We start from the raw sequence: 144,179 nt of genomic DNA, 5'->3' as shown, positions 1-144,179 counted from the left end.
AGAGTCATATCTGTGGAACTGTACACCAGTGAGAGTCAGTGTCTGTGGGACCCGTAACCCAGTGAGATTCAATGTCTGTGGAACCCTCACCCAGTGAGAGTCAATGTCTGTGGAATCCATACCTCACTGTGAGTCAGTGTCTGTGGAACCTGTACCCAAGTGAGAGTCAGTTTCTGCAACCCGTAACACAGTGAGAATCAGTGTTGTGGAACCCGTACCCCAGTGAGAGTCAGTGTCTGTGGAACCCGTACCCCAGTGAGAGTCAGTGTCTGTGGGACCCATACCCCAGTGAGAGTCAGTGTCTGTGGAACTCATACCCCAGTGAGAGTCAGTCTCGGTAACCCGTACCCCAGTGAGAGTCAGTGCCTGTGGAACTGTACCCCAGTGAGAGTCAGTGTCTGTGGAACTCATACCCCAGTGAGAGTCAGTCTCGGTAACCCGTACCCCAGTGAGAGTCAATGTCTGTGGAACCCGTACCCCAGTGAGAGTCAGTGTCTGTGGGACCCGTACCCCAGTAAGAGTCAGTGTCTGTGGAACTCATACCCCAGTGAGAGTCAGTCTCTGTAACCCGTACCCCAGTGAGAGTCAGTGTCTGTGGAACCCGTACTCCAGTAGAGTCAGTGTCTGTGGAACCCATACCCCAGTGAGAGTCAGTGTCTGTGGAGCCCATACCCCAGTGAGAGTCAGTGTCTGTGGAACCCGTACCCGAGTGAGAGTCAGTGTCTGTGGAACCCATACCTCACTGAGAGTCAGTGTCTGTGGGACCCGTACCCCAGTGAGAGTCAGTGTCTGTGGAGCTGTATCCCAGTGAGAGTCAGTGTCTGTGGAGCCCATACCCCAGTGAGAGTCAGTGTCTGTGGAACCCGTACCCCAGTGAGAGTCAGTGTCTGTGGAGCTGTATCCCAGTGAGAGTCAGTGTCTGTGGAACCCGTACGCCAGTGAGAGTCAGTGTCAGTGGAACCCGTACCCCAGTGAGAGTCAGTGTCTGTGGAGCTGTATCCCAGTGAGAGTCAGTGTCTGTGGAACCCGCACCCAGTGAGAGTCAGTGTCTGTGAAACCTGTACCCCAGTGAGAGTCAGTGTCTGTGGAACCCGTACCCCAGTGAGAGTCAGTGTCTGTGGAACCCGTACCCCAGTGAGAGTCAGTGTCTGTGGAACCCATACCCCAGTGAGAGTCAGTATCTGTGGAACCCGCACCCAGCGAGAGTCAGTGTGTATAGAACCTGTACGCCAGTGAGAGTCATATCTGTGGAACTGTACCCCAGTGAGAGTCAGTGTCTGTGGGACCCGTAACCCAGTGAGAGTCAATGTCTGTGGAATCCATACCTCACTGTGAGTCAGTGTCTGTGGAACCTGTACCCAAGTGAAAGTCAGTGCCTGTGGGACCCGTACCTCAGTGAGAGTCAGTGTATGTGGAACCCGTCTCTCACTGTGAGTCAGTGTCTGTGGAACCTGTACCCCAGTGAGAGTCAGTCTCTGCAACCATAACCCAGTGAGAATCAGTGTTTGTGGAACTGTACCCCAGTGAGTGTCGGTGTCTGTGGAACTGTTCCCCAGTGAGTGTCAGTGTCTGTGGAACCCGTACCCCAGTGAGAGTCAGTGTCTGTGGAGCCCATACCCCAGTGAGAGTCAGTGTCTGTGGAACCCGTACCCCAGTGAGAGTCAGTGTCTGTGGAACCCATACCTCACTGAGAGTCAGTGTCTGTGGGATCCGTACCCCAGTGAGAGTCAGTGTCTGTGGAGCTGTATCCCAGTGAGAGTCAGTGTCTGTGGAACCCGCACCCAGTGATAGTCAGTGTCTGTGGAACCTGTATCCCAGTGAAAGTCAGTGTCTGTGGGACCCGTAACCCAGTGAGACTCAGTGTCTGTGGAACCCTCACCCAGTGAGAGTCAGTGTCTGTGGAATCCATACCTCACTGAGAGTCAGTGTCTGTGGAACCTGTACCCAAGTGAGAGTCAGTGCCTGTGGGATCCGTATCTCAGTGAGAGTCAGTGTCTGTGGAACCCGTACCCCAGTGAGAGTCATATCTGTGGAACTGTACACCAGTGAGAGTCAGTGTCTGTGGGACCCGTAACCCAGTGAGATTCAGTGTCTGTGGAACCCTCACCCAGTGAGAGTCAATGTCTGTGGAATCCATACCTCACTGTGAGTCAGTGTCTGTGGAACCTGTACCCAAGTGAGAGTCAGTTTCTGCAACCCGTAACGCAGTGAGAATCAGTGTTGTGGAACCCGTACCCCAGTGAGAGTCAGTGTCTGTGGAACCCGTACCCCAGTGAGAGTCAGTGTCTGTGGGACCCGTACCCCAGTGAGAGTCAGTGTCTGTGGAACTCATACCCCAGTGAGAGTCAGTCTCGGTAACCCGTACCCCAGTGAGAGTCAGTGCCTGTGGAACTGTACCCCAGTGAGAGTCAGTGTCTGTGGAACTCATACCCCAGTGAGAGTCAATCTCGGTAACCCGTACCCCAGTGAGAGTCAATGTCTGTGGAACCCGTACCCAAGTGAGAGTCAGTGTCTGTGGGACCCGTACCCCAGTAAGAGTCAGTGTCTGTGGAACTCATACCCCAGTGAGAGTCAGTCTCTGTAACCCGTACCCCAGTGAGAGTCAGTGTCTGTAGAACCCGTACTCCAGTAGAGTCAGTGTCTGTGGAACCCATACCCCAGTGAGAGTCAGTGTCTGTGGAGCCCATACCCCAGTGAGAGTCAGTGTCTGTGGAACCCGTACCCGAGTGAGAGTCAGTGTCTGTGGAACCCATACCTCACTGAGAGTCAGTGTCTGTGGGACCCGTACCCCAGTGAGAGTCAGTGTCTGTGGAGCTGTATCCCAGTGAGAGTCAGTGTCTGTGGAGCCCATACCCCAGTGAGAGTCAGTGTCTGTGGAACCCGTACCCCAGTGAGAGTCAGTGTCTGTGGAGCAGTATCCCAGTGAGAGTCAGTGTCTGTGGAACCCGTACGCCAGTGAGAGTCAGTGTCAGTGGAACCTGTGCCCCAGTGAGAGTCAGTGTCTGTGGAGCTGTATCCCAGTGAGAGTCAGTGTCTGTGGAACCCGCACCCAGTGAGAGTCAGTGTCTGTGAAACCTGTACCCCAGTGAGAGTCAGTGTCTGTGGAACCCATACCCCAGTGAGAGTCAGTGTCTGTGGAGCTGTATCCCAGTGAGAGTGAGTGTCTGTGGAGCCCATACCCCAGTGAGAGTCAGTGTCTGTGGAACCCGTACCCCAGTGAGAGTCAGTGTCTGTGGAGCTGTATCCCAGTGAGAGTCAGTGTCTGTGGAACCCGTACGCCAGTGAGAGTCAGTGTCAGTGGAACCCGTACCCCAGTGAGAGTCAGTGTCTGTGGAGCTGTATCCCAGTGAGAGTCAGTGTCTGTGGAACCCGCACCCAGTGAGAGTCAGTGTCTGTGAAACCTGTACCCCAGTGAGAGTCAGTGTCTGTGGAACCCGTACCCCAGTGAGAGTCAGTGTCTGTGGAACCCGTACCCCAGTGAGAGTCAGTGTCTGTGGAACCCATACCCCAGTGAGAGTCAGTATCTGTGGAACCCGCACCCAGCGAGAGTCAGTGTGTATAGAACCTGTACGCCAGTGAGAGTCATATCTGTGGAACTGTACCCCAGTGAGAGTCAGTGTCTGTGGGACCCGTAACCCAGTGAGAGTCAATGTCTGTGGAATCCATACCTCACTGTGAGTCAGTGTCTGTGGAACCTGTACCCAAGTGAAAGTCAGTGCCTGTGGGACCCGTACCTCAGTGAGAGTCAGTGTATGTGGAACCCGTCTCTCACTGTGAGTCAGTGTCTGTGGAACCTGTACCCCAGTGAGAGTCAGTCTCTGCAACCATAACCCAGTGAGAATCAGTGTTTGTGGAACTGTACCCCAGTGAGTGTCGGTGTCTGTGGAACTGTTCCCCAGTGAGTGTCAGTGTCTGTGGAACCCGTACCCCAGTGAGAGTCAGTGTCTGTGGAACCCGTACTCCAGTAAAGTCAGTGTCTGTGGAACCCATACCCCAGTGAGAGTCAGTGTCTGTGGAGCCCATACCCCAGTGAGAGTCAGTGTCTGTGGAACCCGTACCCCAGTGAGAGTCAGTGTCTGTGGAACCCATACCTCACTGAGAGTCAGTGTCTGTGGGATCCGTACCCCAGTGAGAGTCAGTGTCTGTGGAGCTGTATCCCAGTGAGAGTCAGTGTCTGTGGAACCCGCACCCAGTGATAGTCAGTGTCTGTGGAACCTGTATCCCAGTGAAAGTCAGTGTCTGTGGGACCCGTAACCCAGTGAGACTCAGTGTCTGTGGAACCCTCACCCAGTGAGAGTCAGTGTCTGTGGAATCCATACCTCACTGAGAGTCAGTGTCTGTGGAACCTGTACCCAAGTGAGAGTCAGTGCCTGTGGGATCCGTATCTCAGTGAGAGTCAGTGTCTGTGGAGCCCATACCCCAGTGAGAGTCAGTGTCTGTGGAACCCGTACCCCAGTGAGAGTCAGTGTCTGTGGAGCAGTATCCCAGTGAGAGTCAGTGTCTGTGGAACCCGTACGCCAGTGAGAGTCAGTGTCAGTGGAACCCGTGCCCCAGTGAGAGTCAGTGTCTGTGGAGCTGTATCCCAGTGAGAGTCAGTGTCTGTGGAACCCGCACCCAGTGAGAGTCAGTGTCTGTGAAACCTGTACCCCAGTGAGAGTCAGTGTCTGTGGAACCCGTACCCCAGTGAGAGTCAGTGTCTGTGGAACCCGTACCCCAGTGAGAGTCAGTGTCTGTGGAACCCATACCCCAGTGAGAGTCAGTATCTGTGGAACCCGCACCCAGCGAGAGTCAGTGTGTATAGAACCTGTACGCCAGTGAGAGTCATATCTGTGGAACTGTACCCCAGTGAGAGTCAGTGTCTGTGGGACCCGTAACCCAGTGAGAGTCAATGTCTGTGGAATCCATACCTCACTGTGAGTCAGTGTCTGTGGAACCTGTACCCAAGTGAAAGTCAGTGCCTGTGGGACCCGTACCTCAGTGAGAGTCAGTGTATGTGGAACCCGTCTCTCACTGTGAGTCAGTGTCTGTGGAACCTGTACCCCAGTGAGAGTCAGTCTCTGCAAGCATAACCCAGTGAGAATCAGTGTTTGTGGAACTGTACCCCAGTGAGTGTCGGTGTCTGTGGAACTGTTCCCCAGTGAGTGTCAGTGTCTGTGGAACCCGTACCCCAGTGAGAGTCAGTGTCTGTGGAACCCGTACTCCAGTAAAGTCAGTGTCTGTGGAACCCATACCCCAGTGAGAGTCAGTGTCTGTGGAGCCCATACCCCAGTGAGAGTCAGTGTCTGTGGAACCCGTACCCCAGTGAGAGTCAGTGTCTGTGGAACCCATACCTCACTGAGAGTCAGTGTCTGTGGGATCCGTACCCCAGTGAGAGTCAGTGTCTGTGGAGCTGTATCCCAGTGAGAGTCAGTGTCTGTGGAACCCGCACCCAGTGATAGTCAGTGTCTGTGGAACCTGTATCCCAGTGAAAGTCAGTGTCTGTGGGACCCGTAACCCAGTGAGACTCAGTGTCTGTGGAACCCTCACCCAGTGAGAGTCAGTGTCTGTGGAATCCATACCTCACTGAGAGTCAGTGTCTGTGGAACCTGTACCCAAGTGAGAGTCAGTGCCTGTGGGATCCGTATCTCAGTGAGAGTCAGTGTCTGTGGAAACCGTACCCCAGTGAGAGTCATATCTGTGGAACTGTACACCAGTGAGAGTCAGTGTCTGTGGGACCCGTAACCCAGTGAGATTCAATGTCTGTGGAACCCTCACCCAAGTGAAAGTCAGTGCCTGTGGGACCCGTACCTCAGTGAGAGTCAGTGTATGTGGAACCCGTCTCTCACTGTGAGTCAGTGTCTGTGGAACCTGTACCCCAGTGAGAGTCAGTCTCTGCAACCCATAACCCAGTGAGAGTCAGTGTCTGTGGAGACCATACCCCAGTGAGAGTCAGTGTCTGTGGAACCCGTACCCCAGTGAGAGTCAGTGTCTGTGGAACCCATAACTCACTGAGAGTCAGTGTCTGTGGGATCCGTACCCCAGTGAGAGTCAGTGTCTGTGGAGCTGTATCCCAGTGAGAGTCAGTGTCTGTGGAACCCGCACCCAGTGAGAGTCAGTGTCTGTGGAACCCGTACCCCAGTGAGACTCAGTGTCTGTGGAACCCGCACCCAGTGAGAGTCATATCTGTGGAACCGTACCCCAGTGAGAGTCAGTGTCTGTGGGACCCGTAACCCAGTGAGACTCAGTGTCTGTGGAACCCTCACACAGTGAGAGTCAATGTTTGTGGAATCCATACCTCACTGTGAGTCAGTGTCTTTGGAACCTGTACCCAAGTGAAAGTCAGTGCCTGTGGGATCCGTACCCCAGTGAGAGTCAGTGTCTGTGGAATTGTGCCCCACTGAGAGTCAGTGCCTGTGGAACTGTACCCCAGTGAGAGTCGGTGTCTGTGGAACTCGTACCCCAGTGAGAGTCAGTCTCTGTAACTCGTACCCCAGTGAAAGTCAGTGCCTGTGGAACTGTACCCCAGTGAGAGTCAGTATCTGTGGAACTGTTCCCCAGTGAGAGTCAGTGTCTGTGGAACCGGTACCCCAGTGAGAGTCAGTGTCTGTGGAACGCGTATCCCAGTGTGAGTCAGTGTCTGTGGAACCCGTACCCCAGTGAGAGTCAGTGTCTGTGGGACCCTTACCCCAGTGAGAGTCAGTGTCTGTGGAGCCCATACCTCACTGAGAGTTAATGTCTGTGGGACCCGTACGCCAGTGAGCCTCAGTGTCTGTGGACCCTGTTCCCCAGTGAGAGTTAGTGTCTGTGGAACCCGTACCCCAGTGAGAGTCAGTGACTGTGGAACTGTACCCCAGTGAGAGTTGGTGTCTGTGGAACTCGTACCCCAGTGAGAGTCAGTCTCTGTGGAACCCGTACCCCAGTGAGAGTCAGTGTTTGTGGAACCCATACCCCAGTGAGTGTCAGTGTCTGAGGAACCCGTACCCCAGTGAGAGTCAGTGTCTGTGGAACCCGCACCCAGTGATAGTCAGTGTGTGTGGAACCCGTACCCCAGTGAGAATCAGTGTCTGTGGAACCCGTACTCCAGTGAGAGTCAGTGTCAGTGGAACCCGCACCCCAGTGAGAGTCAGTGTCTGTGAAGCTGTATCCCAGTGAGAGTCAGTGCCTGTGGAACCCGCACCCAGTGAGAGTCAGTGTCTGTGAAACCTGTACCCCAGTGAGAGTCAGTGTCTGTGGAACCCGTACCCCAGTGAGAGTCAGTGTCTGTGGAACCCGTACCCCAGTGAGAGTCAGTGTCTGTGGAACCCATACCCCAGTGAGAGTCAGTATCTGTGGAACCCGCACCCAGCGAGAGTCAGTGTGTATGGAACCTGTACCCCAGTGAGAGTCATATCTGTGGAACTGTACCCCAGTGAGAGTCAGTGTCTGTGGGACCCGTAACCCAGTGAGAGTCAATGTCTGTGGAATCCATACCTCACTGTGAGTCAGTGTCTGTGGAACCTGTACCCAAGTGAAAGTCAGTGCCTGTGGGACCCGTACCTCAGTGAGAGTCAGTGTATGTGGAACCCGTCTCTCACTGTGAGTCAGTGTCTGTGGAACCTGTACCCCAGTGAGAGTCAGTCTCTGCAACCCATAACCCAGTGAGAATCAGTGTTTGTGGAATCCGTACCCCAGTGAGAGTCAGTGTCTGTGGGACCCGTACCCCAGTGAGAGTCAGTGTCTGTGGAACTCATACCCCAGTGAGAGTCAGTCTCGGTAACCCATACCATAGTGAGAGTCAGTGCCTGTGGAACTGTACCCCAGTGAGTGTCAGTGTCTGTGGAACTGTTCTCCAGTGAGTGTCAGTGTCTGTGGAACCCGTACCCCAGTGAGAGTCAGTGTCTGTGGAACCCGTACTCCAGTAAAGTCAGTGTCTGTGGAACCCATACCCCAGTGAGAGTCAGTGTCTGTGGAGCCCATACCCCAGTGAGAGTCAGTGTCTGTGGAACCCGTACCCCAGTGAGAGTCAGCGTCTGTGGAACCCATACCTCACTGAGAGTCAGTGTCTGTGGGATCCGTACCCCAGTGAGAGTCAGTGTCTGTGGAGCTGTATCCCAGTGAGAGTCAGTGTCTGTGGAACCCGCACCCAGTGAGAGTCAGTGTCTGTGAAACCTGTACCCCAGTGAGAGTCAGTGTCTGTGGAACCCGTACCCCAGTAAGAGTCAGTGTCTGTGGAACCCGTACCCCAGTGAGACTCAGTGTCTGTGGAACCCGCACCCAGTGAGAGTCATATCTGTGGAACCGTACCCCAGTGAGAGTCAGTGTCTGTGGGACCCGTAACCCAGTGAGACTCAGTGTCTGTGGAACCCTCACACAGTGAGAGTCAATGTTTGTGGAATCCATACCTCACTGTGAGTCAGTGTCTTTGGAACCTGTACCCAAGTGAAAGTCAGTGCCTGTGGGACCCGTACCCCAGTGAGAGTCAGTGTCTGTGGAAATGTGCCCCACTGAGAGTCAGTGCCTGTGGAACTGTACCCCAGTGAGAGTCGGTGTCTGTGGAACCCGTACCCCAGTGAGAGTCAGTCTCTGTAACTCGTACCCCAGTGAAAGTCAGTGCCTGTGGAACTGTACCCCAGTGAGAGTCAGTATCTGTGGAACTGTTCCCCAGTGAGAGTCAGTGTCTGTGGAACCGGTACCCCAGTGAGAGTCAGTGTCTGTGGAACGCGTATCCCAGTGTGAGTCAGTGTCTGTGGAACCCGTACCCCAGTGAGAGTCAGTGTCTGTGGGACCCTTACCCCAGTGAGAGTCAGTGTCTGTGGAGCCCATACCTCACTGAGAGTTAATGTCTGTGGGACCCGTACCCCAGTGAGCCTCAGTGTCTGTGGACCCTGTTCCCCAGTGTGAGTTAGTGTCTGTGGAACCCGTACCCCAGTGAGAGTCAGTGACTGTGGAACTGTACCCCAGTGAGAGTCAGTGTCTGTGGAACCCATAACTCACTGAGAGTCAGTGTCTGTGGGATCCGTACCCCAGTGAGAGTCAGTGTCTGTGGAGCTGTATCCCAGTGAGAGTCAGTGTCTGTGGAACCCGCACCCAGTGAGAGTCAGTGTCTGTGAAACCTGTACCCCAGTGAGAGTCAGTGTCTGTGGAACCCGTACCCCAGTAAGAGTCAGTGTCTGTGGAACCCGTACCCCAGTGAGACTCAGTGTCTGTGGAACCCGCACCCAGTGAGAGTCATATCTGTGGAACCGTACCCCAGTGAGAGTCAGTGTCTGTGGGACCCGTAACCCAGTGAGACTCAGTGTCTGTGGAACCCTCACACAGTGAGAGTCAATGTTTGTGGAATCCATACCTCACTGTGAGTCAGTGTCTTTGGAACCTGTACCCAAGTGAAAGTCAGTGCCTGTGGGATCCGTACCCCAGTGAGAGTCAGTGTCTGTGGAATTGTGCCCCACTGAGAGTCAGTGCCTGTGGAACTGTACCCCAGTGAGAGTCGGTGTCTGTGGAACTCGTACCCCAGTGAGAGTCAGTCTCTGTAACTCGTACCCCAGTGAAAGTCAGTGCCTGTGGAACTGTACCCCAGTGAGAGTCAGTATCTGTGGAACTGTTCCCCAGTGAGAGTCAGTGTCTGTGGAACCGGTACCCCAGTGAGAGTCAGTGTCTGTGGAACGCGTATCCCAGTGTGAGTCAGTGTCTGTGGAACCCGTACCCCAGTGAGAGTCAGTGTCTGTGGGACCCTTACCCCAGTGAGAGTCAGTGTCTGTGGAGCCCATACCTCACTGAGAGTTAATGTCTGTGGGACCCGTACGCCAGTGAGCCTCAGTGTCTGTGGACCCTGTTCCCCAGTGAGAGTTAGTGTCTGTGGAACCCGTACCCCAGTGAGAGTCAGTGACTGTGGAACTGTACCCCAGTGAGAGTTGGTGTCTGTGGAACTCGTACCCCAGTGAGAGTCAGTCTCTGTGGAACCCGTACCCCAGTGAGAGTCAGTGTTTGTGGAACCCATACCCCAGTGAGTGTCAGTGTCTGAGGAACCCGTACCCCAGTGAGAGTCAGTGTCTGTGGAACCCGCACCCAGTGATAGTCAGTGTGTGTGGAACCCGTACCCCAGTGAGAATCAGTGTCTGTGGAACCCGTACTCCAGTGAGAGTCAGTGTCAGTGGAACCCGCACCCCAGTGAGAGTCAGTGTCTGTGAAGCTGTATCCCAGTGAGAGTCAGTGCCTGTGGAACCCGCACCCAGTGAGAGTCAGTGTCTGTGAAACCTGTACCCCAGTGAGAGTCAGTGTCTGTGGAACCCGTACCCCAGTGAGAGTCAGTGTCTGTGGAACCCGTACCCCAGTGAGAGTCAGTGTCTGTGGAACCCATACCCCAGTGAGAGTCAGTATCTGTGGAACCCGCACCCAGCGAGAGTCAGTGTGTATGGAACCTGTACCCCAGTGAGAGTCATATCTGTGGAACTGTACCCCAGTGAGAGTCAGTGTCTGTGGGACCCGTAACCCAGTGAGAGTCAATGTCTGTGGAATCCATACCTCACTGTGAGTCAGTGTCTGTGGAACCTGTACCCAAGTGAAAGTCAGTGCCTGTGGGACCCGTACCTCAGTGAGAGTCAGTGTATGTGGAACCCGTCTCTCACTGTGAGTCAGTGTCTGTGGAACCTGTACCCCAGTGAGAGTCAGTCTCTGCAACCCATAACCCAGTGAGAATCAGTGTTTGTGGAATCCGTACCCCAGTGAGAGTCAGTGTCTGTGGGACCCGTACCCCAGTGAGAGTCAGTGTCTGTGGAACTCATACCCCAGTGAGAGTCAGTCTCGGTAACCCATACCATAGTGAGAGTCAGTGCCTGTGGAACTGTACCCCAGTGAGTGTCAGTGTCTGTGGAACTGTTCTCCAGTGAGTGTCAGTGTCTGTGGAACCCGTACCCCAGTGAGAGTCAGTGTCTGTGGAACCCGTACTCCAGTAAAGTCAGTGTCTGTGGAACCCATACCCCAGTGAGAGTCAGTGTCTGTGGAGCCCATACCCCAGTGAGAGTCAGTGTCTGTGGAACCCGTACCCCAGTGAGAGTCAGCGTCTGTGGAACCCATACCTCACTGAGAGTCAGTGTCTGTGGGATCCGTACCCCAGTGAGAGTCAGTGTCTGTGGAGCTGTATCCCAGTGAGAGTCAGTGTCTGTGGAACCCGCACCCAGTGAGAGTCAGTGTCTGTGAAACCTGTACCCCAGTGAGAGTCAGTGTCTGTGGAACCCGTACCCCAGTAAGAGTCAGTGTCTGTGGAACCCGTACCCCAGTGAGACTCAGTGTCTGTGGAACCCGCACCCAGTGAGAGTCATATCTGTGGAACCGTACCCCAGTGAGAGTCAGTGTCTGTGGGACCCGTAACCCAGTGAGACTCAGTGTCTGTGGAACCCTCACACAGTGAGAGTCAATGTTTGTGGAATCCATACCTCACTGTGAGTCAGTGTCTTTGGAACCTGTACCCAAGTGAAAGTCAGTGCCTGTGGGACCCGTACCCCAGTGAGAGTCAGTGTCTGTGGAAATGTGCCCCACTGAGAGTCAGTGCCTGTGGAACTGTACCCCAGTGAGAGTCGGTGTCTGTGGAACCCGTACCCCAGTGAGAGTCAGTCTCTGTAACTCGTACCCCAGTGAAAGTCAGTGCCTGTGGAACTGTACCCCAGTGAGAGTCAGTATCTGTGGAACTGTTCCCCAGTGAGAGTCAGTGTCTGTGGAACCGGTACCCCAGTGAGAGTCAGTGTCTGTGGAACGCGTATCCCAGTGTGAGTCAGTGTCTGTGGAACCCGTACCCCAGTGAGAGTCAGTGTCTGTGGAGCCCATACCTCACTGAGAGTTAATGTCTGTGGGACCCGTACGCCAGTGAGCCTCAGTGTCTGTGGACCCTGTTCCCCAGTGAGAGTTAGTGTCTGTGGAACCCGTACCCCAGTGAGAGTCAGTGACTGTGGAACTGTACCCCAGTGAGAGTTGGTGTCTGTGGAACTCGTACCCCAGTGAGAGTCAGTCTCTGTGGAACCCGTACCCCAGTGAGAGTCAGTGTTTGTGGAACCCATACCCCAGTGAGTGTCAGTGTCTGAGGAACCCGTACCCCAGTGAGAGTCAGTGTCTGTGGAACCCGCACCCAGTGATAGTCAGTGTGTGTGGAACCCGTACCCCAGTGAGAATCAGTGTCTGTGGAACCCGTACTCCAGTGAGAGTCAGTGTCAGTGGAACCCGCACCCCAGTGAGAGTCAGTGTCTGTGAAGCTGTATCCCAGTGAGAGTCAGTGCCTGTGGAACCCGCACCCAGTGAGAGTCAGTGTCTGTGAAACCTGTACCCCAGTGAGAGTCAGTGTCTGTGGAACCCGTACCCCAGTGAGAGTCAGTGTCTGTGGAACCCGTACCCCAGTGAGAGTCAGTGTCTGTGGAACCCATACCCCAGTGAGAGTCAGTATCTGTGGAACCCGCACCCAGCGAGAGTCAGTGTGTATGGAACCTGTACCCCAGTGAGAGTCATATCTGTGGAACTGTACCCCAGTGAGAGTCAGTGTCTGTGGGACCCGTAACCCAGTGAGAGTCAATGTCTGTGGAATCCATACCTCACTGTGAGTCAGTGTCTGTGGAACCTGTACCCAAGTGAAAGTCAGTGCCTGTGGGACCCGTACCTCAGTGAGAGTCAGTGTATGTGGAACCCGTCTCTCACTGTGAGTCAGTGTCTGTGGAACCTGTACCCCAGTGAGAGTCAGTCTCTGCAACCCATAACCCAGTGAGAATCAGTGTTTGTGGAATCCGTACCCCAGTGAGAGTCAGTGTCTGTGGGACCCGTACCCCAGTGAGAGTCAGTGTCTGTGGAACTCATACCCCAGTGAGAGTCAGTCTCGGTAACCCATACCATAGTGAGAGTCAGTGCCTGTGGAACTGTACCCCAGTGAGTGTCAGTGTCTGTGGAACTGTTCTCCAGTGAGTGTCAGTGTCTGTGGAACCCGTACCCCAGTGAGAGTCAGTGTCTGTGGAACCCGTACTCCAGTAAAGTCAGTGTCTGTGGAACCCATACCCCAGTGAGAGTCAGTGTCTGTGGAGCCCATACCCCAGTGAGAGTCAGTGTCTGTGGAACCCGTACCCCAGTGAGAGTCAGCGTCTGTGGAACCCATACCTCACTGAGAGTCAGTGTCTGTGGGATCCGTACCCCAGTGAGAGTCAGTGTCTGTGGAGCTGTATCCCAGTGAGAGTCAGTGTCTGTGGAACCCGCACCCAGTGAGAGTCAGTGTCTGTGAAACCTGTACCCCAGTGAGAGTCAGTGTCTGTGGAACCCGTACCCCAGTAAGAGTCAGTGTCTGTGGAACCCGTACCCCAGTGAGACTCAGTGTCTGTGGAACCCGCACCCAGTGAGAGTCATATCTGTGGAACCGTACCCCAGTGAGAGTCAGTGTCTGTGGGACCCGTAACCCAGTGAGACTCAGTGTCTGTGGAACCCTCACACAGTGAGAGTCAATGTTTGTGGAATCCATACCTCACTGTGAGTCAGTGTCTTTGGAACCTGTACCCAAGTGAAAGTCAGTGCCTGTGGGACCCGTACCCCAGTGAGAGTCAGTGTCTGTGGAAATGTGCCCCACTGAGAGTCAGTGCCTGTGGAACTGTACCCCAGTGAGAGTCGGTGTCTGTGGAACCCGTACCCCAGTGAGAGTCAGTCTCTGTAACTCGTACCCCAGTGAAAGTCAGTGCCTGTGGAACTGTACCCCAGTGAGAGTCAGTATCTGTGGAACTGTTCCCCAGTGAGAGTCAGTGTCTGTGGAACCGGTACCCCAGTGAGAGTCAGTGTCTGTGGAACGCGTATCCCAGTGTGAGTCAGTGTCTGTGGAACCCGTACCCCAGTGAGAGTCAGTGTCTGTGGGACCCTTACCCCAGTGAGAGTCAGTGTCTGTGGAGCCCATACCTCACTGAGAGTTAATGTCTGTGGGACCCGTACCCCAGTGAGCCTCAGTGTCTGTGGACCCTGTTCCCCAGTGAGAGTTAGTGTCTGTGGAACCCGTACCCCAGTGAGAGTCAGTGACTGTGGAACTGTACCCCAGTGAGAGTCGGTGTCTGTGGAACTCGTACCCCAGTGAGAGTCAGTCTCTGTGGAACCCGTACCCAGTGATAGTCAGTGTGTGTGGAACCCGTACCCCAGTGAGAATCAGTGTCTGTGGAACCCGTACTCCAGTGAGAGTCAGTGTCTGTGGAACTCGTACCCCACTGAGAGTGAGTGTGTATGGAACCCATACCCCAGTGAGTGTCAGTGTCTGTGGAACCCATACCCCAGTGAGTGTCAGTGTCTGTGGATCCCGTACCCCAGTGAGAGTCAGTGTCTGTGGAACCCGTACCCCAGTGAGAGTCAGTGTCTGTGGAACCATACCCCAGTGAGAGTCAGTGTTTGTGGAACCCGTACCCCAGTGAGTGTCAGTGTCTGTGGAACCCGTACCCCAGTGAGAGTCAGTGTCTGTGGAACCTGCACCCAGTGAGAGTCAGTGTGTGTGGAACCCGTACCCCAGTGAGAGTCAGTGTCTGTGGAACCCGTACCCCAGTGAGAGTCAGTGTGTGTGGAACCTGTACCGAAGTGAGGGTCAGTGTCTGTGGAACCCATACCCAAGTGAGAGTCAGTGTCTGTGGAACCTGTACCCCAGTGAGAGTCAGTGTCTGTGGGACCCGTAACCCAGTGAGACTCAGTGTCTGTGGAACCCGCACCCAGTGAGAGTCATATCTGTGGAACCGTACCCCAGTGAGAGTCAGTGTCTGTGGGACCCGTAACCCAGTGAGACTCAGTGTCTGTGGAACCCTCACACAGTGAGAGTCAATGTTTGTGGAATCCATACCTCACTGTGAGTCAGTGTCTTTGGAACCTGTACCCAAGTGAAAGTCAGTGCCTGTGGGATCCGTACCCCAGTGAGAGTCAGTGTCTGTGGAAATGTGCCCCACTGAGAGTCAGTGCCTGTGGAACTGTACCCCAGTGAGAGTCGGTGTCTGTGGAACTCGTACCCCAGTGAGAGTCAGTCTCTGTAACTCGTACCCCAGTGAAAGTCAGTGCCTGTGGAACTGTACCCCAGTGAGAGTCAGTATCTGTGGAACTGTTCCCCAGTGAGAGTCAGTGTCTGTGGAACCGGTACCCCAGTGAGAGTCAGTGTCTGTGGAACGCGTATCCCAGTGTGAGTCAGTGTCTGTGGAACCCGTACCCCAGTGAGAGTCAGTGTCTGTGGGACCCTTACCCCAGTGAGAGTCAGTGTCTGTGGAGCCCATACCTCACTGAGAGTTAATGTCTGTGGGACCCGTACGCCAGTGAGCCTCAGTGTCTGTGGACCCTGTTCCCCAGTGAGAGTTAGTGTCTGTGGAACCCGTACCCCAGTGAGAGTCAGTGACTGTGGAACTGTACCCCAGTGAGAGTCGGTGTCTGTGGAACTCGTACCCCAGTGAGAGTCAGTCTCTGTGGAACCCGTACCCCAGTGAGAGTCAGTGTTTGTGGAACCCATACCCCAGTGAGTGTCAGTGTCTGAGGAACCCGTACCCCAGTGAGAGTCAGTGTCTGTGGAACCCGCACCCAGTGATAGTCAGTGTGTGTGGAACCCGTACCCCAGTGAGAATCAGTGTCTGTGGAACCCGTACTCCAGTGAGAGTCAGTGTCAGTGGAACCCGCACCCCAGTGAGAGTCAGTGTCTGTGAAGCTGTATCCCAGTGAGAGTCAGTGCCTGTGGAACCCGCACCCAGTGAGAGTCAGTGTCTGTGAAACCTGTACCCCAGTGAGAGTCAGTGTCTGTGGAACCCGTACCCCAGTGAGAGTCAGTGTCTGTGGAACCCGTACCCCAGTGAGAGTCAGTGTCTGTGGAACCCATACCCCAGTGAGAGTCAGTATCTGTGGAACCCGCACCCAGCGAGAGTCAGTGTGTATGGAACCTGTACCCCAGTGAGAGTCATATCTGTGGAACTGTACCCCAGTGAGAGTCAGTGTCTGTGGGACCCGTAACCCAGTGAGAGTCAATGTCTGTGGAATCCATACCTCACTGTGAGTCAGTGTCTGTGGAACCTGTACCCAAGTGAAAGTCAGTGCCTGTGGGACCCGTACCTCAGTGAGAGTCAGTGTATGTGGAACCCGTCTCTCACTGTGAGTCAGTGTCTGTGGAACCTGTACCCCAGTGAGAGTCAGTCTCTGCAACCCATAACCCAGTGAGAATCAGTGTTTGTGGAATCCGTACCCCAGTGAGAGTCAGTGTCTGTGGGACCCGTACCCCAGTGAGAGTCAGTGTCTGTGGAACTCATACCCCAGTGAGAGTCAGTCTCGGTAACCCATACCATAGTGAGAGTCAGTGCCTGTGGAACTGTACCCCAGTGAGTGTCAGTGTCTGTGGAACTGTTCTCCAGTGAGTGTCAGTGTCTGTGGAACCCGTACCCCAGTGAGAGTCAGTGTCTGTGGAACCCGTACTCCAGTAAAGTCAGTGTCTGTGGAACCCATACCCCAGTGAGAGTCAGTGTCTGTGGAGCCCATACCCCAGTGAGAGTCAGTGTCTGTGGAACCCGTACCCCAGTGAGAGTCAGCGTCTGTGGAACCCATACCTCACTGAGAGTCAGTGTCTGTGGGATCCGTACCCCAGTGAGAGTCAGTGTCTGTGGAGCTGTATCCCAGTGAGAGTCAGTGTCTGTGGAACCCGCACCCAGTGAGAGTCAGTGTCTGTGAAACCTGTACCCCAGTGAGAGTCAGTGTCTGTGGAACCCGTACCCCAGTAAGAGTCAGTGTCTGTGGAACCCGTACCCCAGTGAGACTCAGTGTCTGTGGAACCCGCACCCAGTGAGAGTCATATCTGTGGAACCGTACCCCAGTGAGAGTCAGTGTCTGTGGGACCCGTAACCCAGTGAGACTCAGTGTCTGTGGAACCCTCACACAGTGAGAGTCAATGTTTGTGGAATCCATACCTCACTGTGAGTCAGTGTCTTTGGAACCTGTACCCAAGTGAAAGTCAGTGCCTGTGGGACCCGTACCCCAGTGAGAGTCAGTGTCTGTGGAAATGTGCCCCACTGAGAGTCAGTGCCTGTGGAACTGTACCCCAGTGAGAGTCGGTGTCTGTGGAACCCGTACCCCAGTGAGAGTCAGTCTCTGTAACTCGTACCCCAGTGAAAGTCAGTGCCTGTGGAACTGTACCCCAGTGAGAGTCAGTATCTGTGGAACTGTTCCCCAGTGAGAGTCAGTGTCTGTGGAACCGGTACCCCAGTGAGAGTCAGTGTCTGTGGAACGCGTATCCCAGTGTGAGTCAGTGTCTGTGGAACCCGTACCCCAGTGAGAGTCAGTGTCTGTGGGACCCTTACCCCAGTGAGAGTCAGTGTCTGTGGAGCCCATACCTCACTGAGAGTTAATGTCTGTGGGACCCGTACCCCAGTGAGCCTCAGTGTCTGTGGACCCTGTTCCCCAGTGAGAGTTAGTGTCTGTGGAACCCGTACCCCAGTGAGAGTCAGTGACTGTGGAACTGTACCCCAGTGAGAGTCGGTGTCTGTGGAACTCGTACCCCAGTGAGAGTCAGTCTCTGTGGAACCCGTACCCAGTGATAGTCAGTGTGTGTGGAACCCGTACCCCAGTGAGAATCAGTGTCTGTGGAACCCGTACTCCAGTGAGAGTCAGTGTCTGTGGAACTCGTACCCCACTGAGAGTGAGTGTGTATGGAACCCATACCCCAGTGAGTGTCAGTGTCTGTGGAACCCATACCCCAGTGAGTGTCAGTGTCTGTGGATCCCGTACCCCAGTGAGAGTCAGTGTCTGTGGAACCCGTACCCCAGTGAGAGTCAGTGTCTGTGGAACCATACCCCAGTGAGAGTCAGTGTTTGTGGAACCCGTACCCCAGTGAGTGTCAGTGTCTGTGGAACCCGTACCCCAGTGAGAGTCAGTGTCTGTGGAACCTGCACCCAGTGAGAGTCAGTGTGTGTGGAACCCGTACCCCAGTGAGAGTCAGTGTCTGTGGAACCCGTACCCCAGTGAGAGTCAGTGTGTGTGGAACCTGTACCGAAGTGAGGGTCAGTGTCTGTGGAACCCATACCCAAGTGAGAGTCAGTGTCTGTGGAACCTGTACCCCAGTGAGAGTCAGTGTCTGTGGGACCCGTAACCCAGTGAGACTCAGTGTCTGTGGAACCCTCACCCAGTGAGAGTCAGTGTCAATTGTCAATTCAAATCGCTTTATTGGCATGATAAGGTACATCTTATGTTGCCAAAGCATCGAAAACATTTATGGTTGAACACATAAACGCAGATCTATTCATACAGTGTATAAACAGATATATCCCTGAGTGTATAAATATACATTCGTATAATTTGTATATACTCTTTTCTTAGGTTTACTGGTTGTCCCTCTGTTTATGGCAAGCTGTAACATAGTGTGCCGCTAAGGTTACACAATTTCTGTCTCTGTGGAATGCATACCTCACTGAGAGTCAGTGTCTGCGGAACCTGTACCCAAGTGAGAGTCAGTGTCTGTGGGACCCGTACCCCAGTGAGAGTCAGTGTCTGTGAAACCCGTACCCAGTGAGAGTCAGTGTCTGTAGAACCTGTACCCCAGTGAGAGTCAGTATCTGTGGAACCGTACCCCAGTGAGAGTCAGTGTCTGTGGGACCCGTAACCCAGTGAGACTCAGTGTCTGTGGAACCCTCACCCAGTGAGAGTCAATGTCTGTGGAATCCATACCTCACTGTGAGTCAGTGTCTGTGGAACCTGTACCCAAGTGAGAGTCAGTGCCTGTGGGACCCGTACCTCAGTGAGAGTCAGTGTATGTGGAACCCGTCTCTCACTGTGAGTCAGTGTCTGTGGAACCTGTACCCCAGTGAGAGTCAGTGTCTGTGGAACCCGTACCCCAGTGAGAGTCAGTGTCTGTGGAACCCATACCTCACTGAGAGTCAGTGTCTGTGGGACCCGTACCCCAGTGAGAGTCAGTGTCTGTGGAGCTGTATCCCAGTGAGAGTCAGTGTCTGTGGAACCCGTACGCCAGTGAGAGTCAGTGTCAGTGGAGCCCGTACCCGAGTGAGAGTCAGTGTCTGTGGAGCTGTATCCCAGTGAGAGTCAGTGTCTGTGGAACCCGTATGCCAGTGAGAGTCAGTGTCTGTGGAACTCGTACCCCAGTGAGAGTCAGTGTCTGTGGAAATGCGACCCAGTGAGAGTCAGTGCCTGTGGAACTGTCCCCAGTGAGAGTCGGTGTCTGTGGAACTTGTACCCCAGTGAGAGTCAGTCTCTGTAACCCGTACCCCAGTGAAAGTCAGTGCCTGTGGAACTGTACCTCAGTGAGAGTCAGTGTCTGTGGAACTGTTCCCCAGTGAGAGTCAGTGTCTGTGGAACCGGTACCCCAGTGAGAGTCAGTGTCCATGGGACCCGTACCCCAGTGAGAGTCAGCGCCTGTGGAGCCCGTACCCCAGTGAGAGTCAGTGTCTGTGGAACCCATACCCCAGTGAGAGTCAGTGTCTGTGGAACCCATATCCCAGTGAGAGTCAGTGTTTGTGGAACCCGTACCCCAGTGAGTGTCAGTGTCAGTGGAACCCGTACCCCAGTGAGAGTCAGTGTCTGTGGAACCCGTACCCCAGTGATAGTCAGTGTCTGTGGAACCCGTACCCCAGTGAGAGTCAGTGTCTGTGGAACCCGTACCCCAGTGAGAGTCAGCGCCTGTGGAACCCGCACCCAGTGAGAGTCAGTGTGTGTGGAACCTGTACCGCAGTGAGAGTCATATCTGTGGAACCGTACCCCAGTGAGACTCAGTATCTGTGGAACCCTCACCCACTGAGAGTCAATGTCTGTGCAATCCATACCTCACTGTGAGTCAGTGTCTGTGGAACCTGTACCCAAGTGAAAGTCAGTGCCTGTGGGACCCGTACCACAGTGAGAGTCAGTGGATGTGGAACCCGTCTCTCACTGTGAGTCAGTGTCTGTGGGACCCGTACCCCAGTGAGAGTCAGTGTCTGTGGAACTCGTACCCCAGTGAGAGTCAGTGTCTGTGGAACCCGTACCCCAGTGAGAGTCAGTGTCTGTGGGACCCGTACCCCAGTGAGAGTCCGTGTCTGTGGGACCCGTACCCCAGTGAGAGTCAGTGTCTGTGGAACCCGTACCCCAGTGAGAGTCAGTGTCTGTGGAACCCGTACTCCAGTAAAGTCAGTGTCTGTGGAACCCATACCCCAGTGAGAGTCAGTGTCTGTGGAGCCCATACCCCAGTGAGAGTCAGTGTCTGTGGAACCCGTACCCCAGTGAGAGTCAGCGTCTGTGGAACCCATACCTCACTGAGAGTCAGTGTCTGTGGGATCCGTACCCCAGTGAGAGTCAGTGTCTGTGGAGCTGTATCCCAGTGAGAGTCAGTGTCTGTGGAACCCGCACCCAGTGAGAGTCAGTGTCTGTGAAACCTGTACCCCAGTGAGAGTCAGTGTCTGTGGAACCCGTACCCCAGTAAGAGTCAGTGTCTGTGGAACCCGTACCCCAGTGAGACTCAGTGTCTGTGGAACCCGCACCCAGTGAGAGTCATATCTGTGGAACCGTACCCCAGTGAGAGTCAGTGTCTGTGGGACCCGTAACCCAGTGAGACTCAGTGTCTGTGGAACCCTCACACAGTGAGAGTCAATGTTTGTGGAATCCATACCTCACTGTGAGTCAGTGTCTTTGGAACCTGTACCCAAGTGAAAGTCAGTGCCTGTGGGACCCGTACCCCAGTGAGAGTCAGTGTCTGTGGAAATGTGCCCCACTGAGAGTCAGTGCCTGTGGAACTGTACCCCAGTGAGAGTCGGTGTCTGTGGAACCCGTACCCCAGTGAGAGTCAGTCTCTGTAACTCGTACCCCAGTGAAAGTCAGTGCCTGTGGAACTGTACCCCAGTGAGAGTCAGTATCTGTGGAACTGTTCCCCAGTGAGAGTCAGTGTCTGTGGAACCGGTACCCCAGTGAGAGTCAGTGTCTGTGGAACGCGTATCCCAGTGTGAGTCAGTGTCTGTGGAACCCGTACCCCAGTGAGAGTCAGTGTCTGTGGGACCCTTACCCCAGTGAGAGTCAGTGTCTGTGGAGCCCATACCTCACTGAGAGTTAATGTCTGTGGGACCCGTACCCCAGTGAGCCTCAGTGTCTGTGGACCCTGTTCCCCAGTGAGAGTTAGTGTCTGTGGAACCCGTACGCCAGTGAGAGTCAGTGTCAGTGGAGCCCGTACCCGAGTGAGAGTCAGTGTCTGTGGAGCTGTATCCCAGTGAGAGTCAGTGTCTGTGGAACCCGTATGCCAGTGAGAGTCAGTGTCTGTGGAACTCGTACCCCAGTGAGAGTCAGTGTCTGTGGAAATGCGACCCAGTGAGAGTCAGTGCCTGTGGAACTGTCCCCAGTGAGAGTCGGTGTCTGTGGAACTTGTACCCCAGTGAGAGTCAGTCTCTGTAACCCGTACCCCAGTGAAAGTCAGTGCCTGTGGAACTGTACCTCAGTGAGAGTCAGTGTCTGTGGAACTGTTCCCCAGTGAGAGTCAGTGTCTGTGGAACCGGTACCCCAGTGAGAGTCAGTGTCCATGGGACCCGTACCCCAGTGAGAGTCAGTGCCTGTGGAGCCCGTACCCCAGTGAGAGTCAGTGTCTGTGGAACCCATACCCCAGTGAGAGTCAGTGTCTGTGGAACCCGTATCCCAGTGAGAGTCAGTGTTTGTGGAACCCGTACCCCAGTGAGTGTCAGTGTCAGTGGAACCCGTACCCCAGTGAGAGTCAGTGTCTGTGGAACCCGTACCCCAGTGATAGTCAGTGTCTGTGGAACCCGTACCCCAGTGAGAGTCAGTGTCTGTGGAACCCGTACCCCAGTGAGAGTCAGCGCCTGTGGAACCCATACCCCAGTGAGAGTCAGTATCTGTGGAACCCGCACCCAGTGAGAGTCAGTGTGTGTGGAACCTGTACCGCAGTGAGAGTCATATCTGTGGAACCGTACCCCAGTGAGACTCAGTATCTGTGGAACCCTCACCCACTGAGAGTCAATGTCTGTGCAATCCATACCTCACTGTGAGTCAGTGTCTGTGGAACCTGTACCCAAGTGAAAGTCAGTGCCTGTGGGACCCGTACCACAGTGAGAGTCAGTGGATGTGGAACCCGTCTCTCACTGTGAGTCAGTGTCTGTGGGACCCGTACCCCAGTGAGAGTCAGTGTCTGTGGAACTCGTACCCCAGTGAGAGTCAGTGTCTGTGGAACCCGTACCCCAGTGAGAGTCAGTGTCTGTGGGACCCGTACCCCAGTGAGAGTCCGTGTCTGTGGGACCCGTACCCCAGTGAGAGTCAGTGTCTGTGGAACCCGTACCCCAGTGAGAGTCAGTGTCTGTGGAACCCGTACTCCAGTAAAGTCAGTGTCTGTGGAACCCATACCCCAGTGAGAGTCAGTGTCTGTGGAGCCCATACCCCAGTGAGAGTCAGTGTCTGTGGAACCCGTACCCCAGTGAGAGTCAGCGTCTGTGGAACCCATACCTCACTGAGAGTCAGTGTCTGTGGGATCCGTACCCCAGTGAGAGTCAGTGTCTGTGGAGCTGTATCCCAGTGAGAGTCAGTGTCTGTGGAACCCGCACCCAGTGAGAGTCAGTGTCTGTGAAACCTGTACCCCAGTGAGAGTCAGTGTCTGTGGAACCCGTACCCCAGTAAGAGTCAGTGTCTGTGGAACCCGTAACCCAGTGAGACTCAGTGTCTGTGGAACCCTCACACAGTGAGAGTCAATGTTTGTGGAATCCATACCTCACTGTGAGTCAGTGTCTTTGGAACCTGTACCCAAGTGAAAGTCAGTGCCTGTGGGACCCGTACCCCAGTGAGAGTCAGTGTCTGTGGAAATGTGCCCCACTGAGAGTCAGTGCCTGTGGAACTGTACCCCAGTGAGAGTCGGTGTCTGTGGAACCCGTACCCCAGTGAGAGTCAGTCTCTGTAACTCGTACCCCAGTGAAAGTCAGTGCCTGTGGAACTGTACCCCAGTGAGAGTCAGTATCTGTGGAACTGTTCCCCAGTGAGAGTCAGTGTCTGTGGAACCGGTACCCCAGTGAGAGTCAGTGTCTGTGGAACGCGTATCCCAGTGTGAGTCAGTGTCTGTGGAACCCGTACCCCAGTGAGAGTCAGTGTCTGTGGGACCCTTACCCCAGTGAGAGTCAGTGTCTGTGGAGCCCATACCTCACTGAGAGTTAATGTCTGTGGGACCCGTACCCCAGTGAGCCTCAGTGTCTGTGGACCCTGTTCCCCAGTGAGAGTTAGTGTCTGTGGAACCCGTACCCCAGTGAGAGTCAGTGACTGTGGAACTGTACCCCAGTGAGAGTCGGTGTCTGTGGAACTCGTACCCCAGTGAGAGTCAGTCTCTGTGGAACCCGTACCCAGTGATAGTCAGTGTGTGTGGAACCCGTACCCCAGTGAGAATCAGTGTCTGTGGAACCCGTACTCCAGTGAGAGTCAGTGTCTGTGGAACTCGTACCCCACTGAGAGTGAGTGTGTATGGAACCCATACCCCAGTGAGTGTCAGTGTCTGTGGAACCCATACCCCAGTGAGTGTCAGTGTCTGTGGATCCCGTACCCCAGTGAGAGTCAGTGTCTGTGGAACCCGTACCCCAGTGAGAGTCAGTGTCTGTGGAACCATACCCCAGTGAGAGTCAGTGTTTGTGGAACCCGTACCCCAGTGAGTGTCAGTGTCTGTGGAACCCGTACCCCAGTGAGAGTCAGTGTCTGTGGAACCTGCACCCAGTGAGAGTCAGTGTGTGTGGAACCCGTACCCCAGTGAGAGTCAGTGTCTGTGGAACCCGTACCCCAGTGAGAGTCAGTGTGTGTGGAACCTGTACCGAAGTGAGGGTCAGTGTCTGTGGAACCCATACCCAAGTGAGAGTCAGTGTCTGTGGAACCTGTACCCCAGTGAGAGTCAGTGTCTGTGGGACCCGTAACCCAGTGAGACTCAGTGTCTGTGGAACCCTCACCCAGTGAGAGTCAGTGTCAATTGTCAATTCAAATCGCTTTATTGGCATGATAAGGTACATCTTATGTTGCCAAAGCATCGAAAACATTTATGGTTGAACACATAAACGCAGATCTATTCATACAGTGTGTAAACAGATATATCCCTGAGTGTATAAATATACATTCGTATAATTTGTATATACTCTTTTCTTAGGTTTACTGGTTGTCCCTCTGTTTATGGCAAGCTGTAACATAGTGTGCCGCTAAGGTTACACAATTTCTGTCTCTGTGGAATGCATACCTCACTGAGAGTCAGTGTCTGCGGAACCTGTACCCAAGTGAGAGTCAGTGTCTGTGGGACCCGTACCCCAGTGAGAGTCAGTGTCTGTGAAACCCGTACCCAGTGAGAGTCAGTGTCTGTAGAACCTGTACCCCAGTGAGAGTCAGTATCTGTGGAACCGTACCCCAGTGAGAGTCAGTGTCTGTGGGACCCGTAACCCAGTGAGACTCAGTGTCTGTGGAACCCTCACCCAGTGAGAGTCAATGTCTGTGGAATCCATACCTCACTGTGAGTCAGTGTCTGTGGAACCTGTACCCAAGTGAGAGTCAGTGCCTGTGGGACCCGTACCTCAGTGAGAGTCAGTGTATGTGGAACCCGTCTCTCACTGTGAGTCAGTGTCTGTGGAACCTGTACCCCAGTGAGAGTCAGTGTCTGTGGAACCCGTACCCCAGTGAGAGTCAGTGTCTGTGGAACCCATACCTCACTGAGAGTCAGTGTCTGTGGGACCCGTACCCCAGTGAGAGTCAGTGTCTGTGGAGCTGTATCCCAGTGAGAGTCAGTGTCTGTGGAACCCGTACGCCAGTGAGAGTCAGTGTCAGTGGAGCCCGTACCCGAGTGAGAGTCAGTGTCTGTGGAGCTGTATCCCAGTGAGAGTCAGTGTCTGTGGAACCCGTATGCCAGTGAGAGTCAGTGTCTGTGGAACTCGTACCCCAGTGAGAGTCAGTGTCTGTGGAAATGCGACCCAGTGAGAGTCAGTGCCTGTGGAACTGTCCCCAGTGAGAGTCGGTGTCTGTGGAACTTGTACCCCAGTGAGAGTCAGTCTCTGTAACCCGTACCCCAGTGAAAGTCAGTGCCTGTGGAACTGTACCTCAGTGAGAGTCAGTGTCTGTGGAACTGTTCCCCAGTGAGAGTCAGTGTCTGTGGAACCGGTACCCCAGTGAGAGTCAGTGTCTGTGGAACCCGTATCCCAGTGAGAGTCAGTGTTTGTGGAACCCGTACCCCAGTGAGTGTCAGTGTCAGTGGAACCCGTACCCCAGTGAGAGTCAGTGTCTGTGGAACCCGTACCCCAGTGATAGTCAGTGTCTGTGGAACCCGTACCCCAGTGAGAGTCAGTGTCTGTGGAACCCGTACCCCAGTGAGAGTCAGCGCCTGTGGAACCCATACCCCAGTGAGAGTCAGTATCTGTGGAACCCGCACCCAGTGAGAGTCAGTGTGTGTGGAACCTGTACCGCAGTGAGAGTCATATCTGTGGAACCGTACCCCAGTGAGACTCAGTATCTGTGGAACCCTCACCCACTGAGAGTCAATGTCTGTGCAATCCATACCTCACTGTGAGTCAGTGTCTGTGGAACCTGTACCCAAGTGAAAGTCAGTGCCTGTGGGACCCGTACCACAGTGAGAGTCAGTGGATGTGGAACCCGTCTCTCACTGTGAGTCAGTGTCTGTGGGACCCGTACCCCAGTGAGAGTCAGTGTCTGTGGAACTCGTACCCCAGTGAGAGTCAGTGTCTGTGGAACCCGTACCCCAGTGAGAGTCAGTGTCTGTGGGACCCGTACCCCAGTGAGAGTCCGTGTCTGTGGGACCCGTACCCCAGTGAGAGTCAGTGTCTGTGGAACTCGTACCCCAGTGAGAGTCAGTCTCTGTAACCCGTACCCCACTGAGAGTCAGTGCCTGTGGAACTGTGCCCCAGTGAGAGTCGGTGTCTGTGGAACTGTTCCCCAGTGAGTGTCAGTGTCTGTGGAACCCGTACCCCAGTGAGAGTCAGTGTCTGTGGAACCCGTACTCTAGTAAAGTCAGTGTTTGTGGAACCCATACCTCACTGAGAGTCAGTGTCTGTGGGACCCGTACCGCAGTGAGAGTCAGTGTCTGTGGAGCAGTATCCCAGTGAGAGTCAGTGTCTGTGGAACCCGTACGCCAGTGAGAGTCAGTGTCAGTGGAACCCATACCCCAGTGAGAGTCTGTGTCTGTGGAACTCGTACCCCAGTGAGAGTCAGTCTCTGTAACCCGTACCCCAGTGAAAGTCAGTGCCTGTGGAACTGTACCCCAGTGAGAGTCAGTGTCTGTGGAACTGTTCCCCACTGAGAGTCAGTGTCTGTGGAACTCGTACCCCAGTGAGAGTCAGTCTCTGTAACCCGTACCCCAGTGAAAGTCAGTGCCTGTGGAACTGTACCCCAGTGAGAGTCAGTGTCTGTGGAACTGTTCCCCACTGAGAGTCAGTGTCTGTGGAACTCGTACCCCAGTGAGAGTCAGTCTCTGTAACCCGTACCCCAGTGAAAGTCAGTGTCTGTGGAACTGTTCCCCAGTGAGAGTCAGTGTCTGTGGAACCGGTACCCCAGTGTGAGTCTGTGTCTGTGGAACCCGTATTCCAGTGAGAGTCAGTGTCTGTGGAACCCGTACTCCAGTGAGAGTCAGTGTCTGCGGAACCCGTATCCCAGTGAGAGTCAGTGTCTGTGGAACCCGTAGCCCAGTGAGAGTCAGTGTCTGTGGGACCCGTACCCCAGTGAGAGTCAGTGTCTGTGGAGCCCATACCTCACTGAGAGTTAGTGTCTGTGGGACCCGTACCCCAGTAAGAGTCAGTGTCTGTGCAGCCCGTACCCCAGTGAGAGTTAGTGTCTGTGGAACCCGTACCCCAGTGAGTGTCAGTGTCTGTGGAACCCGTACCCCAGTGAGTGTCAGTGTCTGTGGAACCCGTACCCCAGTGAGAGTCAGTGTCTGTGGAACTGTTCCCCAGTGAGAGTCAGTGTCTGTGGAACCCATATCCCAGTGAGAGTCAGTGTCTGTGGAACCCGGAGCCCAGTGAGAGTCAGTGTCTGTGGGACCCGTACCCCAGTGAGAGTCAGTGTCTGTGGAGCCCATACCTCACTGAGAGTTAGTGTCTGTGGGACCCATACCCCAGTGAGAGTCAGTGTCTGTGGAGCCCGTATCCCAGTGAGAGTTAGTGTCTGTGGAACCCGTACCCCAGTGAGAGTCAGTGTCTGTGGGACCTATACCCCAGTGAGAGTCAGTGTCTGTGGAGCCCGTACCCCAGTGAGAGTTAGTGTCTGTGGAACCCGTACCCCAGTGAGAGTCAGTGTCTGTGGAACCCGTACCCCAGTGAGTGTCAGTGTCTGTGGAACCCGTACCCCAGTGAGAGTCAGTGTCTGTGGAACCCGTACCCCAGTGAGAGTCAGTGTGTGTGGAACCCGTACCCCAGTGAGAGTCAGTGTCTGTGGAACCTGTATCAGCACCTTTAGGCAAGGTGAGTAGAAAAAACTGGGGGAAATCCATTTACATCAATTATAAAAACCAACTGATGAAAATCTCGCTACAGAAGAAACCGACATGGCAGGAAGTTAGGTGACAGAATATTTTTTAGCTTTTCCAGGAACCCAGTCTGACCACAGCGTACTTTCTAGAACAGTGATACCATATCTGTATCTTGGTACGACACTCACACAGATATTTGGACTGTCAAAACCACAGAGAGAACCAGCTGGGAGATTCGGATCGGTTTTGAAGTGGGTTACCAGCCGATGCCTCGACCTCAGTATCATCCCCTTCCCTGGGACCTCGACCTCCGCGAAGGACTAGAGCAGCACCATCATGGGAACATCATCACTTCCAGGTTGCTCTCCAAGTCACTGCGCTCCTCAGTCGATGCACTGTGAAGGTGTTCGGCCTTTTCCTTGTGGCGATGGTGCTGAAAGAGTGCAGCTAGATCGGGATATTGACTCAGTGACTGTGAAGGAATTACGATACATGTCCAAGTCAGGATGGTGTGTGACTTGATGGGGAACTTGGAGGTTATTTTAAAATTCTCATCCTTGTGTTCAAATCCCTATGTCTGTAACCTCCTCCAGCCCTACAATCTTCTGAGAGCTCTGTGTTCATTCAGTGCTGGCCTCTTGCACATTCCCCACTCCCTTCCCTCCACCATTGGCGGCTGTGTCTTCAACTGCGTGGGTCTTAAGCTCTTTAAGTCCCTCCTTAAAGCCTGCCTTTTCTAACCAAGCTTTTAGGCACCCATCCTAATATTGCCATCTTTGGCTCAGTGTCAATTTTTGTCTGATAACGCTCCTGTGAAGCGCCTTGGGCCACTTTATACGGTAAAGAACCTATATACAGGAAACTCTCGTTTAAACGGCATCCGGAATTCTCTATTAACCGGCAAAATTCATACTCCGAAAACAGCACCTCAATAACCGGCAATGTTGCTGAGTCCGAGTCCAAGTCTCCCGCGGTGGCCGAGTTAGTCAGTGGGGGTAGTTCTCCAAACTGCCACTACTCGGCTTCTTGGCGCTGTCGGAAGTCCGAACACCTCAATAACAGGAGTCTGACTCTCCCGCGCTGCCGGGAGTACCCAATTACTGTATACTGCACATTTCTTGATTTTTTAAATTTTTGTTTGTTAAAAATAGCCTCGGTAGATAACCCTCTCCGTCTTCCGGAATTTTGAATCAACCGGCACCATCCCGGTCCCGTCGGTGCCGGATACCAAAGAGTTTCTTGTAAATGCAAATTGTTTTTGTTGATGCGGAAGCTGAACCCATGTCTGTAAATGTAGTTCTGCGAGTCAGTGTAGAGGTGAAGTGGAATAGAAGACAGGGGACAACGAAAACCAGGGTGTAATTCAGATCTCCTTTCAAGTTGTATCTTTAATACTTGGATTTTATATAATTAGTTACAGTCCAACCGTAGATGAGAGAGGAATCTGGAAGTGGACACCTCGATCTGAAGCTGGAGTGTTATCAAACAAAATTTGACACCTAGCCAGCTAACATAAAAGGGAATCCAAACGTCTTCTATAGACATATAAATAGTAAACGGGTAGTAAAAGGAGGAGTGGGGCCGAATGGAGTCCTATGCATGGAGGCAGAGGGCATGGCTGAGGTACTAAATGAGAACTTTGCATCTGTCTTCACCAAGGAAGAAGATGCTGCCAAAGTCATAGTGAAGGAGGAGGTAGTTGAGATACTGGATGGAATAAAAATTGATAAGGAGGAGGTACTAGAAAGGCTGGCTGTACTTAAAGTAGATAAGTCACCAGGACTGGATGGGATGCATCCTAGGATGCTGAGGGAAGTAAAGGTGGAAATTGCGGAGGCACTGGCCATAATCTTCCAATCCTCCTTAGATATGGGGGTGGTGCCAGAGGACTGGAGAATTGCAAATGTTACACCCTTGTTCAAAAAAGGGTGTGAGGATAAACCCAGCAACTACAGGCCGGTCAGTTTAACCTCGGTAGTGGGGAAGCTTTTAGAAACGTTAATCTGGGACAAAATTAACAGTCACTTGGACAAGTATGGATTAATTAAGGAAAGCCAGCACGGATTTGTTAAAGGCAAATCATGTTCAACTAACTTGATTGAGTTTTTTGATGAGATAACAGAAAGGGTTGATGAGGGCAATATGGAATAAAAGGGACAGTGGCAACATGGATACGAAATTGGCTAAGTGAGAGGAAACAGAGAGTAGTGGTGAACGGTTGTTTTTCGGACTGGAGGAAGGTATACAGTGGTGTTTCCCAGGGGTTAGTAGAAACAGAGAATGGTTACAGCACAGAAGGAGGCCATTCAGCCCATCGAGCCTGTGCCAGCTCTCTGCAAGAGCACTTCAGCTAGTCCCACTCCCCCACCCTTTCCCCATAGCCCTGCAATTTTTATTCCTAAGGCAGTACTAGGACCACTGCTATTCTTGATGTATGTTAATGACTTGGACTTGGGTGTGCAGGGCACAATTTCAAAATTTGCAGATGACACAAAACTTGGAAGTATAGTGAACAGTGAGGAGGATAGTGATAGACTTCAAGAGGACATAGACAGGCTGGTGGAATGGGCGGACAAGTGGCAGATGGAATTTAACACAGAAAAATGCAAAGTGATACACTTTGGTAGGAAGAACAAGGAGAGGCAATATAAACTAAAGGGTACAATTCTAAAAGGGGTGCATGAACAGAGAGACCTAGGAGTATATGTGCACAAATTGTTGAAGGTGGCAGGGCAGGTTGAGAAAGCATTAAAAAAATCTTACAGGATCCTGGGCTTCATAAATAGAGGCATAGAGCACAAAAGCAAGGAAGTTATGATGAACCTTTATAAAACACTGGTTCGGCCTCAACTGGAGTATTGTGTCCAATTCTGGGCAACACACTTTAGGAAGGATGTGAAGACCTTAGAGAGGGTGCAGAAAAGATTTACAAGAATGGTTCCAGGGATGAGGGACTTCAATTACGTTGATAGACTGGAGAAGCTGGGGTTTTCTCCTTAGAGCAGAGAAGGTTGAGAGGAGATTTGACAGAGGTGTTCAAAATCATGAGGGGTCTAGACAGAGTAGATAGAGAGAAACTGTTTCCATTGGTGGAAGGGTTGAGAACCAGGGGACACATTTTTAAGGTGATTGGCAGAAGAACTAAAGGCGACATGAGGAAAAACTTTTTTACTCAGCGAGTGGTTAGGATCTGGAATGTATTGCCTGAAAGGGTGGAGGAGGCAGACTCAATCGTGGCTTTCAAAAGGGAATTGGATAAGTACCTGAAGGAAAAAAAATTGCAGGGCCACGGGGAAAGGGCAGGGGAGTGGGACTAGCTGAATTGCTCTTGCAGAGAGCTGACACGGGCTCGATGGGTCGAATAGACTCCTTCTGTGCTGTAACCATTCTATTCTATGATTCTCTGAGACATTAGGACAGGTGACCAAAAGCTTGGTCAAAGAGGTAGGTTTTAAGGAACGTCTTAAAGGAGGAGAGAGAGTTGGAGAGATGGAGAGGTTTAGGGATGGAAGCTCCCATCATCGAGCCAACCTTTCCGAAGGAGCAAGCAAGCTTCCGTAGCGGCCGTAACTGCTGCGACCAAGTGGTAGCTTTAACAACGCACATCGAAGCAGGCTTCCAGCCCCAGCTCAAGACCGCTGGAGCACCCGTGGACCTGTCAGTGGTCTATGACACAGTATGGAAGCATGGACTGCCTTTCAAGCTCTCCAGCAATTTACCCTGTAGAACAACGGTCCATCTTCTCAACTCCATGCTCAGCAACTGACGCTTCTGTGTGTACTCTGGCTCCCAGAAGAGCTCCTAATCAGACCCTGGAACACATCATTGAGCACTGCCCTCAGAGGAAATTCGCAGGCAGCCTACAAGATATCCACGCTGTTACACCGGAAGCTTTGGCTTGGATATCTGACTTAGATATTGACATTTGATTTGCTTTGCTACTGCCATACCACAGAAGAGGGAGGGAATTCCAGAGCTTGGGGCCCAGGCAGCTGAAGGCACGGCCGCCAATGGTGGAGCGATGGAAATCGGGGATGTTCAAGAGGCCAGAATTGGTCGAGCGCAGAGATCTGGGGGGGTTGTGGGGCTGGAGGAGGTTACAGAGATAGGGAGGGGCGAGGCCATGGGGGGATTTGAAAACAAGGATGAGAATTTTAAAATTGAGGCGTTGCCGGACCGGGAGCCAATGTAGGTCAGCGAGCACAGGGCAGCAGAATTTCGGATGAGCTCAAGTTTACGTCAAAGCTTCGTCACATTTTTTAAAGCTTAATTTCTACTGAAAGTTGACAGGCCTGTTAAATGAGTTATTTACTGCGTTGCCATGGCAGCTCAATGTTAACCAGGTGGCAGCAATGTCTGGGGCGAAAGGTGTGGCCATGGCCCTGACGTCATGGCGGGGGAGGCACGTCGCCGCGCCCTGACGTCACAGCGCCGGTGGGAGGGGGCGGGCTCGGCGGGGGCGCCGCTGTCACGCGACAGGGTGCGTCACCGGCAGCGGCTGGGAACAACAGTGGGCGCGTCCGAGCGCCGGGAGGGGCGGGGCTACGAAGACACGGAGCTGGGCGGGGCGACGAAGACACGAAGCTGGGCGGGGCGACTAAGACACGAAGCTGGGCGGGGGCCGGGCGACTAAGACACGAAGCTGGGCGGGGGCCGGGCGACTAAGACACGAAGCTGGGCGGGGGCGGGGGCGGGGGCGGGGCGACGAAGAGACGAAGCTGGGCGGGGGCGGGGCTACGAAGAGACGAAGCTGGTCAGGGGCGGGGCGACGAAGACACGAAGCTGGGCGGGGCGGGGCGACGAAGAGACGAAGCTGGGCGGGGGCGGGGCGACGAAGAGACGAAGCTGGTCGGGGGCGGGGCTATGAAGAGACGAAGCTGGTCGGGGGCGGGGCTACGAAGAGACGAAGCTGGTCAGGGGCGGGGCGACGAAGAGACGAAGCTAGGCGGGGGCGGGGCCTCGGGCTGCCGTGTTGTGAGCGATCGGGGCTATATTTGGTGCGCGCGGCTGACGCGTTTCCGTCGTGGACGCGCCGCGCGGGAGCGAGCGCCGAGGATAAATCGGAGCGGCGGCGTCGAGCAAGAGCCCGGGCCGGCCTGCAGCCTCCCCCCACCGCCCCCCTCCCTCCAAAACACACCGAGCCATGGACAGCCGACTGAGCGGCTCAAACTCCGGCCACTGACTGGCTCACTTCCTTTCAGTTTTTAAATTTTGTTTTAAAAAATTTTTACCTCACGGAGTGACCGGCCGCTACGCGGGGGAAGGGGGAAGCATCCTTGAGGGCCGCCGAGGGAGAGTCAGTGGGGTCGGTCTCCCTCTTCCTTTCCTTCCCCCCCCCCCCCCCCCACTCACACTCCTCTGAGGGGGACAACCCAGGGTGGTGGCGGCGGCGGCTGACCGGCCGACCCCCAAATCCCCCCGCTGAGGGACGGAGCCGGTGAGCGGACAGCCGCCGCCCCCCCCTCCTTCCTCTTCCCCCCCCCCTTTCCCCACCCCACACACACACACCCACACACAAGACCTGAGGTGGCCGGAGCCGCGGTGACCGGCGGCTAGCTGACCCCTATCGCAAGGAGATGGAGTGGGGGCCGGAGGCCGCGCTCGCCCTCTGGACACTCCTGGCTCTGTGCGCCGGCCGGCCGGCCGTCCCGCGGAAAGTTTACAGCAACACCTGGGCGGTGCACATCGCCGGCGGCCAGCCAGCGGCCGACAGGATCGCCCGGCAGCACGGCTTCATCAACCTGGGCCAGGTGAGCAACCCGCGGGCAGCCCCTCACTCCGGGGGAACCGCTGCCAAAAAATCGCATTTTACTTCAATCTGCAATTGCACGCTGACCGAAAATCACATCTATTTGAGCAAATGAGTTAATTCTCAGTAACTTTTTTGCGAGAAAAGTGCCAGGCAATTTTTTGTTTTGTTTACAAATCCACAATGCATCTTTGTGTCGTATTGCTTTTTAAAAAAAAAATGCTGCACGTCTTTTTTCATCGCAGGCACGCCTAGACTCTTGTGGGCTTCTTTCAAAGCGAAATTTTGCTCATTTTTCTTTGGTGAAACTTTTATTTAAAAACACTGAAGTTTCAACGCCGGGGAAGCCGGTTCTGCCCATGGTATTTGTTCTCTGTCTCTCCGTCGGGAGCGAGCTGCTCCCGGTTGTTTAGCCTTCAGTATACTCCAAATGGTGGAAACGAAATCCATAATAACTTTTAAAAAGGGACCTTTTTGACATTTACAAAATAACTTTTAAAAGGGACCTTTTGACATTTAAAAAATATATAATTAGAAAAGAATGCTGAAAGGTCAAGGGAAATGAAATCTAATCTTGACACAAGCGATGGGCTGATTGGCTTCCTTGTCTACTGTAAAACTATCATTGATTCTGCTTCATGTAGTCACTTGTCATGCCTTTATTGTAATAACCCCTGTGTATGAACCATTTTTTTAGCCTCGTCCAATATGTTTTGTTTCTCATAACATGTCATTTAGTTATGGAAAGAATTATGCCCAAGTATGAGTTGCATTTCTCTGTCCTTATCTCTAATACCAAGAAAGGAGGAAGCTGTGAGCAAGAGATTTCTGCAATTAATTATGGTTCATTTTAGAGTCTTTATCATTTGAGTCCTGGGGCTGTAATTTGGGTTCTGCGTTGGAAGTTGTCGCAACCCTTCCTCGTATTGCAGTGTTGTTCCATGATCTGGGCAAAAAATAATTGTTCATTCCCACTGCCTGTGTGCTCTGGTGTCCTGTGTTTCACCTACTAATTCTTGACAAGTGGCTTCCCTCGCCTGTACTTAAATTATGGATGAACATTTATTTGCATGTTCATAATTTTTTTTAGTATGTCAGTCATCGTAGACTTGGGTTGAGGAGGGTGAAAAATAGTGGAGATTCAATTTTATACTCATAGGATTCTTGTGTGTCTGAATAGGCTTTGGGATCTTTATCTGGAATATAGATCATGTATTGTAATAAAATAAGCCCTTATTGTATGATTTTTGACTCCTTTTACCACTGTATTAATTTTGCCACCACACGGAAAGTGTTGTTGCATACTTTGCTGCTGTGCGTTACCACTTGTTCCTATCTTGTAATGCAAGTGTGGAACAAACTAACATTCCTGGACCTCAACAGAACTGACTTTCCCAGACTCTAGGACAAGGCGTTTCACACCACCGTTTGAGTTACAGACTTCTGGATTTTAACCAATATTTAATACACCTGAGTTCAGTATTATGTTGTAGTTACAGGTTCACATTTTGTCCTCTGCTCAGTGATCTCCATGAGTGGGTCACATGAAGCGATGTGTAAGAGCTTTATTCGTTCAAGGCTTATTAAATGAATAATTTTTTAACTTTATCCGCGTAAGATGTTCTGAAGTGTGTGTACTATTTTTCCAGGATATCCTTGATTAAAGGTAGTCATGATTTTCGCTGACATGTACTCCTGTTTCCTCTACCAATTTGGTAGAATTTTATAAAAACTTTATGGGAATATCTCAAAATGCAACTTTTTTTTTTACTAGCTGGGAAGTAGTTTTTTTCTCTAAACCTAGAAGAGAATAGTAGTTTTCTAATTTCATAAGTTAATAACATTCAGTGCTATTTACTATCCCTCATGGATTTAACGTGTTTTTTGTTTAAAAATACAAACATTGCAATATTTAGAAATGCTCAGTCATGAAGCGAGTTAACTGACTGTGTGCTTGTGGTACAGTGGGTTGGTGTATTAATGCACTGTGCTGTAGATTCACTGTTTCTGCAAATTGTATGTTCCTGACTATGGCCATCTAGTTTGGGGAGGCTCAGGACATCCTACACCTATTTCTTGTGTTCTTATCCACAATCCTGCAGGTGAACAATCCTGAGATACTCTTCATACCGATTGAGTGAGAGTTTGTCTGCGATTGTCAAGCAGAGGAAAATGCAATGCAATCATTGTAATGTCAGAAAACTAAATGGGAGGTTCAGATGACAATCTAAACTGTATGAGTTTTACTTTTTAAAAAATCTCATAAGGAGTCTGGGGAAGCATTATTGATGGTGATCTGCAACCTCTGTTTACTTTAGCTGGTGTTGCTGCTCTAGAGACCTGTTTGAAGCTAGCAATCCGTAATAAAAGGGGGAGCAAATCTGGCTCCACGGGTTTAGTTTTAGATGGAAGCATGATGGCAACTCATGAAAGTCTTGAAAATGTCTCTGGTGATGTTGGATCCTCTTTATTTTATTGCAGATTGCTATCGGCAGCAGGCACTCTGGGTCAAATGGCACTCCTGGCATTTTAATTTCATATCAGAGCTCCTTGAGTAAAATTAGTTTTTTGAATACACGAGACTATTCCATACAGTAATTTTGTACTGTCTGTATGAAACCCATATTAATCAGACTTCCTCCTGCAGAAATAGCTATTCTGCACTGGGGTTAAGGCAGAGATACTGTTGCAGCAGAAGTGGTTACTGATTCATGCCATAATTCAGTACTGTGATCTTGAACACATATCTCACCCGAAGGCAATTTTTTGGTTATGTTATTGAGTCATTTCTATATAATGCAGACTGAGTAATTTTTCATGAGTAAGCTTAATGAAAAATTCACGGGTTGAATTTTGCCCCAGGCTACATTTGACCTTTTCATAAAACATGACAATCACTTACAATGGTTTGATTTTCACAGTAGGAACAGGAGGAGGCCATTCAGCCCCTTGAGCCTGTTCCACCATTCAACGAGATCATGGTTGATCTGCATCCTAACTCCATTCACCTGCCTTGGTTCCATAATCCCTTAAATCCCATAAAGGGCAGAAGCAAGATCCACAAAAATAAGATCCAATTTGCAGTAGTTTTCGCGGTTCATGTACAGATTCAGAATGTACCTTATTTTGTGGGGTCGTCGTCGTACATGTCTTCATACTGTTCCCTTTAGGGAACTGTATGAAGTGGTGGAAGGATTTCTCGCCGCGATTAATGCTCCTTCCGTGACCGTAACCATCTTCGTACCAGCCATTAGGGTGGTTAGTCCTATGGCGGGAGGGTTTTACGGGCTCCCACAACCCATACGAGGGGGGGGCCACCCACGGACGCAAGTATCCCGCTGGATGTCAACCCAGAATTTAGAGCCGGAGCTCTGACTCCACTTGCCGGGACTGTCTGGAGCGGGGTTCGAAACCCTACGCCTTCTGGCCCAGCGGCGGGGATGCTACTGCTACGCCAAAGGCCCACTCCATTTTGTGGGGTAACGGTTTCTTAAACACCACAAAGGAAACATTAAATTATCTAGATCAGTCAGTACGTTTCAAATTTATTGGAAGAATATAGGAAGAATATATCAAAGTTTAGTTACAACTAAAGAGTAATGTTGAACATTTGACCTAGTGCTTAGAAAGCCTGGAAAACTAAGTTGTGATGTGAGGTGAATCTGATATTAAACTACGTTGTCCATCTATTTGATTTGGTCAAAATATGATTTCTTGGTAAATAGGATTTTTCCAGCATCATCTTAGTACTGCTATTCCTAAGCATTTTGGATATTCTGGTTAAAAATTTGTGGGAAGAGGTGAGGAAACAAACTGTTATTGAATAGGTCAGGATTGATGCATCTTTGCAAAATGCAATTGCCTATTTGTAAGGACGTTTGGTCAGTTCTGTCTGCACCTGTGTTTTCCGCGTTAGGAATGTTTAAATATTAAAGATTGGATGTATTTGTGAATCCCTGTTAGTTGCCAGAGATTATGAAGATTAAAATGTCAGGTGATTTTACTGGATAGTAATTTTTTGGTGTGTTGGATCCAGGTAAAAGTCCTTAGGAGTTTTTGCCCCCCCCCCCACCAACCCTTTTTCCCCATTGACTCTGAATTGTAGTGTCTAGGACATGGTACAGAGAAGCCCTTCAGTAAGTCGCCCAAGTACTGTAGCTGTTTTTTTCCACCCATGAACCTCTACAGTAAATGCCATTCGGCAATTTGGTGAGAATGAGGAAGTCATTGCTGAGATCAGCGAGTGGAGTACTGCACTTGAATTTGCAACTTGTTGGTCGGTATATCCATGTACATACCCCTTGATTTATTTATTCATTGGATTATTGTGGAAATCCTATTAAAAGTTGCCTTGATACTTTTTCTTGTGTCCAATTTATTATCGGCTGAGCAGCCCTCTAACCAAAACCCAAAATGTTAGCTTTGTCCACTGCTTTAGGAGGGAAAGCAAATGGAACAGATCTCCAGTTAGATTTTGTAAACTTTGTATTGGAATATCTAAAGGGATAAGTATGTAAGGAAATGTGGCATCCAATTTGTGCACAGCAAGGTCCCACAAATAGCAAAGAAATTACCGGATAATCTGTTTGTGATTTTGAGTGATAAATTTTGGCCGGACACCAGGAGAACTCTACTGCTCTTCGTATCGTGCCATGGGATTTTTCACATCCACCTGAGCGGTTTAACATCTTGTACAGTATCGGAGTAATTTGAGACCAGACATGTGAGTGCAGCGTGGCTCGGGGGGAACGGGTGACTTTGGACCTCTGGTTCCCAAAGCTCTCCCCCACTGGGGGTTTTCCTCGCCTCGTGTCTGGGTCTGTTGTTGACTCCATTGATAGAGATTGATCGCTGTGATTGGTCAACAACTTCATTATCGTTGGATCATTGACTACCAGGATGGCAGAAGGCAAACTAGATGGACCTTTTTTTTTTGTCCAGCAGTTCCTATGTTCCTATCATCTGAAAGTTGACCCCTCCAATAGTGTAGTGTTCCCTCTGTACTGCCCTAAAGTGCCAGCCTAGATTATGTTTTCAAATCTCTGGGATGGGGCTTGAACCCATGACATTCTGACTCTGGGGAGCGTGCTACTACTGAGCCAGGGCTGACACCTGAAAACTCCAATTTATAAAAAGCTGTACAGTACATGTTGAGAACCGGACATTTGTGCAAACTAAGCCTCTATCTTACAGCTACCAGAACTCCTGCTTAGAGGTCATGAGTTAATCAGTTATTGCTTTATCTTGTGTACACCACCAGTCCCTAATCAGTGGGTGTCCTCTAACTGGAAAAAAAAATCAATTTCCAGTTCTAAATATTTAAATAGCATGTTTGAGGAGTCCTGCAGTAGATTGCAATATAAAAACACATTTGAGCACTTACTAATTAAGGTACAAACTTAAAAATTTGCTTGGATCTTATTTGTCCTCTTCCCCAGCATGCAAACCACTCTTTTCCTCCCCCCCCCCCCCCCCCCCCCCCGAATTGGCAACTAATTGACCACTGTTTGAATTCCTGGATTAAACAAAGCCTGCACTCATTTCCTGAAACTTCAGGAGTGGTTCCTAGTAAAAACAATTACCATTTATCAGGAAAGAGATGTGGTGAGGTTAAAGTGGTTAGTTTGCAAATGTGCATTGTCACGTAATAGGGCATAATGCAACACTCATTAAATATTTTTGCAGTGTTGAAAGAGAACATATCTTTCGGTTGACTTTTATATTTAAAAAAAAAACTTTACCAAAGACACAGACTAACGTCTAAATACTTATAACATTTAAATTGTGACTTTGGAAAAAGTAGTATTAAGAATTTTTAGGATCTGCAAAAGGCCATTGGGCCCATGAACCTGTGCCTTTTTAAAGTTTTAATCTGTTGACTTCAAATATGTCTCCAATTTCAGTAGTCACTGTCTTTATTAGAACCTAGTACTGTATTGGCCAGGGTAGTTCTGCAGCAATAGGTGTTTTTATGTGCAGTAACTGATCCCAATTCAATACTGTTACAATACAGGTTTCTGATTTTAAAAGTGGCCCTACTTTGGAAATGGTGAATATAATTAAGTAAGCTTGTAATCGTGTGAAACATTGAAACTTGTTTAATCCTGAAACCTGACTCTCCATGTATAATAAGGGTTGAGGTGGATGTCAGACAGAGGGAGTATTAATGTGGCGTTTCATTTTTTATTTGCCTTTGGAGATCATTGGTACTACAGTCTTACAGTATTGTGGCATAGCTTCGTATTGTCATGGCTTATTTAGCATATTGTTATCCGTATAGGAAAATCGTTTTTAAGCCCATTTATGTTTTATATTTTCTCAATTCATCACCTCAAATAGCACACAACCAACCTTACCACCTGTGACAGACCTATAACCACCAGTACTTCACCTTAGTCTTGCATAATTCAAAATGTGCTCTCCAAACATAACCCAAGCTTGAAAGGGCAAACTCTAATTATATTGCTGAGTGTTTTTCCAAATTGAGATATAATACCCATCTATTTCATCCACAATCCTAGTCTGTCAGAATTTTTGTAAGAAAAAAGCCTTGTGCAAGACACTTTTTTGTTCGACTTTCATTGAATTTGCTTAAGAAAATTATAATGGCCCATATTTTCCGATGCCTACAGGTGTGTACGAGCTGTTCACACACCCATAGGGATGTCGGAAATGCCGGTTTCAGGCATGCAAAGCGCATACGCTGAAAACCGGCATTTCCGACCTGTCAAGAATGCTCTTGACAGATCGGACGCCTGTCCTAGATAAGGGCCTCTGCGGGGTGGAGAGTTCCGCTTTCTGCAGAACCTCCGCCCACTGAAAATCCTTAGAAATTTTACGCCTGGTAAAAGCCGACGTAAGGCCTGATTTTACCAGCATAAGAGTTTTAAAAAAATTTAAAAAAATAAAAAATTTTTTCACTCATTTATAATTTAAAAATACTTTTAAAAAGGTGTTTGTTTTTAGCCCCGTAGAATTTTTTTTCCAAAAGTTACATTTGTTTAAAATATTTAATTGAATGTAATTTTAACTCCTTTTAAAAATGTGATGGTTTTTAAAACATTTAATGTTTTAGTGTCTCTTTGGGGTGATCTCCATTCATACTTTTTTGACAGGTCTATATGTCAAAAGTATGAAGGGAGATTCCCTTCTTTCATTGGCTGGCCTGGCCCACGTGATCCCAGGGACGCTTGCGAACCGCCTGCGCCCCTGGGATACGTGGGCCCTGCGCATTATATTTGTGGAGAGGCCCAGCATCGAAAGTGTCCGGACCTCAGAAGCCCTCGGGTATTTTTTTTTCCGATAGGCATCCGCATGCAGGAAGCCTCCAATCAGAAATTACGGGCCGTTGTACTTGTTGAAAGGTATTGTTGTACTGTATGTGTGGGACTGTAATTTTAAGGACACTGTTGGTGTTGCGATAGCTTTGTATCTAACAGTAGTAATTTTTTTCTTTTTATTCCAATCGCTGCAGTAATTTCTTGAATTTGCCTGAGAAATTATAATTGTGGAAATTAGTCTGTTTGCATAGTGAAAAGATGGTAACCTTCGGTTTCTTTTGACACATTTAAAAAATGTGGCATTTTGGTTTTTACAATAACCACGTGTATGTTATATTACAGTAAAATTTCACACCAGTGTTAAAACAACTGTGGCAGTGTTTGCATTGCCTTGTCACTACCGAAGTATCAACACTGCAAATAACCTTTTCATTGCCATTCCCCGTCACACATTGGGCTAGAATGTCATGATGTCCTGTCGCTTTGTCTATAGCGAGATGCTACATTGCAAACTAATATTTGCACGTGTTTGTATTCTGTTGAAACTTTGTATTGAGGATTCACACTGCTGTGTACATTGTTTCCAGGATGCTAGATGCTATGGGGAAAATATCAAATTTGGAATTGAAGGAATAGCTTTTCAATTCTTTTCCCCATTCCCCAATTTTCCAGCTTCCTACCCTGAAAGCGTGCTGACTCATGCTGAGGTTTAGTTCCACAGGTAGTGGCAGTCCTTTTATTTCACCCAAGCGACTGTTGTTCATGTGCGCCTAAGTGCCAGCAAGCTATTTGAAGCAGGAGGCATTACAGTCGAGTCGAATCTTGTCCTCGCCTGTATTTCCAGCAGGGAACTCTTGGTGTTTCCCCCGCCCCCCCCCCCCCCCCCCCAATAATCCCTAATCCACAGAGATGCTAAAACCAATTGTAGCACCCCTGCTGCTGCAACAGCTGAGCAACTAACGCAGCACAGACTAGGGATTGAATCTGGGACCCTGCTAGTTTGTGCAGATCGACTACTCATTGTCTTTAGCAGCTGAGCCATTGAGGAGTCAGACTGGTCCTGTAAATTGATTACTACCAAAACATACAGGAATATTGACAATTTTGGAGAAAATACCATTGGAATGTGAGAACTCTGCACCACCCATAAATCAACATGAAACTTCTGAAGTATTTGGTTAAATAAAACATTTCACAGGTAGACACTAGGATTTCAAGCTTACAGGGTTTGTCTGGTTCTGTTTAGAAAATTAGAGAAGCATTGGGTGGCACTATGTTGGAATGCCTATGAAAAGTGCCAACTTTTTTTAATCTGAGTTTGTATACCACATTCTCCAGAATAAATACTGATGCTAATAAATAACATTTTTGACTGAGGTTTCAAAGGTATCAAAATTTAGCAACTGTTTGACTTTTACTTAGTAAAGTACTAAACTTACTTAGTAAAGTACTGAATTATCATGAGTGAAGACAACATGGGAAGAGGGAGGTTGTGTGGAAGAAAAGAGGGTGGTGGGGGGGGAAAAGAGTTATTGACATAGGCACTGCGATGACTAGGAAATATATCAGTCTGGTTTTATCCGGGTTTGAAAATAATTCCTATTTGTACAATGAAAGTTGGTGGGTACAGGAAACTTTGGTTTATCCGGAGGTTAACTGTCCGGAATGCTCGAGCCACCGGCAAAAATCAGGAGCCGTTTCGTTGCTTTTTTTTTCTTTTCGTTGCTTTTTTTTTTCACCAGTCAGGCTCTGCAAGGTCTCGCTGAAGCTGTTGCTAAGCTACAGAGATGCTTGCAAGGTACGGCCGACTGTTTAGAAGCTGTGCAACAGGGTTTGTTGCCAGATACGGAGCTCAAAATCTCCGTATGTTTCAACATTAGCGCTGGTCTGTCCGGCAGTTTTGATGGGACGGCAAAAGCTCGGTCCTGTCGGTGCCGGGTAGCACAGTTTCCTGTAGTTTTATTTAAAGTGGCCATTATAGCTGTTCATATTCCTGTCCTCACTGACATCTGCACACACACACTTCGAGCAGGAATTGCTGCAAAGCTATTGGGAAAGATATAGCATTTTGAGCTATACAACACTTGAGTGAAGTCCTAGTGGAAGCGATTAGAGGAGATGAATGAGGATCATGCACGAAGTCTATTGGCACAACATTAAAGCGCATTAACTTAAATTAAATTTTTCCTGTAGCGTTTTGGTACCAGTATGCGAAACAAGCCACGCGCCAACACTAGAATCTCTGTCTGCTCAGACTGGGTTAGTGACTGCACCGTCAGGAAGCACTGCAGAAAATGTTTCCCAAAGGAAGGTTATTGGGATGAAATAATTATGGAAATGAAAAACAGGGCAGCGAAACAAGGTTAAACAGATAGGTCTTTCTATCAGTTTAGAAGGGGTTAGGAAGAGGAGACTAGTGCGTTTCAATTTGCCCAATGTAGGGCAATTGAAATGGGATATCACTGAGGTTTCACTTCCCACAGTGTTGTGACTGTAGTGTAATTATTAATTTGAATTACCTATTCATTTTGTGCTAGCAGTTTAAATTCCAGCTGGTCTGTATGTTGACAATGATGTGACTGTTCAGCGTTCTGTGCTACTGTAGTAACATTGAGGGCTTTTCCCCCCTCCCAGTTTTGAAGGGATTTGGAGAGCCTAGAATTTTTGTATACCAATAATTGCTGGAAAAATCCACATGATTACTTGCAAAATGAAAAATAGAAAGTCTTCCATTTTTAGTATTTTTCCATTCACTGTCAGCAGGACAGAAACCCAATCTTTGTGATCAGCAATGCATCATGTCAGCAAAATAGAGATTGTGGTCATATGGTGTACCTTGGACTGTATTTAGATCTGCATTGGAATTGGAAACCAGCTGTTCTGATGTGAATACTGTATCTGTAATCAAACCTTTATGAAGCTGAGATAGCTGGTTTCTGTTTGGGACATGTGGATGCTATTGGCGTCGGGATTTGGGGTACAGATCTGTTACTGAAATGGATAGTACTTAGGAATTTAGTACTGTATTGTCACTAATTCTAATTTCCAATTTTTTTCCCAATAGTTTCTTAATTAGTATATTTTAAAACTAGCTTTTAATAATGTCTGTGACTATTATAGGTTATCTATTGAAGATTATTCCAGGCATGTGTTTTATTGTCTTTCGTGTTGGTGAATACTACAGATTATTTTGTTCCACTCCGATATACCTTTAGCTCGAATGGCATGCACCCATTGTGGTGGGCCCCAAGATGGTACGTCAGATCTCTTAAACTAATTCCGTAATAGCATAAATACTTATTTTAAAAAAACTCACTCAAACCTGTATCCTTCTTGGATCCTCATGGATTGACTAGTGTATTCATTCTTGTCTAATGGATTTCAGCTGCATGTGATGAACAAGTACCAACTTAGCCTGTTGCATTATATGTGAAATATGTTTGGGTATCTCGTGGCATTACTAAGCAAGACCAGCATTCCATTTGTTTACATTATTTAACAAGATAAATGCCTTTTGTTATTGATGTTTGCAATGCTAGTGTAATGGGCAACCACATTAAATGAAACAGTAATTTAATTTTCAAATTACTACAATATTTTTAAATCTTTCTCTTTCCTTTGTGTCTCAAGAATTACTGCAGTTTCTTTTATACTACAAAGGTATTCGTGTGGCTGAACTAAAATCTGTAGCAGATAGATTTGTTCGTCCATATAATTGTGGTGAAATAGATGGTTGTCAGTGTATATTTGGCAATTGTGTAACTGCATTTTTTAAAAACATGTTTTTATATCTGGAATTGGTCTGAAACTTTCTATTACATAGAATTTTATACAGCACAGGAACAGGCCATTTGGCCCAACAGGTCCATGCTGGTGGTTATGCTCCACACCAGCCTCCTCCCACCTTACTTCATTTCAACCTATCAACATATCTTTCAATTCTTTTCTCCTTCATCGACTTGTCTAGCTTCCCCTTAAATGCATCTATGCTAATCACCTCAACCGCTCCTTGTGGTAATGACTTCCTCAGTGTCACCAATCTTAGTGAAGAAGTTTCTCCTGAATTCCTTATTGGATTTATTATTGACTATCTTTTATTTATGGTCCCTAATGATTCTACATTCTAATGCTTTGCACTTCGTCATCTTTAGTCAGTATAACTGATTAGTTGGTATCAATTATTTTCTTTCCAGTTCTGTTCAATATCCTTTTCTGTTAAAGTTTTGTTGGGAGTGATATATGAATTTTATTCTGTTGAATTAAACTGAAGCCCTGCCTGCCTGCTCAGGCAGAGTTAAAGATCCCATGGCACTATTTGAAGAGCAGGGGTGTTCTCCTGGTGTCCTGGCCAGCATTTATCTCCAAGTAACTCCACCAAAACAGATTATCTGATCATTTATCTCTAGTGTTTGTGGCACCTTGCTGTGCAAAATTGGCTCTAACAATCGTGAATTCTCTTTAAAAAGTAATGAATTAGCTGTAAAATGCTTTGGGATGTCCTGAGATTGGGATTGAAACATAGAAAAAATAGCAGGAGTAGGCCATTTGGCTCTTCGAGCCTGCTCCACCATTCAATATGATCATAGCTGATCCTCTATCTCAATACCATATTCCCGCTCTCTTCCCCATACCCCTTGACGTCTTTTGTGTCTAGAAATCTATCTCACTCCTTAAATATATTCAGTGACTTGGCCTCCACAGCCTTCTGTGGTAGAGAATTCCACAGATTCACCACCCTCTGAGTGAAGGAATTTCTCCTCATCTCAGTCCTAAATGTCCTACCCCGTATCCTGAGACACTGACCCCCTCGTCCTAGAACCCCCAGCCAGGGGAAACATCCTCCCTGCATCCAGTCTGTCTAGCCCTGTCGGAATTTTATATGTTTCAATGAGATCCCCTCTTGTTCTTCTAAACTCTAGTGAATACAGGCCTATTTGACCCAATCTCTCCTCATACGACAGTCCTGCCATCCCAGGAATCAGTCTGGTGAACCTTCGCTGCACTCCCTCTATGGCAAGTATATCCTTTCTTAGGTAAGGAGACCAAAACTGTACACAGTACTCCAGGTGTGGTCTCACCAAGGCCCTGTATAACTGTAGTAAGACATCCTTGCTCCTGTATTCAAATCCTCTTGCAATGAAGGCCAACATACTATTTGCCTTCCTAACTGCTTGCTGCACCTGCATGTTTACTTTCAGTGACTGGTGTACAAGGACACCCAGGTCCCTTTGTACATCAACATTTCCCAATCTATCACCATTTAAATAATACTCTGCCTTTGTTTTTCTTACCGAAGTGGATAACTTCACATTTATCCACGTTATACTGCATCTGCCATGTATTTGCCCACTCGCTCAACTTGTCTAAATTGCCTTGAAGCCTCTTTGCATCCTCCTCACAACTCACAATCCCACCTAGTTTCGTGTCATTGGTAAACTTGGAAATATTATATTTGGTTCCCTCATCCAAATCATTGATATATATATATTGTGAATAGCTGGGGCCCAAGCACTGATCCCTGCGGTACCCCACTAGTCACCACCTGCCACCCCGAAAAAGAAAATAGGTGCTATATAAATGCAAGTTCTTAACTGCCTATGTTGGAATGGGAAGTTTGTTTCTTGAAAATGTCTTTTTTTTTGCTAACTAAGGACCATTCGTTGGCTGAGGGGGCAGTCTGTTAACCTGTTACTAGCTTGATGTATCAAATTCACAGGCCTATTGGAATATATTTATGCTGGCATTTTGAAAGAGAGGGAGAGGGAAGCAAATAGTTCCTGAGCCGTGGCTAGATTTTGTGTTGCACATTTAGTGTTTAGATGATGCCAGACTTGTGAACCTGTGTACATTTATAGGTAGGAAAGACTCTGGGAGGTTAAGGAGTGCCACAGTTTCGAAATACTAGGAAAGAGCAAGTAAGTGTAGGAAATGGAGTGGGTCTCTAATTCAACAGAGCAAGGGCCCAGAGGAGGAACTGTATACATGATGGTGTATTTGAAGCTTAGGAAGAACAAAAGAGTAAAGTTCAAAGGAGCAGTGACTATTGATTTTAAAACTGAGATGAGAATGTTACAACAGCAGCATTGAGTGCAGTATGCTATTGAATAAAATCTGCACTGTGCAGAACTGCTGTTGGTGTTCTTGGCTTTTCTCTCTTCTGTCGCTGTTCCGTACTCTGCAACTTGGAAAATATAGACTTTGCGACCGTCTTGGCGATATCTAGGTTTAAGGTAAAATTAAAATACTGTTATTGGCATTGATTGTATGCAAATATTTTTGGAAAAACTGAAAAATCGAGGTGAAGGCTGAGTCCATAGTGTAGTAACTCCTAAGATTAAAAAAGAGATGACTGTGTGTGTGTAAATTGGGAAATAATGGTTTGGTGACACCAAGCTTGAATTTTAAAAGCCTGAAGACTGCAGAAGGAGGGTGCAAAGAGATTCATGGTTTGGGGTCCTGGCAAGGAATGAGCATTGTTTTGTATGCCAGTGTGTTGTGTATATACTTTGATCTAAAGTGCGTTAGAAATAAGGGTTTCACTGTTCTCTTTCCATTACCCTGCCACCACCATGGGATCGATTCTCATTAACAGTACAGTACCTACTGGCTTCAATATACAGAATCCCTTCTAAACAACCTTACAATAAACTCAATTAAACTTTAATAATGGAAGTGGCTTGTTCTTTGTTGCCATGATCTTGATCCTCCACTGCACATGGACTTGACGTGTGAAAGGCTTGAAAATCACAGTGGATATCTAGGAGCGCAGTCTACATCCAACTGTGGAGGGAGTTCCTTATGACCGTATCCCTTGACTTGCCACTTTTATGAAAGGTCCTTGGGTAGTGAAGCCCCCAGCTAAGCTTTTGAAACTTGATGCAGCATCCCTATAAATAACATGGAGCTAAATCTGCTGTTGCATCAGGGTTTCACTTGGGCGAGTCAGTAATAGGTTTTTACTCCTAGCTGAGCAACCTATCTGAACTTGCACGAGGATGTGGAACGCATATGGGACACAGTTACTGTTCCAAACTATATTGCCGTCTCAATTGATGGTGTCAGGGCAAAGCCTAACTTTTATTATTTGGCTCTGCAGATTCTTTACAGCAGCCACTTCAAGCTGTTTGTACACCTTGTGTACTCACTTATTTTCCAGACCTGTGCTTTCTTTTTTTAAATGCAAGGTAAACTGGTCTTTCTAGGTCCCAGGGATGCCTAGTATATATTTTACCCAAAACACAATTTTTTATGACAAATCAGAAAGTTGCTAAACTAGGAGTAATATTCTACAGATAATTAAAAATAAATAAATAAATAAATAAAATAAAAAATCAATCTTTCCATGCAGGGTGTAAGATACCCATACAGATTACTTGTGTAACCCCAAGCTCTGCCTCTGGTTGTGAAATAATTAAAGCTTGCTGTTTCGCCCCTGTTATGTAAGAATGGAAGATCACATTGTTCAGGCTTGACATTTGTGTGCACATTTTTTACTGTTTTTTCCTTCTGCTCCTTCATCTCTTACTCGCTCTCTTTCTCCCCCACCCCCCTTCCAAAAAAACACTTGGGTAAGCTAGCTACCATAGGATTGTGCAGTATTCTTTCTGTTAAAGAATGTCTAGTACTCAAAAGCATAATCTAGCTGTCATCGATGAATGCATTTGGAGATGAATCTTGCTGATCTTTTTTAGATGAGGAAAGCTTATATTTCATTTTCTGTTTGAATAGGTAGTATGATTGTCACTGCTGAGTTAAAGGAGTATACGTTGACTATAGCTGTGATGGCTCACAGCAGGCAGAGTTCCACATTTGCGTCTTGGACAGTAATGGGAGATGAGGAAAATAATCTTTTGCTCACATAAAAAGAGCAGTGCATCAACACTGTACTTTGGAGAATGAGGCCTGGTGGGTGATGTGCCAATGCAATAGATTGCACAGCGGAGTAGTAGGAAGTGCATTTTCCTTCACATGGCATATTCACTGTCTTTTAATATGTATTAAAATTTTTGAGCTCATCAAGGTGAGGGGTGCTGGAGAATGGTACTCTTCCCATTTCAGGCACCTGGGTGTTGGCCTCAAGTGCTCACTCAGGTCAGGTATAGCACAGCCAGAGGCAGAGTAAAGTATATTCTGTCCCAACATCATGTCTCATCTCCACCCTCAGATGATCAACCACTACTGCAACAGTGTGACATTCTTTCCATTTCCCATACCAGCCATCCTGTGGCTTTTCCATGAGATTGTTTGTGCCAAGTTGGGGACAGTTCTGTGCTGTAGGCCTAATTTCACTCGGAACTGGACTGAGACTGCCCAAACTCATCTCACATACAGGCCTTGCAGACAAAGGAGACTTGTATCTCTGGGCCATCATGTCATTTATACAGCGCCAGGAAATTAATGGTTTTGGTTTGCTGTTTCCCTTCTGAATCTGGTGCGTGTAGAAGAACCGAGATGATAGCCTACGTGATGAAAATGTGCATAAAGTGCCCACAATGCACTCAAAATTGGAAGTGACTCGTATGCCATTTGGTGTGAAAACACTTGGTTCCATAAAATAGTCTAAAGCTGTGAGGAACCACCACTGAAAGAGAGTTCCTGGTGTGAAGCGCAACTGCTTTCTAGAATTGCAACACCGCTGAATTTTAATGCTGCTAGACAGACGTGTTTATACTATGCAAGCAAGCTTAGTTTGATTATTATAAAATGTTGGGTTTTTTGTATTTCTGTTTGAGGGCAGTGGTTTGCTTAAAGTCAAATGACCAAGTGGATGCTTCTTGTCTCTTTTTTTTTTATAAAAAAAAAAAAAAATCTAGTTCAGAAGTATGAGCAAGAATATTTTAATTGGGGGGTTTAGTTGCCTGTTTACCTGTTGCTGCTAATTCAGCCTAGATCTGGAGATGATGCCATACCTGGCTCTGGAACAGCGAGGAAGATTATTTGGACATCATTCTCACTCGCTTTGCTCCAGTCAAGTTGGGCCGTGAGCCAGAATTTTAACGTTGGTGTAAAGGAAACTGCTTCAGGCTGCTAAATGTATAGTGAATGCACCAGCATCTTCTAAAACTGGGATTGAAATGTAATCAAAAAAAGTTAATTTTTTTGCTAGCGTCATATACACGTGTGTTGCCAATGGAATTAAGCCTGAACTTGAAACCTTTGAGTTGGGGATGGCAGAGAGAGAGAGACACAGAAGCAGCAGTTTGGAGGTCATGGTATTAATTTGATATTCATAAATGCCGGAGAACTGAGGTGGTGTATTATACTAGCTATTCATTCCAGTGCCATAAAACTTTTAGTTAAATTGAACTCCATTAGCTGAACCCATAAACATGTTAAATCAGCCATTTATTTTAAAACATTCAACGTTTAATGCTGTTAATCAGAATGAATTGCTATCCAGTCACGTCAAATTCGCTGCAGCTTTAGAAGTTATGTTGTTTAGTTTAACTTTATGGTCTTGCCTGAAAACTTACATTTTCAGGGACTGTATGACCGTAAATACCTAAAAAGTCATGGGATTTGCTAAATTTGATGTAGGCTTAGTTAATGTTTGATAAACACAAAATTTGCTCTTTAAATACATACTTTATTTTTTTTAAATTTGTTTTATGGGATGTGGGCGTCGCTGGCAAGGCCAGCATTTATTGCCCATCCCTAATTGCCCCTTGAGAAGGTGGCGGTGGTGAGTCGCCGCCTTGAACTGCTGCAGTCCGTGTGGTGAAGGTGCTCCCACAGTGCTGTTAGGGAGGGAGCTCCAGGATTTTGACCCAGCGACGATGAAGGATCAGCGATATACTTCTAAGTCAGGATGGTGTGTGACTTGGAGGTGGTGGTGTTCCCAAGCGCCTGCTGCCCTTGTCCTTCTAGGTGGAAGAGGTCACGGGTTTGTGAGGTGCTGCCGAAAAAGCCTTGGCGAGTTGTTGCAGTGCATCTTGTAGTTGGTGCACACTGCAGCCACGGTACTCCGGTGGTGGAGGGAGTGAATGTTTTTTGCCTCGTCCAGGCAAGTGGAGAGTATTCCATCACACTCCTTACTTGTGCTTTGTAGATGGTGGAAAGGCTTTGGGGAGTCAGGAGGTGAGACACTCGCCGCTGAATACCCAGCCTCTGACCTGTTCTTGTTGCCACAGTATTTATGTGGCTGGTCCAGTTTCTGGTCAATGGTGACCCCAGGATGTTGATGGTGGGGAATTCGGCGATGGTAATACCGTTGAATGTCAAGGGAAGGTGGTTAGACTCTCGCTTGTTGGAGATAGTCATTGCCTGGCACTTCTGTGGGGCGATGTTACCTGGCACTTATCAGCCCAAGCCTGAATGTCTTTCAGGTTTTGTTGCATGCGGGCATGGACTGCTTCATTATCTGAGGAGTTGTGAATGGCGCTGAACACTGCAGTCATCAGCGACCATCCTCATTTCAGATCTTATGTTGGAGGGAAGATCATTGATGGAGGAACTGAAGATGGTTGGGCCTAGGACACTGCCCTGAGGAACTCCTGCAGCGATGTCCTGGGGCTGTGAGGATTGACCTTCAACCACCACAACCATCTTCCTTTGTTCTCTATATATCCAAGAATAGATCCATAATTTAGCTGAGGGGAAATTTTTGGGGCACTGCTTCCCCGTGATCTTCTGTACAGGTTAAAAGCCCAATCCACAGATCAGCTGTTGGTTCTTCTTTCTTCCATTCCAAGGTAGTATTATAGTCATTACCTCCCAGTTGGAAATGTTCTCAAAACCTAATCTTTGAAGTGGAAATAATGTCTTTGTTTCAATTTGGTTGCAGTTTTCTATTTGTAATCATTGGTACGTGAGTGTTCAACTTAAATTTGCTGAAGTACATACCTGCAGCCAGATTTTGCGATTCCTTTTGTCAGAATTCCAATGATTGTGTAACTTCAACAACCTCCACTTGCTTGGACTTTGGCATTGAGTCTGTAGTCCAGAAAAGCAATTTTAGAACGGGATTTTGAACCAGATAGCATCTCCTTTTAAGAATTTGATTTATCTCCAAGATGTCTTTTTAACATCTGCAAAATTCAGCCTACTCTATGAACATGCAGTTTTCTTTGCTGCTTGGTCCATTCCTGTGGGTACCTTCCAAAGATGGATCAGCATTCGAAAGGATTGAATCTTCCACTTTAGGTGACATTGTTTGCATCCAAGAAATCTTCCACTTTAAAGTAACATAAATTTGAAATGGAAGCAATATGTCTTATGGTCTGAAGACAGACGCTTTAATCATAAACTGGCATTTCAGCAATGGTTTATTGAGCACCCTTTGATTTTAAAATGTTGACCCTAGTTCCATTAGAGGTTTAGAGGAAGAGTTGATGGAATCGAATTTCCTTGATGAGGTGCGGGTGGGGGGGGCGCGGGGCGGGCGGGGGGGGCGGGGGGGCGGGGGGGCGGGGGGGTGGTGGCTAGCAATCAGCCTTTCATGAGACCTTTTCTTCCTTGTGGGCTCCCTTTTTGAACCATAATTATTTAGTGACCTGACATTTTGTTTAAAATAGCTCTAATCCTGCCCTTTGTACCCTAGGCTGTCTGTATAGATCCATCAAGTTAGGTTATTAAAATTTGAATTTGTTTTAAACTTTCAATAGTGTCGCCCTCCAAGGGGAAGCAGGATTCCGGTTTCCTTGCATGGTGACAATTTTTCTCTCTCTCTCCATTCTGCTTTTCTTCCTCCGTAACTCCCCACATGAATCCATTCCATGGCTATAGATGAAGGTGTTATCTTAAAGATTGAGTTGCGTGGTATTGCATCAAGGGGAATTGATATACCTATCAATTCATCCAATGAAAAGCGACAAGTTAAGAAAGTAACTATAGGTTTTTATTGGCTAAATAACAGAGCCCACCCTCGTGGGTGATCGGATCCAACAAGGAGGAATACCAGCCAGTCGACCACCTTTATACCTGGGCAGGTAGGTGGAGCCATGGGCGGAGTCAGCAGTGTTCAGCCCAGGTATAACAGCGTGACAAGAGGCGACCTCGTATAGTGATACAACAGTGTGAACAGTGATAACGATATAACAGTGATAACTATAGTGTAACGATAGTGAACGACAAAGTGGTTTACCACATTCACCCCTTGTTTAGATTTGAGTCCGGCGGGGTGAAGTGTACTACCAGTTCGGGTAAGTCAGCCTGTCCGGAGGCCTCGTAAGCCTTTCTGATCGTCGCAGCGGCGGTGTTGCATTCTCCGGTGTTGATGCTGGTGTCTGCGTGGTTGGCGAAGGCTCGTGGGGTTCCGGCGTGCCGTCTACCTGAGCTGGAATTGGGGGGGGGGGGGGGGGGGGTGGTGAAGGTGGTGTCTCCGGAATGCCCGAGGGTGCGAGGTCCCGTAAGGAGACTGTGTCCTCCCGCCCGTCTGGGTAAGCCACATAGGCGTACTGGGGGTTGGCGTGCAGGAGGTTCACCTTCTCGACCAGGGGGTCCGTTTTATGGGCCCTCACGTGCTTTCGCAGCAGGACGGGCCCCGGGGAGGTCAGCCAGGTTGGTAGTGTGGTTCCCGTAGTCGACTTCCTGGGGAAAACGAACATTCGTTCATGGGGGGTGGCGTTAATGGCAGTGCAGAGTAGTGACCGGATGGAATGCAGCGCTGCCGGGAGGACTTCCTGCCAGCGGGAGGTTGGGAGGCCCTTAGACTTTAAGGCTAAGAGGACGGCCTTCCATACCGTCGCGTTCTCTCTTTCCACCTGGCCGTTCCCTCGGGGGTTGTAGCTGGTGGTCCTGCTTGCAGCAATACCTCTCGCTAGTAGGAACTGACGGAGTTCCTCGCTCATGAAGGAGGAGCCCCGGTCACTATGTATATAGTTTGGGAACCCGAACAAGGCGAAGAGGTCGTTCAGGCATTTAATGACCGTGGTACTGGTCATGTCTGGGCAGGGGAAGGCAAAGGGGAAACGGGAGTACTCATCAACGATGTTGAGGAAGTACACATTACGGTCAGAGGACGGGGGGGGCCCCTTAAAGTCGATGCTCAGGCGCTCGAAGGGGCGGGTGGCCTTGATCAGGCTTGCTCTGTCCGGCCTAAAGAAGTGCGGTTTGCACTCGGCACAGGTCTGGCAGTTCCTGGTCATGGTCCTGACCTCCTCGATGGAGTATGGCAGGTTGCGGGCCTTAATGAAGTGGTTAAGTCTGGTGACCCCGGGGTGGCAGAGGTCGTTGTGGAGGGTCTGAAGTCTATCACTTTGCGCGCTGGCGCATGTCATTCGTGACAGAGCATCAGGGGGATCGTTCAGCTTACCTGGCCGGTACAAGATATCATAATCATAGGTGGATAGTTCGATTCTCCACCTCAATATCTTGTCATTCTTGATTTTGCCCCTCAGCTTGTTATTAAACATAAAAGCGACCGAACGCTGGTCGGTGAGGAGGGTAAACCGTTTGCCTGCCAGGTAATGCCTCCAGCGTCGTACCGCCTCCACAATCGCTTGGGCCTCCTTCTCGACCGACGAGTGTCGGATCTCAGGGCCCTGTAGGGTCCTTGAGAAGAAGGCCACTGGTCTCCCCTCCTGGTTAAGGGTAGCGGCTAGGGCGAAGTCGGATGCATCGCTCTCCACTTGGAAGGGGATGGACTCGTGCATTGTGGCCTTGGCGATGTCTCCCTTAATGAGGGAGAAGGCTGCGCACGCTTCCTCCGTAAGGGGGAAGGATGTGGACTTCATGAGGGGTCTGGCTTTGTCTGCATAATTGGGCACCCATTGGGCATAGTAGGCGAAGAGCCCCAGGGTTCTCTTCAGAGCCTTTGGACAGTGGGGAAGGGGTAGCTCCATGAGGGGACGCATTCTTTCGGGGTCGGGGCCGATGACTCCGTTCTCTACTACACAGCCGAGGATGGCAAGGCGCGAGGTGTTAAACACACATTTCTCCTTATTGTAGGTGAGGTTCAGCCGTTGGGCCGTACGGAGGAATCTCTCCAGATTAACGTCATGGTCCTGCCGGTCGCGGCCGCAGATGGTGACGTTATCTAGGTAGGGGAACGTGGCGTGCAGCCCGTTCTGGTCAACCATCCGGTCCATCTCCCTTTGGAAGACCGAAACCCCGTTGGTGACGCCGAAGGGAACCCTAAGGAAGTGGTAGAGGCGGCCATTCGCCTCGAAGGCGGTATACTGGCGGTCCTCAGGGCGGATAGGGAGTTGGTGGTAGGCCGACTTAAGGTCGATGGTAGAGAATACTCGGTATTGTGCGATCTGATTGACCATATCAGATATGCGGGGAAGGGGGTATGCGTCCAGCTGGGTGTACCTGTTTATGGTCTGGCTGTAATCGATGACCAGGCGGTTCTTATTGCCCGTCTTAACTACCACGACCTGGGCATGCCAGGGGCTGGTGCTCCCTTCAATGATGCCCTCCTTCAGGAGACGCTGCACCTCAGAGCTAATGAAAGCTCTGTCCCCGGCGCTGTACCGCCTGCTCTTGGTCGCGACGGGTTTGCAGTCGGGGGTGAGGTTAGCGAACAGGGAAGGTGGCGGGACCTTGAGGGTGGATAGGCCGCAGGTGTTACGCGGTGGGCAGTTTAAAATCTGTTGGTTGTCGACTGAGCGGGGGGAGGGGTCCGCCGTATGCTAGCGTGACGCTTTGGAGGTGGGATTGGCAGTCTAGCCCTAGTAGGACGGCGGCGTATAGCTGGGGGAGGACGAGGAGTTTAAAATTTTTATACTCCGTACCCTTAACCGATAGGGTCACAACACAGTAGCCGCTGATGTCTGTGGCGTGGGATCTCGATGCCATCGAGATCCGGTTGCGCGTTGGCAGGACAGGGAGGGAGTAGTGGCTCACCGTGTCTGGGTGGATGAAACTCTCCGTGCTTCTGCTGTCGAACAGGCAGGTCGTGGCGTGGCCGTTTACTCTGATGTCCATCATTGACTTGGACAGGTGATGCGGGCGGGTTTGGTCCAGTGAGACGGAGGCTAGTGTATAGCTGAGCGAGTTGCTGTAGTCTGCGGGTGAGGCGGTAGTCGGGTCTAGAGGCACGGTGGCAGTCGAGCATGGTGGGTAAAATGGCGTCTCCCACGAGGTTGGACAAAATGGCGGAGAAGATGGCTGCCCCCGTAACTCACATGAGGCACTGCTGGTGTCGGTTGCCTGTATCAAAGATGGCCGCCCCCATGACTCACATGTGGGGATGCTGGCCTCTGTTGCCTTGAAGGAAGATGGCCGCCCCCACAGCTCGCATGAGGCACTGCTGGCCTCTGATGATCCACCTCTGCAGGCCATGGCGAAGTGGCCTTTCTTCATGTAGTTTGAGCAGGTAGAGTTCCTGGCTGGGCAGCGCGACCTCGGGTGTTTCGCCTGGCCGCAGAAGAAGCAGCCGGCGGCCTGATCGCGGGGGTCCGATGTCGGAGCCGGTACCGGGGGTGGCGGTCTCGATCGGGTCCGGGACGCCGACGCTGAGGTAGGTCCCAGGGGGGTTGCTGCGGGGGGTATCGGTCCCAAGTCCCAGGGTCGCGAGTTACAGTACCTTGAGTATGCCTCGAGGTCCCGATGGGCCACCTCTAGAGAGAGAGCGAGGGCTGCAACTTTGTCCAGGTCGAGGTCCCTTGCTTCCAGTAGTCTTTGCCGTGAGTAGTCGGACCGCAGGCCTTTCACGAAGGCATCGCGGACGTTGTCTTCAGTATTTTCTGCCGCCGTTACCGCTTTAAAGTTACAGTCTCTGCCGAGTGCTTGTAGCACCCGTAAAAATTCCTCCACGGGCTCTCCTGGCTGTTGCGGGCGGGATCTTAGGCGGTGTCTGGCATACATGGAATTTACTGGGGTTTGGTACTGTCTTTTCAGCCGGTTGATGGCGTCCTCGTATGTTTTAAGGTCCCGGATGCGTGCGAATACTTTAGGGCTCACTTGGGCGTTCAGAACTCTTAGCATGGATTTCTGAGGCACGCCGGATTCTCCCAGGTAGGCTTCGAAGCAGCTCAGCCAGTGTTCGAAGTCGAGGGCTGAGTTTGCTGCCTGTGGGTTTAGGTCCAGGTACGGTGGTCTGAGGGCTCGCAGCCAGGCCGGCTGCTGTGGCTGTTGTAGCTGGGCGTCTGGCTGGTCGCTTGGCTGGTCGTTTGACTGCTCAAGTGTCGACATTTTAAAATTTAGCCAATAAAATTGATATACCTATCAATTCATCCAATGAAAAGCGACGAGTTAAGAAAGTAACTATAGGTTTTTATTGGCTAAATAACAGAGCCCACCCTCGTGGGTGATCGGATCCAACAAGGAGGAATACCAGCCAGTCGACCACCTTTATACCTGGGCAGGTAGGTGGAGCCATGGGCGGAGTCAGCAGTGTTCAGCCCAGGTATAACAGCGTGACAAGAGGCGACCTCGTATAGTGATACAACAGTGTGAACAGTGATAACGATATAACAGTGATAACTATAGTGTAACGATAGTGAACGACAAAGTGGTTTACCACAGGAATAGACTAGGATTTGATTCTTGGCCCATGTGGAGTTGATTGTGGCAGCAGTAGAAGTGCTACACTCTGGAGGAAAGAACTTTCATCGTGTGGCATTTTTCACATCCTCGGGATGGATCGTATTGAATGGTGGAACAGGCTCAAGGGGCCGTATGGCCTACTACTCCTTCTGTTCTTATGTCCCAAAGTGCTTCACAGCTATTTAATTTTGAAATGTAGTTACTGTTCTGTAGGCTAATGTGGCAGTCTATTTACTTGCAACAAGGTCCTACAAACAGTGAATGATCAGTTAATCTGCTTTAGTTGAGCAATAAGTACTGGCCAGGACACTGGGAGAACTCCCTACTCTTCAAATAGTGCTGAGAGATCTTTTACATCTACCTCAACAGGCAGGTTTAACATCCCACCTGAAAGGTGGCGCCTCCGATTAAAACTGCATTCAAGGTTTATTTATAGAATAGTACAGCACAGGAGGAGGCCATTCGGCCCATCAAGTCTGCGCCGGCTCTTTTGAATCCAGTCAGTCATTTTAAAGGAGTTTCTGCCTGACACTTGTAAATCTGTGCACTCAGTATCTCAAAACACAAGAGCCACTGGGAGGGCATGGTGTTAAATGGAGAATAATGGCCCATGGCGGATATGGAGCAATGAGTTGCATGCTGTAGTCCAACCAGTTCTGAGACTGCAAGAGACAAACTTTAAATTGTTTTTGAATGTACAGAGCACCACTTGATTGAATTTCTGACTGTTTACCACACATTGCCTGTTCCCCATACTATACAATCAATAGTTTATTCCCACATACCAAGTGCCATCATTAGCCAGTAATCTATCTAAGTTCTTGTAATATTGCAATGATGGCTTCATTCCTAATTACACGTGCTCAAGTTCAGGTGTGGGGCTTGAGCCCACAACTTTGACTCCGAGGTGAGCGTGTTACTATTGAGCCAAGCTTCGACTCGAGGTACTGTCCTATACCTGGATCAGCAGAAGTGGCTGCTTAAAAAAAAAAAAAAATCTGGTTGAGAAAAACATTAAAAATAATATATACTGTGTAAATTAAAGCAGTGGCTGCCAGTTGTCATAGTGAAGCTATTTAATCCCGTGTGCTGATTGGCAGCATTTACAGGGGACGATGTCGCCCTTTGTGGGAGAAATTAAGAAATACATATTTCTGAGCAATGGAGGAGGGTGAACCTCAGCTGGTGATCTATGCTAATTTATTTCCAATAACTTGCAAGTCTAAAGAGTTATGTGAATGATTAGACATTTGTCTTGCTAAACTGTTTCATACAGTACATTGTGGAGAAACTTTCCCAGAAGTTTTGTTTGCTTAGTTAAAGTATGTATTTAAGCAGAAACTTCCAAATCTCCTAGTCCTTTCCTGTCTTGAACTAGTTTCTTGGTATCAAAGCATGAGTGAGAATTCACTTCTAAAGCTTAATCTAACAATCCCAGGTTGGAGTGTGCTAGGAGTGGTGGGCGTTGTCTAAGATGCAACAGATCAGAGTACAGTACTTTGATATGCCTGTCAGTACTGTCCAAAGGTACCCGAGGTATTGATCTAACTTTTATTAGTGGAAGAGAGGCGAGACCTCTTCAATAATGACATGGTATTCATCTAACTTTATTCAGTTGCATGGAGTAACAAGCATGCATTAATGTGCCAAATGAATGGATCTTTAATTCACTGAACTAAAAACGTTCATTCAAATTAATACTAAAACCGTATAGGAAAACTGTCACTTAAGTAAATGTGCTTTTAATGTTGTGCCAGTACACTTCTTGTGTATTGATGTTGATTTAATCACTGCCTCAAATTGCTTGACCATTACCACTGCCAGACCAAGACCTGTAAATATCAGCATTTTCCTCAGTTAGATACAACAAAATGCTCTCCCGTGACAACTCTAGTTTGGCAGGGTGAAATCTATAAACTAGCTGTACTGCTGGTTGGCTGTTCCAGTTCAAGTGGACATGCATAGTCTGAAAATTTCACATGCTTATTTTGGTTTAAAGAAATCCGAGTGACAACACCTCATTTAAATGACTTGGTATATTTTGCTAGGGCTGTAACTAAGAATTATAGGATTTCGGTATGAATAAAATTTATAATTAAGACTTCAGTACCAATTTATACCAAACTTGAGGGTACAGATATGTTCCATGTTGTTTACTCTGATCAAACAGCTGACTCAACGGCTTATCAAGCAAATGTAAGGACAAACTTCTAAGGATTACTTTGAGTGTGGAGGATGAACTAAGCCCACTTCTGTGATTTTCCTTATTTAAGATAGACAGACTAATGATAAATGAGATGAATGACTGTTGTCTTCAGGAGTCACCCATAGAATGGATCCAAAGATCAGACCCTCCTCATTCTTCCACTCCTACAACTCCATCCCATATCTTTACGCCTGTGCCCCCTCCCACTTCAGCCCCTCTGCCCCTGATGTGTGTGGGCCCTGCTAGCCCATTTGACCATTTCGTTAGGCTTGGCCCACTCCCATTTCAGGCCTCTGCAAAGGGGCATCCATTAATTTATACATCTTGTGTTGCACAGCATATTGTTACACAGCTGTGTCTCTTCTGACTGACTATGAGCAATACCATGGGAGATACCCTTTGAATAGTCTAGCCCTCTTTTACATAGAAACTTAGAAGATAGGAGCAGGAGTAGGCCATTTGGCCCCTCGAGCCTGTTCTGCCATTTAATGAAATCATGGCTGATCATCCAAACTCAGTACCCTGTCCCTGCCTTCTCCCCATATCCCTTTAGCCTTGAGAAATATATTCAACTCCTTCTTGAATATATTTAATGACTTGGCCTCAACTGCCTTCTGTGGTAGAGAATTCCACAGGTTCACCACTCTCTGGGTGAAGAAATTCCTCCTCATCTCCGTCCTAAATGGCTTACCCCTTATCCTTAGACTGTGACCCCTGGTTCTGGACTCCCCTGCCATCGGGAACATCCTTCCTGCATCTAGTCTGTCTAGTCCTGTTAGAATTTTATAAGTTTCAATGAGATCCCCTCATTCTTCTAAACTCCAGCGAGTATAAGCCCAATCGACCCAATCTCTCCTCGGATGTCATTCCTGCCTAATCTCATTTTTGAGATTAAGAAACTTGGAAGAAGTCACACTGGAGATATTGAGCCTGTTTGGGTGTAGCAGAGCACCCTTTTTTCTTGTGGGGTATGTAGAAGTGAAGGAAGGATGGCCGGTTGTAGCTAAAATTGCATTTGAATACAGACTAAATTTGTGATGCTAATTTTGTACATAGGCTGGATATCAGTTGGTACTTATGCTATCTGTGTTTGTAGTTTGTGGGTCAATCTGAATTACAATTATCTTCATTAAGCTATTTTATAGGCCCTTCTCTGATTGTGTAGACCTGGCTGCTATCATTATTGATGTGGAAATCTGTTTCACTGCTGGTGGCTTCCCCTTCCACAGCAGGTTCTAACAAAAGCTGGAATTACAAGTATTTTTAATTGCTCATCTATATATATTTGTGGTGCTTGGTGCAAAAATTTTGAAAAGTCTTGATTTGTACAGTTACAATCTGGGTGCAATTTTAAATTGGATTTTTCCCCACTCTGTTAAAGGTAGGGTTGCAAAATTCCAGGAATTTTGAAGAGGAAACTTTCCATGGGAATTTTTGGAATTTTGGGGATTTATGGGAATTTTGAGTTTTTTTGCACACTGATGGTTTTTGTCTCTGATCCTTATTATCTTTGTCATCAAAATAGACATGCTGTTCCATACAAATAAAAACAGGCTTTCAAAACTTTATTTAGGGTATAATTTTGAACTTTATTGAACCCCCACAAAAAAGACCCATCTAAAATAAAATAGAGCGTCAGCTTATAGCCTGTAATTTGTCCTTATTTTGTCCCTTTTGAGCCTTCTGCTCATGAGTCTTCTACTCCTCATTGCTCCTCCTGATTCTCTCTGACTCTGGCTCTGACGTGTCCATTTCCTCCTCTGTGTCACTTTCTAGCTGTGTGGTAGGTTCGCCCGGATAGCCACCAGTTTCTACACTCGTTAGTCAGCCTGTTGCGCACCTTTGTATGCGTATTCCCAAAAAGTGACCAGTTTCATTCAGAGGCTGCTGATGAAGGTGGGATTTGGAGCACCACTGATGCAAAGGGTCTCAGATGCACAAAGTCCCTTCCACAGCTCGAGCAAGGCACTCATCTGCATTCTTCTGGCTATGGTTATCCATTGTATCAAAGAACTTTCCAAGTGGGCCAGGAGTTGCTGCTGATAAGGAGCCTGATGCTGAATGTGAACCATCATCTTCTTGAATGGAAGCAGAGGAACTCTGGGCTGACTGCTGTGAGCTTTGAGTGAAGTTGTTGCATTTGGGTAAATGCTACTGCATCTTTGTGGCATTCTTTACATATGGCTTTGTACAGTGTTTGCACATGTACACAGTCTTTCCATCTTTAATGCCTGGGGTAAAATGCTTCCACACATCTGACGGTAAACATGGCATTGTTCTATGCAGAGAAATAAAGGGCATTCGTCTCTGTCGAACTGTGGTCGACCAGCATGATTGCAATAGGGTGAGGTAATTTTTTCCTGATGCTCCATGTGATGGAAGCATGACCTGTGCACGCACGACGCTACATCACCAATAGAGGGAGCTAATCGCTCATCCACTCATCCAACCAATCAGGACACATTTGTTCACAGTCACACACAAAACTTGTAATTATTAAAACAAGCCAAGTAAGAAGATAAACATATATTGATTAAGAAATGCCTTAATAATTAAGATTCCATCTCTGTTAGTAATTTTAAGAGAGGACATGTGGGGGGAAAAAAATGAAAGAAATACAAAAAAAACCCAATATTCTAGCATGTGCTTTTTTGGGCAAAATTCCCAAGCTAAACTTCCCGTGGAAAATTTCCATAAATTTATCGGAAATTTTCCACCCCTTCGCAACCCTAGTTAAAGGTGTCAAACTCATAATAAGTATGGTCCAAGCAGTGGTGGCCTTCTGTGGCTTTGTCATTCCTTGTGAGAGGTGGGATAGTGTATATTAATAGACTTTTCAATTGTGGATGTCATTATATTCAAACTCCGTGCTGACCTTGACTTGTGGCCATACATACTTCCGGCAGAATTTATTACACTGTGGTTGGGATGTGAGTTTTGGTCCACCACTTTTCCTCTGCCCCCCCTTTTTTTAAAAAAAAACAAAACAAAACAAACCCCAATCCTCCTCTTTCCCTATTCCAGGGATGCTAAGGTCTAGTTACATCTCTGCTGCCCTGGCTGAGATCAGTTAACTCAACATCATGTGAGGATCAGTCTTGAGACATTCTTGATTGCTGTGACTCACTGCACACCATTTGCTCACAGACTCATCACGGAGCTAGATATAAAAGCTAATCCTGTTCCTAATGCACTTAGTACCTGAGTACCAGATGCAAGAAGGCAGGAGGCCTTTCGGGCAAGACCATGAATCTAATACATTTTTAAACATTCAAAACAGCGTTTCTCTGAACACGGGAGAATGCAAGCATTTTAATTATTTCACCAAGGTATTGCTTTGAACTTGTCCAAGTAAATTATCTTTTCTTTCAGTTTTGAACTTGGCAGCCTTCATTAAAGAAGCCCAGCTGAATGGAGAATGATCAGCTTGAGTTTTCTCAGCGTTGTCTTAAATAATTTTCCGTGCAAGTCTAGTTGGAATCTTTTTCTCTCTCATTAAATATAGTACACTTTTCCATCCAGTGTGGGATTCTCGTCCAGTATGGGATTCTCAGTTGTGCCAATGTGTTGATGTCACAAAGTTCACAACTTCCTTGGAAAGCTTCTACCAGCCTCTTATTTTGCACAGTGGGTGATACCTGTACCCCCTCTATCTGTAGTTTCATTCTGGATCTCGAATTGCCTTTGTAGAAGAGTCTGATTCAGCAGCTATTGTATGCTTTTACCAGATGCATATATTCTAGCTATAAAACAATTCTGGAATAATTTATTGATGACTTCTATTTAACCTTCAGCAAAGATGCATCAGTAATTTATTGTTGCATTTCTTCATATATATCTTTAAAACATTCAGCTCATTGAAAATACATAGCTTTTGAAGCATAGAGAGGGAAAAGCAATCAGATTTCAAATGACCCATGGAGACAAGCGATTAACCTTTCCACATGCTGGGTGAATTATTTTCACCAAAAGGCCATTTGTTTGTTTGAATAAAAGCCGTGTCAAGCGAAGGAATTGTTAGACAAATAGTTGTACAGCACTGTGCTAGTTCCCTTTTGAACTATAAAAGGATTATCAGCTGTACATTATCTCAACACCTGTAACTTTGCTTTTATTGAGAAACCTTGGTGAAGGGCCAAGACCCAAAAAAGTGCAGGACACCAAAGAAGTTGGAGCAGGAGAGGAGAAAGATAGAGTAGTGAATAGGTGGTAGCAAGCGTGCGTTTTTAGAAGCCCGTATGTTGTAGGAAGAAGTAAAGACTTAGAAACATGGTTGAAGTCAATACTGCAGTCTATTTACCAGTTGCAGTCGCAGAGGAAATCCAGCATGCTTTTGTGGTGACTGACTGACTAAAATAAATTCTCCAAATGCATCTATTGCACAAGCAAAATTCCATAGCTCCGAGATTTCAGGAGCCTTGGCTCAGATGTCCAGTATCGCTCACTGCAACATTATTCATTAATGTTCTTACCTTTTTATCCAGAGCTGTGGATACTATTAGTTAGAATTCTCTAAGAATTGAAAGCTTACTAGAAAGAAAGGCATGCATTTATTACATCGCTCCAGTGTCTTCACACGCCATGACTGATTTGGAAGTCCAGTGGCTGATATATGGACCAATGCAGCAGCTCTTTCGTGCACAGCGAGATTCCACAAATAGCAATGAGACTATTGTAAAATTGTATATTTGCACAAGGAAAAGTTTGCAGGAGCAGATGCATGCATATTTGTGTGAAATGTTAAAATCCTTCCCAGTGTTCAGCGCCCATGCACTGTATAATTTTCAGAATATCTTTGTGGTTTGGGCTTCCTTATGAAAAGTATGGAAATATTTTTATTGTGAATATAAACACTTCTACAGTATTTCAGTAGCTGGATTACAGGTATTGGTCTTTGGTTACAGTGACCAGATTCAGCAGACGCAAATTATGCTGTCCTTGCTAGTAAAGAAACGCTCAATTTTGTGCACACACCCTCCTTGCCAGCATCTGAATGAAAGTTTAATTTTAGTGGCTAACTAACCAAGTGCCTGTGGATTTCTCAATAGCTTTGTTTGGGGCTCTTAAATATGGTGCTGGGTTTTCACGTGGCAAACTCAACTGGCCTAAAAAAAAATTCAAAATGATATCTTAAGCATTTGAAAGCAGTGCTGGAGCCGATCTTGCCTTTTTATAGCATTCTATGCGGTTTGTGTTGATGCAAAGCTACAACTGCCACATGTTAATCGAACTGAGTGATATAACTGACCTGTAAACCTGCAGTATAAACTTTAAAAAAAATATATAAATGTTTGGTTTCTGTTCCAGTTCATGGACTTGCTGTCTAATTGAAATGTTTCTCCCCCTCCCGCCACCCCCAACCATTTCTCCCCTACACCTTCACCCTTTTCTTCCCTCCTTCCCCGATCCCTTTTCATATTGTCAAGGTCTATTCCAGAACCTGAAGACTGAATCTGACATGATGGTGCCAAGTTACATATGGTGCAAGTCAGCATAAAGCCTGTGCGAGACTTTAATGAAGCACAAATTTATGAAGGTCACCAATGAATCCTAATCCCAGAAGATACATCACAGCCTGGTTGGTGTTGCTGGGATGGCAGGAATGACATATGAGGAGAGATTGTGTCGATTGGGCTTATACTCACTGGAGTTTAGAAGATTGAGAGGGGATCTCATCGAAACCTATAAAATTCTGTCAGGCCTGGACAGACTAGATGCAGGAAGGATGTTTCTGATGGCCGGGGAGTCCAGAACCAGGGGTCGCAGTCTAAGGATAAGGGGTAAGCCATTTAGGACAGATGAGGAATTTCTTCACCCAGAGAGTGGTGAACCTGTGGAATTCTCTGCCACAGAGGGCGGTGGAGGCCAGTTCATTAAATATATTCAAGAAGGAGTTGGATATATTTCTTAAGGCTAAAGGGATATGGGGAGAAGGCAGGGACAGGGTACTGAATTTAGATGATCAGCCATGATCTCATTGAATGGCGGAGCATTAAATGAAGGATGTTTCTTTGCACAGGAGCCTGCAGCAAGATGGTGCCTCAGCAGCTTGTTCTCTCTCTCTCTCTCTCTCTCTCTCTCTCCAAGCAGTTCTTTTAATTGGCTCAAAAGTAATGTGAAAACCCCTTTTTAAAAATGGTTAATTTGCTGCAAAGTCCAACTCTCCTCTGCCTAGGTTTTAATGTTAAAGGTACTGTGCGTTAATTACTGCACACTCCAGCAGGTGAGGGCCCTTCCTGTAACCTGACTGCCATTATTTGAAAAAGTAATGAAGATTACTGCAGATTAATTTTTCCTGTTGAATTGCATATACATTAGTTCAGTCATTAATTATTTACAGTTTGTGGCACATTGAGTTACTGTAAACCGGAAAGGATTAAAGCTGCCATATTTCATCTCACTTAAGTTTGAATTGGAATTCGCAGAACTGCGGCTATAATACTCCCAAAAGCTGTGAGATTAGGCATTTAACTTCTCTTGGTGCTTATGTCTATACTTCATAGAATATTTTAATTGTGTGATGGCATTCAAATATTCAATTTAAGTGTAATTTAGCCATTGCAAATGATCTAAGCCTTCGTGGTTCGATTGCAGTGTTTTTTAAGGACTTGCTGAGATCTGAGGGTGGAATTTTACTTGCATGTTAGACAATACAAGAACATTTCTGACTTGTGGCATTTACATTGGCCTGTTTCTGTGCTGTATACTCATTCAGCCCAACTGGTCTCTGCCAGTGTTTATGCTCCACACGAGTCTCCTCCCACCCTATTTTATCTAATCCTATCAGCATTGTGAAGCTGCATTTATACTGCCTGTAATCCTCTCCACTAAACTTGGATTACTAATACATAGGCCCTAGTTTATTTATGTAGCATAGCAGATATATCCCCACTGAAATTTGTATGTTTGTGGTATTGTGCATGGCAGGGTACCGATGCCCAGGTTGCTTCAGTTTGTCACTTTGTATGCAGGAAGGCAGAGCAAGGTTATTTGTGTATAAGGGAGGAAAACTTGTGATTCCAATAGAGCAGTTTAGCCCAGTTGTTTTTGCAGTCACCTTAACAAAAGGGTCAGATGGTTCTGTGGTTACTTTACATTGCCAAAGACCATCCTGAATGCTTCATCAGGGTTGCCACAGAGTTGGCCTCGGCACCTTCAGTTCGGGAAGGGAAAAATTGGGTTACTGCGCTTGACCTCAATCCAGTCACCCTTGATAGACGTTTTACCTGTTTGGAGCTGCTGAGGCTAAGCCACCTCTCTTCCCCTCGCCACCTTTAACCCCACCTCTTCCCTGCCCCCCTCCTTTAACCCCACCTCTCCCCCTTTTCTCCTCCTTAAATCCCACCTCCTTCCCTCCCCTCTTCTTAAACCTCAAGCTTTTGATCACCCCATCTAATATTTCCATTGTTGGCTTAATGCCCAGCTTTTTCTTTATGCCTTTTGTGAAGTGTGTTAAGGTGTCTTTTTTTATATTAAAGGCTCTACACAAATGCTTGTTGATGTTTAGTATTGATGTGTGGGCTGTAGATAATTCATATACTCATTGAATTTGTTACGACTCTGTTTTCCACTCCTCCAGGTCTGTTTAGGAAATGCCTATTTATAGAACTACACAATGTTACTGATTCTTGGGACACATGAGGAAAGCATTTTCTGTAATGGCTTTCACCAAAAGCCTCCTTTTTGTAAGATTTTGGAACGTACACATGTTATTGTCCAGAGTGAGCAGCACTTGTTTCAGATTGTTTCAGTAGTATGTTGCTGCACTGTGTACGAAAGGATTGCTGTTGGGGGTTTGTCAGAACAGTGAGACAAGCATTCGCATCTCTAGCCTGCACAACAAAGGAAATGGGAGAGGGTGGGGTTCTGCATATCTGCCAGCAGCCGAAGTAGAAGGCAGAAAGAACTTATGGAAAATGTATTGGAGATCAGAGATAACAAACACACGGGTACGAGTCAACAACATCAAAGAAACTTTGCACCTGTTTTTGCACTGTATACTGGGCTCAATGATGCTTCATACAACTTCTGTTGCTCTTTCTGCCTCTTGTGAAGTTTTTATTCTGTGTTATCGTCTCTGAATCAGATACATGAGCCATTTTTGCAAAGCTGGTGTTTTTTTTACTGGTGTTTTGTTCCTTTCTATAGATTTGTATACAGTAGCTTTTATTTTTTTTCTAATGCTTAAAATTGGCCAGTATGCAAAATGCAATACAGAAGGATATACTGGAGCTGCCTGTCTAGGGTATCTGCATTATAACCGTGTACACCCTGAATTAAGGGGTAACATCGAGGAACTCGAGTGTGTGGCTATAGCAGAAGAATGATACGGCTACATGTTGATCATGTGAAAGCTAGCAGTTACAGCCTATTTGTAAGGATTGGTTGTAACTGGTAGGTACTAGTGATCGATCTCCCTCTGGGAATTTTTTTTTGTAGGGACCCACATCAGTTATCACCACTGTAGAATTGTAAAGATCTGTCTTCATCTCTTGCCTTTCATGAGGCTGTCGTTTTTTAATTGAATTTTCAAGAGTACATTATGATGCATATTTGAAAACTTTGTACATTTTGCCTGCAGGGGAATATTTGATTAGATTTCTTGACTCGGCTGTGCAGTACTGTAGCTGTTGTGTATTTAAGGTTTGAAGCAGTTTGTTTAGTTGCGGGTCTAGAGTTTATTTTGTGCCAAGGGAATAAGGAGGTTATGTTTAATGTGACTGAATATTTGTCAAAACTACACTTTTTTTAATTTGGAAAAAATTCTCACCATGAGGTGGCTCGCTTTCCAATTGGAACTTCTCCTTTCATGGCATTTGAGTCCTGGGTGTAAAAACAGATGCCCTGTTGTCAAATCTTGGCTTCCACTTGTAATGTTTCCCCTCGCTTTCACTGAGCAGAAAGGTGCTTTCAAATTCGGCGATTCTGGTTCGCATCAGTTAAGAAGCCATCCACGTCAGAAAACAGAAATATTTACATGTAGGAGTGACTTGCCCAAAAATACTTCAGCTACTGTAAACATGAACAGGGGAATGGATGAATCAGGTTCCTGCCCCCAACAATTTTCCAGGCATAGTTTATGCCGGTCTCCTCTTCTCCTCTCTTTCTTCTCTCCCCCCCCCCCCCCCCCAAATCTTTAGATATGGTTGTGCCTCAAATTGTGAGACCGCATCATTGTCAGTTTTCATGTGAGACCATTGCACCCAAGAACTAAAAGTAAACCCACGAGCAAGTTCTGAAGGAAGAGGGCAGAAATTACAGTATCTGGAGAATAATTTATTTCAAACTATATTGAATCATTTGGTTGTTCACAAACATTGGACCAGTTTCTTGCACTGAGATATTTGATATGACCCCATTTGACACAACGTGCCCAGGATCCAGAGCAGAATTGGGTGCCTATCTACCAAACTTGGTCTCTAGCTTCCCTCTTTTTACCTATTTTTCCTCCCCTTATTGTTTCTCTCCTGAAGGTCATAATTCTTTTGGAGCGCAGTTCCAGGAGTGCCAAGAGCCTCCAGTACCTTGCTGGAATTAGCATTCTTCACGCTTCAGAATTAAGTGTTGCTTTTCACCTGCGAGTGTCACCGGCTACTCCAAGCAAAGTAAGAAGGGGAGCGGGAAAGATGAAGACAGTACACAGTGGTGCTCCTGTCCCCCAGTGTCTATGCAAATAACAACTTGCATTTATATAGTGTCTTTTTAATGTAGAAAAATATCCCAAGGTGTGTCACAGAAGCAGAATCAGACAAAAATGAATGGCGAGCCAAAGATTGAGTTATTGGAGGGAAGAGGTTGGTTTTAAGGTGGGTATTAAAGAAGGAAAGGAAGGTGGAGAGGCCGAGAGATTTCCGATGGGAATTCCAGACGAGGAATAGATGACTGAAGGCATGGCCACCAATGTTGGGATGAAGGAAGTGGGGGATGTAGAAGAGGCCAGAGTCAGAGGAACAGTTCTTGGAGGGTTGTAGGGCTGGAGGAGGCTGCAGAAGATGGGGATAGGTCATGAAGGGATTTAAACACAACAATCAGAATTTTAAATTGGGAGACATTGGACTGGGAGTCAGTGTAGGTCAGCAAGGACAGGGGTGATGGGTGAGTGGGACTTGGTATAGGATGAGAGGCAGGCCAGGAATACTCCAGTCTGGAGGTGACAAAGGCATGGATGAAGCGGGGTGGGGGGGGTGGTGATACAGAAATAGAAGTGTGTTCTTTAGGATCTGGGGTAGTAGCACGCCGAGTTTGCAAACTGAGACAGTGAAAGACTTTCTTGTGGCATGGGTCTTCTGGATCAGGGACAGAAACCTTGCCTGATCGTATTCTGCTAGTTTACCCTTAGTGTGAAAGGGGCATTGAGGCCAACTAGTTACTATCTGCACTGCTACTAAACTTTTATTAAAAATGTAAAAAAGTTATAATATACAGAAAGTAAATGAGTATGAAGTGCTTTGGGACATCCTGAACATTTGATAAGATGCTGCATACATGTCAGTTCATTTGTTCTTCCTTCTCCCTCCTTCCCTTTCTTTTAACTTTCTTTCCTTTTTCCTTCCCTAATTTTCTCTTACATTCTTCCCCCCCCCCCCCCCCCCCGGGTGTCAGACGCAAGCTGCCGAATTGCATTTGAAATGGAGTTGAATATACCTCCGATTTCTTTTTAAAAGAATGTCTTACTGCTCCTTGATTAAATTGAATGATTAGATCCTTTCAGCGAGAGTTCAAAAAGGCATCTTCTAGCTGCTCGTAAACAGGCCATCCTTTGGAGATTTATTAAGTTTAGGAAGCCAACAGAAATTGTAGACACCATAGCGAGCATAGGGTTTGTAGAGTCCGTCAAGCTTCAGGGGAAAGTTAGCAAAGCAAATAATCGTCGTACCACACCACTGACTTGTATTAAAAAAATTACTGATGGGTCCATTAAGTTTTCTTTATCCCTTGACCCTACTTAAAATCTGAGTATGCTGGCATAGTATCCTTGATTCCATGAGTACATTTTTTACTAATTCCAGTTGGACTGTTTTTAAAGAAACACAAAAAATTATCTTTGACATTGCTCAAGTATGCCATTAATTTGACTGTAGATGGCACATTGATGTCCAGCTCCCTCTGGCTCTGTTCTTCCCTTCTTTAACCTGCATATATTTACACCAAAAATGGGATTAAATAAAAGATGAGCGAGAGAAATCGATGATAGAATAATCATACGTGGACACTCTATTTTTGATATCACTTTTTATAAAATGCTGGACTGATGAATCTCGCAGCTTCTCTATCATACACTTTTACATAAACTATTACTTGGTTCTTAATAGTTTAAGTCTATTATTTGATAGCCAAGCACTGTACCATTTTCTGGTTACCAGATTTTGCATTTGATTTTTCCTGAAGGTGTTAGTTGAGATGCTATAAATTAATGGTTTACATGTATATATTTTTTTAAATAGGAAAATGCTGAGGGGTATTGAACAAGATTAAACAGTTGGCTTTTAGATGGATGGGAACTGATGTATGCAATAAGTGGGGGGAATAAATACAGCTCTGTATGTGTGCCTGTGATTGGATACTCTTGCAGGAACATTCAGTTCCCAGAGTTCAGGGCTCGGAATGTTTATCCGCAGTATGTACCAAGAGAAACAACCCTGTGCTCACGACTGTTAGTTACCATGGTAATTGGAGTTCAAGGGACACTGGAGGTCATTGCACTGTGATTCAGGATTGAGGCCTGAAATGTCCAAGAAAATGCCAGATTAACCATGCTATTATTGCATTAATAGGGTGCCTGCATGTGATTTGTATTTTAGGGCAGTGTTGTCAAGAAGAAATTGCTGACTGACTAGTTACAGGTGTGGCTATGGCAACACCATTTTAACCACAAGCACTAACTTTAGTAGAAAATTGCCTTCACTCAATATAGCTAAATGCACTTATTATTTATTTGCTATTTTAATTATTCTTATGAACAAATTTTATTTAACAAGCGTTTGCCAGCATTCAGTGCAAAACTTTTCAGCCTTTCCCTTTTGCCAAAGTTTGGAAGTCTGGCATGAATTTATCAGACACAGCACATCTTGGTGCTGCTTCTGGGTTTTCGTCCAGCAGTTGTGAGCAGTACTTTGACTTCATAAGGCTGAGAGTCAATAATGAGACACACACCTGCTCTCCATCCAGAACGGGGTTGGATGCTGCTTTATCGCCATGACGTACCCCGTTGGAGCTGCTAGCTATTGGTTCGGTTTGCTTTCTTCTGGCCTGGAGTGGTTAATCTGGTCGCACTGACCACGATAACAGCTCCCCTCTCCATACAATGTTGCTTGTATTTCCATGGTGCTGAAATCTGGAGTTTCCACCCATGTTGCACCATTTTAGCAGATAACCAATAAAGTAATCACTCAACAATTAAAAACACCCTCACACTCTGCTTTTCCTCTTAAGTATTTTACCAACAAATGCACATGCATACACTGTACAAATTAATATTGAGATCATGTCCCCACATGTCTATTAATCGAAAATGTAATCCGCCACATCAGCATTCCCAATTAGCCATGTATGGCTAGTGGCTAATGTATTGGACAACTTTGTTTTACTAAAATCAACGTTTTTCTAAAAGCAAAGTGAAGGATTTAGTTGCATGAAAATATTCAGTGTTTTAGGGAAAAAAGATCTCTGCCAATTTTGGAAAAAGTGCATTTGTTTTATCCTTTTTGCCTGGCAATTCTTTCAAAGATTCATGTTCAAATCTACAACCAGGAAAAATTCTATAACGTGCACAAGAACGCGTGCCTGTTGGTAAAATATTCTGAGACAAAACTGACCATTTTCCACTCTGTTTAAATGTGGTTTAATGCTACAAAATGCAAGATGGGACTAGTGTGATGTTGAACAGTGTCAGCTGAGGCTCAGTTGGTAGCCCCTTTGCCTCCTGAGTCAGCAGGTTGTAGGTTCAAGTTCCACTCAAATGAGACGCGAGCACAAAAATCTAGGCTGACGCTCCAGTGCAGGTGCCGTCTTTCCAATGAGACATTTAAACCGATCTGCTCCCTCAAGTGGGCGTAAAAGATCCCATTGTAGGAATAGGCGTATTCCTAACCAAATAATTGAGCTTGACTCGGAAGAACAACAAACAGGACTTTAATGTTGGATTAGATGAAATACAGTAAACAACGGAGATCGATGCAGGAGAGCCGTGGAACAGGTCTTTCCCCAGCAGGGACGCCACGAGGACTGACTAGGCAGTCCGGAGGTTTGTGCGATGACGTCATCGCATTTGCATCGTGACGTCATCGCGTTGCTCGCGTTTTCCCGCACTTGGGGCGGTCACGTGATGCGCGACGTGACATCATCGCGTTTGCCCGCGCTTGGGGCGGTTGCGTGATGACATCGCGTTTACCCGGCACTGCAGCTGGCCGTTGCGGCTGAAGTCGCGGGAGCGGGAGGCCGAGCTGGGCCGGCTCGTGTTTGCCCGCGTCATCGCGTTTGGTCGCGTTCTTAAAGGGGCAATGGCCCGAAGATGCAAATTCTATACAAACGTAGTTAAAGGGAATTATTATGTACAATAAGTAAGAGACACTCGGTACTGCTACACCATGGCACGATTTTGAAGAAGAGCAGGGGCGTTATCCCCGGTGTCCTGGGGCCAATATTTATCCCTCAATCAACATCACTAAAATAGACTTTTGACTATTTTTGATTTATCCTGTAACAACATCTCCTTTCTCATACCTTTTGTGATTAAAGCGTTATCAGTAAATCAGTAGACATTGTGGTTTTTGTAGTTGAATAAGAACATAACATAACATAAGAAGTAGGAGCAGGAGTAGGCCATACGGCCCCTCGGGCTTGCTCCGCCATTCAATAGGATCATGGCTGATCCGAATCTAGACTCGCGTCCGCTTCCCTGCCCGCTCCCCGTAACCCCTAATTCCCTTATCAGCTAGGAAACTGTCTATCTCTGTTTTAAAATTATCTAATGTCGCAGCTTCCACAGCGGAGGTAGCAAATTCCATAGATTCACTACCCTGAGTGAAGAAGTTTCTCATCTCAGTTCTAAGATTATGCCCCCTAGTTCTAGTCTTGCCCATCAGTGGAAACATCCTCCCCGCAGCCACCCGATCAAGCCCCCTCACAATCTTATATGTTTCGATAAGATCGCCTCTCATTCTTCTGAATTCCAATGAGTAGCGGCCCAACCTACTCGACCTTTCCTCATACGTCAACCCCCTCATCTCCGGAATCAACCGAGTGAACCTTCTCTGAACTGCCTCGAGAGCAAGTATATATTTTCTTAAATATGGAAACCAAAACTGTACGCAGTATTCCAAGTGTGGCCTCACCAGTACCCTGTATAACTGAAGCAAGACTTCCCTGCGTTTATACTCCATCCCCCTTGCAATAAAAGCCAAGATTCCATTGGCCTTCCTGATCACCTGCATACTAACCTGTGTTTCATGCACCAGGACCCCCAGATCCCTTTGTACTTCAGTACTTTCCAGTTTCTTACCATTAAGATAATAACTTGCTCTGATTTTTCCTGCCAAAGTGCATAACCTCACACTTTCCAGTATTGTATTCCATCTGCCAAATCTCTGCCCACTTACTTAGCCTGTCTATGTCCTTTTGCAGGTTTTTTATGTCCTCCTCACTCACTGCTTTCCCCTCCCATCTTTGTATCATCGGCAAACTTGAATATGTTGCACTTGGTCCTCTCCTCCAAATCGTTAATATAGATTGTTGGGGTCCCAGCACTGACCCCTGCGGAACACCACTAGTTACTGATTGCCAGCCCGAGAACGAACCATTTATCCCAACTCTTTGTTTTCTGTTAAATAGCCAATCTTCCACCCATGCCAGTACATTACCCCCAATCCTGTGATTTTTTTTATCTTGTGCAGTAATCTTTTGTGTGGCACCTTGTCAAATGCCTTTTGGAAGTCCAAATACACCACATCCACTGGTTCCCCTTTATCCACCCTGTTTGCTATGTCCTCAAAGAATTCGAGCAAATTTGTCAAACATGACTTCCCCTTCATAAAACCATGCTGACTCTGTCCGATTAAATTATGCTTATCCAAATGTCCTGTTACTGCTTCCTTAATAATGGACTCCAACATTTTACCAACCACAGATGTTAGGCTAACTGGTCTATAGTTTCCAGCCTTTTGTCTACCTCCCTTTTTAAATAAGGGCATTACATTAGCAGTTTTCCAATCTGCTGGGACCTTTCCTGAATCCAGGGAGTTTTGGAAAATTACCACCAATGCATCTGCAATCCCTGCCGCTACTTCTCAAGACCCTAGGATGTAAGCCATCAGGTCCAGGGGATTTATCCGCCTTAAGTCCCATTATCTTACCGAGTACCATCTCCTTAGTGATTTTAATCGTGTTTTAGTTTCCCCCCCCCCCCCCCCCCCCATAACCCCCTGTTTGTCCAGTGTTGGGATATTTTTAGTGTCCTCTACTGTAAAGACTGATACAAAATATTTGTTCAGCGTTTTTGCCATCTCCATGTTCCCCACTACTAATTTCCTGGTCTCGTCCTCTAAGGGACCAACATTCACTTTAGCCACCCTTTTTTTCTTTTTATATAGCTGTAGAAACTCTTGCTATCTGTTTTTATATTTTTTGCTAGTTTACTTTCATAATCTATCTTCCCTTTTTTAATTAATCTTTTAGTTATTCTTTGCTGGCTTTTAAATGCTTCCCAATCTTCTATCCTCCCACTAGATTTGGCTACTTTATATGCCCTTGTTTTCAGTCGGATACTATCCTTTATTACTTAGCCACGGATGGCTGTCTTAACTTTTATGCCCCTTTTTCCTCAGTGGAACATATTTTTCTTAAGTTGTGAAATATCTCCTTGAATGTATACCACTGCTCATGTACCATCTTACACCTTAATTTATTTTCCCAGTCCACTTTAGTCAACTCTGCTCTCATACCTTCATAGTCTCCTTTATTTAAGCTTAGTACGCTGGTTTGAGATCCAACTCTCTCACCCTCCAACTGAATTTGGAATTCAACCATGTTATGGTCACTCATTCCAAGGGGATCCTTTACTAGGACATTTTTTATTAATCCTGTCTCATTTCACAGGGCCAGATCTAAGATTGCCTGCCCCCTGGTTGGTTCAGTAACATACTGCTCAAGGAACCCATCCCTAATGCACTCTGAACTCTTCCTCAAGGCTGCCCTGCCCAATTTGATTTGTCCAGTCAATATGAAAGTTAAAATCTCCCATGATTATAGCTGTTCCCTTATTACAAGCCCCAACTATTTCCTGATTTATACTCCGACCAATAGAGTTGCAACTGTTAGGAGGCCTATAGACTACGCCCACTAGTGACTTTTTTCCCTTATTATTCCTTATCTCCACCCAAACTGTTTCACTATCCTGATCCTTTGACCCAATATCATTTCTCACTATTGCAGTGATTCCATCCTTTATCCATAGCCACCCCACCTCCCATTCCTTCCTGTCTGTCCTTCCTAATAGTCAAATACCCCTGGATGTTTAGTTCCCAATCATGGTCACCTTGCAGCTATGTTTCTGTAATGGTCACCAGATCATACCCATGTGTAGTTATTTGTACCGTCAACTCGCCTATTTTGTTACGAATGCTGCGTGCATTCAGATAAAGAACTTTTAAATATGTTTTGTGACAATTTATTTCTGCTTTTACCCCCTTTACTACTTTACCTTTTTATATATTCTGTCCCTTCCTGACACGCTCTGGTTTTTAATTCCCCCACTGCTACCTTCTCCGCTGACATTTTTATTTTTCGCTCTCTTGAAACCCCCTCCCCCCCACTAATTTGTTTAAAGCCCTCTCTACAGCCCTAGTTATTCGCTTCGCCAGGATTCTAGTCCCAGCACTGGCCAAGTGAAGTCCGTCCCAACGGAACAGCTCCCTCCTGCCCCAGTACTGGTGCCAGTGTCCCAAGAAGCAAAACCCATTTCTCCCACACCAGTCTTTGAGCCACGCATTTAACTCTCTGATTTTTATTTACCCTAGCCAAATTTGCTCGTGGCTCAGGTAGTAATCCAGAGATTATTACCCTTGTGGTTCTGCTTTTTAATTTGGCCCCTAGCTGCTCATACTCCCTCAGCAGAACCTCTTTCCTTGTCCTATCTATGTCGTTGGTACTAACATGGGCCACGACAACTGGATCCTCCCCCTCCCACACAAGTTTCTCTCCAGCCCAGAGGAGATGTCCTTAACCCTGGCACCGGGCAGGCAACATAACCTTCAGGACTCTGCTCTCGGCTGCAAAGAACCCTATCTATCCCCCTAATGATACTATCCCCTACCACTACAACATTTCTTTTTACTCCCCCCCCCCCCCCCCCCCCCCCCCACTTGAATGGCCCCTCGTTCCACGATGCTGTGGCCAGGTTGCTCATCCTCCCTGCAGTCCCCGTTCCCGTCCTCACAGGGAGTAAGAGCCTCGAACCTGTTGGACAAGAGCAAGGCCTGCGGCTCCTCCAACACTACCTCCTGGATCCCCGTACCTGCCTCACTCATAGTCGCACCCTCCTGTCCCTGACCACGGACTACATCTGAATTAGTTAATCTAATTGGTGTGACTACTTCCTGGAACAGAGTCCAGGTAACTCTCCCCCTCCCTGATGTGTCGCAGTGTTTGAAGCTCGGACTCCAGCTCATCAACACGGAGCCGGAGTTCCCCGAGCAGCTAGCACTTACTGCAAATGTGAGCACTGTGAACATCAATGGTGTCCACCAGCTCCCACATATTGCAGCAGTAACACATCACCTGCTCTCCCATTCTATGTAATTAATTACGTTTATTATTATTATTTTTAAATACCCTCTGCCCTGATTCTAGATGATGAATATCACACCTCTATTTAATTGAACTTACCAACTTAGTTTAAAAGGGAAGGAAAAGTACTCACCAACCAGCCAATCACCTACCAGCTTGGCTGTATCTGGACCTAAAATCTATTACAGAAATCATTTCGGCAGTTGCTGCTTTAAAGATTAGCGGATTTTGGGTTTTAATATGTTCCTTTCAAGAATAGAAACTAAAATAGATGTGAAACGCAGTAATACCCAAGTAGGATTTATTTTTTTGGTGGAAGCATTTTGATGAGCGACTGTTTTCCAAAGCTGGTTTTGGCCAAAGCAATGCTATTTTTGTATACAATCAAATCTGTGATGCTGAGTGCACAAAGGATACATTCTGGAGACTGACTTGAATGATCAGTGAGTTGTCCTGATAACTCATGACAGTCTATAGTTAGAGCCACAAGTGGGATTTAAAAAAAATACTTGCTGCAATTGTCTAGGGAAGGGGGAATTATCCTGGGTCTTTACTCTTGATTACTGTTGAGTAACTGTGCGTGTGGGGAAAGATGTTGGTGAGAACAGGATCGGATGGGGCTATGATCTCGGCCTCTCTATGGTCAAATAGCCTGTCAATACTCCAGCTAGGCTTTCAGGTAAAGATGGGCCACTTGGGTGACCTATTGGAGATTACTCTTGGGCAAGGAGGGGAGCAATCATAGCGGGGGAAATGGCACGATACAGATTTAATGTTATTTCACCTTGCTTTACATATTGATTCCAGATCAGCAAATGCTTTGTGTGGTGTGGAATGAAATGTTTATGCTTCTAATAATCGTCTGTTGAAATGGATTTTTAAAGCCGAAATAGTGCAATAATATTTCCATGAAATGCAAAATATTCCATGGATATTTTGTTTCTGTCCCTTTTTTTATTTGCATGATATATAATTCAGCATAGTTAACATCATGCTAAACATTGCAAATGGCCCTCCCGATCCGAAATACATTTTTTGGGAACTGGAAGCAATTTCAACCAGAATTTTTCAAAAGTTCTATTGAATACAATTTTTGTGTAGATTTTAACATTTTAATGCAACTCTTTCCATTCCCCCCCCTACCTACTGACAAACATACTCCTAAATTAGCTTTTTCCTAATCAAAAAAAGCGCTGAAATTCCCTTCAAAAATCAGCTTCTGGAAATGGTTAATGCCAGGCCAGTGCTGAATCGAAAATGGTATCTGAGCCAAACTTGTTTACCTAGAAAATCAAAATCAAACTAGCAGTTGAGCTAATCCCATATTTAATCTTCACACCCAGAATTAAATCAAGGGGCATCCTGAATTAAATGAATTACACTTTACTCCTGATAATTCAAAATCAATTTTGTGTTAATTATCTAATAATTTGAATTGAGCAATGTAAATAATAGCAAAGTGGTAATTTAATACTAAAAAAAATGAAATTCATAATTTAAATGATGTAACTGAATTAAGAGACTGTATTCAGTAAATTTTGCTGTTTTTGTTGTGTTTCTGTTTTGACGGATGGTGTCCAGCTATAAAAATATTTCTGAAGTTGCTCATTTTCTAAAAATCGGATCACCCCTCGGTTATACAGGTGTAGTGACAGTGTCCAGTCTGTTGCTTACTGTCATGGGGCTACAGTGGAGTTTATTCTCCAGTCCCTTATGGAAAGCAATACAGGAGACTTGTGCCTCCATGCTCCTTGTGCGGGGACAGATGCTTTCCATGTCATTGGCTAACCAGGCGTTCTTAGTGGCACTAAGTGCAAGTTACCCACGTCTTTCTCAAGTGAAATTGCTGTAACTGCACTTCTCATTACTGGTCTTGTTCCTATAAAAATAAATTTCTTGGATGTAAGTTATTGTAATATATATAGAAATTTTGTTTGACAGTGAAGGAAATGTGCCTGATAACTGAAATTATCTGTGACATTGTGTGTTTGTGTATGTATTCAGTTTCTAAGGAAAATGAATCTTTTGGCCAGAATAATTTAGTAATTGCAAATGTGATCTTGTCCTTTTTGAAGTTTAACAGTTTTTTAAATCTATTAAATGTGGTTTCATAAACCTGATACTGTTTTTTTAAAAAAGGGAAAGTTTGTAGTTTGTAAATCTCAAGTATCTCAGTGATATGACTAAGTTACAGCTTTACAATATTGGAGGTACTGCATTTTTTGTGCTGGGCATTAATCTTCCTCCTGTACTACAAAACTGGAGTGTTCAAGCCTATTTAGAGTAAATTAGAAGTTTCTCATGTTTAGTTTAAATCCATATAAAAGGTGACATTTCAAGATAGTGTGTGCGTCGTGTATCTTTATTTATATGCAACTATATTTTAAATGTCTTTGAACTAGGATTTGAACAGTATCCTTTCTCATGAGGATATTGCCTCCTAACTCTTACTGACCGGGCTACTTGCATGTGCTGTACTGTGTTTTCTGTACAGTGCATTTTATCAAGAGCGGGACAGATGATGTGTGTTTTTTTTGTAATACTCCTGGGTGAACTATGTGTACACAGTGCTTAAAATTAACACTAGTGTGCTAGATTAATGACTAGACTTGGCAACCAACTGGTGATGTTGAGAGTTTTCCCTGTGCTGTTTGAAAAGCCAATTCATATTGTGCATGTTTTTACAAATAGGAGGCTTTTTGTGCAAGCTTTTTACATATTGCCTCCAAGATATCGTCTGTATCTGTAAATACAAGTTCTGTACCCTTGCTGGATGAATAGATTCTCTTGTGGGTCAGCTTTTTGATGCTTCCAATGGATGCTCCCCTTTTTTATTAGGCCCATTCCCACCTGCCCGTAGTGTTCTCCGATAAGGAGACTACTAGTCTCTTTGACCATGTCTTCGTCACCTCCCCTAACTTCGTGTGTATTTCCAGCTTGGTGTCCACCGCCGGTCCTGTAAAATGCTTTGGGATATTTCCCCATGTGAAAGGTGCTGTATAAATGGAAGTTGGCTGTCGGGCCTATGGTGTTTCATCATTGGTTAGCTCCTTCAGCTCGTCTTTTCATGCAGAAGCACTTTGTTACTTGCTGCCCAACAGAGCAACTAAGATTGGAAAATCCCACAAAGATTTATTTCTTAAACTGTATTTTCCTTCAATATTTTTGCTGGAATTATGCATGAGTATTTTATTGCTACTGATTTTAGGGTGCCAAATAATACTTCCTTTCCTCCTAAATCTTCAGGGTTTTAAATCCCAAGCTTGGGATCGCCTAATTAATTACCTCATTCTCTCCTCATCTCTTCAACTTCTGTGCCATGCAATATGGACCGTAGCCCTTTACCTGTGTTTCTCAATTTTAATAATTTTAAATTACAAGCATGCGGTCTTTCTTGAGTGAATTTAAAACAAACTTTTTTTTTTTTTAGATTAATCTCAATGTAAATTGTTTGCTGAATATTGCTTTAGTTTCTTTCGGCAGCATCCTTGCTAGTAATGCCTTTCACTTCGGTAGCCATCTCAGCTGTTTTTACTATAACTCGTAATTCACAATTTTGGTTTCAAAGTTCCATGAAAAGCATTTTCTTTTGGCAGCCCTTTCCCAGTAGTCCTGGCCAATGTTAAAGTACATCTGTTTTAAATTTCTATATTGCAATATTAATCTATTTACTGTTTCTCAATAGTCCTGTAGGTGGGAAGTAGCAGAGTGCGCTAGGACTAGGAGCTCTCTGAATAGGAGTTAATATTTTTTTTAATAGATTCTTTTACCAATTTTGCTGTACCAGTTTTCTCTTCCCCCTTCTTCCTTGAGGCGTTGACTGAGGTACAGTCCATGCCCACCTGCCCATTATTTATGTGTGAAGCATGTATTGGCAGGCCATTTGACTACAGGGGTATTGTGGGTGTGTCTGATCCTTCCTCTGCTGAAAAGTACACACACATTTCTAGCAACATCACCAGATAGCAATCGTGAATGGGAACCCTTATTTATGTGTTTTTTTTTTTTTTAAAGCTCCTTTTCCCCCCATCCCTCTTTTCCACCCTGGGACGGAGGCAAACTATAGCAATCGTGCTACATCCCCGGCAGAGGCAAACTAACCCTGCACAGATCAGCAACTGAATCTGGAACTTTTCTGGTCTGTGTGGCTCATCTACTCGCTGGATAAACTTGCTGAGGCATTGATGGAGCCTGAGTAATACCATGGGGGCAATTTTCTGACGCTGGAGGAGGTGGGTTTGGAGTCGGGGGAAAGGTGGGAAAATTCAAATGACTGAGGTTGAGTCAGAAACCCGACTCCAACCCGCCTCCGTGGGATTTTGCCGGTGCCGGTTTTGGCGGTCGGGAAACGCTCCCCTCCAGTTGGCCATAGCGTTAACTACTGCAAATGCTTGTTAAGGGCCTCTCTAATCCTATTTTGAGAGGCCCTCTTGAATTTACCATCATTTCGGCGTGCTTCATGCAACTTCTGAACCATGCCAACTTCTGAACCATGCCAGGTAAACCTGGTGGGTTGACTCGTGGGTGGCCTCCTCACTGCTGCAGGTCTAACAAGACCTTGTTCACTGCAGCAAGGCTTACTTGCAGGTGCCAGACCTTGGCTTTAAAAGGTCTCTGAGCACTTTTAGAAGGCCTGCCGAAGACGGAGGTGCTACAGCTTGACTCCATCAACTGTGGGACCTCCTGGGAAGAACCTCGCCCCGCTCACAATGAGCGCTTTCCCAGAGGAGGCATCTGCAAGCAGAATGGGAAACATTCATTTCCTTTCACCTTGGACCTCAGATGAGGAGGAGGTCAGAGCGCCGGTGTTTCAACCAGCGGCAGTGGCAGCACGCAAGCACATGGCTGCCAGGGATGCAAGGGATTAACTTATGGCCAGATTTGTATTGGTTGGCCAAATAGGCACATGTCCTTGGCTCCATGCTAGGGCTTCATTGACAATGGACATGACTCTCTGGCCTCCTTTCAGTCAGGCCACCAACCTGACAACGCAAGTGTGGCGTTGCCCGCAATGTGGAGCTGCCTAAGGCTAAGTAACAGATGGCATAACGCCAACATTTTGGCATCAAATCATGTTAATGCTTTCCAACAGGGATGATATTTCATCAATACACAAACAGTCTCCCAATCTGCACACAGGTCTGGAGGTTATATCCCTTGCCAGCTGTACCCACACAGCCTTGGTTTCTTTGGCAGGCCTCTTCCTCTGAGATGAGTGGAAGAGCACCTCCATGCTAGCTGTCGCCCCCTCCAACAACATTTGCAGCGCCTCATCCAAGAGCCTCGGGTAGACCCTTGCCTTGGAATTGGACATGGTGGTTTCTCAAAAGATGTTGGAGGTGGTGCAGGAGATGCAAAAATGCTGTGGAATGAGCCAAGGGAGCAAGAAGCCATAAAATCAGACTGGAAAAGTGCTGTCAACAGAGAGTTTTAGTCACAAAACACTAATTGAGCAAGACATCCCACACCTCTGAAATCAAGTGGCCAATCGTGGGAAAATCTATCAGTGGAGGCGAGCTTCTGATACACCCAAGCCGAAACCCGCCTCCAGTGAGAAAATCACCCCCCAAGTCTCTTACAAATATGACTAACCTCACTTTTTTGCATTGAGAAACTTGCACAGCTAGCAATTAGGGTTATGACTGGTGTGTTTGGGCATCAGGGTTTCATTAGGAAACAACTACATTTCCCCATATATTCTCTCAATATGTCTTTGGGTACTCTGATTCATTTTTGTGACCCCCCCCCCCCCCCAAAATTGTTTTGTACATTTTGGTGTAGGAAACTCTGCCAAAGAAAACTAGATTCTCTCTGACCTTCTAACCCTAAGTTCAGATCCACAAATGTATTCAGCTGAAGGGCCAAGTGTGATGGTGACCTATAGAGGTCCCAACTCTTAGTCTGACTTTTGAGGAGACCAATCTAAACAAGCTTCCTACCCTTGGTTCAAACACTTCTGGCCATATTTAGGAAAGCTTTGGGCCCTGTAGGCTTTTATACCAAATGGAGGACGCTTGGTAATTGGTGCTGGTACCGAGCTATAACTTGCTTGGCTGTGCTGCTACAGATGTGCTGTTACTTCCCTTCAGTGGAAGAGTCATGAGATGGTTGGAAGGACTTGGACTTTCACTTGTCTCAGAAAATCATGGTGCCAATCTGTTTTTGGCTGAACAATAGATAAGCTCTGAGCACTCTACCCAGGTAGCAAAGATGATATGTTGGGTTTATCACCAAAGTGTCCAGTTCACTGACCATACTCATCCATTTGGTGTGATCCTAATTGTATGTAGAAGTTGAATGATAAGAATTACCTGCTTGTAAGTGTGGTCTCCCTCAAATTTATCCCACAGCTTCACATGTATTTGTAAGCAGGATAATATTGCTCCGGAATGTCTAAAGTGTATGACAGGGTACCGATGACCAGAAAGCAAGCACTAGATTATGAACATTAGGTGAACTTCATACGGTTACTACTTTGAAACATCCTTTGGGTGTTCTTTTACAGATGCACTTTTCAGAATAATTCTTGGAATAAATCTGGATGTAGGGTAGCATAATTCACACCGAGTCGGAGTTCTAACAGCACGTGATGCGTTGCGGGTTCCTCTGAAGAGATGCCAGTTTCAGAGTTTGATATACTGTAATACGTGAGCAGTTCTTTGTGGACAGGGAGATATTTGCAAAGCTGTTCAGACTAAACTTATAATGAAATGTTGCAGTTCTAATGCATCAAATTGCCAGAATTACTCGATTTGTTGCAAATGTAACTTATTACAGGTGTTCCACTATATTCATATTGGACTCTGGAGCAGATTTCTGAACGTCTGCTTTTATTGTGCCATTGTACTCGGGTGCCAGAGCAAGCCGGGTGCATTAAATGATACCAGATCGATTTTGGGAAAGGGCAGGGAAATGGGATTGAGTGTGCTTGTGCTGGTTCTCTGAAAGAGATATCCAAAGAGCCAACTGGTCGTCATCTGTGCTGTAAAATGTGATCTCATTTACTGGCCATTCTGTCTTCCCTTCACCCTCTGCAGTGAATGTCTAGCCTGAGCCAGGGCTGTCTGTAAATATATACTTCCCTCCAAAAGGCAGTTTAAACCCTGCCCCACTTTTGAGCACTTCCTAGTGGCCAGTGCTAGAGTAACAGGAGCCAGAGAACAGATTGTACTCCTTTTTGGAATTGGTGAGTGTTGTGACAACCGGGGAGTGGGGAGAGAAAAAGAAATGGGAAAAGTCGGAGAAAATCGACCATTTCAGATTGGTTTCTGGGCTGGGCACTGGTGACCAGAACAACTAGGGATGGGGCAGGGACTGACTCCACATCTTCTATCTGGCAGCATTAGGAAAGAGACATCATTTAACTCTGGGTCTTGCTGATAGTTATGACTGTTATAGCTTAAATATCTATCAACAAAAAGGGGAAAATAATACAAAAGTTGAAATGTTTGTGGTACGATTGAGTTTTATTCCCAAGGCTGGAAAGTGGGGGGAGATTTATTGCCTCTTAAACTAAAAACATAGATCACTGAGTTGTGCTCGGAGTGAGCGATGGGTTGCATTAAAATGTAAGTTCAGATATGCCAGAGCTAATCTCTGTTTGAACTGTGCAATGTTTTTGCTGTTAGTTTTTGAAGATTGTGTTGTGCAACTAGTATGGCTAGCTGCCTGCATGTTCGCTCGAAGATGTGTCAACACCAGCCTACCGAGGGTGACTGAGACAGTAAACATGAACCACAGTGCTTTGTAGAATGTGTCCTGTGTGCTTTTTTCCCCCCCTTTTAACGTGGCTTTGACCCGAACCTTGAATGACTAATGGAAAGTGGATAGATTTTTTTTTTACCTTGGCTCCAGTGAGCTAGCGATGACCTTTTTGAAAAGGCAGACAAGCGCTATCTGATTTTTAAAAAGTTGGGGGGGGGGAGCAAAGCACAAGTCTGAATTAGGCAGAAATATACAGCAGATCAGAGTGTCTCTGAAAAGAGAAGAAGCATACAGGTTAACGTCCAGAGCTGTCCGTTTGAAACAAACCTGTGTTTATTTTTGCTTTTTGCCGAATTATCCTTTTTTGTTTGTAGCATTTCCTGATTTGTACTGATGCAGTTTGTTCCTCCGTTCTTGTTCTCCTCCACAAAACAAATATTATTTCTGATTAAGCCACTCCAAGATGAAACTAGTTTTTTGTATAGCTGTTGAAATTAGGATACCAAGAATTTGTTACTCTGGGATCATAAACCTAGTTTTACTTCAAAAGTCTGCAAAACTGCACCCACCACTTAGCTACACTCAAGTGGTGCATGCCCCAGGAATAGATGTTCATTTTTTAAGAATGTTCGTGCGAGGACACAACCACACTGTAACACTGAAACCAAAAGACTGACATCTACTCCTGGGGCATGTACCGCTTGCGTGTAGGTAAGTGGTGTGTGCAGTTTTGCAGACTTTTGAAGTAAAACTAGGTGTAGGGCTTGGGGAAAGTGGAGTCTCGGAGGCGGGGCAGTTCACTCTAAAGAAACGGACACTTGATTGAGCAAATTAAATTTTGTCTGTCTTTGTAATACTAAACTAGATTATCTGTACAGAAATTCAACTCCCATTGTTGGGGCCAGTGACTCCCAACCTTACACGGCCAGTACCAACAATTTATTCTCTAAAAAGCAGAAATAGTAACGGCTAATGACTTTACTGAAGTTTTTTTAAACAGTGGACACGGATGGTGATTTGCTCAACTGTGCAATTCATTAAAAAAAAAGTAAGATGCTGTGTGCGTTTATCCAACATAGATCCTGAGCTTAAACTCTGCAAATTTTCATTTTTAACCAGTGACACTGCACAGTCTTCCCTTTTATTTTATTTGCGGTGCAGTTTGACAGTGGCATGGTTGCTCTATATAATCATCTGTAATCCAAGTTACTAAACTAATAATTATTGTGATGTAGGGTTTTGTGAATTCTGCACGTGAACCGTACACTGCATTTTCATGGGTATTGTGCTTTGCCGAGAAAATTGTGATTTTGTATTTTTGCAAATTGAAGAAACCAATGCAGGATGTCAACAAGGGTGGGGTTAAAGAAGGAAAGACTGGGTAAAATTGAGTAATGGCAAGATGAAGCTGCACTTGGATTTTAAAAGTCTGTAGATTGTACCCCAAAGGGTAAACTCGGGGCGATAAGGAATTCTGTGGCTGGGGGGGGGGGGGGGGGGGGGGGAGAAATAGCATCAGGGAAGGAAAGTGTTGGATAGACTCAGGTAAAAGGGCAAGAATTTCTATTCTATTCAGCCATCGCAATGTCTTTCAACAATTTTCAGGGCTTTTACCATGCACATGTAACTAATTAAAATCAATGGGAAGAATAAATGATTGTAATGCCATTATCCTCTGTGCAACATTGCAGTGCATGGAGATAATTATGTCTCGTTCAGATTGAGCAAAAGTAGACCGATTCAGGGTCTTGCTCGCATTCATTTGATGCTGAATTAGATCTGACATAACTACAAACTTTAGTGTGCTGCTGGCGGAGTTCAGCGAGGACATGTGAGCAGCTTACTGATGTGTAGGTATTGTTGTAAATTTGTTTTACAGGGTTTTTTAAGACCTGCTTATGTTGGAATATGCAGCTGCTTCATTTCAAATTAATCCAAGTATTAGCAGGACTCATTTAATGCCACACTCTTCCGAATACGTGCAGAGGCTTGTCTGGAAGCGTAGTTAGAGTTGCATTTTCACATCTACAAAGGAAATTTGTCATCTACAATATGATTCAATGTTTTATAGTTTCATAAGTACATGATAAATTGTCCAGGATATAGGGAAAGCTAAGAAAACTGAACTTAAGATAGCAGTACATGTAGCCCCGCTGCCTCGTATAATCTAGACAATGCAGTGCATCCCTACTACCTCACCCCAACCCCATTAGAGCTTTCATCCATAAAATATTGGAAATTATATTTGAAGAGTGTGATTGGAGGAGCTCCAGCCCAAATATGTAGAGAGGAGAATTTCATCATCTCACTTTGAATCCTTGGCATGATGCCCAAGTTACTTATGGTATGGTTGGGGCAACTGTTGAAGTAGATTGATACATGCTTGAAATTGGTAATGCCTCACTCTTCTTTCTTTTCCTATCTCCCCCCCCCCCCCCCCCCCCCCCCCCTTTCCAGTTGATCCTGTAGAGATGCTCTTAATTAGGCCACCATCCTTTGATCTTCGAATAGCAAGTCTGCCTTTTCTGTTTCATTGCCGCTACAATAAGGTGCGATTCTCAAATAATTGTAATGGTGCACTTCAACTTGTTTAGCGCCTCCATGAATTTGAGCACCTTGGGCTGTTCACACCTAAAGGGGTTGGGACAGGACATCACAGCTGAGCCCGACATCCAAATATATGCTGATCTTGCTTGACCTCAACACATACACTTCCTTCTGTGGTTACTGGATCGTGATCTTGAGCAGGATGTGTGTGTGTGTTTATAATGCTGCTGTTATATTATGAATTTGGTGCTGCTTTAAGAATGAATTCCACTTAAATGACACGAGTATTACACTCGTGGCTTCGGGATAATAGATAAAGAAAGAACTTGCATTTACTGTATATAGCACCTCACAACTTCAGGACATCTCAAAGCGGGAGGTGTTGGGGAGGAACTGAGGGAGAAGTGCAGGAAACGTGATGGTTTTCAAAATCCTGAAATTGGTGTGGTGGGTATAGAGGGGTTCTTTGTGTTTCACTGGGAACGTAATTGAGACAAGCGCACTGAAGTACCTATTTCACACTTAAAATTCATGTGCAATAGACTGTCACCTAGTGGAATGAATGTGCATTAAGCTGAAGCATTCACAAAAATGTTAGACATTTGATTCAGGAGGGAGTAGAGAAAAGTAAGTTTGATGGCTAGGCAGAAGGAAGGCTAAAGTTGTCTGGACCTGAAGAATGGACCAAAGAAAATGCGAGGGGGGTGAATTAAATGGGATGGGGTGGTACCTTCTTGATCTTACCTTTTTCAGTTCTTGCATTGAACAGCAAAATTATAGTTAAGTCACCCACTCAGCATTTGGTGCCAAGCTGCCATTTTTTAAACCTAGTTCTTCCTAGCAGTATTTTTTTTAAAAATAAACTTCGATAAAGGCTAAGGCCCATAGCACAGAACAGCACAAGCTATATATATTAATGATCTGGACGAGGGAATTGGATGTAATATCTCCAAATTTGCAGACGACACAAAGCTGGGCAGGAGGGTAAGCTGCGAGGAGGATGTCTGGAAACTCCAGTACGATTTGGACAGGTTGGGTGATTGGGCAGAAACATGGCAAATGCACTATAATGTGGATAAATGCGAGGTTATCCACTTTGGTGGCAAAAACAGGAAGGCAGATTATTATTTGAATGGCAATAGATTGGGAGAAGGGGAAGTGCAAAGAGACCTGGGTGTCCTTGTGCACCAGTCGCTGAAGGTAAGCATGCAGGTGCAGCAGGCGGTTAAGAAGGCAAATGGTATGTTGGCCTTCGTAGCAAGAGGGTTCGAGTACAGGAACAAGGATGTCTTGCTACGGTTGTACAGGGCCTTGGTGAGACTGCACGTTGAGTATTGTGTGCAGTTTTGGTCACCTTACCTGAGGAAGGACGTTCTTGCCATGGAGGGAGTGCAGCGAAGATTCACCAGGCTGATACCTGGGATGGCAGGAATGACGTATGAGGAGAGATTGTGTCGATTGGGCTTATACTCACTGGAGTTTAGACAGATTGAGAGGGGATCTCATCGAAACCTAAAAAATTCTGTCGGGTCTGGACAGACTAGATGCAGGAAGGATGTTTCTGATGGCCGGGGAGTCCAGAACCAGGGGTCATAGTCTAAGGATAAGGGGTAAGCCATTTAGGACTGAAATGAGGAATTTCTTCACCCAGAGAGTGGTGAACCTGTGGAATTCTCTGCCACAGAGGGTGGTGGAGGCTAGTTCATTAAATATATTCAAGAAAGAGTTGGATATATTTCTTGAGGCTAAAGGGATATGGGGAAAAGGCAGGGACAGGGTACTGAATTTGGATGATCAGCCATGATCACATTGAATGGCGGAGCAGGCTCGAAAGGCCGAATGGCCTACTCCTGCTCCTATCTTCTATGTTTCTAAGCTTGAAAAGTGTAGGAGAGATGTGGAGAAGCTGTAGTTGGGTGATGGCAAGCTTGAGTGTCAAAAGCATGTGGAAGAATGGAAGATTGATAGAGGTTAGGATTTGAGGCCTTGGGAAAGAATGAATTGGAGAGCGTACTGTTTAATGCTGGTGTTGGAACAACTCGTGAATTAATAAAGTTCTATTCTGGTCAGGTGGATACTGAGTGGCGAGCTCCCTCATTGCTTTACTGTGCAGTTACATTGACGGTCCAGTTGCGGCCATTTAAATGTTCTGGATGATTGTGAATCTTTCCCCGTGTGAGCGAGTGCTGTGTAAAATATTTCCTGAATAAACAGTGCAGCTGAAGCAGTCTGATAGTGAGGACCTAATACTATGATTACAGTATCTTGTGCTACTTGGTGATGGTGGAGAAGGCCTTGCGGAATGTTTCAAGAAAACCTTGTGTTTATAATGGACCAAAAGAAACATTTGACATCTGATGACTGATGTTGAATCCATTAGCTTGGCTCTGGTTGCAGCTGCTCCTGTAGACACTGACCCTTTTAAACAGCCTGGAACTGATAGGAAAGCAGACCCAACGTGTGAAGTAACAACTTTTACTTTAGTATAGGGAAGATAACTCTGTCATTTGGAACTCCAAATCTTGATCTTCAACCCAGTTTCCAAAAGGTCAGGGATCAATGGAACAGAACTGGCACTAATTTTGTAAACCCCATCAGAGGCAAACAACAGCCGGTGTGGAAAATAATGATTTCACATGATGCAACAGGGAGTGCCTTGCTCCAATTGAAGGTGAGGGATATTTGGACAGAGTCAGAAGAGCTATGGCTTGTATCTAACCATGCTACCTGATCTAGGAGTGTTTAGTGTAGATGCTGATTGGGTGTCCAAAGTGGAAAGTGTCCATTTCCCAACACGAATGTGTCTCCCCTTCATATAATTCACGTGTTTTTCATTTACAATCAAACTTGTTATTTCAAGCTCTGAACTATTAATCATCTGTCTGCAAGACAATCTGAGCTACAATAGTGGTATTTTACTCTGGTCGTGGGCCACAGCCATGCCTATTATGCGTGCACAGCTATCTTTCAAGAAACCTAATAGGCAGCCACGTACAATGTCACATGTTTCGGAAATTTCTTAAGCTTTTAATCTTCTAAAGCAGCAATTGCCACACTTTTCGTCCTGCATTTAGAATACTGCAATCTAATCTGGAATTGAATGCATTGTATGAATTGGAAACAAGTTAGACAAACGTCTGACAGGGTGTCAGCCGTGGCTCAGTGGGTAGCACTCTCCTGAGTCAGAAGGTCGTGGGTTCAACTAGTGCCACTCTAGGAACTTGAGCACAAAATCTAAGCTGGCACACCAGTGCAGTGCTGAGGAGTGCTGCACTGTCAGAGGTGCCGTCTTTCGGATGAGACGTTAAACCGAGGCCCCATCTGCCCCCTCGGGTGGACGTGAAAGATCCCATGGCACTATTTCGAAGAGCAGGGGTGTTATCCCCAGTATCCTGGCCAATATTTATCCCTCAACCAACATCACTATAACAGATGATCTAATTACAGGTATTATCACATTGCTGTTTGTGGGAGCTTTGCATATTGGCTGCCGTTGTTTCCTACATTACAACAGTGACTATACTTCATTGGTGCTTTAAAGCGCAAGTCTAGCTTTTTATAGTTTTACCCAGTTGTACTGCTCTGTAACTTCATTCATTCTCTTTCATTCTTTGTCTCTGTCACTCTCCTGTACTACTACCATAGTCATTGGTCCTTGAGCTTTCCTCTCCCATTATTCAGTACTTGAAGTTTTTCTATCCTACACAACTACCTTCTCCTTGCATCCTCACTGACAAATCAAGACTCATTGCAGTGTGCCCTTCTCAAACTCATTCTTTACCAGGACCTCAAACTTCTTTCCTTCCTCGGTTGTCTTCCTGCTGATTTGTAGTGTCGGGTTAGCTCAGTCGGTGGCACTCTCCTGAGTCAGAAGGTCAAGCCTCACTCAAGGTTGACACTTCATGGCAACACTTGAGGGAGTGCTGCATTGTTAAATGTGTCACGGTTGGATGAGATGTTAATTTGAGGCCCGGTTTGCTTGCTCCACATGGATGTTAAAGATGCCATGACCCTATTAGAAGAGAAACATGGTGCTCTCCGTGCCATAGCCAGCCCACTCTTCCCTCAACTGTCCTTCATATCCTCCCTTTTCCCAAGCTAGGCGCTGAGGACCTCCGAACTGCTTCCTTTCTCTCTGTATTTGTTATGAAAGCTTAGCGTCCGTTGGAGTTTCACAAAAAGACACATTAACATTTCAGATGGTGACCCTACATCTGGAATGTTATTGCTGATTGAGTTGTGCAGTTCCAGAATTTTCTTTTTCTTTAGTATTATAGAATCACTTTCACAGGTGCCTTGTTGTATTGTTCCCACTCATTTTATTTTGTTTTATAATGTTATTCTTCATATAATCCTGCCTCTTAAATGACTACTACCTTTTTTATTGCTATTATACACTCCTGAGATTTCGAATTTGCTAACCAGTAAATTAATTGATAGAAGTTATACAGAAAATAGTAACGTAACGTCATTGACCAGTCCAAGTTGTCTCCTTACTCTTACTAATGCTGGTTCTGTTTTTGACTCAAACTGTAGGCCGTTATTTAAATTTGCCAACTAGGTACTGAACTTGAAACCTTTTGTAATCTGGCATTGGTTTGATGGTGAAGATGGTTTGACTTAATAGCTGATTAAAATAGATCCACAGCCATGGTAGATTTTATAATGGTGGTAGGATAAAGTGTATGTGAAATTGTGTTCTCTGAGTTCATGTTCTTATTTCACCATGGTGATTTATTTGGATTTTCATTTGAACCTTGTGTGTGGCATCATTACAACAATGTGGCCATGCTCTATTGACTGTACAAGTAAGACAAATTTGCTCCGTGCACCTGTGTAGATTCAAATCAAAAGGTTGAACTATGGGCCTGGAATCCTACTCTAAATATGACCTATGTTTGTGACGTACAGGTGCACTTTTTGTACTGTGCTATCACAATAATGTGAATGAGACGTGGCATCTTTCTGTTTGACATTGTTAAAATATTGTACAGGAACACAGTAACTTGAGTATTATGAGAACACCAAGTAATTTGAGTCCTGTAAATATTGTTATTGGCAGGTTATTCTGAACCTGATGCTGCTGCTTTGTGTAATACAAAGACCTATTCTGTATGCTATTATTTGGTGCAATGCAAAGTGGGACTGCTCTCCCTCACCCTGCCATCCAAAATTAGAATGGTGGATTTTGGAAAACTACAGATGTATTTATCATAAATTGCAAAAAAAGGAACGTGCATTTATACTGTGCCTGTCATATCCTCAGGAAGTCAAAAGCACTTCACAGCCAAAGACTTACTTTCAAAGTGCAGTCACTATTCTCAGGTAGGCAAACACCGTAACCAGTTTGTGCACAGCAAGGTTCCACAAATAACACATCGGCTAAAGGACGAGTTAATCTATTTTGGAGGTAATGGTTGTAGGATTAATTTTGGGAGACCACTGGGAGAATTTCCATGTTCCTCTTCGAAAAATGTCTTGGGATCTTTTCTGTCCACCTGACCGGCCTCGATTTGAAGTTTTGTTCAAATGATGGCACCTCTGACAATGCAGTATCTCCTTAGTGCTGCACTGAAGTGCCAGCCTAGGTTATGTATTCCAGCCCTAGTTTGAAGCTTGAACCTCCACTTGGAGGCAAAAGTGCTACCACTGAGGTGTAGCAGGTCTATTCCTTATTCATAGGTCTGCTGGTTTTCTAAATGGATAATCAGTCTGCTGTTGAGCACTTTAACATAACACTTGATTCTTGATTAATGTAGTGGGGCCACTTGAAGATAAACTTGAAGAGTTCCCCTTGTTGTAAAAAAATTTTGGACTCTAGTATCAGGTGCAAATCCAGCTTGCGTTGGGGATGAGAACATCAAATCCTATAAGAAGCAGGAGTAGGCCATACGGCCCCTCTGGCCTGCTCCGCCATTCAATAGGATCATGGCTGATCCAAACCTAGACTCACGTCCACTTCCCTGCCCACTCCCCGTAACCCCTAATTCCCTTATCAGCTAGGAAACTGTCTATCTCCGTTTTAAATTTATTTAATGCCACCGCTTCCACAGCTCTCCTGAGGTAGCAAATTCCATAGATTTACTACCCTGAGTGAAGAAGTTTCTCCTCATCTCAGTTTTGAAAGGGCAGCCCCTTATTCTAAGATTATGCCCCCTAGTTCTAGTCTCACCCATCAGTGGAAACATCCTCCCCGCATCCACCCGATCAAGCCCCCTCACAATCTTATGTTTCGATAAGATCGCCTCTCATTCTTCTGAACTCCAATGAGTAGAGTCCCAACCTACTCGACCTTTCCTCATAAGTCAACCCCCTCATCTCTGGAATCAACCGAGTGAACCTTCTCTGAACTGCCTCGAGAGCAAGTATATCTTTTCTTAAATATGGAAACCAAAACTGTACGCAGTATTCCAGGTGTGGCCTCGCCAGTACCCTGTATAACTGAAGCAAGACTTCCCTGCTTTTATACTCCATCCCTTTTGCAATAAAAGCCAAGATTCCATTGGCCTTCCTGATCACCTGCTGTACCTGCATACTAACCTTCCAGTGGGAAGTCCCAGTGGGCAATGGGCATTTTTACATCATCCAATAGTTGCAGAAAAGTAGTGACAATGAGTAAGGTTAAATAATATACACAGTGGATCACTGGGCAGTTATCCAACTCCAAGAGCAGACAACATGATCTGAATCCCTCAATAACCAGTTTGTAATCCCTCTCTACTCAACAAGTGCTCTTTATGTGTTAAACATTTCACAAAGAGTGCTTGTTCTCTGTAGTTCATCGCCTGTAAAGTATGAATTTGCCTTGCTGTAGGAACTCTTAATTTTTCAACCAAGCCTAAATTTACTAGCTTTAGACATTTGCTTCAACTACAGCAATTACTGTAAATTAAAACATAACGCATTGTCAAAAAAGTTTCCAGATTTTCACATCTATTTCTAAAATTCAGCATCTCTCACTAACCAGCATTTAGAATAGCTGATGCTGGAAGTGCCCCTAAAGTCCTTCAGTGTATAAACTGCCCATTATAGCATTTCAGCATTTGAACTGACCAACTGCCTGTTAACATTTTTAATGGATGCTGTAAAATGTTGGGATTTATTCATAACCTCAAATTATACATTTTAGAACCTGAAGCTATTTGCGCACACGTATTGTATGTGTAAAAAAAAAAAAAAAAATGCTAAAGCTACTGAACTGAATTAAACTTTACTGAAAAATTGGGAGTTTCTATAAAAGAGAAATTCACATGGATTAGAGAATTGAGCAAAACCAGTAATCTTTGCAGCAAGGGCTAAATATATAGAGGGCACTGAGAAGGAGAGGAACATGAGGTAGTCATGTAAAAGAGGGCTTCAGATAAAGTCTGCTCCTGGAGTTTGTTGTTCATAAATCCCTTATTTGGCCAATTGCCTTGTAATCCATTGGTCCATTTCTTATCTATCCAGTCATAGCCTACGTTGGCCTCCGGTCTGGCAACGCCTCAATTTAAAAATTCTCAGCCTTGTTTTCAAATCCCTCCGTGTCTTCTCCCCTCCCTATCTCTAAATCCTCCAGCCCTACAAGCCACAGATTGAACTCGCGCTCTCTCTCCTCCCTTACTGCATAATTTCCATCTCGTGCCTACACTCGACTATAAACTTAGACACTTAATTACAAGTGTAATAATTAAGTTTCTCAATTTTCTGATGAACACAACATTTTTTGCTCACAAACTGACCCAACTATGCTAAAGGAGACGGAATTCCAACAAGGTCATGTTTGTTTGTGTGTTCCGTTCCAAACTAATTCCTGTAAGTTGCATAATAGCATCAGCTCTAAGAATATTGCACAATAAGAGTGGTTTATGGTATTCAGGGTATCTTCACTAAGTGGTGAATATGCTGTCCAGTTAACTTTTTTTTTCCTGTATTTAACAATTTAGCAAAAGTGATAGCTCAATGTTTATTTGGTCAACTTTATCAATAGTTTAATGTTTGCTGTATGCTTTAGTGTTCAGTGCAAGTACTGATGAGTGCTGTAAAGTTGTAAAAATAGATTGCATCAGTGATGGGCTGAGTAATGGTTCAGTCACTTCAAAGATGAAGTATTGGAGACAGCTGCAGGCAGTCACAGGACATTGTTTGATATTGCTGTTGTTTGTGGGTGTAAATGATTCACAAGTGTTTCTCCTCTCGGGAGAAGCACATGGAGAAGATAAAGCCAGAATGTTTAGTTGGCAGTAGGAGTTGATTTAGCCCATCACCCAATTACAGTACTGTAGTAAGTGGGAGCCCCTGAACAAATTAGATGATTGAATAATTTGATTTCATTCATATTATAAATCTTATTCAAGTAACAAATTCTGGTTTCCTCCCCTCCCTCCTTTATCCTAAAGGCAGTGAGTCATGCTGGCATATGGTACCATGTGTGCTGGTTGATTCTGGTATCTCGTCCAAATGGCCATTCCTCACTGGGAAATGCTTTGACCCATCAGGCGAGCTGGTGAATTCTTTCCTAATGCTGCACGTTACATTCAGGCACCTCATTTATATATAGTAGCATTCCATTTATTAACACTGCATATGCAAGATGATACATGTGCAGTTTTGAGAGGGCTGTTTCTGGATATCCACGAGTCGGGGAGCTCGTATAAAGACTGTCGGTTGTAGCTGGTGCAATTGGGAGGGCTTGTAATAGTCAGGAGCCTGGACAATGAGTGACGGCAAGCTAGTTTACCACCACATATGACATACCCAAGTCTGACTCTTTTCTTGCGCACTTGTACTTTTCAAGCAGGGATCACTGGATAATCAGAAGCAGGAATCCTAGGGTCTTTTATAATATTTTCCTTTAATAGCCCAAGGATACTGGGGCCAACTAGTGCCCCAGCTGGCATCCGTTAACTCTGCACCAACTGGGAATTGAACCGTAAACCTTTTGATCTGTGTGGCTCCGTTACAGCAGACGCATATCAACTGAACCATCAAAGGAAGCCTGCCAGTGTAAACTTGTTGAAATGGTTAATTGCATATAGTGAAACGTTCCTCCTTGTGTGCTTTCTCAAAAGCAGCATTTGATGCTTGTTTGAGTTTACTTTCCCGCTCATAAACTGATCAAGTAGGAAAATATTTGATCTAGCCAGAAGCTCTGCTGATTACAGGCTGACTCCTTCCTGCCTGTTTCATGCCCTCCAACTTATGCCCAGCTGTTTTTACATGAGCCCATTGGCTGTCTATATACCCTGGGAGGGATAAAGCCCCATTTTGGAAAAGAGCCCATCAGCTCCCTGATGGGTCTGATCAGTAAAGGCACAAAGCCACACTCGTCAGAAGTTCCCAAGTTCAATTCCAAATCTGAGAGTTAGCAGATCTCCGATGGAGAAGTGGTGGGGTGGGGAACGGGCGGTTGGTTACAATTGGCCTTTGCTCCTTTTGACTTATGGAGGCTTACAATCCAGGGTTAGATGTGGACTTAGGTGAGAATCAAATGAGGATCAGCAGTGATTCCCTTTGTAATCAAATAGCCTGCCACCCTGCTGTCACATATGAAGAAGGCTGCTAGAGTAAGGTACCCTGTACTGCAATGGTCGCTAGCTCCGCCAAGAAGGGAGGGAGAAGTTTGCCATATCTGTGCCATAAAAATAAGACATTTACTGTATTCTGAAATCACCTTGTATCTTTAGATAATGTATTTGTGATTTGGAGAATGTTATTAATGAACATTGGTTGGATTAGAACATTGCAAGTTTGTTTTGGAGGCTAATCCGTGTCTCTCCTGAAGGTGTCAACTCTTGGGTATGGGTTCCACAGGTGCTGGTTGCCATCCTGTCGGAGCTGGGCCACTGAAGCCCTTTGTAGCATCTGTGGTGTTGCCTGGACTAAGATCGGCTCACTCAGCAGAGGCCGAGTTGTCTTGCTTAATACTGCACAGCATCATAGATTTCCTCCGCTTCATGTTACTTTTGTTTGACTTGATGAACATAAGAGAACTTGACTTTTTTTATAGTTAATATTTTGGTTTTGGATTAATCGGCCTTCATTGTGTTTGTGTTCTGCAGATTTTCGATGATTACTATCATTTCCGGCATCAAGGGGTGGTGAAACGATCATTGACCGAACACACACATTATCATCATAAACTGCGACAGGACCCTCAGGTACACATGGGACCAGGCTTAAATTCATAGTTTTTACATTAAATTGGATCTTTGCTTTGGTGGCTGCAGCTCTTAAAATTATAGTCATTTCTAATAACCTGGGAATTGGCTTCTGTTTAAAAACTGTGTTCACAAGTTAAATGCAAGGTCTTGTGCACGAGTTCATGGAAACATGAGCAGTGTTGTCACTAGAATTTCGGTAAACACATCCAGCAGTGCAATTACAGATTCTCTTCTTCCAAACTTGGATTGTATCTGGAGGGAGTACTTTAAGCTGTATAACACTAGTGGTTACAGGCCTGTCGCCGGTGCTGGGAACAACTTGAGATGAATTAAGACTATCACATAAGGCAGTGTATTAATAATTGGAAATGTAGTTACTGAGTGAACAGAATATTCCTACTGTAGTATTCTGAGCACATTTATGTTTCAGGTTCATCACACCTCTGTTTTGGTAACTAGTCCTGGATCAATTCAAAAGCCTGACTTTTTTTTTGTGTACTGAATTGGATTTGCTTGCTCTAATGTTTCCAGACTAGTTTGGGTGCCTGTGACCTGGTAGCTGTAATTCAGTAGGCTTTACACACAAATAAAATCCAGCCTACAAATACATATGAGCTGAACTTACTGAGCCTGTTTATTTCCATTGGGCGGAACCAGAATTGAGTGTGTGGGAGTGCGGGCTGAAACTCGGGTTCCACTCCCATGCTAATTCTTCAGATTCCATTGGGAATTAAGAGAGAACTTTAAAGCAGTTTTATACTCGAGGCCTCAGTGTGCTGCCGTAGTCTCCAACACATTCCCTTCAGCTTGTGTTGCCCAGCTTTCACAGCACCGTGGTTGTAATTGAGGAACTCCAGGCTGAATTCTGCTTGTGCATTTCAGCTTCTGGCCATGGCTTTGTGGATTCTGACTTCAATCCACTTGATGCACAGTCTAATTTGAAATGGAGGCAGCATGGTTGGCAATGCAGTGTTTCCGACCCTAGGTGCCGAGCCGGTGACTGAGCACGACTGCAAAGTTTAGCACTCGCTGCTTGGATGGACTCTCTGTTGGAAGCAGTCACTTTAACCATCTACATCTTAGTGGCATTGAGAATAAAGTGATGGATGCACACAGCAGGGGCATACCTGACAATATAGACTTTTGTAATGTTCCAATTGCTTGGAATATTGAAGAGTGTAGCAAATCCTTTTGAGAGAAATAAACCCATTTCAAAATTGATCCATGTCTTGCACTTTTTCTGAGATTGTCTGTTGCACAGGAGATATACAGATGATTCTTTGAAGCCTCCCCAATACCGCAGTATGTAAATACGGTGCCTAGTGTAACGCACCAAGAAGATTTGGAAGGCCCCTGGTTCGATTCTTGGTCTGCAATGGGTTAACTGATCTCGGCAGGTACAGCAGTTGGATGCTGTGAATAACCCAGCAGCTGGCAGAGGCAAACAATACATGCAAAACATTAAACATGAGATTTGCAAATTATTCCCATGCAAATTAATTTTTGATGCTCAGTTGGCGAGAGGGGAAGGAGAAATTAGCCAGGGGTCCCACTGCTGCTCACTATCTTGGTGGAGAGTGCACGTGTGGAAGTTGGATGAGATCCGTGTATAGCTTAGCTGTGACTCCCTCCTTATGAAGAATTGCCACTTGGGTGAGGTACTGGCGGCAGCCCTTGGAACTGTATCCCAGCAAGAGTTGGTGCTTTGAGAAATGTCCCTGAATATTTACTGTTTTATTTTGCCTTTTTAAAAAAAAAAAATGACGACTCTAGTATTTAGCAATAAGTGACACCATTATTTAGCATCTCCATTCAATTAGATGAGGAGGTTAATAAACCAATCAAGGAAACACACAATACAGGAACGCTGGTTGAACTTTGTTTAAGTAACAAAGGCAGTGGGTTTATTTCCCTTTTTGAATAAACCAGCAGGATGCAGCTGGCAAAGGCAAACAATACATGCAAAATATTAGACCTGAGATTTGAAAAATATTCCCACGCAAAGCAGGCAAGACATGCCGGTTGCATTGTTTTTGTTCCACAGTTTGTCTACCTTAATAAATAAATAGGAAAGTGGTTTATGTTCACTGTATATTCTGTAACCTGCAGTCTTTTCGGCACCGTGAATTCTCCTTTTAATTAAGAGAAGCAGGAGAGTAGCACAATCGGGTGAGCTGACTTCCTTGTCGGCACTTGCTTGGTAGAGCCCACAGGTGGAGCTGGTTGTGGGTGCAGGCCCTCTCCCTCTCGCAGTTCCATAGTGAGGTGCAGTGTAACTGCAGCACCCTTCTCCACTGATTAAATGCTGTCTATTTTAGCAGTAGATATGGTGTAAAGACACTGACTTTCATAATTGGGTGTATTACAAACATCTGCATACAACATGCACATACCTTTTTTTGTGGTACTTCAGGTTGGTGTACTGCTTTATTCCATTTCCCCTACATGGAGGGTTGCCAACTCTGGTTGGATGTATTCCTGGAAGTTTCAATCACATGATCACTTGCCTCCAACAGCCTCACCCAGTCAAACGGCCTTTTTTCTCTCCATGGTTTTTATAATTTCTCTTTTTATAATAAACAAAAGCATTCAAAGAAAATCAAAGTAACACTTTCTTAATGCCCCCATGATTTTTCTCCTAGGTTATTCACTGGAGTGTCCAGGATATTTGTCTTCAATTCTGCAGGGTTGATAATTTATCGATTATAAGGTTTTAAACACCTCCTTTGTTGAAGGCCTGGGTGAAATTGGTGCAATCCAATCCCCAAGGAGACTCTGGGGGTTATTTTGGCCAAAGGGTGCAAATAGGTGCTGTGCTAATAAGACTCGCCTGTTTGAAAGTCTGGATTTGGCACACAATTTTGGTCCTAATTGCTGATTACCATAATTTCAACTTGCCTGGAGGTGCTAAACCGCGCACCTGCAAGTTTAGCACTCAAGTGGAGCAGTATATTTGGGCTCCTCGCACCCACTTCCACTGAAGGTGTGGCGTGCGCAGGCTTGCACACAGCAGCATGTTGCAGGATGGCTCCGGGGGCGAGGGCACACCAGGTTCTCTGACTTGGCACTGGAGGTTCTGGTGGAGGAGGTCCAGAGGAGGAGGGATGTCTTTTACCTGCAGGGGGGAAGGACGCCACCTCACCCTCCTGTCCCCCTCTCCTGCAGCAGCTGGTGCTGCTCTGCCTGGCCTCATGTCCTCCTCCCATTCCTCGTCAAGACCAAGCACACCCTTCCGGTGACTCCTAATAAGGTGGAATATCAATTTCCGGAATAAATGTTGCTAGTGTGTTGATATCTTGACAGTGTCCCAGAAAGTCTCCTGATGTGTTTCAGGGGTCCTTATCACAGCTCCCTCAGCAAGTGAACATGAAATGCTGAGTATCCCTTTAAGTAGTGCTTGAAATCCACATCAGTGCCTTGTTTACTCCCAAACAGCTGGTTACTATTAGGAGAGGGCGTTGGAACAAGCACTACCCACCAAAATGCCTTGCAGCCTCCTTAATGAGCACTAGCAGGCATTTTATGCGGCAATCGGCCCCTTGATGAGCCTCTAGGTGGCTGCTCCTCGTGCAGGCTTCAACTCCTTTACCAAGATGGCGCCTTGCGCTAAACACTGGCCAAACCGGCGTTTCAGCTCAAGACCCAATCTTGGCCACCTCTGAGGATCTTTAGCACCTGAATGCGCCGCCGAAAATCATCCCCTCTGTCTCGTGCGAAAGAGACACCTCAGAAGTGGTCAACAGGATTGCAGACACATTCAGTGAACAGATGCCTTGCGTATTCTTTCCATTCCTGGATGCTAATCTGAAGCAGCCAGTCACCCCCTCAACCCTTTTTGTTCTTTGCTCAGAGTTAACCTTTTGGTTTGTATTATTGCAAAGTACAGTGCAATGAAAGAATCTGATGGTTTGATTTCTTTATTAAAACCAAGTTTGCATTCCAACTTGGCGGGGAAGGACATCTGGAGGAGACTTTTTTTTAATCCTACATGCAAATGTTTTTATTTTGACTGCAGAGTACAGAATGCACTTTGCAGAGAGACTGAAGTCCTGCATTACATTGCTTGCAATTTTCTCAAACGATCGGTCCTTTTGTTATCTATTCATGCTGATAAAGGACTTATTTGTAGACTTAACCACAACTGATACTCCATTTGCAGTAGCAATTGGTGCCAAACTACAGAGTAATTCGTCTGTTTCCCCCTAGTAACGCAAATTAAAGAGAACCTATAATGGGTTTACAAAGATTGGAGACGCCATATGTGACTTGGTAGAGATAAGAGGAAAATAACACATTCTGAAATAAAAACAGAGCCTGCTGTGTGTCAACACCCAAAAGAGAGGACTGTTAACATTTCAGGTTGGACTCTTGTACGTTCATGTGGGATCCCAGAGGCAGTTTGGTAAAAGGGCCTGAAAAGTTGGTGGAGCTCTGAACAGTACGGTTAGGGTGAACTAAATCATTGGGCTGAGGCCAGGGGGATCACAGATCTGTCTTTCAAAAGCTTTTAATTTTTAATAAAGAAAAATTGAGAATTGGTATCTGCCGACCAGATGTGATCTTTAATGCTGCGGAATGCTGAAATTTGCTGCAAGGTTTTGTAACTTGTCCTCGTGTGCCAGGTGCTCTTTGTGTAGCATTTCACCATTCTGAAATACTATTGCTATTTGCTGTTTATTGCAGGTGAAATCTGGGCCTGGGAGGGAGCAGAGCCTGGTATTGGGAGGGGTTGAGGGGGGCAGGAAGGAGAGGAAAGGACCCTGATGCCCAGGGCTGAGGTCGGAAACAGAGAAGCGTAGTACAGAGGGGTCAACAATAGCGAGGCAGGGTTCGGCCCAGCTAACTGCAGGATTCAATGCATTTTTGCTCTTGCAAAGGGCCAGCACGCGCACGATGAGCTGAAGGCTGCCTCCTGTGCTGCGAACATGTTTGATTAATCTGAACCAATGAAATGCAAAATGGGTAGATGATGCCATTTCTTTTGCACGGGTGGAATGTAACTTCAGAGTTCAATTCACACTGCCTCTCTCCTCCCTCCTCCAATCCCCAGGCAACTGCTTATTACACAAGACCATGATCAAATGCTATGAGATCTGAGTTGATGGATACCATTGCTTTCTAATTCTGGGGACAGATGCTGGAATTTTGAATTTCACTGCAGCTTAAAATGGATTTACTGTGCCTGATCATTAAAGCATTGAAATTGATTCATTAGGACCTTGAACTCAATTCTATCTATTATGGGAATGAGCTTAGCTATGCAGGAACCATAAGATCAAACTATGTATGGTGCTTTAAATGGGATTACAGTGGGGGGGAAAAAAATGGCATAATATTTGGCTTTTATTAATAGCTGGTTCATTCCACTCGCATGATCCTATCTTATCCAGTCACTGCTGTATTCCAACCCATATCTTCAAATATAATTTCTTCATTCTTTCTGCTTTTGTTGACTTGTATAAATATTTATGGAGCTGAGACTCAGTAACTAGGAGAGAGAAATTTCCATCAGTAACAGATGACCTGGTTTAAGGGATTTCACCTCCCAGTCCAAACCCAGATGGGGGCATGCATTTTTTTTTTTAAAAAGGGGGCTCTGTCCATGTGTGAAACCGGCCCGATCATGCACAACCCTTAACTGTAGCAGCCAAAAACTGCTTTTCATTCCTCAAAATTGCTAGGGCCACCATCAAAAACAGGTGATTATCCAGTTCACAAGACTCTCATCCCCCACCCTCATTCCCACTCTTTCAAATAACATGTTTTTATTTTGACTGCAGTGTACCGAATGCGCTTTGCAGAGAGACGGATGGTTTAGCACTCAAGTGGAGCAGTATATTTGGGCTCCTTACATCCTGACAGCTGGTGCTAAGCAGTTTTATATTTGGGTTGCGTGAGACCGAAGTTTGGGAAACCTGGCAGCAATAGCACATATCTTGTGCAATGTAAAAGCACCTTGGGAGAAGCAAGGTAGGGTGGGGGAGGAGGCAAGTGAGAGTCGTCTGACCTGAGATGGGATTGGCGTTGAGTAATGCAATTGCAGGTACAGGCTCTTCTGTAGCGTGTCATCTGAGTGACGCCACGTGTGACTGGCTGATTTGGATATACAGGAAACTTTCTGCTATCCGGCACCGACTGGACCGAGCTGGTGCCGTTAGATCAAAACTGCTGTAGAAACCAGCGCTAATGTTTAAAACATACGGAGCTCAGAGCTCCATGTGAAGCAACAAACCCTGTTGCTTAGCAACAGCTTCAAAACAGTCGGCGCAACTTGCAAGTGTCTAGCTGAAGCTGTTGCTTAGCTACAGAGACGCTGGCAGAGCCAGGACTGGAGAAAAGAAGCAACGAAAAGAAAAAAAATGATCTGAACCGACTCCTGAATTTTGCTGGTAGATAGAGCTTTCCGGACATTTAACCTCTGGATAAACGAAAGTTTCCTGTAACTGATTTCTATCTGGAATATTGGGATGGAAAACTTATTAATAGTTTAGTTTTATGCAGCACCAGTAAAATGATTTCTATTGTGCGTTTCTCATCAGCTTAAATACTGACTTTTCTGGCAAGGACTACGAGGGAGTCATAGAACAATTGACACTAACATTTGAATGGAGTGTCTTGTACAGAATTGCTGAAAAGAAATGCAAGGATTGGGTAAAGGAGAAAACCCCACTAGGAATAGAACTCCTTAGTGCCAAGGTTGGACTCTAAGGGAGTCGAGGAATATGGGGATCGGGCAGGAAAGTGGAGTTGAGGTCGATGATCAGCCATGATCTTATTAAATGGCAGAGCAGGCTCGAGGGGCCGAATGGCCGACTCCTGCCCCTAATTCTTATGTTATGTAAGTCCCCCCCCCCCCCCCCCCCCCAAAAAAAAACTCCAGCATCTTGAAAAGAATGTTTTTGATCAGATGAAGAACTGTGATTTTGGGCCTTTGCTCTGTCTTAGGTTCTAAGGGTGGCCCATGCGAATGCCTATTAGGACACTCCATGAAAGTCTCAGCCGGGTTCTAAAGTGTTCACTGCCAGTACTGCTAACCTTGTGACCTGGGCTTCTTGGGCTGGCCTCCAAGCAAATCTAACTAACTGTCCACAGATGCCGTTAAGCCCACTTTTGTAGCACGTCATCAGAGTGCTGCCACGTGTGGCTGCTGTGAATTCACCTGATCTTCCTACCTGTCCAATATCGGGGCAGAGATGGAAATCTTGTATTAATTAGTTTACCTTTTACGCAACAGGCAATTGCTCTAAACGTGCAGCGACTTTGTCACAATTGTTCCTTCGGTGAGAATACCACAACATGTAGACAGCCGATCTTCATAATAGCAAAAACCTGAATGGAACGGAAACGTTTCTCCCCGCCCTCGGCTTCACAGTTCATTATATTTATTAAGAAATAATGTAGAGTGAGGAGTGATCGCAGGTAATAATGTCGGGAGGGTTCAGATACCGATAATTTGAGACACTCTTTGTGGTTCGATATTGTCCAAACCCCTCGGTTATGGCCTGGGTGCGCAGCATGCCCAGCTGGTAGCTGTCATTGAGGTCTGGTAGTTATGGCTTAATTGATCCGGCTGACATTGTCTCTCCAGTTAAAATGAATGTCAGCCATTCAATATATGTAGTGATCTGGAAAGGAGCAGATGTAAAATGCTGCGTTTCCATTGGGCCAACAAACTTTGAACCATTTTTATATATTTTTTTTAAATAATGCATTATTTGTAAATTTTTCAGACATGGGTGGAGTGCTTTGAACAGAATGTAAAATCTGCCACCCTTTCCTTCCCCTTCAATTTGTACACTAGATGTGTTTTTAATCTGGTTAAACAGAATTGCTTATCTTTTAGATGAATAGTTTACTGTTACTTTTTCCTAAGATGCAGTTTTATTTTTGTAAATAGGTCAAATGGCTGGAACAGCAAGTAATTAAGAAAAGAACAAAGCGGGATATTTACACAGAACTAAATGACCCCAAATTTTCGCTGCAGTGGTACCTGGTAAGTAGTATTTTTTGCATTATGCGGCACCGGCATGGAAAGATGCAAATTCTCCCCCGTGATTCCAAGGTCCTTTGATCACTATGGTGAAGGATTCCCATACCACGAACTGCAAGGGGGAAGTAAGGAAATCAGCAGACTCTTTTTTAGAAACCGAAAGAGGAATGGGGGTTGTGGAACAAGTTATAATGGAAGAATATTGAAACAAATAGTGCGGATGAGTTTGAGAAGACTATTTGTTAATTTTATGTAACACTGTAGCTGTCTTCAGAGATTTTGTGGACTTTTGTTTATTGGGAAAGTATCCTTTTTACTGTTAAACATCCCAGTGACTAATCTTATAATTAGAGCTAGGCCAGTCAAGTGATGTCAGAACCACTTCTTCACAGAGTAAGGGAAATCTGAAACTCTTTCTCTTTCCTCCCCCCCCCCCCCCCCCCCCCCCCCCAAAACTGTTCAGGCCAGTGGGGGGGGGGGGGGTCAATTGAAAATGTTAAAACTGAGATTTTTGTTGGACAAAAGAATTGAGGGTTACAGAAACAAGGCAGGTAGATGGTAGAGTTAAGATGCAGATCAACCATGATCTAATTGAATGCTGAACAAGCTCAAGGGGCTGAATGGCCTCCTCCTGTTTCTATGTTCCTATGACTGGACCATTGAAGTAGCACAACGTTTGTAGCAATGTGTTTTGCATTACGTTTTTGTCCAGGATTGATGAATCTTGGGAGCTTTGAAGTTCTGAGAAAGCAGCCGTCAGCAACTGCTCTCACACCCCCCCCCCCCCCCTTAAATAATTTAACTATCTCCTTAACCTTGCTCCCAAGTAATTTTTGATCACCTGTATTAGTTAATTCCCCCTTTCCCATATTAATGTGTAATGTACAAAGAACTCAGCAAATCTTGAACTTGTAAATAGTTTTCCTGTTCAGACAGACCCAGCAGGAGTGCATTTGGTTAGGGCTGGTGTGATTTTTAAGCTCTAGATCTGTTTTGTGCACAGTTGGTTAATTGGCTCCATGGGAATTCAGAGATGCATCTTGACATGGTCTAAGAGCACTTTTAGACAAGCCCTGTACAAGTATCCTAGGGTGCTAAATATGTGTCTCTCTTCCTGATTTGCTTTGACCTATATACTGTTTCTGGTGGGTTTTTAACTTGGTTTTTCAGAATCGGTTCATTGTTTGCCCATTAACTTAATTGAAAACCACTACCTGCGTGAGGTAGATTAGGTAATAACAAATGTGACATATTTGTGAGCCATTTCACTTGTAATATGTCCAGGATGGTATCGGCCAGGTTTACGCAGTGTAGTCAGTAATAATTCCACCGATCCACTAAGGAAATAAATCTTGTGCATTTATTAAATTGTCAGTTTGTACATATTCAGTGTTCAGGTTTAAATCGGCTGTGTTGTACCACCTAATGTGGATAATAAAACAGCACACCGTGCTCAAGTGCTCACATTCCAGATAAATCATCAACTACTTTATTTATATAGCACCTTTCGCATAAAATGTCCTAAGGAACTTTTCAAAGAAATCTGAGGACCCTCAGCAAGAAATGGGAGCAAAGTTAGAGGAGAAGGCAAAGGCAAAAGGGATGTTAATTTAACAGTCAATTTGAAGCTGGGATTAAAACTTCAAACTGTTGTGAAGTAAAGCAGGGCAGCTGACTGTTGCTATGTTTTTCTATTTTCTAGCATAACACGAATCACCATGACCTGAATGTGCAAGATGCCTGGAAGCAGGGTTATACTGGGAAAGGTGTTGTAGTCTCTATTCTGGATGATGGAATTGAGAAGAATCATCCAGACCTGGCAGTTAATTATGTAAGTAGATCTATTTATTATATTTTCAGGCTGGTACCAGAGACTCAAACTAACAATAGCTACCCTAATCCTGCGAAAAAGGAATGCTAATTAACAAGACTTCTGGTTTTCAGGGGGAAAAATGGAATTGTGTAATGTCCCCCAAAATACTGAGGGGAAAAAAATCATAGAATCCCATGTGATAAAAGCTGAGTTTAACTTGTTCACAATAAACAGTGAATAATTCTGCAATGCATAACCCTACCCGCTCACTGCCAAAAAATATCAGCTCAAAGCTTGCGTGGGTCGTTTGGCTCTCCAGAAATTCTGATGCTAAGATCCTCTTCACATTTAATGGAGCTGCTCCAGGACAGTGCACGTCTGTGATATCCAAGCAGCTCAGCAGGGTGAAGGAGATTCAGCCTGCTCCGTCTACATTGAGGCAAATATTTCACTTTTAAAGTTGATGTCCAATTTCATGATGAAGCAAACATAGTTAGTACATTGAATAAAAATACTCTCCTTTCTCTATGCCCTGATTTTCCCCCTCCCCTTTAGTATGAAAAACTCTAGTGATGCATTATTGACTTCCGGACCTGGGGGAAGGGGGTGTAGACGAAAGATGAGTTTAAAAAGCAGTGTTGTCTGATATTTAAGTCTGCTTGACTACCTTTCACCGGTCTCTGCTCCGTTGGTATCACTGAGCATTCAGTAATTTTGACAGCGTGCTAGCAGGAGTCGACCAAGATCCGATCCTTTGTTCTTGCTGGGGGGCACTGTTTGGCGATACATAGGGAAGAGGAAACTAAAGCAGCGTTTTCTTTTCCTTTCCTATTCCAGGATCCAGGTGCCAGTTACGATGTGAACAATAATGACCCTGATCCTCAGCCTCGTTACACACAGCTCAATGACAACCGGTAGGTCACTGCAGTGAAAGACCTGCTGCAGGGTGAATCTAGGGGTTTTTAAATGATTTTACTTCAGCAGGTGACCGCATCTCAATATCAGTGGTTTTCAGGTGTTTCCCTGTGGGGGGACCCCTGGGAACCCCTGTCCTAATTTCCAAAGGACTGCTGGCTATCCACAGGAAAACTGTTATCATTTCTTTAGGAAGGACGTGAAGGCTTTGGAGAGGGTACAGTAGAGATTTACTAGAATGGTTCCAGGGATGAGGGATTACAGTTATGTGGAAAAGCTGGAGTTCTCCTTACAGCAGAGAAGGCCAAGAGGAGATTTGATAGAGGGGTTTAAAATCATGAAGGGTTTAGATAGAGTAAATAAAGAGAAACTGTTTCCAATGGCTGAAGGCTCGATAACCAGAGGGCACAGATTTAAGGTGATTGGCAAAAGAACCAGAGGCGACATGAGGAAAAACTTTTTCATGCACTGAGTGGTTAGGATTTGGAATGCGCTGCCTGATAGGGCGGTGGATACAGATTCAACAGTAGCCTTCAAAAGGGAATTGGATAAATACTTGAAGGAGAAAAAAATGCAGGGATATGGGGAAAGAGCGGGGAGTGGGACTGACTGGATTGCTCTTCGAAAGAGCCGGCGCTGACTCGATGGGCCGAATGGTCTCCTTCTGTGCTGTACTATTCTGATTACGAAAAAACTGTTGGTGTATAGCAACAGAATTAACGTGCTAATAAGTCAACACATATAGACAAATACAGGAATCTGGTGACCGTATTAGATCTGTAGGATCCAGACCCCTAGTGTAAATGACCTGAATTTCAGGTCATCCCTGGCACCACTTTCAAGGATCCCGAGGGCTACTGTAAGGAAAAGGCAAGGAGAGCAGCATTTGTTGGTCGGGGGTCTCTGCTCGAGTACCAATCTCCTGGCACTTAACAGCAACATGTAAGCAGCATTAGGAAAGTAGGACAATTCAATGTAGAAAATAAACTGACTTCTGAAAAGAAAGCTAATGAGATTTGCCTTGTTTTGTCTTAATTGGTACTTGTCCAGAAGGACCTTACTATTAGGCAACAGTGAATTAGTGTTGTCACTGGAATTTCAGTAAAACTCTTAATGGTGGGTGTGTGAAATTCTCTCTCAAAATGAAAAGCACCAAACAGTGCAATTATAGATTCTGTCCTTCCAGCATGGGTTGTCTGGACGGAGCATTTTGGTAACACTGGGATTAAGTTCCACTGATTGCAAGTTTATCGCTGCTGCTTGCAGACCTGACGATGCGTAACAAACTTGGTAACAGAGGGATTCAAACCCAGGTGAGGGCAACTCTGATAAATTGTTCTGCCCTCCCCACCACATCGGTGCAATGAGGTTTCACTGGCATTGATTATTGCAGGGGGATCCCTGGGGGTTGCTCCACATTTCAGCTGATGGCGCCTGTGTAAAGGCACTGTACGGAGATGGGAGTGAAAGGGATAGGAGAAGGCGGGGATGTGAAAATGCATTTATAAAATAAATTGTTTGTGTAATAGCTTGAACAATGAATGATATGTCGTGTTCTTGTGTTTGCCATTTCTTCACAGACATGGGACACGGTGTGCTGGTGAGGTGGCAGCTGCTGCCAACAATGGGATTTGTGGTGTGGGGGTGGCATACAATGCCAGAATTGGAGGTATGTATCAACTGTGTTTAATTCTTCTCTTTCTACCCCCATCCCCAACCTCTCCTGAAGACACTTATTCTTGCTGGGATATGATTCTATTAGTGGTGAAAGCCCAACTGGCCATTTATTAACTAACGCTGGCAGACTATTTGGGGCATCATTGCTAGATCCGATCCCGTTCAGCGTCTCCGCAATCAGAAGCAAGAGCCCTGGATGAAATTTATTTATTTTTTAAATCTGCCTGCCACACACACTAGCCTAAAGTCGGTGAGGTCAATTGTAAAGACCGAGTCCTGACTGAGATCCACCAACTCGGCACCAGGGAACTTGCTGGCCTGTGTGGCTCTATCACGGGGAAGTGCATTTACCTGCTAAGCCCGTGGGGGTTATAGGTTTGTTCTATTAGATGCTTTTTAGTGTTTGAGAGAATCTGGCGTGCACCGAGACTAAAGAGGATGCAGTGTGTAGACCATTGAGATTATTCTCGTTTTTGTAAGTACCACACTGGATAAATCAGTGTGAGTGTAATTATTTCCCCCCCCCCCCACTGCCTCCAGTAATGTTTCTTATGTGACAGGCCATTCCTTATGTTTAGTGTGAAGTTTTGTGCCTTCAGTTGCCTGGGCCCAAAGCTTTGGAATTCCCTGCCTAAACCTCTCGCCTCTCCACCTCTCTTTCCTCCTTTAAGACGTTCCTTAAAACCTTCCTCTTTGACCAAGCTTTTGGTCACCTGCCCTAATTTCTCGTTAGGTGGCTCGGTGTCACATTTTTTGTCCTTATAATACTCTTGTGCAGTGCCTTGGGACATTTTACTATGTTAAAGGCGCTATATAAATACAAATTGTTGTTTTATTTATGTACTGCCTTGCTTTTACTTATCTCCGCAACAAAAAAACGCCGTAGCAAGGAATATCATCTCCCGAAACATGCATGTTTTGAGCCCCACTGCAATGAATTTCTCACCTGGGCCATGTTGAGTGGGAAGCATTGAGCTAAAGGAATTAGATGAGAGTCTTTACTGCCCAACTACAAGGGGTATTGGTGGCCTGGAGCAGTGTGGAGTCCTCACCATCTTGGTTGCACCAAGGTCAAGTGGACAGAAAAAGGGAATAAACAAGGGGGGGGTGGTGGGTGCAGAACTTGCCCAAAATATCCCCATTTAAAATGATACAGAATGTTAACTCTTCATGGCAGTTACATGTAGGCTGCTGTACAAGCCTAAAGTTCATGTGTTTGTACAGCAGCATGTGTGTTACTGCTGTGAATTATCAACTGGTAGGCAGCAAGATTGCCTTTCAGTTGCTAGCAAACCGGTTTGATGAGGATGTAAAGCCTTTTTACTAGCTGATGCCAATGGTAATTGTAGAAGTTTTGTAAGGCATCTGAGGAATAAAATGCAGTGCCCTATTTTCCGACCATGAGTCTGTTTAGTATTATCTGCAACTGCAATTAGTTTAATCGAAAACACCAGAATACACGTTGGAATATTAAAGCGCTGTATCTACTTTCAGTTTGCATTTTCCCTCCCTTCCCCTCCTTGCTGGGGTCAGTACCTCAGGCACCAGTCTGCCTCTGGAATATTGCCCAAATGGTGGCTGTTTAGGTGTGAGCCTTGTTAGTGAGTGTCAACATGCTACTTAACCATGAAGGGCAATACAGTTCAGTCCAATCTTTACACGGCACTTCCAACAGGAAAGTGGATATCACCCAGGGGCGAAAATGGTGGTCAATTTTTTAAAAACAATTCTTTGTCCTCTTTTTTTTCGCTCTCTTCTCTTTTTCCCCCCCCCCCCCCCCCCCCCCGGGTTGGCGATATTAGCGGTCAAACGCTTGTGTTTGTAATACACTCTTTTGTCCACTATTTTAATATAGACATCAACCAGTTTATTTTAAAAGTTAACTCCTCCACTGAACTTGTGGATAACGGAATATGGTGCATGCTAATAGCAACAGTCATTTTTAGACTTGAGTGCTTCAAAGATGGGGACCAATGGGTTGGGGGGGGGGGGGGGGGAGACGTGATGAGATACACTGACTCTGGATGGCAGGGGTCTGATGGGTTGAATGACCTTTTCTTGCACTGGACTTCCTTCCCCAAACCCCTCCGCTTCTCTACCTCTCTTCCTTTTAAGAAGCTCCTTAAAACCGACCTCTTTGACCAAGCCTGCCCTAATATCTCCTCATGTGGCTCGGTGTCAGATTTCATTTGATAATCGCTCCTGTGAAGCGTCTTGGGGCATTTTTACTACGTTGAATGCGCTATATAAATGCAAGTAGTTGTTGTTGACTGCTCCCAAACCATGCTTTCTCTCCAGCTACTTGCTGACTCGGCTCATGGCCGACTGTTTACTGTTTGTTCGACCGGGTATGAAATCTCAGGCCGTCATAGGTTTATGTTACTCTTAAAATGACTTTTAAAAAACACCGAGCCGTTTAAATTTAATCGGACGTACTTGCTTAAAGCACTTCCCTCTGCATCACTACTGCTTTTTACGATTGATCACATTCCTCACGTGCACAGAGTGCTGGCAGGCTCTTCGCCAGTGGAGGCTGCCATCCCCAGCCTCATCACACACTATTTTTACATGTGTGTTTCCAGCAGGAATTCCAGGATAATAGAAGAGCAGAAATTCTAGTTTCTCTCTTCCCTCTCCCTTTTATGTATTCTGTTCTGTAGCACCCCTTCCCCTCTGATAGTTTGTCAACTAAGTTTTGAACCTGGGACTTTCTTATGGTTCGTTCTGGGCTGTCCAACCATTTTAACTTGTGTGTTTTTTTGGATTCTGTAGGCGTGCGAATGCTGGATGGAGAGGTGACTGATGCCGTGGAAGCTCAGTCCCTCAGTATGTACCCTCAGCACATTGACATCTACAGTGCCAGCTGGGGTCCAGAAGATGATGGGAAGACAGTGGATGGACCTGCTAAACTCGCACAGGCAGCATTCTATAAAGGCATTTCTCAGGTAAAGTAAATATTACTTGTGCAGGATATGTTATGTACAGTGGAATATGCATTTCTGTGGAGCATAAACACGAACATAGACTTAACTCTGTTTCTCTCTCCACGGATGCTGCCTGGCCTGCTGAGTGTTTCCAGCTGTTGTTACTAACAGACTTGTTTGGCCAAAAGGCCTGTTTCTATACTGTAAATTCTATGCAAGTAGTTTGATTGCAAAAAGCATTTCTGAAAACGTGCACAATTTTGTAGCCCAAATTTATATTTGGATAATTTTTGTTCAACAACAGTACAAGATTGGACTTCACAAGGTGTACGGTCATGACTTGTTTTGGTTAAATATTTGCAGGGACGTGGTCGTCTGGGCTCGATATTCGTGTGGGCCTCTGGGAATGGTGGCCGGGAGCGCGACAGCTGTAACTGTGACGGATACACAAACAGTATTTACACCCTTTCAATCAGCAGCACAACTCAAAATGGGAATGTGCCGTGGTACAGTGAGGCATGCTCCTCAACACTTGCTACTACGTACAGCAGTGGAGGTCAATTTGAAAAACAGATTGTAAGTAGCTGTTACTCCATGTTAAAGTTTTATTGTTGCCCAAAGTTCTAAACTCTTTTTGTTGGATGCCTGCTTTCAGTTATAGATGCAATAACGTTGAAATAATCAGTGCCCGTTTTCAAAATGTTGCATTATAAAACTTTATTTTTTTAATTGGGTAAAAGCCTAATAATGTTGCCTGAATATTTTTTTCACATGCAGGTTTTACTTTACATTACACAAGTGGCTATTAAGCAAATTCCGTCACGGCGTTTAACAGATTACTTGCCTCTTAAGAATATTAAAGGGCACGCAGTGAGACCAGGGAAAAACTGGATTGGAATAGACAGCTGAGTGAAGCTGGTAGTGGAACAAGCACGATAGCCCTAATGGTTTCCTTTCTGTGCTTAAATTCTATGGTTGTATTCTATGAAATCTACTGTGTGGTGCATCCTAAGGTTGGATAATCACCGCCAGTTAGCCCATCTCAGCCAGGGGTAGGAAAGAGAAACGAGTGCAATTACATTTGAACTGGTAGTAATGGACAAGGTTAGGTGTAGTACTGTAATGTTTTAGGAAAAGATCATTTGGGCTTTGTAACCTACCCATTCAAACCTCCCATTAGTTTCCTTACTATTATCCTGTAACTAATGCATGTTTTTAAACCCTGCCATGGTTCTCTACCACCACCCTTGCTGGTAATCTGTTCCACAATTCTATCACCCTTTTATTTAAAGAAAAAGCCTAAATTTCCTGTTTTTATTTTGACACGCTGAACTTTAAACACTGTTGCCTAGTCCTTGAATCCTGTTGCCTAGTCCTTGAATCCTGTGCCTAACAGCAGTACCTTCCTGGATGAGATTCTCCACACCTATGAATATCTTGCACCTCTGTCAAGTCCTCCCTCTTATCCTGCTGTTCAGAGTGAAGTCCCAGCTAGGCGATCTTCTCTGCTAACTCATCCCCCCCCCTGGAATTCAGGAATTGGTGCTCCTGGACTCTCTCCAATAACGCTACATATTCCCTGCAATATGGAGACCAAAACCAAATGCAGTTCTCCAGACGCTGCCCTACCAAGGCCAGCTACAACATTTTTTAAGACATAGAAGTCACACTCTTAGTTATCTGTACACCCCAACAATTTAGTTATCTAATACAAAAGCAAAATACTGTGGATGCTGAAAATCTGAAATAAAAACAGAAAATGCTGGAAATACTCAGCAGGTCAGACAGCATCTGTGGAGAGAGAAACAGAGTTAACGTTTCAGAACTAGTTATCTATACACCCAACAATTTAATTGTTTTCTTTGCTGCCTGTGAACACTGAACCACCTTTTTTAAACATGTCCACTGAAATCTCCAGATCTCTTTCCTGCTTCATTACCTCAAGCATGCTGCCATGTAATATGAATCGACATGCTTGCTTCTTTTATCTGTACTCAGGGTATGGGGTAGTTGAAGGTTTTTATCTCGCCAGCATTCATTTTGACAATAGAAGCATGCAGCAGCCGTGAGTCAGACTGCTTCGATTTCTCGAAGAAAGAGGAATTGTTTCTGATGACTCATCTGTTTTTTGCTTCTCCTTAACTGGTAATTTAATAAGAGGCTTTTGTGTATTTAAGCAGTCTACAATTGTGTTCAAGCAACTTCAATCATGTCTCATCCTTCTGTTTTAAGTTTCAGTTGATTTTTCTGAAAACCCTTTGCGTGACTTGTTATTGACCTGCTGTTCAATCCTGAAAGTGTGAAGAGTTTTGTTTTGCTTGAAAAGATGGAGTTCTCTTTTCAAATTTCCACTGACCATTGTCCCAATGCCCAGTGTATAAAGGCTCCTTCCAATGTAGTAACAATGCTTTCACAGACTAGGAGGTCATTTCAGATCAAACCTTGTTTGATCTCCAGTCTCTGAGTTAAAATATGAAATGGGCAGCAGTTAAGATGCTACAATGGGTCTTCGGGTCTCTTACGGAGGTAAAAATCGGCCAGGATTCCCACTCCTGGTTGCTGTCAGGTGACTTGTGCTGATGTCCGGTGAAAACAGCATCCGGTTTGGTTGCAATACATATCACGGTCAAATAGGCTGTTGACACTCTGTTTTGAGCTGGTGTGTGTAAAATGGCCACCTGAGGATGACCAGTAACTGTGATTCCTTGCCCAGCTAGAATCGGTGTCCTCTAGGAAGGGAGACAATCACAAGCACATTTTTTTTTATTTTGGATATGCAATAAGGCAAGTTTCCAACAAATGAGACACAGTCACAGTGGTGCTATCCCATTAAAAGCTGTGGTGGCTGCAGAACGAGAGCACTTTGATCTCTTTCCCACCCCATCCTGTGTAAGCCTCTGGTGTGTTGCTAATTAATACCAGCTGGTGTGCAACAACTGTCTGACCAGCCCTCGGTACAAACTGCCTTTAGTTTTGGGTCATCTAGATAGACTTGAATGTTGGAGCAGGGAGGACACTGTATAAACCAAGTATAAGTGCTATATCATGCATTTTTGAGAGTGTTCCCATGATCACAGCAAGCATATCTGGTCTGAAACAAAAAAGACGATTTAATGTTTCTGATTGAGACCCTTTGTCAGAGCTAATGCTGACGGACCTGTTGTGCATTTCCAGCAGTGTGTGTGTTTTATTTCAGACTCCTAGCACTTGGTGGCGGTTTGTAGCACCTGATTGAGATACTTGCATGTCTTGGTTGCTCGTATGCCTCGTAACAACAGTTGCTTTTATTTCTGTTTTTAGGTTACCACTGATCTCAGACAGAAATGTACAGAGTCGCACACCGGAACCTCTGCCTCCGCTCCTCTTGCTGCCGGAATCATTGCCCTCGCACTGGAGGCAAAGTATGCATCACAGTCTAACAACTCGCAGCTGTTAGCATAATGCTTGCGTGACACCGTGCTAGTTAAGGATCTAATAAATACAGTATTTAAATTGTAGCCATTTTCTGTCAAAACTGTCAGTTTTTAAAATTGTGTGACTTAATTGTCAAAATATGAGCTGCAATAATTATGTCCCCCATAATTTTCTTCCCTCCTGTCCTAGAGGTGCTTGGATCTTGCTGGGACATACTTCTGTGGGTATCACTCAAATGGTCATTCTTCACATAAGCCTAGACTCAGGGTGTTGGCAGGCTATTGGACTGCGAAAGCATCAGTTGAGGTGAATTCTGCCTCTGACTTGCACATTTTTCAGCAGAGGTCACTGGATACTCATTAGGAGTCAGATCCCTGGCTGTTTTGTCTTCCCTCCCCTGATTTCTCGCCCCCGGCCCCATAAGCTTACAGGAGCTCTGGCCAATGGTGGCAACCCAACTATTTCCAGGATTACCTTGTCTGTAACCTCCGAACAGACTGAAGATCAAACCTGGCACCTTTTGATCTAAATTTCTCAGTACCGCACCACACGGTGCATTTACCCACTGAGCTATGGGGAGGACTTAAGTTTGAATTTCTGCAGATGTGATTTTGTACAAGATCAGTGTCGGTGCAGATAAAGATGAGCAGAAATGCAGTGTAGCTTGAGGAAGGTCTATACTGGACCCAATTAAGTAAAAACGAATCTGCATTGGTTTTGCTGTCCTTTGCCATTTAAGTCATTTTTTTTAAAATCTGAAATCGAAGCATGATTATGTTGAAAATTGCATGCCATGTAACTAGTGATGCTGAAAATCTCATACCATTTATTAAATATTTTTTTTCTTTCCTTCCCTAGTAAAAACCTGACCTGGCGAGACATGCAGCACCTTGTAGTACGGACATCCAAACCGTCCCACCTCTCCACTAACGACTGGATTACAAATGGTGTCGGCCGCAAAGGTAACGACAGCAACTGTTTGATTTGTCTGCCTGCATCTCGTGTTGAGACTCATCTGGAAATCAAAGAAAAATGAGGGGCAAAGGAAAATGCCATTCAGCTGATCGAAGCTTATCCCTGTGGTCCCCTAACTCTCCTATCACAGCATCCAGCTGTAACTTGTACAACTCCCAGCATTTTTGCCTCTATTATTAAGCCTGGCAGGTTATTGCATATACTTGTCAATGAGTAATGAAGTTCTTCCTGATCCCTGTTTGAAATTAATGAAAAGAAAATGTCAATGTTTGTTCACTAGTTCTATTTTCCTGGCTTAATTTGAATAAATTTTCTGCTTTTACTGCTTAATCTATATTTTGATGAGGTTGTCCATAACTGCCTTCTCTGTAGTCTATAGAATTTAATCTTGTGTAATCTTTTCTCCACTCAATGCCTTATAATTGTGGTTTGCTGAGACCTGTACATCTTTTTGTTAGCATGTTGATGAGAACCCTATAGGTTCGGTGAATGCTTTTTGCATGCTCTGTGGATGTTGGGCGACCTTGCCTCCATATAATATTGTATTGATTTTGTATAAACTCTGGAATTCCCACCCCAAACCTCTCCGCCTCTCTCTCCTTTTTAAGAGGCTCTTCAGAACCTACCTCTTTGACCAGGCTTTTGGTCACCTGTCCTAATGTCTACTTCTGCAGCTCGGTGTCAAATTTTGTTAGGTGATCGCTCCAGTGAAGGACCCAGGGACATTTTGACTAAGTTAAAGGTGCTATATAAATGCAAATAGTTGTTGTATTACCTTCACTCACTGGAGACCGAGAGAAAGCCAAAGCATCTGAACAAAATGGCAGTTAGAACAAACCTGTTGGGTTTTTTTTCTACTGCATAAATTAGGATGTCGCAGACAGAATGAGAGATTTGATGGGTGTCCTGTCCTTTACCTGCTAACCCTTCAGCATTTTCCACTCCTTTACCAGTGCTGGAGACAAAATTTCAACTTGAATCCTTTCGAATTGTCAGACAATAAAGGGTAGATATATTTAGGACTGATTTTTCTCTTTACTCTCCTATCCTGTTTTTCTTTTTTCCCCTCTGTTTGCTCCCACCCCCCTCCTCCAGCTGCTTTGCAGTTGTGCTATGGATCGTGTTCAAAGTATTACAAAAGGCCTGAAACAATCTTGTTGTCAAAAACAGACCGGAATATTGCCACGATCTGTTACTGAGCTATTTCCTCCTTCTCTTCCAGTCAGTCACTCCTATGGGTATGGGCTACTTGATGCTGGAGCTATGGTTGCATTAGCTAAGAACTGGACAAGCTTTGGAGATCAGCGGAAATGTGTCATTGTTATCACCTCTGAGCCAAAGTAAGTGAAGCTTCTTTGGTCAGGATTTCTCTTGTAAATTTGCAGGCAGAGTTCTGCCATAATTTGACATTATTTGTCTTTATCTTCATTGTTCATCCTTATCTTCATTGTTCCTATCCGTATGGATTGCAATGTGTCTAAAATGGGATGTTTGTGAATAAATTTCCACTGATTTACATGAACGATTCTTCCCCTCCCTTTTCCACCAGTTTTCTCCCTCTTTTGGGGCGGGGGGGGGCGGTTTCCCTCGTGCTGGGGGGGGGCGGTTTCCCTCGTGCTGGGCGGGGGGGGTCGGTTTCCCTCGTGCTGGCGGGGGGGGAGGGGGGGAGGGTTTCCCTCGGGGTGGGGGGGGGGCCTGTTTCCCTCGTGCTGGGGGTCCCCCAGTACTTCGGCCTAGTGGCTACCCACCTGTCAAACTTGACAGTAAGTTTCAATGAGGTATTCGATCTTGGAGGATGTCCCAGCCATGCCCAATCCTGTCCTCGCCTGATGTCTACACACACACTTTCCATCAGGGCTGCAGGATAGCAACCAAGCGCAAGAACTCTGATTCCCCTCCCTAAACCTGTGGTGGTGAGATCAGTTGCGCCCCAACTACAGGCCCAGTTGAGTTAAATCATTTCAGCTCGGATTAAGGATCAAACTTGATGTGCAGGAATCAGCTACTCGCTACCATAACCAGAAGAGCTATGAGGAAAAGCTTTGAAAACCTGCTTTGTGTCTGATTTAATAACGGGTGCACACTGTTATCCATCTTTAATTTTTTGTTATTTAAATCCCAGGGTTCAAAGTTTTCCCAGTGGCACTGTTGGTAAAGACACTGCTTCGTATGATAATGAGCCATTTTTGATCCCTGACCTACGTTAGCCAATCTTATCTGGGCTGGCATATTTGACCTTGGTGTTTGCAGCCTAGAAAAGCAAACATTTCCCATTCTGCTCCTGATTGCTACCGTGTCATGACATGACTTGACTGCTGTTCCCCCTCCCCCATCCCTCAGTGGTCAAGTAGCTCATCAACACTTACTGTCCAGGCTCACGTGTCGAAAGGATATTTGGTCAGAATACTGACCATCCATAAGAAGTACCGTCCCTCTTCCCATGTGAGAGATCAGTTCTGTTCACTGTTGTGTAACTTTGATTCACAGCATCAACAGTTTAAATCTAGGTTTGTCTTTCTCGAGCCTAGATTGGTTAAAATCAAACCGTATTTATCTCTGGCATCAAATTAATTAAACCGTTCAGCTGAGCAGTCTTTGGTCATTGGGTGTGTAGTTGAGTTATTTATTGAATATTCTTCGTATTAAATTGCCTGCTGTCATTGAACTAGCCATTTTAAAGGCTAAAGCAGCGATGTCTCTGAACCAGAGATGATTTCTAGCTTTGCAGATTCTAAGTTGCTGTAGAATTGCTACTGTAGCCTTCACCAAAAGTTTTTTTTTTTTTTAAACTAGATTTTATTTCCCCCCTCCCCAAAAGTTTCTCATCGATTCATAACTGGCAGCACCTTGTTTATATTGTCGTGCTGTGAATCTGGTCCCACAGACCCCTCCATGCATGCACACGGCTCAGTTCTGGGCTGGAAAGAGTGCAAGGGGGAGTGTTGGCACGCTCAAAACGAGTTCTTGAAGTGCCGGTGGCTCCGACATACCCCCTGAGCAGTTTAGAAACTAGGCTGGACGCTGCACTGGAGTCGTGCCCCATGCAATGTGCAGTCGAAGCTGTGTGAGACGAGACGGGCCGCTCCCCTCACCGCTGCCCTGACGTCGGCACGCGAGCTGACTTGAGTTGTGCTGCCAGTTTTGTGGCCAAGAAGTGAAGTCACCAACTCGCGCATGACCCTGAGGCTTCATGATGTAAATGAATGTTTAGCCAAGTGGCATTTTCATTTTTTGAAAAAACTGTCTGACTATAAAGTTTATTCACGGAAGCCAAAAGAAATTGACAATTGGTACCTGATGTCTTTTGGTGCCGGGTATCCCATAATTAGGTTTCATGTGTCTGTGGATAACTGCTAGTTGTGCTGAATCAGGTCATGGAATGAATGGTCTTTTGTGGCGACAGGGTGTCTAACAGATCAGTTACCACAGGACTGTGGTTGTCGGTGTAGTAGCAAGGTTAAAGGCTGGTGTGTGAGCTCTGTGTGTATATTTTTTTTTAAAGCTACTGACTTGGCTGATAACCTGTTTCTAATGAAGGGACAATTGTCTATTACCTGTGTGCAATAGATCTGCCACGATTCTTGTTGCTTTTGCCAAAACACTTTTATTCAGGAATATTTTTTTTAAAAAAATGTAAACCTGAGCACTGGCTTTAATAGCCAGTCTATTATTTCTTTATTGCGAAACACTTTTCCCAGAAGCATTTTGACCATTTTACTAGCTTATTCTGCTCATTTAAATTATTCTGTCTGGAGTATTTGAATGTAAACTTTGGGTTCTATTGGATTAATCTGAAGGAGGAAAAAATATCAAATACTTTTTTTTAAGTCACTAAGCTGGAGAGTAGGTGAACGGCGAAGCCCAGGAAGATCCCAGGTTTGATACTTGGCCTGTGTCTCATTAGCAGATCTCATCCAAAACCCCTCAAATTAGGGAGGGGAAAATTGGCCAGGATTGCTGCTGCTGATGGTTATTCAGTGCCCCCCCCTGCCGAGAGGGTGCAATTATAGCGTGACATGTTTACGTGGCCCGTTTCCATTTATTAATGAGGACATAGGAATTTATAATGGAAATATAAAAATAGGGGCAGACTGTGTAACTTTGACTGGGGACTGAATTATGTCTGTGTGCCCCAGACTCTTACCCATTTCACCTGAAGACTACACTTGGTCTTGACTCTCCATGTGCAGCACCATGAGAGGGTGACTCGTAACCTAAGTTTATTTTATTCATTCACGGGCTGTGGGTGTCGCTGGCAAGGCCAGCATTTATTGCCCATCCCTAATTGCCCACGAAGGTGGTGGTGGTGGTGAATACAGCTGAGTGGCTTGCGAGGGCAGTTAAGAGTCAACCACGGATCATTAGTCGAGGCCTCTGGATTGCTAATTACCTCTATACCACCATACCCTTAACTCTGTTGTGCGATATATGAACCCAACGTCATTGTTTAAAATTTCGTTGTCCACTTTTTAAAGAGTGCCAGTGCATTAACATCTGTTAAAATAACATAATTTCATCAGATAAATTGTGTTTATACAGTAATATATCCGCACAATTTCTGGGCATATATGTAAATACATGCAGTGTGTGGAACATCAGATGCAGTAGTTGGGTGATGGTTTTGAAACCGCTATTCGCTCTTCTGCTGGATTTTGCCAGCAGATGTTTTGGTATCTGTGATATGGATAATCTAATCAGTATAATTTTCATTAAAAACGCATTAATCCAATTTGCAGTGTATGACTGAGCTACTGTTAGTGTCTTGGCAGGTGAAGCCTGGAGTCTTTACAGTAGATTATAATCATTAAAGCATGACGTCAATTGAAACGGCAAGTCAAGAATGTAGGAATATCCTCTTGAGAATTCAACGTAATGGGAATTTGATGACTGAGTTTGTAGCGTGGCTGTAGAAATAGGATAGGAAAGTTTAAATAAACTTACCTGCCTGTTCTATACATAATCATAATCAACTTTATTGTCATTGTTGGTGCACAAGTGCAGTACAACGAAATGTAGGCTTGCGGCTCCCGAGAGTGTACATTTAGATTTGGTTTTGTGTTTTGTGTTGACTCAGGCTGTGCACTATAACTCGGGAGTGAAGTTGGTTGGACCATTTTTTGTGGGGGATAGAGCCATACATCTTCAGCTTCGCACCATCTAGTATCGTTGCAACCAGTGCAAAGCAAACTTTTCAACTTAATTTTAAACTCTCCATGTTGACAAAGAGCTTACTGTCCTACAGGTCTGCTGGCTTCTGCAATCTAACTGTGGTTTGAGCCAGAAGTGATCGTGTACCACATACTTTCAGCAGTGATTTGGGGAATTTAATTTGCTTTATGTTACATGGAAATGTGTTTGCTTATATATTTTATCACTAATGGCTGTCTTAAGCTTTCCATTGACCAGATGTTTTGACTTGCTGATCAAAAGGCTACCAGCTGTATGTACTACTTCATCCTTAAGATGAAGAATATATGGCCAGCACCCCTGGTGTGCAGAATTCTTAACTACAAAACTTAGTGACTTGGGCAAGTGGCTTGTTGTAGTTGTCCCTCTGCCCGGGTCTCGCTTTTGGCATTCCTCTACCCTTTTCTTTATGCTTTCCACACTGGCCGTTCTGTCCTGCTCCCACTCGTCTGTGCAGTGAATGTGCTGCTACCGTTCTTGTTCTCTATGTTGGTGACTGCTACCTGCCTCCAGGACTGGAAGTAAAAATGCAGTATTCAAGCAGCAATTTACGCTAAACACAGTAAGTGAAGCAAAGACTTGCACTGTCGAGCACATCTCTCAAATGTTCCAAAGCACTTCATGTAGTGAGTTGATACTTAAGCCAGTTTGCACACAGCAAGGGGTGCATGTCAAGCTAATCTGTTTCTGGTGGTGTTTGGGGAGGGGATGTTGACTCGGACACTCCCTGCTGTTCTCGGAACAGTGTTGTGGGATCTTTTAAAGCCCACCTGAAACAACAGAGCAGACAGGTGGGATCTCTGTTTAACGGCTCATCTGAAGGATGACTCCTCTGACAATACGGCACTCTCCCCCAATATTGCACTAGTGTGTCAGCCTATGTGTTCAAGACTTACAGTGGGGCTTGAAACAACAACGGTCTGATGTTAATACAAGAGTTCTACCAGCAGGGCGAAGCTGAGATATGCAGGATTCAAGCTGGGATTTGCACCGCAGCAGATTGCTGGCCCTGCATAGGCCCTATGAGGCCCCGGGCCCCAACTGACTGATCTTGTTTATACTCTGCATGCTAATGGATGATTTAAATGGATATTGTGACACTTCATTTGCATATTTCACAGAGCTCAGGAATTTCTGCAGGTCTGATGTACAACTTATCTTTTTAGGGATATTGGTAAACGATTAGAGATACGGAAAAGGGTTGATGCGTGCCTTGAAAGTTCAAATTTTATCCAGTCCTTGGAACATGTGCAGGCAAGAATCACACTATCATACAACAGGCGTGGAGACTTGGCTATATACCTCACCAGCCCCATGGGGACAAGATCAACTCTTTTGGCACCAAGGTATGAAGTTTCTAATCACTCGGTGAAATCTGTAACTCAAAAGACATGAGAATAAATTGCACAAAAATTATGAATAATATCCTGTGAATAATGGAAATCAGCGCTCAATTCTATAATGTGTAGTGTTTTTTTTAAGTGTCTTTCTGTGTTTGACTCCATTTTGTTCATTTGTATCTGACCGAGAGGAGTTTGAAGTTCAATCTGTTGTAGTATTGCAACCTGGGGTGGGGGTGGCTGGATAACCCACTTTCTTCTCCCCTTTCCCCAAACATGGTCAATTAAGGCTCCGTGGAAGATAGTGGAGTGGGAGAGAATGATGTATTTGCTGAGAATGAACCATGAGAAATCCAGTCCCCAATCACTGGCTCGCTGCTGGTGGCTGGCATGTCTAAAGTTGCAAGCCAGTCACCTGGAGCATGCTCCATCCCACCTGACTAGGGTGAGCGTTGCTGGCACAACCAAAACTGACGAGGCAGTACACATGAGTACCACTCCCACTACCTTAATTCAGTCCCCACAGTCACTCTAAAGCTCGCTCACTGGCGCCATGTGTACCACACCTCATTTTACTAAATTATGTCACTGGGTTAGAAGCCAAGAACAATGGCAGCTGAAAAGTAAGTGACTGTACTGGTGTCGAGTCTGTGCTACTGTAAAGTATTTTGAAGAAGTCTTGCTAATGGAGCTTGCGTTTATAAATATGTTGTGAAATATTGGGCTGGTTTCCATTTTCCAGAAAATGCAGCTCTTTTTAAAAGCTCTGACTATTGCTGGAACCCTGTCTCTCTAGAAAGAAGTAAACATACAAATGTTGCTTAATTGAAACAAATAATCAGAGCAAGCCAATTATTTTGGTAATTTAAAATAAAAGAAATTTTAGCCTTCCCAGAGTGAAGGTGAGCTGAGTCATCCTGTTTATAGGAGTTTGACTTTTAGGGGAGGTGTTCAAGGAGGGTAAATCTGATATGTGGGATCCTTGTGATTAAGGAGTTTCTGGCCTACATCCCATTTTGTCAGAGTAAATAGAGCAAGTTATTGGACCGAGCACTGCAGGGGCAATCTTGAGAGTCTTTCTATCAATGTTTTGTAGAGAGTAAACTTGAATCTACTTGTTGATGTGGAGCCCGCGCTTTAATTACTGTAGCATTTGGCCTCTGATACGAGGGACCATGACTTACAGTCCTTGATTCTTACCTCCTGGACTTGCAAGGACAGAAGGAGGCTACAGCACTGCCCTAAATTCTTGCTCAATGGGATCTAGGAGCTGGATTTCAGGAGATCACAATTACACCCGTTCTGTCCCTGTCCATTACTCAGCAATAGAGCGATAGCAAAATACTGCGGATGCTGGAGATCCGGAAAAACTCCGCAGGCCAGGGCAGCTTCTGTGGAGAGAGAAACCGAGTTAATGTTTCAGGTCGAAGACCTTTCGTCAGAACTGGGGAAAAAAGCAGGAAATGGAAAGCAAGTTTAGGGGCTGGGAAAAGGGGGAGGGGGAGGGGATGACCCCTCCTTTTCCCAGCCCCTAAGCTTGCTTTCCATTTCCTGCTTTTTTCCAGTTCTGATGAAAGGTCTTCGACCTGAAACATTAACTCGGTTTCTCTCTCCACAGAAGCTGCCCTGGCCTGCTGAGTTTTACTCCGCAATAGAGCATAGACTTTACCCGTTGTATGTGGAATGCTGATTTTTGCATGGTGAGGAGTAAAATTGGGAGGGGATATGAAGCATTGCATAGTATACTTTCAAAAGTGAAATAATGAATGCATACAATTATTTAAAAAACAATTTATTTCCTTTGGGGCAGAGAAAAAAGAAAATAATGCCATTGGTATTTTGGGATGAAAGAACCATAAGGGCTTGTACTAATTTACAATTGTGTTTTTTATCTCCTGCAGACAGCGTGATTACTCATCTGAGGGATTTACTGACTGGGCATTCATGACTACACATTCATGGGATGAAAATCCATCAGGAGAATGGGTTCTGGAATTGGAGAATACGTCTGGTGCAAATAATTATGGTTTGTGTTTCCAAAATTGGCATTAAATAACCTAGTCTAAAAACCCCATCCCCAATGGCCATGTGTGAATCATAGGAATTGCAGTACAGAAGGAGGCGATTGTGCCTGTTGGAACAGCTACTGTAATCCCTCTTCTCTACTTTCCCCATACCCTTTAATATTCTTTTCCAATATGTAGTTCACTTTTAGATAATCTTGTTTCTGCCTCAATAGCCACTTGTGGTACATTTCATGTCCTAATGATACTCCATGTGAAAACATCTCTCCAACTACCTCCTTCATTCACCTAGTGATGATCTTCAATCTATACCCCCATGTTGCTGACTCACCAACCAGCAGAAACAATCTTTCACTGTTTACCCCCTTTAAACCCTTCATAGTTTTCAAAACTAGTTTGATCTGGATCCAGACAAGAAAAGATAGCTTAATGTTTGTGGTGACCCTTCATGGAAAATGTTCTATTAAAGGGCCACACCCAAACTGGTCTCTCCTCTTCGCCTGCTGTCTTCCAGATGCTGACTCGGCCTGATCTGTATTTTCAAAAAATTGAAGTGTCTTTGCACTCTATCTCTTGTCGTTTTATTCCAGCCCTAGTTGTCACTGTTTAACGTGCCTGCTTCTAACAATGTGTAGCAGAATTTTTTGTAATACAGAAACGTGCGTTCGTTTATCTATTCAGGCACCCTCCGACAGTTCACACTGGTTCTGTATGGTACGGCACCGGCTAACCACAGCCAGCTGAAATTGACCAACGTCTCGCTACCCGCCAACTGCAAGACACTGAACTCTCAGCAAGTGTGTGCGGGTGAGTAAGCAAAAAAAAGCAGAGGATTGAATTTAGCAAGAGCGATGGAGTTTTCTGTCTCTGAGCGCCCTCTACAAGCAGGAACTGGCAAATAATTACAAATATATATTAAGAAAAGCTTTAAGCTGTCCCCCACCCCCCCAAAAAAAAACACGGTATTACAGAACGAATATCTAATGGATATTTGTATAGTGCTAAACACAGCAGAAAGTTAAATAATTCTGACTCCAGGGGAGAGCAGTTCCAGATTTGGTTTGTGCTCCTATTTTTAATTGTTGGCTTTTTAAATATATCCGGAATTAAATGACTAATGAATGGAAATTCTTTCAAATTAATTCTATGAAATTGACATAACTTTGGACAGAGTTTAGTGAAGACTTTCTGTAAAGTTACCAGCCTGAATGACTAGTGGTAACCTTCGGTGGTTAGTAGACGCTTATAGTGGCACCTCACTCACATTGGCTGCCGAGTTGTGAATTGTTTTTGCTTGGGCTTTTATGTTGTGTCTTGCACAAATTACGTGTTGCGCCTCAGTCGTTCAGAGGTCATCTTGCACCGTCATTGGCCTATCTGTTGCAGGCTGACTGACTGACTGGTGCTGACGCTCCCCATGTAAAGAGGCCTTTGCATACCTGGTTGTAAAAAGCCAAGAATGGAGTTTTGTGGAGTGATTGGGGGTGAAGGGAAAGGATAAAAAAGAAAAGACCATTTATTAATAAACTCTAATTTGAGGTTATGCTCTGTATAGTTCTGAAAGATTTACAAGTATTAAATCTTAAAAGTGCCAGTATCAGCATTTGTGCTAACTGGGTTAAATTACTACTAGAATTTGGACCTTTCGTCCCATAGAGCGTACTGTAATACTTGACTCTAAGATTAGAAACCAACGCATCAGATTATATAGTTATGTTAACCTTGCAGTCATTGCCATGTTATGTCGCGTAAGCAATGATTTTTTTTTTTTTAATTATTTGTTCATGGGATGTGGCCGTCGCTGGCAAGGCCAGCATTTAAATGTTAAATCAGTTCATTAGTGTTTTAGCTTTTAGAATTTTTCTTAACAAAATCTAGGTGAAAGGCCACGGTTCAATGCTGAACACTGACTTGACAAAGACTTGAGAAAATAAGGTCACTTGAGAACTAGTAATTAGATGACTCCAAGTTTGGAAAGAAAGGAAGGGAGGCTGAAGTAGGTGTGAAGTTTAACGTGCTTTCCCAGGATCAGACGGCTGTGAGTAAAAAGAATATGTATTTGCAGCTTTGGAGGAGCAAGACCGGAAAGTTCAGAGGAATCATGGCCATAGTATTGACTAGAGACACAGATAGACAAGAAAAGCTGCCCCTGGGTGTGGAGGGTGATTAGAGGCTGTAGTACAGAATAAAGTCAAGTCAACTGAACCAAACAAGATATTTGATGGACAGATGGTTGGAACTCTTGAGAATCTGGGCTTTGGTTTGAAGAGTAGCAGTCATTGGGCAAGAACGGCACAGGGAAAGTTGTGATATTGGTGGGTTTTATATGAAAGAGGCTTAGACGTGAATCCTTCCGTGAAGCACTAACTGCAAGATATGAACTGTTTTGAGGGGATAGAATTGGCCGGGAGTAGAGGTCATTGGTGCACAGTGGAACTGGGCAGTTTCACATTCAGGCTGTATTAATTCTTATGATTGACCAATACAGGTGCCAAATCACTGCCAGTGTTACATGCACAGTACTGCTAGGCTACACAAGTAATTGTTATTTTTATAGTGGCTTGGTAGAACCACAACCTAAATGCACTTCGATTACTAACTGGCTGTGACAACTTCATTACAGTGAATACTAATGCATTTTTGCAGGGTTTCTTGCATGATGTTAGAACTGATATTTGCTTTAGCTTTAACAGTCTGTCAGTCAGAAGGGAAATGGCTCTTTGCTCTCTCAAAGTGAGCTCTGCTTGTACACTTTCAGTAAAGTGACTCCCTTTCTCCATGATCTGTCACTGGTCTCTCGGGGATAAATTGGCACAGTGTGTGTTTGCTGACCAGGCTCAATGTGATTTGAGCTCTCCAGATCCCGATGACTTGTTACCAACTTTATGACCAAATACCAACATCTTATGTTGGTTAAAGAAAGGGAGAGGGAGTTGTGTTTATAGGCACACACACACCTTTATCCCCCATTTCTCAAAATGTGTGTTGGACTATTGATATGTTTAAAATCTTAAACTTTTAGCCCCTTGATGGCTTAGTGGGTAAATGCAGTTCATTCAGATCAGATTGTCCAGGTTCCATCCCTGGTCTGTGTTCAGTTAGCTGGACAGCAATAGGGATGCTGCAATTGAGGTCCACATCTCTGGGCTAGGGCGGGGGGGAAATCAGGCAGGATTCCCGCCCCTGGTTAATCTCCAATGACTCCTGCATGTTGACACCGTGTGAAGACGGGAGTGAGCTCCGCTGAAGTGCTCTGCATGGTTGAATAACCTGCCAGCATTCAGTGTCTCAGCGCTCACACAATGAATGGCTCCTTGGGTAGACACCAGAAGGGCCTGTGTTTGCTAAGTTTTAGCAATTGAAGCAGGCACCTGGATTTTATCACAAGAAAATAATTGGGAAATGCTTTGAAAAACTTCAAAGTTTGTTTTTAATTTATGCACCCTGTTGAGCATTTTAAAAGGCTCCTGTCTACCGAACAGGTTGCAGATACAGCCCGCTCCGTTTTGTAAATTTATCATTCGTTATAACCTGCTTGCTAAACGGTTTGGAAACAATGCCTCAGCTTTGTTTTGAATTGAATTTTAAAGCACACAGGTTATCTGCTTTTTGATCCATTTTATGTAGTTTTTAGTGAAAAGGGAATCTGGTGTTTTGATTTCCTTTTGAGCCATGTTTCAACGGGGAACTTTTTAATAGGTGGTTTTTTTTTTTTTTTTAATGTTTATGGGTTTCTTTGAAGCTCACAGGTTATTTTCTCATTTTAATTTGTCTTGGAGTTTTTTTATAATATGTTTCACATTTTTACCCTTTTTTCCCTACTGTCGATTTTAAAAATAGAGTAGGAGATTGATTCTTATTCAATGATTTCTTGTAAAATGGAAAAACTGCAAATGTGGGAAATCTGGAATGAAAACAAAATCCAGTTACTGCACACCAAGAGAAGATAGGTTAAGACATCGGGTGCAGACCCTGCATCAGAAGTTCTGACTAAGGGTTTCCGTCTGAATGTTAATCCTTTTCCCTTTTCCTATAATAATGGACCCTCTAAATATTTCCAGTGCTTTTTAAATTTCATGCCTCAAGGTCAGTGAGCTTACTAAATTGCTGGATTGAGAATTGGTTGTGTCCAGCTTCACAAGGACTGTTGGATGAAGTCTCCCCAAATTAGTTTTATTTTAAATTTTGTTTTCTTTCTGGTTTTTATTTGAAACTAAAATATGTATTTGCCCTGGTTTGTCGCTGGTGCTCCAGCGCCACATTTGCAAATGTAGAACAAGCTGCTAGTACTGTTACCAAGCTCATTTGGTACACCATTGGATTTCTTGCTTGTGCTCATAGTAAGTTCAAGACTAAATGTTGGCATGTATCTCGAGGGGGTTGGAATTCAAAAGTATATTCAACAGTTTGGGTTGGATCCCATTTGGACTGCTCTGTTCAGTTTTGGGCACCAAACCTCAGGAAAGATATTTTCCTTGGAAGGGTACACTGCAAATTCACCAGAATGACACGTGCTTAAAAGGTTAAATTATGAGGACAGGTTGTAAAAACTTGGCTTGTATTCCTTTTGAGTTTAGAAGATTGATCTAATTGAAGGGTTTAAACTGATCGCGGTTCAAGAGGGTCGAAACTATTTCTCCTGGTGGGGGAATCCTGAACAAGAAGGCATAATCTTAAAATTAGAGCTAGGCTACTTGGGAGTGAAATCAGGGAGTACTTCTTCAAAGGATAGTGAAAATCTGGAACTTGTCCCAATAGGCTGGTTGCTGGGATAATTGGAGCTATTAAAACTGAGCTATAGATTTTTGTTAGGTAAGCGTATCAAGGTATATGGAACAAAGGCAGGTAAATATATGGAACAAAGGCAGGTAAATAAATTTGAGGTACAGATCAACCATAATCTAATTGAATGGCAAAACAGGTTTGTGGGGCTGAATGGCCTCCTCCTGTTCCTGTATTTGCTATGTTAAACTGCAATCTAAATTGGATTTGACATGAGTTCCCTGAATATTAACCTTAAAGTGGCCCATTGTTGTTGACAACGTACAGAGTCTCCAGGATCTGTCTTGTTGCTCGCTGATGGCTTCAGATGGACTACTCAATTTGAATAAGATAAGCAAAAAATACTTTTCTAAAAATAACTGGGAAAAATTAAAGCCCTACTAAAAACATTTATATATACACATAAAACCAACAAGATGCTTGTGTTGAATTGAATGCCTTGGCGCCTTCCTCAACCCCTGTAATAGCAATAATCTGGGTATATTGTATTGAAACTGGCTTTTAACCCCGTATGTAGTGTGATACAAAGAACCCACCCAGTACCATAATGGATTTTAGACTAAAATGCTTCATTTTTGTTGCTCCTAATTCATTACCTCAAACTGCATTCTCCTCTGTCACCAGTACTTCACCCTCATTATACTGCTTTAAATGTTCTCTGCAGACTCAACCGAAGTTTGTACGGTCAAAATCTCTAATTGTTTGTTTACTGTTTAAGTGAACACAGTAAAAGTATGTATGGAGTCTTGTTTAAAATATTATACAGACTCCTCAAACTTTCAGTCTGTTAAACCAAAGTTAATCTCACCATCTGTGACTGAGCCACTTGGATCTTGTTTTAGAACTTCAATCCAATCTAACCTTAAATGATGGGAGTGTTTTATACCGTGGCAGAATCCCTTTGCCTTCTCTGTTTAGAGCCTCACTATAGCTGAAGAGTCATCACTGCTGAAATTGTTCCTGAAGTATTTGTTTCTCTCCTATTCTGTCTTCTCAGAATGTGAAGGTATATTTTTTCTGCATCAGCAAAGCTGTGTGGAAAAATGTCCCCCGGGCTTTTATAAAGGACTCATCGAAAGCCCCATGGAAAACGCCGTTGAATCTCTGCAAGTGTTGGCCTGCCTTCCTTGTCATGCTTCTTGCCGCACGTGTAACGGGTTTACTGCCAATCGCTGCCTTTCCTGCCTCCCTCACTCGCACTACAATGAAATTGAGCTGAGCTGCTCACCCCAGATGCAAGTCAGCAGGGAATCGCCCCTGGAGGATGAGGAAGTTGTTGAACCGCTCACCAAGTCGCATATACCTGTCTGGTTTGCGTTGACCATCTGTGCCTTCATTATAATGGTATTTTTTATAATATTTATAGTTCTTCAGGTCCGGTCAGGATTCCAGTTCAGCAAAGTCAAAGTCTACACGCTACAAAACGGCAAAGAGATTATATCTTACAAAGGAATTTCTGACACCTGGAAGGACGGGGATTTATCCGAATCGGATTGTGAAGAATTTGATGTTGAGGGCCAATGTGAGAGAATGGCATTTATAAAGAAAATACAAAGTGTCCTCTAATATTCCTCTTTTCAAATGTTCCATCCCGTTGCTAATGAAGGGTTATGTGTGTCTCATTTTCATGGACTTCAGGGAAAGGTGTCTTTAGGGGACAAGAAATCCACACACCCACTTTTATCTGGAAGGTGGGTATTTGAAGTGATGTTGGACACAGTCCCTTGTATCTGAACTGTTGACAATACTGGAAATTGGGCATTTTTCACAGCTCTTAACTGAGGTACGTTGGTGACTTCAGTTCCCAGCAAAACCTGGTCAGGGCCATCGAATGGTAAAGTGGAATGGAATGGTTTTTTTTTACAATTCAATGAAATCAGTAATGATGGAAATTTTATGACTCCCAAAATTATCTGTGTCCAAAATTGAAATGTAAATTTACATCATTTAATTGTGAGGAACTTGAAATTGCAGTTTAGAAGACCTTCAGAAAATTATTTTAATCACAACATGATTGAAGGGAGCCGAAGCCTTACTGATGTTTAGTAAAGTGTCATAACCTGTTTTTGTGTTGTAGCAGTAGCGTTGGTTTCAAGGGCTACCATTTTTGCACTTTAAAATTATTTTTTTTTTTTAAATTCCACCCTTATAACACTTACTGAACTCTAACTGAAGTTTGGATTAATTAAAAAAAATTCTCTCCATGAATTCTGATGCATTGGGTGGATCTCCTCCCAGTGTGGTGCTGAGGCATTCAGACCAGTAAGCTCCCAGATTCAATCCCTAGTCTGCACTGAGTTAGGGTGCTGTGTGGGGGGGAGGGGGGGGGTGGTTGCTAGGGAGGGAAACAAATCCAGCAGAGTTCCTCCTGCTGAAAGTGTGCATGTGGATGTCTTGAGTCAAGTTTGGGCTTGCCATGAAGACCTGCCTGGCTGACTAACCTGATAATACTTCCTATCGAAAGACAGATACGAAGATTGGCCCTTGGGTGAGGTAGCGACAGGCTGACAGCACCTGTGGAACAGCCACCCAGCAACAGTCAGCAACTTCAGGAGAGGAAAGAAGTAAAAATAAAATTAGGTTCTTCGGCAAGAACTTCACCTTTCCAGAGCAGATTGGACTCTCAATTTTGGGGCAAATAAAATAATTAGACGTTGAAGACGAACCACACTATATAGTAGAGTTTTATATTTGTTGTATGCTCGATCTAAACAACTCACTTGTGACCCAGTTGTTTACGAGCTATGGAGTTCCAGCAGAGAACTGGTAATGTAGTGCACGATATACTTTCGTACTTGCGACCCGGGCTCAAATCCAGGCTAGACTGATGGGGCAAAGGTCTCCTGCCTGCCAGCTGTAAGGATCCCATGCATAGGATCCTAAATAACATGAGGCCTAAAGCACAAAACCTCCCACTGAATTGGTGCTCTCACCGTGACCGACCAGAGGATGGTGCAGGAAATGGAAAAGTCTCATTTTAGTGCAGTAGAGAGGGCTTACCTGGCCCAACTAATTCCCGAGCAGTAACACCACTTCGGGCACAAAAGATGCCCCCTAAGTAGTATAAATATTTATTGCACACCACAAGTTACTGAGCTGTTAATGCAACCCACCTTAATAGCACTTTGTATAGTTGCCAGAATTCCTGCTCCTACTTAACACTGCGTCATTTTCAAATAGTGCCATGTTACTTTAACCAAAGGAATTCGCTATAAGCGCACTGTATATTGTCAGGGAAACCTGATCAGGAAATGCTGTCACAGCTGGCCAGTAAAGCAGAGCAAATTGAACAGGCTGAAATTGGGCACTAAATGTGATTTTTAATATTGATTCACATTTTCTTATTAACGAGTACTGTCTGTTGCAATAAGTTTGGTATCCAGGAATTGTAGGTACACAAGTACTTTTGTTGAACCATATTTTTCTAAATATGCACCAAGGAGTAGTATTTAGGCATCTCTGCATTTTAAAGAAAATATTACTGATGGAATGGGTGACCCAGTGGGTTAGACAGTGTCCTTTCACTCTGCCACTTGAGCCCAAATCTAGCCCAGGCTGATGGGATCGCAGTCTCCTATCTGGTTGTAAGGGCCTTAATTGAAAGGAGTCTTGATTTAATTCCGAGTGGACACAGACCCAAGGTGCTAAATTGGCAATCTCATTTTAAAGGTCACGCTGGCGTGGGAAATGGGGGGAAAATGTCATACTGCTATAGTAGGCGGTGGTGTTCTGTAGCCGAGGCCAATTGAAGGGACAGTGTGAAGCGAGCTTTACTCTGTATCTGACCCGTGCTGTACCTGCCCTGGAGTGTTTGATGGGACAGTGTAGAGGGAGCTTTACTCTGTATCTGACCCGTGCTGTACCTGCCCTGGGAGTGTTTGATGGGACAGTGTAGAGGGAGCTTTACTCTGTATCTGACCCGTGCTGTACCTGCCCTGGAGTGTTTGATGGGACAGTGTAGAGGGAGCTTTACTCTGTATCTAACCCGTGCTGTACCTGCCCTGGGAGTGTTTGATGGGACAGTGTAGAGGGAGCTTTACTCTATCTGACCCGTGCTGTACCTGCCCTGGGAGTGTTTGATGGGACAGTGTAGAGGGACCTTTACTCTGTATCTAACCCGTGCTGTACCCGCCGTGGGAGTGTTTGATGCTGACAAAGACTATCTAAAATGGAAAGTGTTCCATTTCCAAGCACCAACATTCCTCCCCGTTATGAACATGAAATTGACCGGAGCATGCCTGCTGCTGCAGGAATCTGGACACTAGCAGAGTTACAAAACAAAACCTTGGACAGGGCCTGTTCTGAACCGTTTTATAGTTTCCACCCTCTGGCCAGTGCGGCTACCTCCTTAGTCACTTCAATTTTATTTTTTCCCTTTTACCATTCGTGCCTCCTGACCCAAGATAATCTGCTGTGCTGAAATTTATGGCTATTAGCTGTGAAAAATGTTTATCTTCTCTGCTGTATGTCTGTCTGTAAGAAAATACAATGAGCACAAAACATCATTCGGGTGGGGGGAATGTTGTCTTTTTCCCCAAGTGGGGGTATTAAACTGAAATGGGGGTTCAGGACTTTGGGACAAAAAAAACCTTCAGACCATTGGATCCCTCTCGGGGCGATTCACTGATTACATCCAGATTTCCTGGAATGCAGCAGGGCAACTGTCTCAGAAGAATCGCGTTATAAAATTGCATTATTCTTGGTTCTATAATGCATCAGCAATTATGGATAAAAATGTTAAGCATTGAACATTTGAAAGAAAAGCTCGAAGGTTGGTCAGAGAATAATACTCACAACTTTGTTGGATCTGCTATAGATGTGTATTTCTGTACCCCATCAAACGATCCATTTGCTCTATATTTGGAAGTGGGCTACTGATCCTTTTTTATTCCCAATTGGTTTGTCACTAGGCTTATTTAGCATAATGGCACTAATACACTACAGAAAAAAATCAAACTTAAACCAGCACATCCGTGCTGTGCCATATTCATCACCTCAGATTGCTCCCACCTCTTGCCCAGCCAGTGGCAAACTTGTTCCCTTTAGTACCCTTTAGTACTTCATCCTAGTGTTGCAGAAATGCTCTCCCTGGAACACCCAAATCTAGAAGGACAGAATCTATGTTTAATGCACAGGTAGGTGGGTTTTTCCCCTCACGGTTCAAGTGGACATATATCAACATTTCTCTCTCACTTGCTGCTGCACTTCACCAAAATCCTAGTGGGAAAATGATGCCTTCACACAACTTCATATTACTCATGTTGAGTTATAACAGTGTAAATGTTGAGTTACTGGTTTCACCTGAATTAATAGGGCAGGAGACTGATTTCAAACTTGTCAAGTGTAGAGATTGGGGGGCCCGGGAGTGGCAGGGTGGAATGCATTGTTGGCTTCAGCCAAAATTGAAAGCAGAATATCATCTTGCCAGTGGATAGGTAGAATTTGGGTGAATTTTAAAAGTTGAAAATACTCTTTTTAAAACAGGATGTAGAAGTATACAGTGGTGCATGTTGGGGGGAACTTAATTTTGTTCTGCAGGATAACTTGCTAAATGGGAGTGATGTCTTCAGTGAAGCATTGTGCTTGTATCACAGCCTTGCACAAAGTTCTAACAAGCCATGTGAAATGGAGAGAGAGATTCTGTTGGACCTCATTTGAAATTACCATTACCCATGAACTGTGTGATCGAAGCCCTATCCTTGATTATAACATTCTTTTTGATTGGCCTCGGTACTCCTGCATTAGGGAAGCTGCAAAGTCTGTCGTGGTCCCTGCTCCTGATTGTTGCCCAGTGACCCCTGCTAGAAAGAGCACGTGTGGGGGTGTCTGGTAAGGATGGGTCTGGACTTACCTGTGATGCTCTCTACTGCTGAAAACCTGCTGACTTTCACTAGGCTTTCGTATGGAGAAGGGCCACCTAGGTGAACCAACCTTCGTAGAATCATACCTCATTAAGAATTGACACATTCAGGAGATGAGGGGAGAAAAATTACAATGAGGGGAAAAAAGTCACCACTTTGACACTGTGCAAACCATGTTGAGCAGTTGGGGGGTTTAAATATTTAAAGTTTTTCAGATGAAATGATTAGAATGTTCCCTATCAATCAAAGTCAATCGGGCCTGAGTATGGAAGTTATGGTCTGGACTCTATACCCCTGAGGATGTCGTGTGTAGTGTAACAACCTTGCTAACATAAGTCATGATTGTGTCAACTATTGACTTTGCACTATTTTAATATGCACAATATTCTCTTCCCTTCTATTATTGTGAATCTGGAGCACTAAAACAGTGGTGCAAAAGCATTACTGAAATCCCAATTGTTAAGCAGTGCTGGTTCAGTGTGGCTTCTTTGAACTTGTGTAAAGTGATGGCACCATGTGACTTTTATTTTAATAAAGCAATATGATTGTGGGCCTTGGTGGGGGCAGGTATATGATTGTCAATCAATGAATTTATGAAAAGTAATTGTAAATAATTGTAATATATATATTATTATAAACCATGATTTGATAATATGCAACCTCTTAATGTGTAAAGGAATCGAGCAGTATGTATGCGTCCATCAGGGGAATCCTGAGCTGAGTTGATTGTCCCGGTGCTTTGTTGGATGAGGCGAGGAAATGACTGCCTACGCTACTACTATGTTTTTGCAGTGCATTGTGGGATATTGGGGATGGGGGGTGGAGGGAAGGGGACGCAGAGCTATACTTAAAATGGTGTTGCATTGTAGCAGTCTGCTCTTGTACGGGTGATTCTCGAATCCTTGTACAAGTCTTTATACCCAAGTTCCGTTCCTACCTGTGCTGCACCTGATCGCTTGGTTTGGTGCCGTGTTTCTCTTTCCTCTAAAGCACGGCCATTTTACAAATAATTTGGTGTGCTCTGGACTGAGAAAGGAGGGGATAATCTTGCCTGTTGCACCATTAAAAGTGACTAATTTAGACTCTCTGATTTGTTCGTCCATTCCCAAAACACCTTTTCACTGTTGAATCGCTCCAAGTTCCCATGTTTGTCAACGCACTTTAGACTGACTCTTTTTGCTGAACCCTGGATGGTTTACCCCACAAATCAGCACTATTCTGTGGTATTTGTTCCAGCATTTGGTGTTCCTACCCCCACTGTGTTAAAACACAAACCAAATTTTTTTTGTTGCAAGGCTGGGGGAAATAGCTGGTAAAATAGCTTAATACTGTTCTGGGTGTTTTTTTTTTGAAGAAATTATTAGCACACTATCGTACAAATAAAATTGAGGTTGAAGACATCAATCTGGTCATTTTGATCCTTTTGCACAACTCTTAATGGTGACAGTTTACTGTGCAAAAACTCTAAATGAATAGCCGTAGTTACCCCAGAGTACCAGGGGCGCGCTCATTGATTTGTTGGCAATGTGCTGGTAGTCATTAGTTTCATGCATTCCCGGTGATCGATCAGTCATGATTGAGCTTTGTTCTAACTCGGTAAAAACAAAGTTGCAGAAGTGTTTGCACATTTTGAGATTAAGTGTAGTGGTAGTTCACAATAAATGACGACACTTCAGTGGGTTATGATGATCTCCTCTTCCCCTTCTTCCCTCTCCTTATAATGTGTAGCTGCATTGCACTAATGTATTATCATTCCAAATCTTGTCTTATGCATTAACTGTAGTGCCCAGAAACCATTCACACAGTCAAATCTTTAATTGAAATGCTACTTAGGAGATTCTCCCAAGGGCTTGGTGAGTAAAAGCATTCTGCAGGGTAGCAATGAGCCATACAGACTAGGAGGTCCTATGTTTGATTCTCAGTCTGAGCTGAGTCAGCTAGTTCCAGGCAAGGTGGAACTACAGTTGGCCTTCATGCCCCTGAGGTTGGTGGTGAAATTAGGAGTGGAAATCAGAGTCCCTGCGCCAGTTGCTATCCAGTGACTTCTGTTGCAAAAATGCACGTGTGGATGACGATTTAGGAGTGCATCAAACTTATTGTGATGCCTGCTGTTGTCAAATAGCCTATCAACGCACTTTGCCTAAGCTTGCACCTGAAGACATTTGTCAAAAGACTGGAGAGCAGCTAGCACCCATGGAAACGTTCCCTAGTGAGTCAAGCCTTTGGGAGAGATGGGGAGAAAATTGGGGAGAAGGTGGTCGAGGAGAGGGGGTGGGGGGAGGCAGAGGAGAGAAATGTGCAGCACCCAAAACCATTCACAAACATTAAATTGAAAGGGCTACATAAACTCTGTTGCAGTCTTATTCCACAGTGCAATGCACTAAACCACGAGATGCTGGCTGCTTGCTGTGATGTGAAGTCCTATTGCTATAATGCTGATATTGTGGATGATTTACTAAGATAAGTGAACAGACATATTTTTGTACAATATTATATAGTGCACAGTAATTTTCTTGTAATATAAAAATGGCTTAAAACAAATTACTCATTATTATTTAATGGATGTGGAAATATTGTCATAGATCTACTTAAAGAAATTAAAGACTGTTTCAAAGCAAAACGATGTTGTATTTTCTTTCTCTCTAACCTATGTGATGAAAGTCAAAACTTTTCAGGAAGATGTTTTAAGTCTTTTTGCAGATGATTGACCAGCTATGTTTTTTAAGTCGGTGCTTTGTAATGAAAGTTACAGTTATGACTGCACTACAGCTCAGTCGAGACAACTGGTGTAGCGGGAGCTCCTGTGTTGCCACATTGCACCGATCTTGAGGGGTTGGGCTATGGGATGGTGGTGTTGTGATTCCTTGGAGCATAGTGTGTTGATTATATAAGGCAAAACTTAGAAGGCTCTGTGAAGAGAGCGAGGTAGACAGCCAACTTATTAAATATACTCTGTTCTATATTTGTGATTATTTGGAGTTTTGCCTGGAAGATCCTTTTATCTGTTTAGTCTCCATGGGGTATAATGTAATTTACTCTTGAGTTTAACATTTTGTTTGAAAAGTACCAGAGGTAGAGAAAAGGCAGGTTTCTGAGCAAATCTCACTGCTAACTTTTTTCATTGGGTGAGGCGAGCAGGCTGATATTGTGAAAAGGCAGATAAATGGAGTTGAGGTACAGAATAGCTATGATCTAATCGAATGGTGGAACAGGCTTGATGGGCTGAATGGCCTACTCCTGTTCCTGTAAATAATTGCTTGCTGAAACTATAGTGCAGTCATACAAAAGCATTTTGGGAACAGCAGAAAGCCAACAACCAATCCTTCTCACTATATCCCTTTTATCTACAGAACTAATTTCACTTGGTTCTTGAACCCATTTATACTGTGCTTAAATAGCCATCGCTGGTAATTTATATGAACACATGGCCTCTTCATTTAACGTATGTATCTCTATTGAGAAGAACATAAGAAATAGGAACCGGAGTAGGCCATATACTTGCATTGGAGGCAGTTCAGAGGCGATTCACTCGGTTGATTCCTGAGATGGGGGGGGTTGACTTATGAGGAAAGGTTGAGCAGGCTGGGTCTATACTCATTGGAGTTTAGAAGAATGAGAGGTGATCTTATCGAAACATATAAGATACTGAGGGGGCTCGACAGGGTAGATGCAGAGAGGATGTTTCCCCTCGTGGGGGAATCTAGAACTCGGGGGCACAGTCTCAGAATAAAGGGTCGCCCTTTTAGAACTGAGACGAGGAGGAATTTCCTCTGAGGGTCATAAATCTGTGGAATTCTCCGCCCCAGAGAGCCGTGGAGGCTGGGTCATTAAATACGTTTAAAGCGGAGATAGACAAATATTTGTAAGATAAGGGAGTGAAGGGTTATGGGGAGCGGGCTGGGAAGTGGCTTTGAGCTCTAGATCAGCCATGATCATCTTGAATGGTGGAGCAGGCTCGAGGGGCCAAGTGGCCTATTCCTGCTCCTATTTCTTACGTTTTTATATGGCCCCTTGAGCCTGCTCCGCTATTCAGTAAGATCATAGCTGATCATCTACATCATTTCATTTTCCCACCCTAACCCCAATGACTGGTTGTAGACCAAATATTGGTCATGCAACTTGGAAGATGAGTATATTTTTTTTTTTTCCTCCCTCAGGAGTGAAAATGCAGTGCCAGAATTGTTGAGATACTCCATCCGAGGGTGGATGGCTCCTGACTGAGTAATTATTTAAAAGCTGTGCTTTTCTTTCTAACAGCTCGTGCTGCACCCTGCCGACACATTTACTGGGGTCGAGGGAAGATTGGCCGAATTATCACGGGTCACAGTTCACGTGGAGCCACGTGCCAGCAGCATGATCTTTGAGGGACTCGGAAAAACGCTTGACAAGCAGGAAAGTAGGAATAAAGTAGATAGCTCTTTGGGGGAGGAACTAGCACTGTGCAGACAGGGTGGGCTGAATGTCCTCCACGCTTGACAGAAGCAGGAATGAAGTAGATAGCTCTTCGGGGGAGGAACTAGCACTGTGTAGACAGGGTGGGCTGAATGTCCTCCTGTGCTTTAAATTTCTATAATTTGACCTGTGGACTGGCTGGTTCCTATCCAGTAATCAAGAGCACAGATGTTCAACCTGTGGCCTCTATCCTGGAAATACAGCCCTTGAAGCCCAGGCACATCAATCCTATGCGTGCTTATATTTCTTCTTTACCCCATTATTGAATTTCATGGGCCTGGAGGTTTGGAAAGGGTTGTTTTGAGTGCTGTTATTTCATTAGTGGATAAATTCTAAATCAGAGCAAGATCTGTTGGTATCTGGAACTCAAGATATCTACAGATTAATGGGAATATGGATTTAAACTTTGTGTGATCCCTGAAATATCATGGCATGTGCAACAATAGCAACCCATGGAATATCCTGCCGACACACTTGCTAAGTAGTGACAAAAACTTGGAGGCCCAATACAAGGTTGTCACAAAATAGTTCTGGTGGAGGTATGTAATGATGTGCTTTCACCTCTGTGTGTCGCTGTTGCTGAATTCTGTATTTAAAGTGCTGCTCTTTGCTTTAATTATTTTGTTGAACTGGTTTCTTGGCAACCAGTGGTAATTCTGCCCCAGCCAACATTCCTCCCACCACATTAAGTAGGGAAAAAGCTGGCCGTTTATCTCATTGCCATTTTGTAGGAGGTTGCTGACATTTTGCTGTGATAATGTCATTATTACTGAATCTTTGAGCTGCTAGAAGGGTGGCTACTGTGCCGTTTGCATTTCAATCTGAAAGGTACTAAAATTGCAACACTGGTTCAAGTCCCAGGCATTTTGTAGTTTTACTAAAGGAAAAGGAAGGGAATTTGCATTTATGTAACACCTTTTGCATTTCTGGGAAATCTCAAAGGGCTTCACAGCTACTGAGTCACTTGAAGTGCAATCTCCCGTTTTGTAGGCAAACGTGGCAGCCAGTTGTGCCCCGCGAGATCCCACAAATAGCAAATGGGGTGAATTACCAGTTGATCTGTTTTGGTGATGTGGATTGATTGGTCAGGAGACTGGTAGAACTCCCTGCCCTTTGGAAAATGTGCCATGGGGTCTTTAATTTCCACCTGAACAGGCAGCAGGGGCCTTGGTTTAACATCTCGCTCAACAACAACAAATAAGTAGGTGGGTAATGCAATGGTATTATGCTGTACGTTGAAATTCCTTGTACATCCTATTCCCAATTCACAAAGTACAAGATCCTAGTCACCAGACATGTTTAAAAGTGCAATGTTGTGTATAGGTGGATTAAATCAGCCTACAGACAGAAGGAATTGGCACTAGCTGCAGCTATTTACTGTAAGTGCATTTTGCTCTGGGAGCAGGGAGTGAAATTGAGGCGTTCTTTGCGCCTCTAGGAATATAAGCCCCTCTCTCTGTTACTATGCCGCTCGGCCTCCTCCTATTTCTCATCTACATGCTTCCGCTCGGCAACATCATCCGAAAAGACATCGTCCGCATGTATGCTGACAACACCTGACTCTACCTTACCACCACCCCTCTCGACCCCTCCACTTTCACTAAATTGTCAGACTGCTTGTCCGACATCCAGTACCAGGTGAGCAGAAATTTCCTCCCAACTAAATATTCAGAAGACCAAAGCCATTGTCTTTGGTCCCCGCCACCGACTCCATCCCTTCTCCCTGGCAACTGTCAGAGGCAGAACCAAACTGTTCGCAACCTTGATGTCTTATTTGACCCTGAGATGAGCTTCCGGCCATCATTAACCGCCTATTTCCACCTCCGTAACATCACCCGACTCCGTCCCTGCCTTAGCTCATCTGCTGCTGAAACCCTCCTCTGCCTTTTTTACCGCTAGACTTGACTTCCAACGCACTCCTGGCCGGCCTCCCACATTCCACCCTCCAGAAACTTAAGCTCATGCAAAACTCGGCTGCCCCGTGTCCTAACTTGCACCAAGTCCCGTTCACCCATCACCCCTGTGCTCACTGGCCTACATTGGCTCCCAGTCTGGCAAAGCCTCGACTTTAAAATTCTCATCCTTATTTTCAAATCCCTCCACTCCGCGAGATATCAAGAAATGGCTGAGTGCACTGGATACAGCAAAGGCTATGGGGCCAAACAGCATCTCGGCTGTAGTGCTGAAGACTTGTGCTCAAGAACTAGCCACGCCTCTAGCCAAGTTGTTCCAGTACAGCTACAACACTGGCATCTATCCGACAATGTGGAAAACTGCCCAGGTATGTCCTGTCCACAAAGGACAAATCTAATCTGGCCAATTATCGCCTCATCAGCCTCCTCTCAATCATCAGCAAAGTGTTGGAAGGTGTCGTTGACTGTGCTATTAAGTGGCACTTAATCATCAATAACCTACTCGCCCATGCTCAGTTTGGGTTCCGCCAGGGCTAACCGGCTCCCGACTTCATTACAGCCTTGGTCCAAACATGGACAAGAGCTGAATTGGTGAGGTGAGAGTGACTGCCCTTGACATCAAGGCAGCTTTGACAGAGTGTGGCATCAAGGAACTCTAGTAAAATGGGAATCGGGGAAAACTCTTCACTGGCTGGAGTCACACCTAGCACAAGGGTGGTTGTAGTTATTGGAGGCTAATCATCACAGCCCCAGGGCATCACTGCAGGAGTTCCTCAGGTTAGTGTCCGAGGCCCAACGATCTTCAGCTGCTTCATCAATGACATTCTCTCCATCATAAGGTCAGAAGTGGGGATGTTCGCTGATGATTGCAGTGTTCAGTTCCATTCGCAACTCCTCCGATAATGAAGCAGTCCATGCAGTAAGACCTGGACAAGTGGCAGGTAACATTCACGCCACACTAGGGCCAGGCAATGACAATCTCCAACAAGAGTGAATCTAGCCACCTCCCCTTTACATTCAACAGGATTATCATCGCTGAATCCCCCACCATCAACATCCTGGGGGTCACCATTAACCAGAAACTTAACTGGACCAGACAAATAAATACTGTGGCTACAAGAGCAGGTCAGAGGCTGGGTGTTCTGTGGTGAGTGACTCACCTGACTCCCCAGAGCCTTTCCATCATCTACAAGGCACAAGTCAGGAGTGTGATGGAATACTCTCCACTTACCTGGGTGAGTGCAGCTCCACCAACACTCAAGAAGCTTGACACCATCCAGGCCAAAATAGCTTACTTGATTTGCACTCCTTCCACCATGGCATACCGTGGCTGCAGTGTGTACCATCTACAAGATGCACTGCAGCAACTTGCTAAGATTTCTTTGACGACACCTCCCAAACCTGTGACCTCTACCACCTAGAAGGACAAGGGCAGCAGACGTATGGGAACACCACCACCTCCAAGTCACACACCATCCTGACTTGGACATATATCGCCAATCCTTCATCGTTGCTGGGTCAAAATCCTGGAACTCACTCCCTAACAGCACTGTGGGAGCACCTTCACCACACGGACTGCAGCGGTTCAAGAAAGCGGCTCGCCACCACCTTCTCTAGGCAATTAGGGATGGGCAATAAATGCTGGCTTTGCCAGCGACGCCCACATCCCATGAATGAATTTTTAAAAAGACCTGTCAGAAAGTAGGGTCTCTGATTC

General features: G+C 45.3%; 1 protein-coding gene across 1 annotated transcript; it reads left to right on the top strand.

Annotated features, from left to right (window-relative positions):
* Positions 1 to 32,374: 32,374 nt before the first annotated feature.
* On the top strand, positions 32,375 to 138,717 carry furina (furin (paired basic amino acid cleaving enzyme) a). The gene is made up of 15 exons (XM_085972426.1): positions 32,375 to 33,105; positions 97,094 to 97,192; positions 105,093 to 105,188; positions 106,888 to 107,016; positions 107,836 to 107,912; positions 109,494 to 109,582; positions 112,363 to 112,535; positions 112,878 to 113,090; positions 115,815 to 115,915; positions 116,787 to 116,890; positions 118,126 to 118,243; positions 123,257 to 123,436; positions 125,332 to 125,456; positions 126,136 to 126,261; positions 131,234 to 138,717. The coding sequence occupies exons 1-15, from the start codon at positions 32,932 to 32,934 to the stop codon at positions 131,800 to 131,802; spliced, it is 2,373 nt and encodes a 790-aa protein (XP_085828552.1). The 5' UTR covers positions 32,375 to 32,931; the 3' UTR covers positions 131,803 to 138,717.
* Positions 138,718 to 144,179: the final 5,462 nt, after the last annotated feature.

This window comes from Somniosus microcephalus, chromosome 32, assembly GCF_052327205.1.
Source record: "Somniosus microcephalus isolate GS21.2 chromosome 32, FLI_Smic_1.0, whole genome shotgun sequence".
Lineage (NCBI taxonomy): Eukaryota > Metazoa > Chordata > Chondrichthyes > Squaliformes > Somniosidae > Somniosus > Somniosus microcephalus.
This window is presented reverse-complemented; position numbering and strand designations above follow the sequence as displayed.

Excerpts from the sequence above, each read along its gene's own strand:
- furina (XM_085972426.1), top strand. The coding sequence starts at position 32,932 with ATGGAGTGGGGGCCGGAGGCCGCGCTCGCCCTCTGGACACTCCTGGCT. Across the intron at positions 33,106-97,093 it reads GCTTCATCAACCTGGGCCAG|ATTTTCGATGATTACTATCA; the intron begins GTGAGCAACCCG and ends TGTGTTCTGCAG. Across the intron at positions 116,891-118,125 it reads AAATGGTGTCGGCCGCAAAG|TCAGTCACTCCTATGGGTAT; the intron begins GTAACGACAGCA and ends CTTCTCTTCCAG.